The 144,179-nt window shown below is 35.1% G+C and overlaps 1 protein-coding gene across 1 annotated transcript; it reads left to right on the top strand.

Annotated features, from left to right (window-relative positions):
- Positions 1–6,415: 6,415 nt before the first annotated feature.
- LOC101896306 (uncharacterized) lies at positions 6,416–119,474 on the top strand. The gene is made up of 7 exons (XM_059130577.1): positions 6,416–7,182; positions 43,209–45,575; positions 113,047–113,165; positions 113,226–113,363; positions 115,128–115,596; positions 115,659–116,548; positions 117,920–119,474. Exons 2-7 carry the CDS (start codon positions 43,697–43,699, stop codon positions 118,655–118,657), a joined length of 4,233 nt encoding a protein of 1,410 aa, XP_058986560.1. The 5' UTR covers positions 6,416–7,182; positions 43,209–43,696; the 3' UTR covers positions 118,658–119,474.
- Positions 119,475–144,179: the final 24,705 nt, after the last annotated feature.

The following is a 144,179-nucleotide window of genomic DNA, read 5'->3' on the forward strand; positions in this document are numbered from 1 at the left end:
TGAACCTATTTTCACCAAAATTTGATGTACTTGCTTCTATACTGAATTTGGTCGGATGTGTCAAAATTAAGGACTTTTGGACAGATATTGGCCATTTGGTACACAATTAACCCGAAATCGGTTGAAGATATATATGTGAGCTATATCCAAATCTGAACCGATCTGGATAAAGAGGTATTGCTGAGCTCTATAAGATATACTGTACCAAATATCATTGTTGTCGAATGCATATTACGAATGTGAGGGACTTAAACACCAAATCGGATGAAATATATATTTGGGAACTATAGCTAGATCTGAACTAAATTTGATGTACTTGCTTCCAGACTGAATTCGATTGGATGTGCCAAAATGCAGGTTTATGTTACAAACAAATGCACAAAGGCGTAATACCCTCACCACTATGTTGTGTAGTCTAGAAATTTGCGAACGAATAAGATAAATATTGTTACAAAAACAGGCTGTGAAATCGCCCTAAATTAAACATGTAAAAAAGCAGTAAACTTCGACGGGCCGAACTATTATTATATTATATTTTCTATATACTTTTCCTAAGATATCCATTTGAAATGGCAAATTTAAAAATGTGTAAGGAAACTCATAAATGTGCTGGCTATTAGTAGGAACGAAACCATTGAAATATCTGAATAAATTCACCAAAACGTCGAATATCGAGGGAGTACCAATTTATTGAGGTCCTGATTAATGTAAAAAGGAACATTAATTCCATAAATAGGCAAATGTTTCTTATACCCTCAGCCATATGGCTAGAGAAGATATGTATCATTTGATATGGCCAAAACGTGCCTTATCGAAATAACGGTTTTAGACCCTAGTACTCCTTGGATAAAATCCATTTCAGGACATTTGAGGTTGATCTACCAATGTCCGTTCGTCTATCTGGCTGGATGGTCGCACGAAAACTCTCAAAGGGAGTATCCGATTTGATCCAAACTTGGTAAATCGTAATATTTTTGTCAAACTTAGATCGAGTTCGGAGATGGGCAATATCAGTGCACTCCTTCTGGTACCTTCCCCACAAAATGTCAACATTTTAATAGAAAATAATTTAGATCAAGAAAGGATCATTCGACTTTTATCAAACTTTGCAAATGCCAATATTTTTGCCAGTGCTGGTTCAATTGTGAAAATGGACCATATCGGTCCGCTCCATCAAGGACCACCCCATGAAAAATGGTCAAATTTTTGAATAGTTATAACTTTTATAAAAACTGACGTTAGAGTCCGATTGCATTCGAATTACACAAAATTCTGAATATCCATGAACCTCATAAAACGCGAAGTAAACATACAACTCCATCATCTCAATATTTCTATCAACACAAGATCTGTTATAAAGATGGTAGAGATCGGACCATTTCTTCTGATACCTCCACAAATAGGTTTCAAGATTTTCAAAAGAAAGCACTCAAAGGAAGCGAAATATGCATCCAACTCTCTTCAAATTTCACACATACAAACATTTTTGCTAATATAATATCTGTTGTGAAGATGAAATATATATGCGAATGCCGCATTCTCAAGGGCTCACAATTTTCAATACTTGCAAAAAAATTCAGCGATTTTTTACAACTTTCTCTCAACCAGAAATCTGAGATGAATATGGAATTTATGATTTCGCACACCAATATTTTTATCTGTATAAATGAAGCATGAAAACGGAATCGTTCGGTCGACTATACCTGGTATCTCACCACATGTTAACATTTTCTTAAAATATTTACATAAGCAGTAAGTTCGGCCGGGCCGAACTTTGAATACCCTTCACCATTTGGAACGAAATTGGAAATAAAATCCTGAAAAAAACTTTGGTAAAATTTTAAAAATACCGAATATTGCCCTTATATTTGTGCCTATCCGAAGTCGACCCACACAGGCATTATTTGTCATGAGTCATTACCAAATTCAAATTCGGAACTTGAAATAAACGCGAATAATGTAGCTAAAATCATCAAAGTATAGAATATAGGGAGGTACCGTTTCATCGGAGCTGTGCGAAGACCTGAACCTGCGTAGACAATTTTTTGCCATATACTGTAGCATCCATTACGTTACGACATTTCAAACAACTTCGGTGAGTATTGTACCTAAACTCGTCAAAATACCGAATATAGGGAGGTACTGGTATATGGGGCATATACGAAGACGTGGAACTGCATAGACAATTTTCTGTCACAGACTGGAGTTTCCATTACGAACTCTAAATGCGTAATTTGAAAAAATTTTGGTGAATAACGACGCTAAAATCACCAAAATACCGAATATAGGGAGGTACCGTTATATGGTGGCTATACGAAGACGTGGACCTGCACAAACAATTTTCTGTCTTAGGCTGTAGTATCCATTTTGAACTTCAAATACCAAATTTGAAACAATTTCGGTGAATAGTGTCGCTAAAATGATCAAAATGCCGAATATCGGGAGGTACCGTTATATAGGGGCTATATGAAAACGTGGACCTACATGGCCCATTTACGAACTTAACCTGCCTACTGTAAAAATAAACCTGTGTGCAATATTTTAGCCTTGTATCTCTATTCGTTCGAAAGATAGCGTGATTACAACAGACGGACAGACAGACGGACATCGCTAAATCGACTTAGAATTTTACGCTGATCAAGAATATATATACTTTGTTGGGTCTGACATGAGTATTTCGAGGAGTTACAAACGGAATGACAAAGTTAATATACCCTCCATAGCATGGTGGAGGGTATTAAAATGACTGTTGATTGTGGCAGTCGTTTATTATTACAATTTTGCCGGCAAATTCCGCTCGAATGTCGTTAAAGGAGACCATAGAAGTTATACTGTCGATTTCCACCCACAAAAAAAAAAACTTTAAATAGAGCGAGAATTGAGCAGCAAATTGAAGCTGTTGGCATTTACGGCGGTGAATTACTCACGATGATATTTCACAATGACAACATTCACACAAGCCATACCAATCGAGCTGTCTAATAACCAACCAACCGCAATTTGTTTCTCTTTACACAACAGTGACGCACCATCAGCGCGGCACAACATGTAACTGAAGAGTGCTTTCAAAGCTACATTGAGTACAACCAACCAATGTGACGTAACATATTCATACCCACATAAAGCCAAACTCGAGTAAATGGTGTGCTGTGCAATAATTGAACGAAATGTAAAATGCTCTCTAAAATGTATGGCACAGTGTTTTTGCTTAGCAGCATTCATTTTAGTTCGATCAACTTAAAATTTGATAGCAGTTGAACAGTTGACATTTTCTACTAAAATGTAGTATGATTGCAATACCTTGTAATGAGTTGTCCAGCTCATATGGCCGATCCATCTATTTTTTGAATATACAGGGTGAGATGCAAAAACTGCAACCAACTTCAGACTGCTGTCATTTCTAAGCCACTCGTCCGACAGCTGTTAAAATTATTCCCGTTACAGCTCATTACAAAAGCATTTTAGTGAGAATTTTTCAGAAAAAAGAATTTAAGCGTGATAGTGTGATTTCTTTATATTTGGCTGGAAAACCTTAAGTGGAATTTGGTTTTCTCCGATGAGAAAATATTCGTTATCCAGCAGTTTGTGAACAAACAAAATGATGGTGTTTACTTACCAAAGAGGTCAGCTGAAAATGTGCACCTTCGGTTGGCCACCAGAACTCAAGCGCCGGACATGGTGATGGTGTGGGCCCCCATAACAGCCGATGGTCGCTCTCCGCTCGTATTAATCGACCGACCGTTAGAATAAATGCCGAGTATTATCTCCAAAATATTCTGGAGGGTGTATCTGGCTGGATGGTCGCACGATAACTCTCAAAGGGAGTATCCGATTTGATCCAAACTTGGTAAATCGTAATATTTTTGTCAAACTTAGATCGAGTTCGGAGATGGGCGATATCAGTCCACTCCTTCTGGTACCTCCCCCACAAAATTTCAACATTTTAATAGAAAATAATTTAGATCAAGAAAGGATCATTCGACTTTTATCAAACTTTGCAAATGCCAATATTTTTGCCAGTGCTGGTTCAATTGTGAAAAAGGGTCAAATTTTTGAATAGTTATAACTTTTATAAAAACTGACGTAAGAGTCCGATTGCATTCGAATTACACACATAACAATATTTTTATTAACCCAAGGTCTGGAGTAAAGATGGAATATATCGATCCACTCCTTTTGGTACCTCTCCCACAACGGGTCAAAATTTTGAATATCCATGAACCTCATAAAACGCGAAATTAACATACAACTCCATCATCTCAATATTTCTATCCACACAAGATCTGTTATAAAGATGGTAGAGATCGGACAATTTCTTCTGATACCTCCCCAAATAGGTTTCAAAATTTTCAAAAGAAAGCATTCAAAGAAAGCGAAATATGCATCCAACTTTCTTCAAATTTCACACACACACCAACATTTTTGCTAACATAGGATCTGTTGTGAAGATGACATATATATGCGAATGCCGCATTCTCAAGGGCTCACAATTTTCAATACTTGCAAAAAAGTCAGCGATTTTTTACAACTTTCTCTCAACCAGAAATCTGAGATGAATATGGAATTTATGATTACCCACACCAATATTTTTATCTGTATAAAATGAAGCATGAAAACGGAATCGATCGGTCGACTATACCTGGTACCTTACACACATGTTAACATTTTCTTAAAATTATTACATATCTCATAAAAAACAAGTTAAAAAGCAGTAAGTTCGGCCGGGCCGAACTTTGAATACCCTCCACGATTTGGAACGAAATTGGAAATAAAATCCTGAAAAAAAAACTTTGGTAAAATTTTAAAAATACCGAATATTGCCGTTATATTGGTGACTATCCGACGTGGACCCACACAGGCATTATTTGTCATGAGTCATTACCAAATTCAAATTCGGAACTTGAAATAAACTCGAATAATGTAGCTAAAATCATCAAAGTATAGTATATAGGGAGGTACCGTTACATCGGAGCTGTGCGAAGACCTGAACCTGCGTAGACAATTTTTTTGTCATATTCTGTAGCATCCATTACGAACTTCAAATACGACATTTCAAACAACTTCGGTGAGTATTGTACCTAAACTCGTCAAAATACCGAATATAGGGAGGTACTGGTATATGGGGCATATACGAAGACGTGGACCTGCATAGACAATTTTTTGTCACAGACTCGAGTTTCCATTACGAACTCTAAATGCGTAATTTGAAAAAATTTTGGTGAATAACGACGCTAAAATCACCAAAATACCGAATATAGGGAGGTACCGTTATATGGGGGCTATACGAAGACGTGGACCTGCACAAACAATTTTGTGTCTTAGGCTGTAGTATCCATTTTGAACTTCAAATACCAAATTTGAAACAATTTCGGTGAATAGTGTCGCTAAAATGATCAAAATGCCGAATATCGGGAGGTACCGTTATATACTGGCTATATGAAAACGTGGACCTACATGGCCCATTTACGAACATAACCTGCCTACTGTAAAAATAAACCTGTGTGCAATATTTTAGCCTTATATCTCAATTCGTTCGAAAGATAGCGTGATTACAACAGACAGACAGACGGACATCGCTAAATCGACTTAGAATTTTACGCTGATCAAGAATATATATACTTTGTTGGGTCTGACATGAGTATTTCGAGGAGTTACAAACGGAATGACAAAGTCAATGTACCCTCCATAGTTTGGTGGAAGGTCATCATACGAAATGGACAATAATAGCCCATTCTTTCGGAACCTACTCCATAGAGGATCAACAAGTTTTTTTTTGCATTTAATGTCCAAACATTAACAACTTATTTCGGGCGACATATCCTTGCTAAAGAAATGGGTTAGTAGGTTGATTTGGAAGTAGTTACGATTGTCAAAAAAAATGGTTAGGAAGCTCGTTATTTGGTATTGGAAGTTTTTGTTGAGATCCGTATTAGCTTGAGTTTATGTCACGGAAAATGAGGCGTCCTAGCTGTTGCGCATTTGAAAACTAACCTAACCTAAACTACTGTGCCCCAATACTATGTAAGCGCGTTTCGAAATCGTATACATACACGTATGTGTTTGTACATTTGCTGGGTTAGGTCTGTGACATAATCGTCGTCGTGTCGTACGCCAGCAACAACAGTAACATTGCGAGTATGAGTAAAGCCATAGTAACTCATTGACGCCAACCAGCCAACTAACCCATCACAAGCAACAAATACTAGCAAAAGCGTATCCCCACATGTTTGGACGAAAGAGAACCTAAGAGATTTCTTGACAGTGGTTGGTTGTTAACAGTAAAACCCCACAGGCAAGAGCAGAGCAGAATGGAGAGCAAAGACAAAAATGAACTGCTCCATTGGGAGCAAAAAAGAAACAGCGTTCGTGTTTCAATGATTATGGATTATGCGGCAGCAGCGGCAAACAATTCATTCGCTTTTTAGCAGTGGCGGTGATATGCAGCAAATTTTCGCTTCTATTAACGCGCGTTTAACCCGTTCGAAAACGCAACAAAGTCACAAATAATAAACACAAAATAATAAAAAATAAAAGAAAACATATTTTGTCGTTTCAATTTGGCGGTGTATGTACAAATGTTTGTGAGTGTGTTCAAGGGAACAATCAACTGCAAACGCACCAATTTAAAACGCGTCCAAATACCTCTCTCTCTCTCTCTTCTTCTTCGCCGGATATAAGTGTGACTGAGGCCATTCGCGCGTTGTTATGTGTTTGTTTGTATGTGTCCATGTGCTTAAACAAAATAAATGCGAAATTTATGTAAACAGATTTCAAAAAGGAAGTCATGTTTTTTAAAAAAAAGTTAAATAAATTAATTACTTAAAACAAAATATTTTATGAAAATCAAAATTGCATTGAAATTTTACAGATCCTGCATTAAAACATAGAATTATTCTTTGAATATCAAAGGAAACAGCTGCAAAAGTAGTTACGTAAATAAATCGTTTCTTACAAAACAAGTTACGCCCCAGCTAAAATCAATGAGAAAAAAGCAAATAAAACAACAGAAAAATACATCTGAGAATCGTGAAGCCAATGTTCTTGGAGAAAAAAGAAAACAACAATTATTTAGTGTTTAATTAAATATTATTGCAAGAAAAAATTAACATATGCTTAAGGAATAATAAAAGCCCGATCTGGAATTCCATTTCACCGGAGTACCCATTATGAAATAAAGAAAAGGTAATTTAGTGTTCAATATTTCAGCAGTTTTATATCGGCAATTCCATAAAATCAAAAAATACTATAATCTCAACAACATTATGCAAGTGATTTTGGTGTTATAAAAAAAATTCTGATAGGATTGCGTGAATTGAAATTGAAAACAGCAACAAAAACAACAACAACAACAGAACCCAAGCCAAACAACTCAGCACAACAGAGTGTTACAAATACAGCCAACCACCAACCCTCATTTAATTGCGTTTGGCGAGAGAGCGAGAGTACGTTTTGCGAGAGCCAAATCTTGTTTATAACAGAATAATGTTGTTACAGTGCTGTGCAAAATTTCTTCAGTTACAGTGCAAAATGAGAACCACCGCTACAGGTTGTTCTAACACATGGAGAGTATATTAACTTCGTCATTCCGCTTGTAACTCCACGAAATACTCACATCAGACCCAACAAAGTGTATATATTCTTGGTCACCGTAGAATTCTAAGTCAATTTAGCAATGTTCGTCTGTCTGTCTGTCTGTCACGCTATCTTTCGAAGGAATTGAGATTGAAGGCTAAAATGTGTATTTTGTCAGTAGCCTGGTTAAGTTCGAAAATGGGTCATACCGTTTTCGTATAGCCCCATATAACGGTACCTCTAGTTACAGGGTGAGATAAAAAAGTGCAACAAAATCAATCGCTAAAATTTTTATATTTTTTCTTTTTAATTTTATTGAATGAAAGCAAAATAATGTCGGAAATAGCATCAAGTTTTGGAATAAGTTTAGATTTGTTCGAATTGGTCACTTAAACGCCGCTCGAATGTTGCTCTGCGGTATTTTGGCCAATTCCCGGCGAAGCGCTTGCTTGAATTGCAAATATTGCGTAAGCAGGCTCTCGTATATACCAAATATAAAAGATTTTTTAAATAGAATCAAGACTGTCAAATTAGATAAACATCGGTTCAGATATACCTATTTCTCCCATGTAAATATATGTTTCATTCAGCCCAAATAGTATGGAATTTTGCATCTACTGGAAAAAAGTATGTCAAATTTGATAGAAATCGGTTCAGATATAGCTATAGCTTCTATATATATCGATCATCCGATTTGATATTTTTGTCCTCCGCAGCCGTAATATTCAATCTGTAACAATGATATTTGAGGAAATATATCAAGTACAGCGCAGAAATACCTTTCTCAAATTATACCGACATCGGTTCAGGTTTGGATATAGCTCCCGTATCATCGTCCGATTTGCCTTTTATTGTGCAACAAGCGTGTAATATTAGCCCAAATGGGACGAAATTTGGTACTTACCACAAAATTGAGCATAGAAACAAGTATGTCAAATTTGGTAAAATGGGTTCAGATATAGCTAAAGCTCCCATATATATTGTTCATCCGATTTGTTATATTTTTTATTTGTTGTGTGGCCCACCAAATAAGCAAAGGAGTATAGGGTATCATCGCCCGACTTTTAGTCTTTCTATACCGGTTTATACCTTATTTATTATGGCTTAATATACCGTTATGACCCCACATTCTGTTTGAACCAAATCCCTTTTCTGAACATTTATCCATATGGCTAAAGCACATAATCCATTTCATCATCGTTATGTCTCATCAGACTTACATCTACGTTACAGATGAGCCATATCGATAAATAAAATAAAATTCTTATATTTCTATTTACAATAAATCTAGAGAAAAGTCAACAGTTTGGAGAATAAGAGCCCCAAAAATGTCGATTTTGGGACTGATTTCCATCCAGAGTAAATAGGTTATATTTGCCCACAAGTTCAAAAATTAAAATTTCAAAGTTTATTGATCGTAATTTTAGTATAACGTTTAAGGCAATTTGTGAAAAGGGTTACATCGGTCCACACCGTCCCGTAGCCTCCACAACATTTCAACGTGTTTTTTTAAGCCCGATAGAACTTGCAATTGTAAAAAATAACACAAAAAATTAAATATTAATCAATTTTTTTTATTTGAAAGATCCATACGTGACATTAACATTTGAAAATGATTTCGGGCATATGGGCACCGCGATTGTTCTTGACGAAGTGCATTCTGGAAGTCCAATTTTTGGCCACATTTTCGAGCACTGCTGCCCGTATGTCACGAATAACACGAACAATGCTGGCCTTCAAGGCGTCAATTGTTGCTGGTTTATCAGCATAACCCAGTGAGTTCACGTAGCCCCACCGGAAATAATCGAGAGGTGTCAAATCGCACGACCTTGGAGGCCAATTGACAGGTCCAATTCTTGAAATCAACTTATCGCCAAATTTTGATTTCCACATCTCCTCCGGATCAATGTCATCTAATTTTTAAACAAGAAATTATTGATCATGGTGCGATAACGATCTCCATTAACCGTAACGCGAGCTCCGGCCTCATTTTTGAAGAAATAAGGTCCGATTGTGGATTGGTCTCACTCCATATGCGGCAATTTTGCTTATTTACAAACCCGTTAAGCCAAAAATGCGCCTCATCGCTGAACACAATTTTGTGATAAAACAACGGGTCAATTGCCAACTGCTCTAGAGCCTGATTGTACTGTAAATTTGGATAATTTCGTAGCGTTGTTCAAGCGTGAGTCTATTCATGATGATTTGTCAGAGTATACTGCAACAAATAAAAAAAGTTTCATCAATATTTAATTTTTTGTGTTACTTTTTCTACCCTCCACCATACTATGGAGGGTATATGAATTTTGTCATTCCGTTTGTAACTCCTCGAAATACTCTATTGATCGAAATACTATTCTTGTTCAGCGTAAAATTCTAAGACGATTTAGCCATGTCCGTCTGTCTGTCTGTGTGTCTGTCTGTCTGTCCGTCTGTCTGTCTGTTGTAATCACGCTATCTTTCGAACAAATTGAGATAGAAGGCTAAAATTTTGCACATATGTATATTTTGCCAGTAGGCAGGTTAAGTTCGTAAATGGGTCATGTAGGTCCAAGTTTTCATATAGCCCCCATATAACGGTACCTCTCGATATTCGGTATTTTGATGATTTTAGCGACATTATTCACCGGAATTGTTTCAAATTTGGCATTTGAAGTTCGTAATAGATACTGCAGCAGAAAACAGAAAATGGGCCATGTAGGTCCACGTCTTCGTATAGCCCCCATATACCGTACCCCCCATATTCGGTATTTTGATGATTTTAGCGACATTATTTAACGGAACCGTTCCAAATTTGGTATCTGAAGTTCGTAATAGATACTGCAGCAGAAAACAGAAAATGGACCATGTAGGTCCACGTCTTCGTATAGGCCCCATATACCGTAACCCCCGATATTCGGTATTTTGACGATTTTAGCGACATTATTTACCGGGATTGTTTCAAATTTCGCATTTGAAGTTCGTAATGGATACTTCAGCCCATGCCAGAAAATTGTCTGTGCAGGTTCACGTCTTCGTATAGCCCCCATATAACGGTACCCCCTATATTCGGTATTTTCATGATTTTAGCTACATTATAAACAAATTTTTCTTCAAGTTTCGCATTTAAATGTTGTAATAACTTATGACAAAAGTTGCCTATGCAGGTATACGTCGTCGTATAGACATTTGGTATTTTTAAGATTTTAACAGAATTTTTAAAGGATTTATTTAATTTTATTTATTTATTTATTTTATTTTTTTTTTTTGGAAATTGCCAAATTTGTACCAAATGGTGGAGGGTATTAAAAGTTCGGCCCGGCCGAACTTACAGCTTTTTTACTTGTCACAATTTAAAGTTCTATCTGACTTGAAAAAACACCCTTTAAATATCGTAACCGGTGACCAGACTGTTTTTCAAACTTCGCACACTCAAACATTTCAGTTCATATTATATCTAAAGTTCATATATTATATATAAATATGTAGTTATTATTGGTGAATTTGTGTTGTCCAACAATAAAATATATATAAATTTGTTTTATATTTTGAATCCACTATTCCACCGACTAGACCCTTATGATTTGTAGTTAAAACCCCTCTTCGTATTTGTGTTATGTTTTCACTCGTTTCCCAACACCGAATGTCGTACTCACAACCTTCGGTTTGGTAGTTGGCCGACGCTACTCATTATTTGGTAATAAGATAAGTAAGTTCTTTTTCTTTATACCTTCTAACGGAATATGCCATTATTTTGAACCTACTGGTAATACAGTGGTATTACATTACTTTTGAATTGGTTATTCGGTTAATAAAACTTCCCAGTTTTTGTTGGGTAACGCCACATCATATGTTTATAACGTTTTTAGTTGTTATATAAATAGTTACAAACAAAATTTTACTCGCCAGTGTAAGAAACACATACATATTTCATTTGTTTAAATAACATGTTTACTCGTGTCCGATACTTGTACTCAATGACAACACTTGGGCAGATGTCAAATTCACAACTATTTGGACAAAACGGAGAGCATGTTTTTAATGCAAAAATGAAAACAAAGAAAATGAGAAGAGATTAAATCTAATATTATTCTCTGACATGGTATGTTTGTATTTGAAATCTCTTGCGAAAACTCTCTGTGGTTTTTCTTCCCTCTCTTTCTCTTTTGCCGTAAGAGTCTGTCTCTTTGTTGTTTACGGCCACACCACATGAATTAAGTAGTGATTATGAAACACATCAAATGTGTTATATGAATGTACGACTCATAACTTTTTTTTTGCATTTGGCATTATGTGAGTATCCAGAGTGTTGCGGCGTGCTGTAGATATGTAGGTACATATCTATGTGGGTAGGTATGTCAATGTGTTGGCGGCGCCGAGTATCCATGATTGTGTGTCACCGGTCGTAACAATGGGGGGAGTAGCTAAGTTTTGTTTTTACAAATAAACAGCATTAAGACGAAGGCTAACCAGAGAATTGTGTAGGCATCAACGTTTTACGTTTTCATTCAGAAATTGCAAATGGCATTGCTGAGCTGCTTGATAGTTTGCTTGTTTAGCTGTTTGTCTGTCTGTCTGTATGTCTTCTTCCTTGTATTTTGATTGCGACCAAGTCATTGTAGCGTTTTACAGCTAATAACAATATTTTTACTGTTGCCGTTCAAAGAATGCTGATGTGTCGCCTTACACGAATGCAAGCGAATGAGCGAACGCTTGAAAGAACAGAAAAAACTCTCGCAAATGCAGAAAACAAACGCTTACGTGTTGCTGTATTTATAAACATCATTACTAACCGACAATAACAACGCATACGTCAACGGCTGCAATAACAGAAGCAGCAGCAGCAACAACGGCTTTACAATATTTTGTTCTGATGGTTGTATAATTGTTTTTTTGTTAGACTGTTTATACGAAAATTATACAAAACAATATCGGACACCGCTTATAGGTGTATTTTTTTTTTTAAATATAAATAACTGAACCCAAACGAAAACGTCGTAGTAGAATCGTATTGTTTTGACAAAACAGGCTATACTACAAAATGTGAAAAATAAAAAAAAAAAAAATTGTGACTAATTGCTGGCATTCGATTATCGATTTGTAGGGAAATCCCAAGCTATTTATAAAAAGAAAACATTGCGTCGAACGTACAATGACGGTGCAAATTTCCTTCTCGCTGTTTCTTTTCACTTTCGCTAAGAATTTCTTTTAAATAAATAATATTGATAAATTGTTAATTTGTAAAAAGACAAACTTAAAGGAAATGTATATTTTATTAATAATTATTTGATGAAAGATGATTATGTAACAAAACTAATGTAAACATTGAATGTGTCGTATGAGCAACATTGATATTAAAAATAATAATTACTCATACACCACATTGGCAATGGCATCAAAACAGTGGAAAGCATCCGAAGACCGCAGAATTCGATAGTAAACCCCCAGCTAGCATTTGGAAGATTGTTTTTGAAAAAATCACTTTGGTGAGTCTTCTTCGAGTCCTTTTGGTGACCAAAAAATGATTAACTGACTTGTATGATTGAAAAGCGACTCGAAAATGATTCTCTCTAATGAGTGAAAATAGATTCATTTAATATACAACAACAAAATGTAGGGGAATCGCAAATCAATCATTGAGATGTGCAAAATGTGACTATTTTTCCGTTATTTATTATCATATTGCGATCATCTAGAGATTGAAAATGATTAGTCTTAAAAAGATCTTGCAGCTGTTTGAAAAGTGATCAAAGTTATGTATTTTTTGATCATATTTTGCACAGATGAGTGCATAAATGCTGCTTGTTTTGTTATGCAAGGGTCATTTTGTTTCTGGACTGACTATAGAAAAGTTGAATTATTGTTCATTTATAAAAAGTACGTGGCAAAAGTGTGTAATATTGAAGAGTGAAAAAAAATGAAAAAGTGCACGTTTATCTCGTTGTTTATTTATTAATTTTTATAAAGAAAATGTCAGCAAGTTAAATTACAAAAATAGAAAAGGCTAAAATACGATGGCAAAAAAGAAGTAAAACTGAATATGAAACAAATGAAGAAAATGTCCAGAAACGTGAGTTGGTGCAAAAATGAGACAGAACTTGATTTGTAAGTATAGAAAATTGGGTATTTGATTGATTAATTCACTTCTTTATAAACTATTAATGCGTATATAATTTTTTGATAACCGAAAGGTTTTTCAGATAAATTAGCCTGCCAATACAGCTGGAAGGGGACAGGGTAAATCTGAGTGCAGAAAAGTGTTATTTAGTTACAGTAATCCAAAGTAAGTTTGTCTTTGTAACACGTATATAAAGAATTAGTAAAATGGATAAACTTGTACATATTTTATTTCAGATATTTGTCATCTTAAATTCTCAAGCAACGACAAGGATATGAACACAATCCTACAAAAACATTTTGTTCATGCAAGAGACCGCGTTACAAAAAGAAAACGGCCCGATTGCAGTTCCTGATTTTTTATTTTTTTATTTTTTATTTTATTTTTTTTAATTGTTTTTTTAACTGTTTTTCATTTTTTTTTCATTTTCTTATTTAAATTTTTCCAATAGTTTTTTACAATTGCATTTATTGATATTACAGTACAAATTATAATCATAAAATCTGAATTATTTTTACTTTAAATAAATTTTTATATGAACATATATAAAGAAATTCTTTTTTTACGGTACATCCGAATATTTAGAAATCACGTACGTGATTCGTAAACACTCATATAAGAGTCATAAATGACTCGAATTTAAGACAAAGGGGACTCAAAAAAATGACTCAAAAAATGACTCAAAAAAGACTCGAAAAAGATTCACAAATTAAGCGTTTTAGAGCAATAAATGATTAGAAAACGACTCGAAAAAGACTCGTAGATCAGATCAGAAAATGGTCAAAAAAGACTCTTAACTAATCTAGAAGAAGACTCATATGTGATTTATTTAGAAGAGTCGCGGGAGGTCACGTTTTTCTCCCGAAAACTGAGTCTTTTATGACCAGAAAATGAGCGCATATTCCAGCTTTTTAATCGCGCAAGCGGATCAAAAAAGACTCGAATGTGATTAAAAATTTCAAAAAATGCTTAATAGGCCTATTAAAACGAAGATAACTAAAAAGTAGGTCAACATATTTTCAAACTAATAAATGAATACATATTTACCTATATCAACAAATACTTTCCAGTATGGCTTATTCTTATGGATTTTTTTTTCAAATTTCCCCTAATGTGTTCCTTTTTATTAGTTCCTATGTCAGATTGATAATTATACCCTCATATATACCATAAGGCTAGAGAGGGTTTATATCATTTGATGCGGCAAAAGCGTGCGTCCGTTTCAGGACATTGAGGTCGATCTAGCGATGTCCGTCCGTCCATGTCTGATGCGCACTCTAACTCTTGAAGGGAGTATCCGATTTGGTCCAAACTTGGTACATCGTAATATTATTATCAAACTTCGATCGAGTTCGGAGATGGGCAATATCGGTCGATTCCTTCTGGTACCTCCCCCACAAAATTTTCAAAGAAAATAATTTCCTGCACAGAAAGAGAAAGGATAAGCTAATTTAGATCCAACTTTGCAAATCCTAGTATTTGCAGGTACGAAAATGGGCAATATCGCCCACTTCATCAAATACCTTCCAGACAAAGGGCCAATATTTTGAATAATTATAATTCTTATAAAATGTAAGGTAAGAGTGCGATTGTCTTCAAATTTCAAAAAAAAAAAAAAACTGCAACAGAGTGAAACTATATATTTTTTTTTTTTTAATTTTATTGAGTGAAAGCAAAAAATGTCGGAAATAGCATCAAATTTTAGAATAAGTTTAGTTTTATTCGAATTGGTCACTTTTAGCACGAATAATGGGCTTCAAACGGCCAATGAAACCGTCACACGCCGACCGAATGTTGCTCCGCATTGGTATTTTTTAGTGCCAACCTTACTTTCCAAAATACTCCAGGCACAATAGTCCAACGGATTGATATCCGGAGATTTTGCTGGCCATTTTGTGATGCAAATGAAGCGAGGAACCTTATTTTGTAACCATTCTTGGGTGGCCGTGCTGAGTGCGATGGTGCTGAGTCCTGTTGGAATGTCCAAGACCCGCGGCAAAAATGTTTGCATGCCCAAGGCTTTAATACACCCTCCAGAATATTTTCGCAATAATATTTATATTTATTCTAATGCCACGGTCGATTAATACGAGCGGGAAGCGACCATCTTCTGTTATGGCGGCCCACATCATCACCATGGCCGGCGCTTGAGTTCTAGTGGTCAACCGAAGGTGCACATTTTCAGCTAACCTCTTTGGCAAGTAAACACGATAATTTTGTTTGTTTACAAACTGCCGGACAACGAACCTAACTCGGCAGTTCAGCATTTTCGGCCAACTCTTAAGCTCTTTTGAGTCCATTTTCTTAATGTTGCGGTGTAAGTTCTTGCACTTTTTGGAATTTCAATGGCTTTACCCCGAGCTCATTTTTCAATATTTGCCGAATGGAATATTGCGATATGTTCAGCTCACGAGCCATTTTTCGGCCACTGCGACGCGATTTTCGATCAAGTCGCTTCTTTACTTTTCGAACCATCTCTGCTGTTTTCCTCCGTCCACTTCCTTGACGTCGGGTATCACGGTAACAAGTGATGGTACGAGACACAACAGATTTATTCACATTTAAATGCTGGAGTGCCCTAACGATAGGCACTTATTGTTTTCCAGCCAAGTATTAGGAAATCACATTATCCCGCTTGAATTCTACCACGAATAACCTTTTTGTGGAAAATTCTCACCAAAATGATTTTGTACGCTTGCAAACAATGAAAGAGCTGTCACTGGAACAATGTTAACAGCTATCGGATTGGCTTAGAAATTACAGCAGTCTGAAGTTGGTTACAGTTTTTTAATCTCACCATGTATGTAATCGCTTTTCCTTCTCATGAGGGTTGATGTTTTAATTCCTCTATTTCTTTCCTATTGAATTCTAGCAGGAGAAGAGTGCAATAAGGACTTTCTTCACTCGTTTCGTAACGTTTGTGTTCCATCTGAGTTGTCACTCAAACATGTCGAAGATAAGAAAAATGTTTTTTTTTATAAACAAAAATTATCGAAAAATCTTTGTATATAATTTCAAGGCCCCCCATTAAATGTTGCGAAACGTAGCTCATAATATTGGAGTTCCTTCGTGTATGGTTAAATACTAATGCCCTAAAAATGTGGACCTAGAACTCAAAACTCTCTTAAAATTTCCCACTCTAATATTTGTCGAAAATAAATAATATTTTTTAATAAACCATAATTTATGATATTTGTCTTGTGGTACATTTTGGATGTACACATTTTTTTTCCTTTTGACAATTTACCTAAAATTATATTTTATAATAAAAATATAAACATATAATTTCCACTTTCAGTATATGCATTTCGAATATAATTTACTTAAAAAGTATAATACCTCGATGTATTGCCGATGGAAATATTGCCTAGAATGTAAAGAAAAAAATGAGGAAGAAGGGCAATTTGTCCCCTCTATGTAGGCCTTCTTGCAGTATTAAGAATCAACACCCTGATACACGTGTCTTCTTATTTTAGCTCTACTTTCATTATCTACTGTGTTGTTCTTGTAATTATTTTTCATGGTTTCCAGGGTTATCTATCACTAAGCCCGATTCAAAAGACAATGCTAATATGATTTTTAAACAGGTGTATAACTTTATTTTCCATAATAATATTGTAATTGTAATTCATGCATACACCTGTAATAAGTACAAATTGTTCATGCCCACATTTTCATTTGAAATTTAATTCAAATATAAATTCGAAATAAAATTCAAAGAAATTTGTATTTATAAAATATTTATGCAAATAAATTTTCCTGTGACTGATGTAATCTGTAACAAATACATACACGTTACTTTCTACAAGGCTGATTTGTCTGTCATCATGTCTTTTGTTTATTTTGTCACAAAATTTTTGATATCAGCCGACACAGACGATTATATAACATCAATATTTGATCAACTACTGTCAAGTGAAAGGAAAAAAAATGAGAACAAATAGGGTGTTGATATAAGTGTGATACAATTGTGTTAGGGGTCTTTGTGCATTTGTTTGGAAGGAAGCGAGATACCCGCCTCTCCATGTATTTTTGTGAACAAAATGCAGGCCGCAATGAGATGAAATTTCCGAAACAATATTTGTTAAGTACAAGGACGAACCCTATTGAAATTGGTGAGAATCGGTTCAAATTTAGATGTAGTTCCCATATATATCTTCATCCGATTTCGGATTAATTGTGCACCAAATGACCACTATCAGGCCAAATTATCAGAATTTTGGTACATCCGACAGAATTCAGTCAAGAAGCAAATACATCAAATTTGGAGAAAATCGGTTCAGATATAGATATAGCTCCTATATATATGTTTAATCCGATTTGGGGTTTTAAGTCCCTCACATGAGTAATATACACTCCACAAGAATGATCTGCTGTATCAGATACATCCCAGCAATACTTCTGGCAAATTTTATAGAGATTGGATCAGATTTAGATATAGCTCCCATATATATCTTTATCCGATTTTTATTGTGCACCAAATGGCTAATATCAGCCCGAATGAACACAATATTGGCAGTTCCGACTGAATTCAATTTAAATTGTTGAAAATTGGTCCAGATATAGCTATATCTCCCATATATATGTTTCATCCGATTTGGGGTTTTAAGTTCCTCGCATACGTAATATGCTCTCAACAACAATGATCTGCTGTAACAGATACAGCCCAGAAATACTTCTGGCAAATTTTACCGAAATCGGATCGGATTTGGATATAACTCCCATATATAATTTTATCCGACATTAGGTTCAAATATAGCTATTGCTCCCATATACATATATTTCTTCCAATTTGGTCTAAAAGTCCCTCACATGCGTAATATGCACTGCACAACAATAATCATTGGTACCAGATATCAGAAACAACTCAGAAATAAGTGCCTTAAATTTTGTCAAGATCGGTTCAAATTTAGATATAGCTTCCATATATATCTTCAACCGATTTCGGATTAATTGTGAACCAAATGGGCGATATCAGTTCCAATGACCTGAATTTTTGGTACATACGACCGAATTAAGTCAAGAAGCAAGTACATCAAATTTGGTGAAAGTCGGTTCATTTATAGCTATAGCTCCCATATATATGTTTCATCCGTTTTGATGTTAAAGTCCCTCACATGAAAAATATGCACTGCACAACAAAGATACGGCTCGAAAATACCTCTGTCAAATTTTATCGAGATAGGTTCAGATTTTTATATACCTTCGATATACATCTTCATCCGATTTTATTGTTCGCCATATATTTCCATTTGGTGAAACTCTGTTCGGTATATCTCGAATAATATAATCATAAACTATACAGCAATGTTATTTGGTACTAGAGGTACAAAAGCCTCCGGCAAATTTGTTGAAAGTCGATTCAGAGTTGAATATAGTTCCCAAATTATGACCACTCTAAAGCCATGATACGCATTCAAATAAGGTTCATAGTTGGTATGATCTACTTCAAATAAATTCCCAACATACGTTTTTTTTGTTATGGGAGCTCTACCAAATACGCATAGCGGCGTAGGGTATCATATAGTCGACGCCACCCGACTTTTGACCTTTTCTTACTAGTTTTGAATATAGATTATTGTTAAAAATCGAATCTTAAAATAAATATAATCCTATGATATAATGAATATAACATGATAAGATTTGCCTTGTAAAGGCAAAGATGTTTATTTGTTTGTTTCTCTTTTGATCTTAAATTTACAGTAAAAACCCCTGAGAGACACTGGTGAGAGTGTGATCATTTCTCTCTGGCTTTCCTTTTAACTGCAAATGTTACATCATTAAGCTTCTCTCGCAAGAGTTGTAAACGAATGTAGTATAATAAATATATAAACTAAAGAAAACTCTTCAGATGCAATGTGGGAACCAAAAAATTTAAAAAATTTATATTTCGTTTTTTAAAATTGACTTAAAATAATTGTGATTCAGGCCATAAAAATACATGAAACTAATTTCATTACTGTAACATTTAGTGTTTTTCGAACGTTATGCATATTTATGTATATCGCCTAAATCACACCCCTTTATTATCAAAATAAATGTTATAGTTCTTTGCACATGATTGCCTTCATTTAGTTTTATTTTTTTTTCATGCTCACATTTTAATGTATTTTTAATATGAATGCTAATTTTTTGTCTCAAGAGATATTTGTTCAAATTCATGAAATTTTTATTTTGTTACTAAATATCAAAAACAACAACAACAACAACAAATCTCAAACGAATGGCCCAAAACACAGACAGACAGACATTGGCAGAAACCGCATTGTCAAAATACAATATTGCAAATTTACATGCTGTTCGCGTCTGTCTCATCACAATGTCGACTAGACGATGTTGCCTACATATCATGTCCGATATGAAAGCATTACAAAATGTGCCAAGAACTTGATAGAATTTAAATAAATTGAATACTTTACTGTGCGTCGAGTAAATATATATTCGAAACATATTCATGTGGGTAAGGTTGACTAACTGGGGGTAAAATGAAGTTGTATCGTGATTTTGAAAACGTATTGCAAAGTATTTTGAAAAAATATATTTAAACTTTTAAACAAAAACCGCTGTTCGGGATAAAATTAACTGCTAATACTTTCTTCAGTAACAGAATGATACCAGAGAGGGTCCTCTTTCAACCACTATGCACTTTATTACCCATCTCAACTTGCCTGTTAAACATTTTTATACCCTCAGCCATATAGCCAGAGAGGGTACATATCATTTGACACTGCCAAAACGTGTCTAATCCAAATTACGATTATAGATCATAGGTCTCTTTGGAACAAATCCGTTTCAGGATATTTGGAGTCGATCTAGCGATGCCCGTCCGCCCGTCCATCTGTCTGGCTGGTGTGCACAATAACTCTCGAAGGGAGTATCCCGTTTGGTTATAAAGATGGTAGAGATCAGACCATTTCTTCTGGTACCTCCCCCACATATGGTTGAAGATTTTGAAAAACAAAACTCCCAAAGAAAGCGAAATAAGCATCCAACTCTCTTCAAATTTCACACATACAAACATTTTTGCTATCACAAGATCTGTTGAGAAGATGACATATATTTGCGAACCCCTTCTGGTACCTTACCCACAAAGAGTCACACTTTCCTATATATGCATCTCTCATAACTTGCGAAACAAGTCAGCTATTCTTTACATCTTGCTATATCTAAACACTTCTCTCAACCAGAAACCTGAGATGAATATAGAATTTATGATTTCGCAATAGTCATATCATATTTATTTAGGTCCGATACGAAATGGATAATATTGGCCCATTCCTTCGAAACCTACTCCATAGAGGTTAAACGATTTGAATAATCACAAGTCATAATATATTTGATTAATCGAACATTGGATGAGGGTATATATCTGTCGGCAAAACCGACTGATACTTTTTAATCAGTTTTATGAGAATTTTGGTTTTTCAAAATTTCGAGGTTCCAGAAGCTGTGATCCGATATATTTCATATTCACAACAGATCTTCTGTTAGTAAAAATATTGCATGTCTGTAATTTGAAGATAATCGAATGTTTATTTCGCAATTTAAGAGAGTTATAATTATTCAAAAAATTGAACCAGTTTTCGGGGGAAGTACCGACAGTAGTGGCCCAATCTATTCCATTCTCACACCTTATATTAAGTTAACAGAAATATTCATACATGCCAAATTTGAAAGTAGTCGGATGCTCACTTCGCATTTTATGAGCTTAATTTTTATTAAAAATTTAGACCCTATGTAGGGAAGGTACCCGAAGGTGTGTTCCGTCTAATCCGTTCTTCATACCAGTTGCTATGTTGGTGGGAATATTGAGATGTGCGTAATTTGAAGAAAAGCCTGCTCTTATTTCAAATTTGATAATAATTATAATTATTCAAAATTCTGACCGTTCGTTGAGGAGGTACTTGGTGGAGAGGTGAGGCCGATATTGCCTATTTTCGCACATGAACTAGAACTGATCAAAGTATTAAGATTTGCAAAAATTTGCACATAATTGGATGGTCCTTTCCAGTTTTATAAGGTAAATTATTTTTGTGAATCTTTTGTGAGAGAGGTGTCCGAAGGAGTTGACCGATATATCCCATCTGCGAATTCTATATACGTTTGATTATGAAACTGCGATTTACCAAGTTTGAAACAAATCGGATTCTCCCTTCGAGAGCTATCGTGCGCGCCAGCCAGCCAGACAGACCGGTATATCGATGAGGCAGATTTTGGCCGTATCAAAAATGTTATACCCTCTGTAGCCAGGGTATAAAAAGGAGCTATGTTAGGCTGGGTCGAACTATTAATACACTCCATTTTCGGCAGGTGGGAAAATGCGATTACTCGTAAATCATAAAAATTCCGAATATCGTTAGGTACAGTTATATTGTGGGCTATACGAAAACGTTGACCTGTATACATAGTTTCGTATCAGAAAAGTTTTCAACACCATATACAAATTGTGGAAATTATTCCGTTGAACAATGTCGTTAACATCATCGATATAGGGAGGCGCAGTAATATGGCTGCTATAGGCAGATAGACCTGTATAAGTCATTTTCTGTCATAGGAGACCATTACGAACGCCAAAGTACAAATTTGAAAAAATTTCGATAAAAAGTCTTATCTTTAAATCTAGACTACTTTAAAGCCATTGCAATAGCGCGTTGGAGAGCCTTCGAGATGTACTTTCAAAATATAGCAACTCTCAAAATATTAATTGGCCAATTTTTTTATACCCTCCACCATAGTATGGAGGGTATATTAAGTTTGTCATTCCGTTTGTAACACTTCGAAATATACATTTTAGACCACACAAAGTATATATATTCCTGATCAACAGGATTTATCAATGTCCGTCCTTCTGTGGAAATCACTCTAGCTTCCGAACGAAATGAAGTAGGTTAATAAAATTTTACTCAAATGTGTACTATGTCTGCAGGACTTTTGGTATTGAAAATGGGCCAGGTAAGTCCACGTCCTCGTATAGCCCCCATACAACGGTACCTCCCGATGTGCGGTATTTTGATGATTTTATCGACATTATTTACCGGAATTGTTTCAAAATTAATACTTAAAGTTCGTAATAGATACTACGGCTTAAGACAGAAAATGGGCCATTATTTCAAATTTCGCATTTGAAGTTCGTAATGGATACTACAGCCTATGACAGAAAATTGTCTATGCGGGTCCACGTCTTCGTACAGCCCCCATGGTACCACCCTATATTCGGTGTTTTGATGATTTTAGTTACATTATAAACAGTTTTTTTTAAGTTTCGCATTTGAATATTGTAATAGCTTGTAACAAAAGTTGCCTATGCAGATCCACGTTGTCGTTTAGACCCTAATATACGGCTACATTCGGTATTTTTAAGATTTTAACAGAAGTTTTAACGGATTTCATTGTTTTGAAAATTGCCAAATTTGTACCAAATGGTGGAGGGTATTCAAATTTCGGGCTTGCCGAACTTTCAGCTTTTTCACTTGTTTTTGTTTTTTTTTTTTTTGTTTTGTATTTCTCCTAAAATCAGGTGTTTTCCGGAGGGGAAAATAAAATAGCTCACTGTGGAACTCCAGAAAAGATCGTTCTGAGAGCTTACCAAAACGCTATTACTACGCCAAATTGATCGTGGAAAACTAGAAAAAATTGGTTTTTCCAATTTTTCAAAAGTTATCATCGAGTCCCATTGTGCCAAAACTAAAAAGAGTACAATTACATGCGTTGGAAAGTCTTCGAGGTGTACTTTCAAGAGCAACTGCCTGGTAAATACTTTCTATGATATGTCCATGAAAAAATTATGGGTCAGGATGCCATGTTGTAAGTAGTTACTTGTTTGAAAATGTATTTAATGAAGTCATTATTTGGTAATGACTAAATGCCAAGCTTTTGTTACCACGGAATCTCCCCTCCCCTCCCCTTGGTTAACGGTATATTCAAAAATGTCCTATTGACCCCACTTAATATAAATCATTTCCCAACGCACAATCGCATGCACATGTGTGTGTATGAAATGATTATGACATTCATTGCTTTAAGTTGAGAATCGAAAGAATTTAAAATGTTTCATTTTTTTTGGTTTTTATATTATTTTGTCGTTTTGCTGATGCCGGTATCTATCTAGCTGTTTAATTTGCTGTTTAGATGCTGTCGCATTGATTGCGGGGTTGCTGTTGCCGATGTTGATGTTGATATTATTGCTGCTAAACGTTTCTAGAGCTAGGTGCTACGTAATTGGAAGTGTTATGAAATCAAGAAGGCAAACAACAAAACAAACCACAAAAAAAAAAAAAAGAAACAACAAATTATAAAATAGACAAAAACAAAAGAGGTGCTACCAGCCAACCAACCAACAATGGCAATATGTGTATCAAGAACAACAGTCGTCAAGTATTAGAAATACGACCCCCTTTATTGAAGAGAAATAGCAGAGTTGAATGTGAATGTGCATAGACGAATAAATTATTACGTAATGTCAAAAATCCATTGAAGCAACAATGTTATAGCTCTTTGGAGAACAGGTGAGGCATTGGGTTATGGAGAAAAGAGCACAGCAAAGCAATCATTTGAACTGTGCATATTTGTGGAACAGCATCCAATGCCATTGCAGGTAGTCCCAAAGCTACCGCAATGGTGGCGTAGAAAGAAATAATGGCTGCGGTAATGCGACAAAACAAGCAACAGGCTGTTAGATTGTATGCAAAAGCCTTCGCATGCAAGGCTATGTAGCTGAATATGTATTTGTGGAGATGTAGGTTAGATTTGTCCGGAAATGTGTTATGATAAATATAAATATCGTCAATAATATATCGATTTTTCTGTGATTCATTGTAGTCTGAATGGAATCGGATATTAACTTCGCATTTTATGAGCTTCATGGATATTCAAAATGTTGATTCTTTGAGGTACCAAACGAAGTAGATCGATACATCCCATCTCTACACCAGATCTTGGGTTTTGAAAATATTGTGATGTGTGAAATATGAAGACAATTTCGAATTTTATAATCGTTTTAGTTATTCAAAACATTGACCCTTTTTGGGGGAGGTATCAGAAGGAATTGTCCGGTCTCAACCATCTTTATAACAGATCTTGTGTTGAGGGAAATATTGAGATGTGTCTATTCTGAATGGCTTTATGGATGTTCAAAAATTTGACCCTTAGTAGGGTCAAATTCACACTAGATCTTGTGTTGGTAGTTGGTTATTTGAAATTATGACCAATCTGTGGGGTAGGTACCAGAAGTAATAGGCCGATGCATCCCATCTCAACACCAGAGTACAAATATTGGGGTGTGTGAAATTTAAAAAGAATCGGATGCTTATTTATTTTATTAGCGTTTGGTTCATTCAAAATAGTGACTTTTGTGAGTGAGATACCAGAAGGAGTGAACCAATATTTTTCATCTTCGAATTCGATCTACAAAGTTTGGATGAAATCTGATTCTTCCTTCGGGAGTTATCGTGCGCCCTAACCAGGAAGACAGACCTACAACCGCTAAATCGTCTACAAATGTCCTGAAACGGATTTCATCTGCATACAGGGTGAGATGAAAAAACTGCAACCACCTTCAGACTGTAATTTCTAAGCCACTCGTTCGACAGCTGTTAAAATTACCCCAGTGACAGCTAATTATATTGTTTGCAAGCCTACAAAAGCATTTTGGTGAGAATTTTCCAGAAAAAAAGGTTATTCGTGATGGAATTCAAGGATGATTGTGTGATTGAAGACCACAAGTGGCTATCGTTAGAGCACTCAAGCATTTAAATGCGGATAAATCTTTTGTGTCTTGTACCATCGCTCTTGATAGTAGAAACGTAGCCCGACATCAAGGAAGTGGATGGAAGAAAACAGCAACATCAGCAGAAATGGTTCGAAATGTAAAGAAGCGACTTGATCGAAACACGCGTCGCAATATGCCATTCGACAAATATTGAAAAATAAGCTCGGGGTAAAGCCACTGAAATTCCAAAAAGGTACTAGAACTAACACCGCAACACAAAGAAAATAAGCTCAAAAGAGCTAAAGAGTTACTTCGCTTGGCCGAAAGTGGTGAACTGCCAAATTTGGTTTTCTCCGATGAGAAAACATTCGTTGTCCATGTGATGATCGTGTTGTGCGCCTTCGGTTGGCCACTAGAACTCAAGCGCCGGCCATGGTAATGGGGTGGGCCGCCATAACAGCCGATGGTCGATCTCCGCTAGTATTAATCGATCGTGGCATCAGAATAAATGCCGAATAGTATCGCGAAAATATTCTGGAGGGTGTATTAAAGTCTTGGGTACGCAAACATTTTGGCCGCAGACCTTGGACATTCCAACAGGACTCAACACGCACCACCCAAAAACGGTTAGAAAATCACGTTTCTCGCTTCATTTCAATGGCCACCAAAACCTCCGAATACCAATACGTTGGACTATTGTGTCTGGAGTATTTTGGAAAGCAAAGTTGGCACTAAAAATACCAAAGTGTCGATCATCTCAAGCAATGGGACAAAATACTGCAGAGCAACATTCGGGCAGCGTGTGACGGTTTCATGGGCCGTTTGAAGGCCATAAGTAGGTTCAAAGGTGACCAATTCGAACAAATCCAAAACTTATTCCAAAATGTGATGCTATTTCCGATTTTCTTTTTGCTTTTATTAAATAAAATTAAAAAAAAAATATGAAAATTATGTAGAATCTAAAACGTTATTTCGATCAGGCACGTTTTGCCTTTATCAAATGATATATACCCTATGTAGGACTAGAGCTTAGGGTATAGAAAGAGAGACCTATGTTGAACTTCAAATACCAACTTTGAGAAATGTGTCCTTAAATTTCTGTAAAGAAATATACAATTATTTTTCAAATTACTTGTTATGCAAACCATAGCTTGTTCAGAATGCTTTGTAGATACATTAGAAATTTACAATTCAAAATCAATTTTTTTTAAATTTAATTTTATATTGAAAATGGCAAATGCCATTCTAATAGATATGCATTCGTGGACGACAATTTTTCATCTCATCAGTTTTGCGGTATTCATTGACATTTCCTTTAAATGGTTAAAATGTGTGTCAGCGGTCATAAACATATCCCACCTACAGATCAACACATAGAATATAAGTATATGTATTTGTGTTTTATATGTACATACATAACGCACACTGTCCAGAACACGAGCTAGCGAATTTTATGCAGAGTCAACAATTTGCAATCTATTGCCGGCATTAAATGAACTGATTTAAGTGATGGACATAAACTAATCATTTGGCTCATGGCGGCGACAGGGCATTCGCGTGTTAGCATATCGTACACATATATATATACATAACTAAGTATCCGGAGATGGACAGGCATTTGGGTTAGGGGGCTATATATTCGAATAAAATACGCATAATCAGAATTAAGTAATTCAATTGACAACCCAATAAACCGTTTTGCTTCGGTTTTTCGCTCTGGGTGGAGAATATTGTCTGAATTGAAATGTTATCCTTCTATGCTCGTATATAATAGTAAAACAGTTAGGAAAAGGCTCTCTCTAAGCATGTTTAGCAGGACTTGCCGCAATGTCAAATGACAGATGGTTTGATTGGAAATTGGGTTAAAAACCTTAGTAATATCACAAATTGGGGAGTACTTTATACAGGAGTTATACCAAAAAATTAACCTATTGAATATTTTCTTCAATGAACGAAAGATCAAATTACAGCTGATTTGGTTGTAAATCGGGACCAAAACCCCGTTATATGTGGGCTTTATATTTCTATATAATTTTTGTTTTGTCATGTACCCCGGGTTTCGGATTTCAACAATTTTAAGCACGGATAATTTTGCGTAGGTCAGGGGGGCACTTGATGGAGTGGCCCGGCATTGTCCATTTTCGGACATAACCAATGAATGGCAAAAATAATGGCATTTGCAAAGTTTGCTCAAAATAGAGTGATCCTTTCTGTTTCTATGAGGAAAATGAATTTCATCTTTCATGAATATTGTGGTGGATGTACCAGAAGGAGTGAAATTATATTGCCCCACTCCGAACTCGATATGAGTTTGACAATATTATTACTTGTACCAAGATTGGACCAGATCGGATACTCTCTTTGAGAGATATCATGCGCACCAGCCACCCAGACAAGCCGATGGACGGACGGATGGACGAACACCCCTGGATTGACTCCAATTGTCCTGATACGGATTCGGTCCAAAGAGACCTAGTGTCTAAAACCGTTGTTTCAATGAGGCACGTGATGGCCATATCAAATGTAGCCATATGGCTGAGAGTATAAAAATACTCAAATACCATTATATAGGGGCCATACCTAAACGGTAACCTATAAAGGAAATATAGCCACATGACTGAGTGTAAAAAATACCAAAGTGCCATTATGGGGGTCATAGAAAAAACGGGAACCAGTATAGACAATTTTCTACTGCAAGCATTGTTATCTATTGTCTGTCTTAAATACCAACATTGAAACAAAAACAAAAAATAAGAAAATTTAGAAATCGTGGACCAATTTGGACAATGTTTTTTATACCGGTTTTAGAATCCATTATGTACTGGAAACATAGACCTGTATACACAATGTTTTGCCACAGGAGGTAACCCCCATTGCAAACTCTAAAAACTAAACTCAAAAAAAAAAAAAACAAATGGCTAAAACGATCAAAATTCCGAATATCGGGAGGTAACATGATATGGACGATATACGAAAACGTGGATTTATATACACAATGTTCCGCCACCGGAGCTAAAACTAATAACATACTACCAACACTAGATTTTAGACAATTCCGTTACAAAATATGGCTTAAATCGTGTAAATACGGAATATCCCACTGTTCCGATGCTTTAGTAAAACGTGTCCAATTCAAACAATATTCCGTCAAAAGGGGTAAAACCCGTTACAAACTGTTAATGCCATATTCGGAACAATTCCATGGAAAACTATGCTTAAAATCATCAACATTCCGAATATCAGGAGATAACCTTATAGGGGGCTGTAGGAAAACATGGACCTACACATACAATGTTCTACAAACGGAGCGAGAAAGCATTAGGAACTAAAAATACCAAGTATGATTTAGATTTGTAGAAAAATGTGCGAACAACTATACAAATACCGACTATCGGGAGGTACCCACATATGGGGGATATACAAAAATGTCGGACGACGATACAAACAATTGTGCTAAATTTCAAAGCTCTACGTCAAGACAGACAGACGGATATCGTTAAATCAACTTAGAATTTTATGCTACACATAAATATACATACTTTATGGGATCTAGGACGGATGGACGGTATACAATACAATACAAACATGGAATTTCATAGATATATGCCGGTATACACAAAATTAAATTTAAATTATTTATCTTTCTCAAAAATCAGATTACATTCATAGCGGATGACTCAATAGCACATTGTTTGTTGGGTTATTACCCATTTCCATAGAAAAACATCGACTAGATAAATAATTCAGAATTTTGCACACTTTCAAAGAAAACTTTGTTTACATAACAAACATTGGCAAACACAACAGCGAGTATAGGCAGGCTATCAAAGAAAAAAAAAAAAAAAAAGAGCGAGAGAAAGAGAGAGGGAGAGAGTTCACAAATAAGAACAAGAAATTAAAAAAAAAAAAAACAATATGGGTATGTTGAGAAAATAATTACAAATTAAGAAAAAAAAACACTCAACTATAGAAAATATCGCGCGATACAATTTTTATGTGTATGTATATATCAATGTATACATGCCAATGTGTAAGTATGTCAATATGCTAAGGCGTATCTTCAGATGCCGGCATAACAACTTTTTATATCGTTTGAAAAGAACAAACACAAAAAACAACAACGTGGAAGAAGAAGAAAAAACGTGCGCTTTTGTATCAAAACAAAACTTTCGTTTGTTTGTGTTTACACACAAACACATCACGTTGTTGTACATTTTAACATTGTAGAAAACAGAGCGAACCGTTGTGGTGAAAACTTCTTCTCTTTGTGGGTTATTTAATTTTGTTAAGAACACAATTGACAGAGAACGACATTGGGGGCCCTTAATCAGAGAACTCACTGGCCATATAAGAGCTAGAATATTACCAATTGAAGAGAATTTTGTTCGATGCATTCGAGATGGTGCAGAATGACGAAAATGCATTAGATTGTATAACGCATAGCCTCACACCCTGCGCTCGCTACATGCTCGGTCTCACGTACTCAGTTGCGAGTACAAATAAACTCACACGTAATCAAAGATTATCATTCTTAATGACAGATATTTGACGGAGGTATTGTTTTCTGCTGTATGTGACCTCTGGTAAGAAATATCATTGTTATAGAACGCATTCCGGATGAAACATATATGTACGGGAGATACAGATACGTCTATATAAATTTGAAATATTTTGTTCTAGTCACAACTTGTTCACATGATCCAAGACACAGTTTGTGCATCGTACACTTCAAATTAGAGGACATTATTTATGTGAGATTTATCGGAATTGAAACCTATGAACAGTGGTCCCACATGTATGGAAATGTGTGACAAGAATGTTCCTACACAACTAATCGATCTTAGTTTATTTTAGAGTAACATCATAATGAGTAAAAAATAATGTAGTATTAAAAATTGGAAGATTGGTCCACGTTTAGCCATAGGGACTATAGCCATATAACTGTATCTTACGATTTAATGAAAGTTGAAGATTTTAGGTACATTTTTATACCCTCAGCCATATGGCTAGAGAGGGTACATATTATTTGATACGGCCAAAACGTGCCTTACGATATTGCTGTTATAGATCATTTTAGACCAAATCCGTTTCAGGACATTTGCACTCGATCTGACTGTCTGACTGGTGCGCCCGATAACGCTCGAAGGGAGTACACGATTTTTGATTATTATCAAAATTAGATCCAGTTCGGAGATGGGAAATATCGATCCACTCCTTCTGGTACCACGAAATTTTCAAAAAAAAAAAAAAATATAAATAAAAAAAAACAAGTAAGTAAAGGCTACAGCCGAGCGGGACCGACCGTTGAATACCCTACAACACTATAATAAATGATACAGGTTTTATTGGCGAGATACTCGAAAGAATTCCACAAGATATTGTGACAAATAATAAAAGAAAACCATTGGGCTTCGTTCTCTAATTTTCGAATAAAAGCAACTTAAACTAATTTGCTCATTTCCAATTTATTGGTAGATGTTGCACGTAAATGGTCTTCCTAGGTCTGGAACCAATATTTCCCAAAGACCTATAATCTCGCAGAAGTGGCAAAAGATTAACATTCATTATTGGTTTTTGACTGAAACGCCTCTATATGAGATACAGACATTTGACTATATTCTTCAACGAAATCAGCGTTAACGAAATAGTCAGAAGTGCGTCTTTCCTGTATTTGTGAATTCTCCAAAAAGTCACCGGAATGGGCATTTTCGTATTTTGTCCACAAAAGTTGGCAAACTATTTCACACATTGAATATTTTTGGATGGCCATCCGAAACTGCTTGGCTTTTGCAATGTCCGGTAACCCCCATTCAAATGTGCGTGAGGATCGGGCAATAATTACGGCCTGTCGACAATTTTACAGTTTTTTGGTCCATTTCAACCCCTAAATATATGGCGATCATCTCCAAAAAGAGTAGGCTTCTATTCTGACCCTCATCTTATCCCCATGCAAAATTTCGTAAGGATCGGGCCATAAATGATATCCTGATATCCTAACTACTTAGTTTTGTTAGCTGTAGAAATATTACCAAATGTTTAATTCAAAATGGAAATATGCCAAAAATATGAGAAAATGTTACAAAATCAATATCTTCATCTTTAGAGAGACATTTTTATGCGATTTTTTTAGACGTTCTATTCCTAACCAAGAGGCCATTCTGAATTAATGAGAACTGTCGAAATCAGTTCAGCCGTTCTCGCTAAATATTATCTGATGACCACCCAAATTGGTAGGCTTCTTCTCCGCCCTAAACTCTAGCTACATGCGAAATTCCGCGTCGATTGGTCTATAATTGCGACCTGTATAGCTACTGCAAAATCCGACATTTTTTCAGTATTTGGTCCATTTCAACACCTAAACATTTGGCGATCATCTCCAAAAGAAATAGGCTTCTATTCTGACCCTAACCCCACCTTCGTGCAAAATTTCGTTAGGATCGGACCATAATTGCGACCTGTAGAGTGATTACAAATTAACATGGACAGACGGACGGACGGACATACATAGCTAGATCGACTCAGCTCGGCGAGCTAGGAAGATCCATATATACTTTCCTATATGGGAAACCAATATTTCGAGGTGTTACATAAATTCTGGCCCAATCAAACTTATAATACCCCCAACACATAGTGTTGTAGGGTATAATAAATAAATGAATAAATAAATATTTTACTGCACAGAAGAGAAAGGAAAAGAGAGAAAATTTTGAATAATTATAACACCCAAGGTCTGGTGTGCAGATGGTTCACTCCTTCTCGTGCCTTCCCCACAAAGGGCCAACACTTTGAATATCCATTAAGCTTATAAAACGCGAAGTTTACATCCAATTCCATTCAAACTTGGCACATCTCAATATTTAAATCAACACAAGATCTTTTATGAAGATGGAACAACATAGGGTTCAAGGTTAATAAAATACTCAAAGAAAGTGAAAGTTCACACATACAAACATTTTTGCTAACACAAGATCTGTTGTGAAAATGATATATATATCTGCGAAACTTTTATCTGCCATAACTTGCGAAAGAAGTTAGCGATTCTTTACAACTTGCTATATCGAAATATTTTCGCTTAACCAGAAACCTGAGATGAATATAGAATTTATGTTTTCGCATAAAATTCGATACAAATGTTCGATTTTCTTGTAAATTTGGCCATACCAATATGTTTACCCTACACCACACTGTGGTCAGGTTATTATATCTTTGTGAATTTGTAACAAAGAGAATAAAGCGAGTTAGGTCCATAATTCATCTTGATGATCTGCATAGAATCACATTCTGAGTCGATTTATGCTAGTCCACCCCTCAATGTCTATCAATGTATTTTTGTAAACAAAGCACAGATCGCACTTATTGCCCGATCAAGACAAAATTTTGCACAAAACATTTGTTTAGTCCAAGGACGAACCCTATTGAAATTGGAGACAATCGGTCAAAATTTAGATCTAGCTTCCATATATATCTTCGCATGATTTGCCTTTTATATTTGCCTTGTAATATTAGTTCAAATAGGATATAACTTGACACATATAACCAAATTGAGCCGAATTGTTAAATTTCTCTTCCACAGCCATAATATGCAATCAGTAACAACGATGCTCAAATACATCTCAGAAATACTTTTGGTAAATTTTATCAAAATCGGTTCAGATTTGGATATAGCTTCCATATATATCTGTAGTCGATTTAAAGTTTATTGTGCAGCAAATAGTTAATATAGACCCGAATTGAATGTATTTTGTCACACACACACACACGAGCAAATTCAGGCAGAAAGGAAGTATAACAAATTTGCTGAAAATTGGTTAAGATATATCTACAGCTCCCATATATATGTTTTATCCGATTTTGTATTTAAGTTCTTCACATCAGTAAAATGCTTTCCACAACAACGATTTTTGACCCGATCTATCAGATACAGCATGGAAATACCTCTGCTAAAATTTATAGAGATCGGTTCAGATTTGGATATGGCTTCCATATATATCTTCACCCGATTTCACGGTTATTGTGCCTAAAATAGGATGAATTTTTGATGAATAATACGCATTCAAAAACAATCGTATTTGGTATGTTTTAATTCTCATATATTCCCCATATGGGGTATATCGCTCTTCCTATATATGCACTGTGGTGTAGGATATCATAAAGTCGGCCCAGCCCGACTTTTGCCTTCTTTTCTTGATTTTTTGAGTCAATTAAATACTCATTGGAAAATCATTTTACCAAACTACTGTCGATTTGCTTAGAAACAGTTGTGCACATACTTTTGAACTACATTTTTTTGGGGGGTTCATTCGATGTTTGTATAAAGATCCGTTTTGCCTTTGTGTTCAAAGTACCTACACATTGTTTGGCTGTCTGTCTCTTATCTTAAATTCGACTTAAAGTTTGACGTCAATTATTGAATACATACATAAATATACATAATAATACATGCCCATGAATTTTAAAGCTTCCACCCAAAATTAATGAACACACACACACATATGCATACATACATGCGTCCTGCAGCATTAGATTGGCCGCAAAGCGGCACAGTGTTTTAAAATTGTGTAAAACTTGAAAGAATTCCATAACAAAATACCCATAAAAATATGGGAAATAGCATAAACTTTTAGAATAAGTTTTGGATTTGTTCGAATTGGTCACCTTTGGCACGAATTATGGCCTTCAAACGGCCAATGAAACCGTTGTTCTACGGTATTTTGGCCCATTCCCGGCGAAGCGCTTGCTTGAGGTGATCGACACTTTGGTATTTTTTAGTGCCAACCTTGCTTTCCAAAATACTTTAGACAAAATAGTCCAATGGATTGGTATCCGGAGATTTTGGTGGCCATTGTGCGCTGGAAATGAAGCGAGGAACCTCATTTTGTAACCATTCTTGGGTGGTGCGTGCTGAGTGCAATGGTGCTGAGTCCTGTTGGAATGTCCAGGGTCTGCGGCCAAAATGTTCGCGTGCCCAAGGCTTTAATACACCCTCCAGAATATTTTCGAGATAATATTCGGCATTTGTTCTAATGTCAGCGCGAATAATACGGGCGGAGAGCGACCATCGGCTGTTATGGCGACCCACACCATCACCATGGCCGGCGCTTGAGTTCTGGTGGACAACCGAAGGTGCACATTTTCAGCTGACCTCTTTGGCATTTTGTTTGTTTACAAACTGCTGGACAACGAATGTTTTCTCATCGGAGAAACCGAATTCGAAAGTTCACCACTTTCGGCCAAGCAAAGCTACTCTTTAGCTCTTTTAAGTCTATTTTCTTTCGGTTGCGGTGAAAGTTCTTTAACTTTTTTTTAATTTCAATTACTTTACCCCGAACTTATATTTGCCGAATGGAATATTGTGATAGGTTCAGCTCACGAGCTATTTTTCAGCCACTGCGATGCGGCTTTTGATCAAGTCCCTTCTTTATGTTTCGAACAATTTCTGCTGATGTTGCTGTTTTCTTCCGTCCACTTCCTTGACGTCGGGCTATACTTTACCCCCCGGGAAAAAAATTGTCTATATAGGTCCATGGTATCGTATAGCCCCCACATAACGATACCTCTCGATCTTCGGTGTTTTGATGATTTCAGCGACATTTTTTCAATGGAATTGTCTTAAAATACACAGAAGGAGTTCTCCATGAGTATTTTACCCTCTAAAAGAGAATTGTCTACAAAGGTCACGATATTGTATATCCCCCATTTAACCGTACCACCCAGTATTGGGTATTTTTATGATTTTAGCCACATTTGTTCAATAGAATTATCAAAAATTCTACACAAAGAGTTCTCTGTGAGTATTTTACCCCCTGAAAAAAGAATTGTCTACATAGACCTACGATATCGTATAGCACCCATATAACGGTTCCTCCCGATATTCGGTATTTTGATCATTATAGTCAAATTTGTCCATGGAATTATTGGAAAATCCGCACAACGAGTTCCCTCTGAGTACTTTACCCACTGGAAGAGAATTGTCTATATAGATCCACGTTTTGGATCTTATAACGGTAACTCTTATATAACGGTAACCCCAGATATTCGGTATTTTCATGATTTTAACGAAATTTTCCACCCGAATTGTTTCAAATTTCGTATTGGAATGAGCACTACAGCCTTTGACGGAATATTGTCTATGCAGGTCGTTTTTATGTAGCCCCCATACAACGGTACCTCCTTTTATTCTGTATTTTGATGGTATTAGCGACATTATTCACCGGAATAGTTGCAATTTTTGTATTTTAAGTTCGGATTTTTTTTCCGAATAGTGGAAAAAGTTCAGCCCGGCGGAACTTAGCTCCTTTTTTACTTGTTTATCTCTAATTGAATAGAAAATTTAATTACGAGCTGGAACAAAGAAATTGATCAGTAAAATCTAATTCCGAAACACTGTGCGTCGTTGTTATTATCAGAGATGTTCTTTGTTGATTCAATTCCATTTATTTGATTCGCAATGTAATTGCCTTTGATTCAGTGGTTCATTTGATGGCGGCCGGCACAATGTTGACTGTTCTGGTTTCAGAATTAGAAGCCGGCAATATTCAAGTCGACCGAAGCGTCTTTCCACAGGCGACGCTCGGTTCGGTTTGTATGCTTTGCTATGTTTAGCGTCTGTTTTGTTTCTCACTCGCTGGCTGGGCGTTTGTGTGTGTGTGTGCGTTCCTGTGTGTGAGTAGGGGGTACGTGATTCAGTCAGTGTTAATTTTCATATTCATCAAGTTATGCAATCCGGCTACTTTAAACTAAAAATGTGATGATGTGATTATGTGGTAAATAAAACAAAAAATACAAATTAGAAATAAAAAAACGAAACGAATTGAAATTTCCAATCAAAAACAAATCAAGGGAATAGAAACAGATGTACACACATACTACTAGATGGGTGAAATGGGAATTTTAATTCCTTAGCGGGAATATTCGTTTGGAGAAATGCATTCAGGCATGCATGCAGTCGATTGGCAGTGACTGCATAATCGTATTCACGTAACTTTCAATATTTTTGCGTTTGTGTTATCGTTGTTGTTGTTGTTGTTGTGCTTCATCATTCTACTGATTTTCTTATATTCTACTGAACGAGATAGATACGAACGTACATACGTTCCTGGAATTGTCGTTACGAAACAATATGGTTATATACGTTTTCGCCGTCGTCGTCGTCGTCGTCGAATGAATGGCTGCGTTTTACGTAACCCACAACTCTCTGTCGTTGTCATTTGCTTCGATATGAGAATAAATTTGTCGATGATTTCAACTTGAATGTCAAATTGTTGATGATCGTGGATGATGGCAACGTTTGACCATGGACATATGTATGTGGTTCATAATACCCTTTACTGCATGCTTGCAATATGCATTTTATGCACAGTGGTGCGACTTTTGTGGTACAAAGAGGGCCACACCAACTAGGCCATTAGAGTCAATTGTTTATGTTCTCTTAATGAAAATGTTGATAATGCATGGAGTAGGTATGGCAGATAATAATCCTGAAGACGATTGCATAAATGGATGTCATGTACTACAGCATCAAAATATGGCAGGGGTCACATGAGGATTATATGATGTAATGTCCCCATACCACATACCTGAAACAATAGAAAAACCAGTAAAGAAAGTCTTAAAGTCAGGCGGGGCCGACTTTATGATACCCTACACCACTTTGCTAATTAAGTAGAGCTCCACATAACAATTAAAAGTTTTTAATGGGTATGATTATAATTTCAATTTCAAAGGACTAAATATGCCGAAGCATTTGTATCTTTTAAATTCGAAATTGTATTGCCCATTTGGTGCACAATTAATTTGAAATCGGATAAAGATATATATGGGAGCTATATCCAAATCGGAACCGATCTCGATGAAATTTCGCAAATGTATTTCTGAGCTGTATTTTGTATATTTCCATGAATATCGTTGTTACGGAGTGCATATTACGGCTGTGGGTAACAAATATGACAAATCGGATGAACAGTATATATGGGAGCTATAGCTACATCTGAACCGATCTTCACCAAATTTGACATACTAGCTTCTAGACCCAATTCGGTCGCAAGTGCCAAATTCCATCCCATTTGGAAAAATATTAGACGTTTGGTGCACAATAAAAGGTAAATCGGACGAAGTTATATATGGGAGCTATATCCAAATCTGAACCGATCTCGATAAAATTTAGCAAATGTATTTCTGAGCTGCATTTGATATATTTCCCCAAATATTGTTGTTGCAGAGTGTATATTACGGCGGCGGTGGACAAAAATAACAAATCGGATGAATAATATATATGGGAGCTATAGCTATATCTGAACCGATTTCGATCAAATTTGGCATACATATTTTGAGACCTAATTTGAGTGTATATGCAAAATTCCATACAATTCGGTGCACAATAAAAGGCAAATCGGACGAAGATATATATGGGAGCTATATCTAAATTTTTACCGATTATTTCCAATTTCAATAGGGTTCGTCCTTGGGCCAAACGAATGGTCTGTGCAAAATTTCATCTGGATCGGGCAATAAATGCGACCTATACTTTGTTTACAAAAATACATGGACAGACGGACGGACGGACATGCATAAATCGACTTAGAATGTGATTCTATGCAGATCATCAAAAGGAACTATGGGTCTATCTCGTTTCCTTCTGCCTGTTACAAACAAATGCACAAAGACATAATACACTGACCACCTTGTGGTGTAGGGTGTAATAAGTTGCATATAGAAACTCCTGGATTGATGGAACCATAGCACAAATAGCTTCTGGAGCCCTTTGTTATATAAATGGATCGGAAATATAGTGGATAATGGGACTAGATTTATTTTCTGAAAGTCCAGAAACAAAATCTTTCAATTTTCGTAGCCAAAATTGGGATCTGGCAGATTGCAGAGTCGTCAAAGTTCATATTCAGTCATTTCAGGGATTCTATAAAACAACACTAGCTTCCGAAAACCTCATAACTGATTGTAAAGTTGTCATTAAATAAATCAAAAACTAATAAAAAAAAATCAAAAACTGTGTTGATTTGAAGCATAATAAACATTAATTACTTACTAAGTGAGTATTATGTGGCCGCCGGGCTATTTAATGGTTACTGAAGTAAGGGTTCGCTGGTCACAACAATAAATGGGGCCTAAACAATTGCAAAACTTGTAGATTTTTGCATGGCGAAAATAAGGCGATATTGTCATGTGAGGACTACGCCAAAGCCTGAATATTCTGAAGAGTCAACGTCCAAGTTATGGCACTAGGGAGTCATGCATGAAGTTATTTTTATACCCTACAACCACAAGGTGGTCAGGGTATTATGTTTTTGTGCATTTGTTTGTAACATGGAGAAGGAAGCGAGATAGACCCATAGTTACTTTTGAGGATCTCCATAGAATTACTTTCTGAGTTGATTTATGCATGTCAGTCCGTCTGTCCATGTATTCTTGTGAACAAAATGCAGGTCGCATTTATTATCCGATTAAGATGAAATTTTGCACATATCATTGGTTTGGCCCAAGGACAAACCCTATTGAAATTGGAGATAATCGGTAAAAATTTAGCTATAGCTCCCATATATATTTTCGTCCGATTTGCCTTTTATTGTGCACCAAACGTATAATATCAGCCCGAATAGTATGGAATTGTGAACATATAACCAAATTAGGCCTGAAAATAAGTATGCCAAATTTTATCGAAATCGGTTCAGATATAGCTATATCTCCCATATATATTGTTCATCCGATTTGTTATTTTTGTCCTCCGCAGCCGTAATATGCCCTCTGTAACAACAATATTTGGGGAAATATATGAAATACAGCTCAGAAATACATTTGGTACATTTCATCGAGATCGGTTCAGATTTGGATATAGCTCCCGTATATAACTTCGTCCGATTTGCTTTTATTGTGCACCAAACGTGTAATATCAGCCCGAATAGTATGGAATTGTGCACATATAACCAAATTAGGCCTGAAAATAAGTATGCCAAATTTTATCGAAATCGGTTCAGATATAGCTATATCTCCTCAGCCGTAATATACACTCTGTAACAACAATATTTGGGGAAATATATGAAATACAGCTCAGAAATACATTTGGTAAATTTCATCGAGATCGGTTCAGATTTGGATATAGCTCCCATATATATCCTTATCCGATTTCGAATTATTTGTGCAACAAATGGGCAATACAAGTCCGAATTTAAAAGATACAAATGCTTCGGCTTATTTAGTCCTTTGAACTTCAAATTATAATTATAATAACAGCGTGTATGATTGAATTATCCCATAAAAACTTTTAATTGTTATACGGAGTTCTACTAAATTGGCAATTGGCAAAGTCGGTCCCGCCCGACTTTAAGACTTTCTTTACTAGTTTGTTTCCTAGAAGTGGAGGTTGTCATAGGTTCGACCAGATCAAAGTTAACATATTTTTTATGTGTTTTAAAAGTTTTGACAACAATTGACCACTGATTTCTATTTTTCTGTGAGAACATAACAACTCATACAAGAAATTTCTACCTTAGGAAAGTCGGCCCAAAATACAAAAAAAAAAAAAAAAATAATAAATAATAATAATAATAATAATAATAATAATAATAATAATAATAATAATAATAATAATAATAATAATAATAATAATAATAATAATAATAATAATAATAATAATAATAATAATAATAATAATAATAATAATAATAATAATAATAATAATAATTGCCATGTTAGGATCTTAGCATAGGCTTTCATGAATCATATGTACATTTTTTGTAGCCAAATATATTTATTATACCAAAATAATACTAATTTAAAAATACCCTACGTCTTTTTGAACGGAATCCGTTTTAGGACATTTGGAATCGATGTAGTCATGTCCATATGCCTATCCAACTGTTCTGCATGATAACTTTCAAAAGGGAGTATTTGATATGGATCGAGCTTGGTATATTGCAATATTTTTACAAAATTTAGACAAGGTTTAATTGATGGGCAAGAAAGGTCCAGTCAAACAAGAAACACATAAAAAAGTAAATAAGTTCGGACGGCCGATTTCAAATGGGAAATTTGAAATAGTTCCACTCAAAAGATTCGCTAAAACCATTAAAATACAGGGAGGTACCGTTATATGAGGGCTATGGGATATCATGGACCAGAAGCAACTCCTAGTGTGTATTCTCAGACAATTCCATTGAAAAATGTGGCTAAAATCATCAAAATACCTAATATCGGGAGGTACCGTTGTATTGAAGATATTGGAGACCTATAAAGAAAATTATCGTCCAAGAGGCAAAGTACTCAGAAGCTATTCCTTGTGTGGATTTTCAGACAATTCCATTGACAAAATTTGGTTATCACCATAAAAAAACGAATATTGGGAGGTAACGTTAAATTGGGGCTATATGATATCATGGACCTATCTAAACAATTCTCTTCCAGGGGGTAAAGTACTTAGAAGGAACTCCTTGTATAGATTTTGGGAAAATTCCATTCAAAAATTTGACAAAAATCATGAAAATACCGAATATCGGTAGGTAGCGTTATATGGGAGATATACGATATCGTTGATATAGATCTACGATAAATATCTTCCAAAGGGGTAAGGTGCTCAAAGAACTCCTTGTGTAGAAATTCAGACAATTCCATTGAAAAAATGTGGCTAAAATCATAAAAATACCGAATATCGTGGGTGCCGTTTTATATGGGCGGCTATACGATATCTCGGACCGATATAACCCATCTTCGAGCTTGACCTGCCTGCAGACAAGAGACAGATCTGTACAAAATTTTAGCTTAATATCTTAATACGTTTTGACTCTAGCGTGATTACAACAAACGGACAGACGAACAGGGCTAAGTCGACTTAGAATTTTACGCTGATCCAGAATCTATATACTGTGTGAGGTCTAACATGTTTATTTCGATGAGGTACAAACGGAATGTCGAACTATGTATGTTGGAGGGTATAAAAAACGATCACTTTCAGTAGGAAAAAAACATATATAGGGTTGCCCATATTCGACGGACCTTTGGGCTCTTTGGGCCCATTCCAATCGACGAGGCTTGTCCGCAGGCAACATTCTTTGCGTCAATTGAATTTTGTACGGGAATGCAAATCAATGCGAATAATCCGTTGTAAAGTGGACCGAGCCATACCCAAATGCTGAGAAGGGCGTTTTTGGGATGTTCTTGGGAACCTCTCAACACTGGCTCGTACGGCAGCGATATTCACGGCCGATCGCCTTGGTCGACTTTTATATGGCTTCTTCGGATTAGAAAGAGCCTTACCAGTCGAAAATTTTTCGTATAAACGCTTAATGGTGTTCTTAGAAGGCGCACTTCTCACATTTTTTAATGGTTTAAAAGCACATTGAGTTTTCACAATTGTAAATTTCAACTATTTCAGAGCGCTTGTGTGGCGTGTATTGGTTCATGGTAAAAGTCTGCTTGGACTGACGCTTCAAACGCGGTATGTCATTAAGCGATGTGACATCTCTGTCAAAAGTTATGGCGTTGCCAGATGGGTCCGTCGAATATGGGCAACCCTGTACTAGAATCGATTCTGATTAAGTTCCATCCCATGAATTAGTTCCATCTGAATATCAAATCATATTTGGTATGATTTGGTTCACACAAATTCTCAATATAAACATATATTTGTTCCGGTTGGAACTGCATAGCGGTGTAGGGTACCATATACTCCTCCCTGTCCGACTTTCTAACTTTTCCTACTGATTTTATTCTCCATCACATCATACAGGATGCAAAACGTCCCAAATTTTGACATGCCCACAATAAAAAAAACTGCAAAACCAAAACGGAACTATTCACTTGAAATTATATAAATAATGATTTTGATTTCTTCCATCTGGCTGACATTTAATTGCCTTCCTACCCGCGCTGAGCACTGAATGAGATTTCAGATAATAGGTGTTAAATAACAGCCACAACACAAGTCAAACGTCAAAACGCACTTTTATTATCATTTACTTGTCAATGTGCGCGACACTGCCTACCACCAACCAACAACTAACTGGCTGAGGAAAACTGTCGGTGCGATGGTGTCAACACAAACAAGAGCGGTGTTTGGGAGATGATAAACTAAACAAATCAAGAAAAGAAAAAGACAAGTCGAAAATGTGTCAGAGATAAAAACAAACAATAACATCAACACCATCCAAGGAAACCCCCCAACCATAGTGTCTCTCTCGCTCTCTCGGCCAAGTCGGAAAATACAATGAATGAAAGAGAGCTGGATGAGAACAAACTAAAATTAAATATTTATTTAGTTGTTAACAAATCATAATACTTGAAATGAAAAATTAACAGTAAAGAGTCATTGTCGTATTTTTGTTTGTTTGTTCTCTATTGAACACTGCTAGACTCACAACAAAGAGCATTAGTGTGACGTTGACTCTCTTCTAACGTAAAATACATGCTACATGCATCATTAAGAGAGAGCTCTTCCCCTCTGATTAGTATTTGTTGGCCTAGTTGTTGGGGTCACATTTGTGGGCGGCACATTGAGGTTTGTTATGCTGAAACGATTTTAAGAGATACGCTACGTTATGGGTGCCACATGAACAGAACATTTGGTCTCTTTTGCAGTGTTATCAACGATGAGCGACTACCATTCTCTCCTCTCTCTCTCTCTGGCCAACGTTTTTGTTGTTATTATATTTAAATTTTATAACACCGAAATGCTCTTTTTTAGGTGTTACGGCTTCGTATTTGAGGGAATGTTACGTAAAGCCTATATCATTAGAGTAGGGAATGTATTTGTGAGCTTGGCAAGGCCTATGTGATTGTTATTGTTTTTTCATTTAACATTTTCCAAACTTTTTTCTTTGCTTTCAGATAATCATTACCAAAAAACAAAAACACACACAATAAACAAATAACAGAGCACCAACACCAACCACAGCACAACGGCAGCGAGCAGCAACAGCAGCTAAACGGAACGGAGACGACTTTGTCTCAACGCAGTCGTGTTACGTATGCGAAAGGGAACGGTTACATCAAACGTTGAAAGAAAATATATTTTTTAATAAAATATCGGAAGAAAAAATAACATGAAAAATTAAAAAAAAAAAATACAAAATAAATAAAAATATTAAAAAATTTCAAAAAGTGAAAAATGATTTAAAAATTAAAGAAATATGCAAAAAATAATTCTACATTTTATTGAAAAGTGAAGTGTCTATTGTGAAATAAGCAATCAAAGTTACGTTTGAATTTTCATAAAGTGCAAAAAATAAAAAAAAAAATATTCGTAATTAAATTTTCTTGCAAAATAAGAAAAATTAAAGAAAAAATTATTCGGAAATAATTGCCGATATTCTATAATGTCTAAAAGTGCCACTGAGCAATTTCAAATTAAAAAGAAAAGAAAACATCCATTAAACGGTCCAGCCGTTGTTATTTCAAACACTGCATCGCCAGTTAATCAAAATCAAGATATTCAAACAGATAAACTACTACCCAGTTTTAAGCGTTACGTCAAAGACATCACATCGGACGCCATCATCAAAGAGAATTTCTCAGAATTCCAAATTGATGACAAGTTTCTGAATCATTCGTCGTTGTATTTCAAACCAATTACAGCTGGTGACGAAACTGCAGACATCTATTTAGATTCGGATTGTATAGCTGCTGTGGCGGCGACAGGCAAATCGCACGCTGTTGCCACACCCCCTCAGAACAATCTCAACAGCACAGGCGTTGGAGCAGAAGCACCAGCAGCAGCTATATCGTTGTCCACAAACTGTTTACGTGACAACGTGCAGGCACAATCATTGCTACGGGGAAAATCGTTTACATCCAATAAGGCCAACAACAAGACAATGCCACTGCAACACGGTTTCTATGCCAGAGGAGCCTCGGCCAGCAAAAGAGCCTTGAAATCAGCAAAAGTGCAGTCGAATTCTCCAACGTTGACGAGTAGACAGCCGACAACAAGGGATGCGAAACGACCCCGACATTCTTTGGGTGCCAACGCGGCAATTGATGATAATGTGAAAACTCTTTCACAGTCCCTGATGACAGGACAAACGGCTGACAAACTACACTTTTCCTATCTGGTGGGTGAGTCCTTAGCCCGTCATGGCCGGCTGCAGGAGGCCTTCGACATTTATGCCCTCATAGCCAGTGAACAACCCAAAGGATTTATACCCCTGGAAAAACTGAATGTTTTGGCTACAGCTCTGCTGGAATACATACGAATGCTAAGCAGCAGTTCCAAAAAGTCCAGTGACAGCCCTGACAAAACTGTGTCGTTGACTACAAAGCCCCGTGACGATATACCACAACTGACCAATCTTTCCTCTACCACATCCACGAACCACTCTGGCCCCTCAAGTCTGGCTACACCGTGGCAACTTGCAGCAGGTGCATTTAATGCCAATCAAGGACACTCCAATTTAATAACGGATAATCCAACATTAGCTACAACTGAGAATTTAGATTTGCACAATCCTTCGCGAGAGCTAGCACGCAACAAAAGTCCCGTACTTCTGGACGATTGTGATCCGCTGTTGTGTCCGCTGTGTCGCGATATCTTACGTTGTCCGGTTACCGCGAACTGTGGTCACACATTTTGTCGTCAATGTTGTGATACCATTACCATGTGTAACATTTGCCATATTCGATTTCCGCGTCTGCACAAGGAAGAACCAATAACGGAAACATTGAACTTGACCACTCTGTCGACAGCAACAAGTACTACTACTAGCAGCAGCAGCAGCAGTAGTAGTCGAACAATGAGCGGTTTAACAGCGAGTGTACAAAATTTCTCAAACTCCCAGTCGCAATCACTTTTCTCATTTAGTCCAACAAGCGTTGTAACCAATAGCATTGACAATGCATTGGGTCCCATGGCCAATGATGAAATGTCACGTCTACGCCTTGTCACATCGCCGCCATTGACGCCAACATTGGCCGGATCTCCGACAACGGTAACGACCACTACCATTGCATGCACTACCGATACGGCTACAACGACAATGGCTGCTACATCTTCGTCTACGCTGAGTACTGGCTCTCGTGGCAGTTCCAGCTCCAATGATAATATGAAATTTATGCCCGACGTGTTGGTGAGACGTTTGGTTGAGAAATGGTGGGGACCCGATTTGCAAGCGAGAAAAATTCTAGAGACAGCAACAAGTTATATGCATTTACATTTTCTCGACGATGCATTGAAATTCTGTAACGTCAGTTTAGAGAAAGGTAAGTTGTAATTTAAATATATATAAATAAAATGAATTAGAAAATATGTAAATAGATATAGATTAGGATAACCTAATCACTAGACAATACGGAAATGTCATTTCATATGAATGATTGTAAATAAGTTTTGCTCTTTACTGAATGTCAAGTATTAAACGAGTGTTATTAGGGAGCTGGAAAGCGTTTTTCCATAAAAAATATGTTTCATTTACAAAGAAGATGCAGGAAGTTTCTTGCGGAATAGAGGTGGTGAGGGAAGAGTATTTTCTGAAAAATACAATGAATGTGCATCACTAGAACATCACTAGTGAAAATTACATTTCTTTACCTTTAATGTGAATATGAAGAAATTTGATAAGTTGGGATATAAAGTCATTTTCAATTTCCGTATAGCACTCATATAGCATTGACTTTGGATTTAAAAAAAGCCTCAGTAGTTTGATCGATTGCGATTTCATATGGCGGTTATATGCTTTGCAGAGATCGAAAAGAACACCAAAATTTCCAAATTGTTTAGATTAAAAGTAGGGGTGACTCACAGGTTTCAAATGTTGTCAAGTGGAAGTATTTCGACTCTATCCTAAAAACATGACATTTTGTGGGCACATTTTGATTCAGCTTTCATACAAATGCAAATGACCATATACAATTAACTCCAATGTTTGGAGATCTAATATAGAACATCATTTATCATAGACCTTTGAAAATTTAAAGAGAGCATTGAATTACTTCAAGAATCATTGATTTTTCTGTCGGTCCACATTTTGCTATAGTCCCTATATATGACTTCAAGTGTTTGCACGGACACAATAGTCCAACGGATTGGTATCCGGAGATTTGAAATGAAGCGAGGAACCTCATTTTGTAACTATTCTTGGTTGGCGCGTGCTGAGTCGCGCGATGGTGCTGAGTCCTGTTGGAATGTCCAAGGTCTGCGCCCAAAATGTTTGCGTGCCCAAGGTTTTAATTCACCCTCCAGAATATTTTCGCGATAATATTCGGCATTTGTTCTGATTCCACGGTCGAGTAATACGAGCGGAGAGCGACCATCGGCTGTTATGGCGGCCCACACCATCACCATGGCCGGCGCTTGAGTTCTGGTGGCCAACCGAAGGTGCACATTTTCAGCTGACCACTTTGGCAAGTAAACACGATCATTTTGTTTGTTTACAAACTGCTCATCGGAGTAAACCAAATTCGATAGTTCACCACTTTCGGCCAAGCAAAGCTACACTTTAGCTCTTTTGAGTCTATTTTCTTTCTGTTGCGGTGTAAGTTCTTGCACTTTTTGGAATATCAATGACATTACCCCGAGCTCATTTTTCAATACTTGCCGAATGGAATATTGCGATATGTTCAGCTCTCGAGCCACTTTTCGGCCACTGCATTATTATTATTGTTTGTGTTTAAGTTAGAATTGCATATTTCCAAAGGATCCTAAGTCCGCTTAGTACGGACCGTAGAAATATGTGTTCTTGAGCTAAAAGGTTACCTACAGTTCCCCTTGGAGCCAACGTTTGTTTGACGCTAAAAGCCTTCTTTGTCTGAAGATTTTCCCTACAATTCTCCTTGGGTGCTACGTTCTCACAGCTCGAATCGTAGGCAGCTTTTCCAACTCATTTCTCTACAAGTCTTTCTGGGTACTCTCTAAGCTCGTATGGTCTGATTTTGCGCCCCTTACCTTGTACATGCATATGTATGTACTTGACAGAAATTCCGATGTTTTTTTTTTTTTTTTTTTTTTTTGTCAGTAATTAAGACATTAGGGGCCGATCGTAAAATTTATAAAATTTTCTGATAGGAAGATTACTTTTGCGCCACCTTGTAAATATTAAAAATATTCTGCTTAAAATAGTGTTTTGTTATTTTAATCCTATTTTGAACCATAAGGTTAGAGGTTCCCAACATGACAAGTTGTTTGATCCCAATATCTGCAAGCAATTCTATATAAATCTTTGAGGATAAGGAAAAATAAGTTTTGTCAGCTAACACATGGCCATATTTGTGTGTTAAGCTATTTTTATTGATTATAAATTTAATCCGGTTGACAGCATCCTTTCGACTAGATAGAGAAATAGATCTCTGTGTCTGTGGTGTATTCCATGCCATGTATGAGGAAATGTACTACATGGATGTATTTATTTTTAATATCCTTGGCTTGTATTTACATTGCTTTGATGTCACATAGTTCTGTGTGCTACATACCAAAAATAAATATCCTGCAGATATCCAAGATGTCCATATTGAATTAGAAGGCCATAGTATGTGCTCACAAGTAATAACCAACAGGTTTTATGTGAAACTATATCCAAAGGATTTAAACACAGTTATTCAACTTTAATGTCTATTTCTTAATTCTTGGCATACCAATTATTTCTTTGCACTCAAATGATATATGGGTTACAAAATCTCCAAACATTTCGAAATACAAACACAAAGGTTGTTTTAGTCAATTATTATGTACCTAGAAGCCCTTAACTTAGAGAGAGTGTTAATCATGACATATCATTAATATGTCATAATTAAAAAAGATATCACAATTTTTATCTATTTTCTAGAATGTGAATTACACCTCTAGAGACACATTTTTTAAACTCAAAGAAAAGAATATACATAGCACTGTGTATTGTGAATGTGGCCATTTCCCATTTGGGCTTTTGATGGCTGACTGGCTGGGTGACATGGCGAGCATTCGTTTTCATTATCTTATGACGTGACGTTGTAAAGAAACACCATCAGATTTTTTGACATTTGAACATCAAAATAAACCCAAAGTAATGATTTAAAGCACACCATGTACAAGTGCTTTGAATGGGTGTAACGCCTTCTACATCGTCCCGACACATGTACATAGGCACATACGTACATATGTTCGTAATCATGACCATGTATTTGAGCAAAGTTCTGACATTTGTGATGTCTAACAATCAAAAACTGTCAACGATTGCTGTCAGCACAATAGTGTACATACAAGTTTCGAGGATTGCGCCAAGCTAATCGTGGGAGATGCTATTGAAATTTTATTTTTTGCTTAAATTCTGAATGAAAATAAATGGTAATGACCACAAGTCTGAAATCTCATTAGTAGCAAATTATTATTTCCCACAATCTTTGGAACTTAAAAAATTACATTTGTTATTCAAAGATTGTTGTAGTTTAACAACTACAAGTTTCTCTAGTTTCCTAACCATGACTTCCATTGCCTTTGCGGACTCGCACACACACTCACACACAGGCAAGGCTGAAAACTTTAAAATTCTCTCAAAAAATGCACAAAGTTGCAGCGTATTGCTACGAGTTGGTAACCATGACAGAGCATCTATCCTTGAACTCTTTGGCCTAGCAGAGTGGAAATTTAGTTGCTAAAAGATTTCATAATTTATTAATGAAGTAGAGGACAACAAATCTTGGCCTCTTTTAAAGTTTTCAGCTCAAATATAAGAGAAATATAAATTTTGAATTTTATTCTTGTCGAAATGGTGCATTTCGTTTGCGGTATTACAAAAGAAGTTAAAAAGTATAAAGTTAGTTTTGTCTTAGCCAATTTCTGGTTTCACATACATGTTGACTCGCAGCGATTATTTTGTCTCTTTAGAGTGCCAAAATGTCGGAAATAGCATCAAATTTTAGAATAAGTTTAGATTTGTTCGAATTGAACACCTTTGACACGAAATATGGCCTTCAAACGGCCAATGAAACTATCACACGCTATCTAAACGTTGCTCTGCGGTATTTTGACCCATTTCCGGCGAAGCGCTTGCTTGAGGTAATCGACACTTTGGTATTTTTTAGTGCCAACCTTACTTTCCAAAATACTCTAGGCACAATCGTCCAACGGATTGTTATCCGGGAATTTTGGTGTCCATTGTGCACTGGAAATTAATAGATGAAATTCATTATACGTAATATTCGGCATTTATTTTCTTGCCACGGTCGATTAATACGAGCGTAGAGCGACCATCGGCTGTTATTGCGGCTCACACTATCGCCGATGGTGCACATTTTGAGCTGACCTCTTTGGCAAGAAAACACGATCATTTGGGTTGTTTACAAACTGCTGGACAACGAATATTTTCAGATCAGAGAAAACCAAATTCGGCTGTTGACCCCTTTCGGCCAAGCTCTTTTAATTCTATTTTCTTTCAGTTGCGGTGTAAGTTCCTGCACTTTTTGGAATTTCAATGACTTTACCTCGAGCTCATTTTTCAATATTTGCCGAATGGAATATTGTGATAGGTTCAGCTCACGAGCCATTTTTTGGCCACTCCGACGCGGGTTTCGATCAAATCGCTTCTTTACTTTTCGAACCATTTTTGCTGATGTGGAATATTACGATATGATCAGCTCACGAGCCATTTTTTGGCCACTGCGACGAGGGTTTCGATAAAGTCGTTTCTTTACTTTTCGAACCCTTTCTGCTGATGTTGCTGCATTCTTCCATCCACTTCCTTCACGTCGGGCTACGTTACCAGTATCACGGCAACGGGCGATGGTACGAGACACAAAAGACTTATTCACATTAAAATGCTGGAGTGCTCTAACGATAGCCACTTGTGGTATTCCAACCGAATATAAATAAATCACAATATCACGCTTGAATTCCATCACGAATAACTTTTTTGGGGAAAATTCTCACCAAAATGCTTTTGTACGCTGTCGCTGTCTGTTTAATAGCTGTCGGATGATAGGCTTTGGAATGACAGCAGTCTGAGTTGGTTGCAGTTTTTTTCATCTCACCCTGTATGCCCTCTGTAGCCATATAACTGTTTTGTGAGTTGGACAATTTGCAAGATAGACTCTCCTTCTTTTTTATCTCCTGTAAGAGATACTTATTGATTGCCTTGAAAATTGTGTTTTAATTTGTTCCAGATGTAGTTTGTAGTTAGGCCATAAAAAGTGGCGCCCGGCTTCAAAAGTTCAGATAAATTTTTCTTGGAAATGTATTAAAATTCTTTCCTGGACCACAAATATTTCCCCACAATTTTCTATTAGAATTCATGGCAAATATACGCTCATACATACCGCCACACATGTATCAATGTGTGCCACTTCAACACACATTATTATGGTAATAACGTGCGATAACGAAAGCATTGCGCCTGCATAGAAGCCCAATGTTCCACTACACTTTTGAACATCTGGTTTTTGAAAATCGCTATTGTTATGACGCCCTCGATTGTGTAACAACAATATTCGGGCAGATCATAAATTGAATTCGTTAGGTAGAGACATACACATGTACACACACACATGTATATATTTATAATTGCTTATAAACGCAACGCGAGCATAGAGTAAAAAATATGAAAATGTTTCTACTCCCAGTCATTATTTTCCACTCGAGTTAAATGTCTGGTAATGTTGATGCTAAAGATTAAATGGCTTTTACATAATCAATCAGTTTGCCAACAGACTGAAAATTAAATGAGAAAAGAAAAAGAACAACAACGTCGCAGTGTCTACACATGAGAGGGAGGGAGGAAAAGAAGCATTTCATTTTAGGGCCCTAGGTCCACCATATGTTGCCGGTGCCATGGCATTCAAGCGTTTGGTTTCTGAGTTTCCCCCAGCTGTGGTTTTCTACACGTTAATATGTGTGTGTGTAAGTGTCTGTGTGTCTCTCAGTCTGTCTGCTGTTTGGTCGTGCGTCCTGTTCTTGATGTAGAGCATAAATATTTTTCTGCTCATGTCATTATTGTCCTACCAGATGGAAAAAAAAAAGTTTTTTTCTTTTATGTTTATAAGACATGATTTGAAAACGACGATGAACTCATTAGATTTCCAGATGCCCCAAGGAGTAATAATCTCAAAATTATGTGTCTAGGCCCTTTGTGACAAAATGTTTATGCAAAAGAAAAAAAAAGACGAGAATTCAGAAGATCAAATATCGCAACAAATATTTTATTATTTCCCAATGGAATGAGAACATATGCTGCGGAATTCGGCGAGGAGGGGTCAATAAAAATTGTCAAAAAGAAGTTCAGAACAAGTAAAAAAGCTGTAAGTTTGGCCGGGCCGAACTTTTAATACCCTCCACCATTTGGTACAAATTTGACAATTTCAAAAAAAAAAAAAAAAAATAAAATAATAAAATAAAATAAAATAAAATCCGTTAAAAATTCTGTTAAAATCTTAAAAATACCGAATGCCTATACGACGACGTGGACCTGCATAGGCAACTTTTGTCATAAGTTATTACAATATTTAAATGCGAAACTTGAAGAAAAATATGTCTATAATGTAGCTAAAATCATCAAAACGCCGAATATAGGGGGTAACGTTATATGGGGGCTATACGAATACGTGGACCTGCACAGACAATTTTCTGACATGGGTTGAAGTATCCATTACGAACTTCACATGCGAAATTTGAAACAATCCCGGTAAATAATGTCGGTAAAATCATCAAAATACCGAATATCGGGGGGTACGGTATATGGGGGCTATACGAAGACATGGACCTACATGGCCCATTTTCTGTTTTATGCTGCAGCATCTATTTCGAACTTCAAATGCCAACTTTGAAACGATTCCGGTATATAATGTCGCTAAAATCATCAAAATACCGAATATCGGGGGGTATGGTATATGGGGGCTATACGAAGACGTGGACCTACATGGCCCATTTTCTGTACCAAATTTGGAAAGATTCCGTTAGATAATGTTGCTTAAATCATCAAAAATACCGAACATCGGGGGGTACCGTTATATAGGGGCTATACGAAGACGTCTACCTACACAGATTATTTTCTGTCTTAGGCTGTAGTATCCATTACGAACTTCAAATGCCAAATTTGAAACAATTCCGGTGAATAATGTCGCTAAAATCATCAAAATACCGAATATCGGGAGGTACCGTTATATGGGGGCTATATGATAACTTGGGCCTACATGGCCCATTTACGAACTACCTGCTACTGGCAAAATATACATGTGTGCAAAATTTTAGCCTTCTATCTCAATTTGTTCAAAAGATAGCGTGATTACAACAGACGGACAGAGAGACAGACAGACAGACGGACATGGCTAAATCGTCTTAGAATTTTACGCTGATCAAGAATAGTATTTCGATCAATAGAGTATTTCGAGGAGTTACAAACGGAATGACAAAATTAATATACCTTCCATAGTATGGTGGAGGGTATAAAAAGCTCTGTCTATTCCAGATTTTGCATTCATACCCCCAGTAAGGTATTTTGGCGATACTTTATATCTTTACTAATTTTTAAAAGTTAAACACTCCATGTGAAAGTCGGGTATAACTTACATATAAACACACAATTGCCTTGTCATTTTAAGTTGATCGATTAGAATTAAATGCCATAATTTTCAAGAATCCAAATTTAGGTGATTCATTTTATGCGTATGACTCAATACAATTTTACAAACACACACCCATTTATAACCGGCTATTGCGTGTTATTTTGAATGTTTTGATAAAAAAGTTAAGTTTAGAAAAAGCGTACATGTCAAAAAGTCTCAAAAGGTCAAATGTAGAGTGTGGTAAAATTCAACTCGATCGATGTTCTGCATTTGTATACCGTCAGCTATATGGCTATATCATTTGATAGGGCCAAAATGTGCCTTATCGAAGTTACGGTTTTAGACCTAAAGTCCTTTGTACCAATTCCATTTCAGGACATTTGGAGTCGATCTAGCAATGTCCGTCCGTCCATCTATCTGGCTGGATAACTCTCAAAAGAAATATCCGATTCGGTCCAAATTTAGTACATTTAATCATCAAACTTATATCGAGTTCGGAGATGGGCAATATTGGTTCACTCCTTCTCGAAATGTTCAAAAAAATATTTTTCTGCCCAGGAAGAGAAAGGATAATCCAATTTTGCTACAATTTTGCTAATCCTAATATTTGCATCAGAGATAGGCGAGGTGAGAAAATGGACAATATCTATCTACTCCATCAAATACCTTCCCTACAAAGGGTAGAAAAAATTCGAATAATTATAACTCTTATAAAATGTTATATAAGAGTCGGATTGTCTTCAAATTACACACATCACAATATTTTTATTAACCCAAGTTCTAGTGTGAAGATGAAATATATCGGTTCACTCCTTGTGGTAACTTCGTGTGGTAAAACGATTATAAAATCCGAAATTAGAATCCGGTTCTTTTCATATTTCACACATCACAATAATTTTATTAATCCAAGTTCTGGTGTAAAGATGGGATATATGGGTCCACTTCTTGTGGTACCTTCCACACAAAGGGTCAAAGTTTTGAATAGTCGTGAAGCTCATAAAACGCGAAATTAACATCCAATTCCATTCAGACTTGGCACACCTCAATATTTCTATCAACACAAGATCTCTTTTTAAGATGATAGAGATCGTACCTCCCCCACGAAGGTTCAATGTTTTGAATAACCAAAACGATAATAAAATCTGAAATAAGAATCCGGTTCTCTTCATATTTCATACATCACAATATTTTTGTTAATTCAAGTTCTGGTGTAAAAATGTTATATATGGGTCCACTCCTTATAGTACCTCCCCCACAAAGGGTCAAAATGTTGAATATCTAACAAGCTCATAAAACGTGAAATTAACATCCGACTGAATAACCAGACGTGACATAACTCAATATTTCCATCAACACAAGATCTGTTGTAAAGATGGTAGTGATCGATCCATTTCATTTGGTACCTCCCCCACATAGGGACCAAGATTTGGAAAAATAAAACGCTCAAAGAAAGCGAAATACGCATCCAACTCTCTTTAAATTTCTCAAACATTTTTGCTAACAAAAGATCTGTTGAGAGGCTGATATATATCTGCGAACCGCTTCTGGTACTTCACCCACCCAAAGGGTCACAATTTTCAGTACTTTTGTCTGTCATAACTTGCGGAACAAGTCAGTCAGATTCTTTACAACTTGCTATATCTAAATATTTCTCTCAACCAGAAACCTGAGATGAATATGGAATTTTGTGGTTTTGCATAAAAATGGATATGAATGTTCGATTTTCCTGTAATTTTGCCCGTACCAACATTTTTTTTATCTGTATTCGATGAAGTATGAAAATGGTATCTCAGGCAAATTTTAACATTTTTCTAAAAATTAACACATATCTCATATAAAGCCTAGTAATAGCAAGTTCTTCGTTTTAATCTCATTGGCGTCGCCCCATTAGGGTTTTTTGGTTTTTCATACACCTTCATTGTCCCATAGGGATATATTAAATAAGGATAAAATAACATAATTCGTTGGGTCCATAGGTATACAAAAATTGTTATGATATCTAACAAATTAAATTATTCTCAAATTTTTGATTTTACTCATGCTAAAGCAATGGACCGACCAGAAAAACCTGAAATATGCCAAAAACTACAGTCTGTCGGTGCGTTAAAAAAACGCTCACTATATGAAGTTTCCAGAGGAACTTATTTTACACTTCTCTGCCAGTAATCATTAACACTTTTCATTTTTCCACTCTCAACATTAAATATTATTACCAATTCAGCTGTGAATAGAACATTTAATTTAAAACCTCTCAATTAAATACAAGCCGACACTTAATTTTCCAAGAAATTAATTCCCTTTTTGGTTTTGTTATTCGAGACAAGTATCTTATGATTATGATTTCCCATTGTTGTTAACTTTAGCATTGTATCTTTTTGAAGCAACTCAGAGAACAGCTATTCCAACTGATGGCGTTTGGTGGCAACCACAATATAAACACATAAAACTTCCATACAGCGCACATCCGTTGCCCTTGAGTAAGTTTGTGTCGTTGGTGTTCTTGTTTGTTTTTATTGTTCTTTCGACGTTGGCTGGGTGGGAGTTGCACAAAAGCCATCTACGACAAAAAAGCAAAAGTTGTACGTCGTTGCCCAAGACAACAATTCTAAATTATATTTGATGACAGCAGAACTGAGCGATGCCATTATTTGTTTGTTGTATTTATATAAGGCGATTGTTTACCAAAGGAAATGATAAACGGAAGTGTTTAGCTAAATTGAGTGCCAGGATTTTATGACAAACTCGAAACACACAGCACGTACACAACAAGTTGGAACTAATAATAAATATAAAAAAATAAGGATACATCATGGCCAAAGGGGAAAAAGTTCTAGCCGCAGTTTATTGAGGTTAGAGAAAATGTAATATGATTTACATGCAAAGAGGGAATAATAATAATAATAAAAGAAGAGGGAATAGGAAAATGTTAATAGGAAAAAATGATATTTTGAGTAATATTTTCCTCTGGTTAGTCGTAGTCAAACATGGCAAAGAGTAAATGAGATTTCGTGACAATTGTGTATTGGAAATCCCTAGAGGGAAAAGATTTTAATTATCTCTGTGAAGAGTTGCAATAAATTATTGAAATGCGGAACATATATTATTGCGAACAACATATGTGCATGAATAAAAAAATAAGTTGGCCTTACTTTTGAAATATGATTTTGCTGTATTGAGAATTGGGAACTTACTACCTAATCATCACAACTTCAAGGGGGGGGGGGGGGATTTATTTTGCAGGAATATTGGAAATGTTTCGATATTCCGAACCTTATGCCACCCATAAATTACAGGTAGCAACACGAACAAATAATCACTTAAAAGTCTATTTTCAAACACGAAAAGCAAAAATCCGAGTATAGAGAATACCATTTAATATGGAAATGTATTTCAGAAAAATGGCAAAATAATTTTTTAAGTTTAAATTTTCGATAGTGAAATCAGATACACAAATAAAAACACAAGATAACACTATATGATACCCTATGAAACTATACAAATTTTGTAGATCTACCCGTAAATTTGGGTGCAGTAGATCATACCAACTAAGAACTTATTTTTGAATGTGTCTTATGGCTCTACAGGGTGAGATGAAAAAACTGCAACCATCTTCAGACTGCAGCCATTTTCAAGCCATTCGTCCGACAGCTGTTGACAGCTCATTATATTGTTTACAAGCGTACAAAAGTATTTTGGTGAGAATTTTCCAGCAAAAAGTTATTCGTGATGGAATTCAAGCGTGATATTGTGATTTCTGTATATTTTGCTGAAAACCACAAGTGGCTATCGTTAGAGCACTCCAGCATTTTAATGTGAATAAATCTTTTGTGTCTCGTACCATCGCTCGTTGCCGTGACACTGGTAGCATAGCCCGACGTCAAGGAAGTGGATGGAAGAATGCAGCAACATCAGCAGAAATGGCTCGAAAAGTAAATAAGTGACTTGATCAAAAGCCGCATCGCAGTGGCTGAAAAATGGCTCGTGAGCTGAACATATCGCAATTTTCCATTCGTCAAATATTGAAAAATGGGCTCAGGGTAAAGCCATTGAAATTCGAAAAACTGCAAGAACTTACACCGCAACAGAAAGAAAATAGACTCAAAAGAGCTAAAGAGTTCCTTCGCTTGGCCGAAAGTGGTGAACTGCCGAATTTGGTTTTATCCGATGAGAAAACATTCGTTGTCCAGTAGTTTGTAAACAAACAAAATTATTGTGTTTACTTGCCAAAAAGGTCAGCTAAAAATGTGCACCTTCGGTTAGCCACCAGAACTCAAGCACCGGCGATGGTGTGGGCCGCCATAACAGCCGATGGTCGCTCTCCGCTCATATTATGCGACCGTGGCATCAGAATAAATGCCGAATATTATCGCGAAAATATTTTGGAGGGTATATAAAAGCCTTAGGCACTCAATCATTTTGGCCGCAGACCTTGGACATTCCAACAGGACTCAGCACGCACCACCCAAGAATGGTTACAAAATGAGGTTCCTCGCTTCATTTCCAGCGCAAAATGGCCAACAAAATCTCCGGATACCAATCTGTTCGACTGTTGTGTCTGGAGTTTTTTGGAAAGCAAGTTTGGCACTAAAAAATACCAAAGTGTCGATCACATCAAGCAAGCGATTCGCTGGGAATGGGCTAAAATACCGCAGATCAACATTCGGGCAGCGAGTGACAGTTTCATTGGCCGTTTGAAGGTCATAATTCGTGTCGAAGGTAACCAATTCGAACGAAACCAAACTTATTCTAAAATTTGATGCTATTTCCGAAATTTTTTGCTTTCATTCAATAAAATTTAAAAAAATGTAAAAATGATGGCGTTTGACTTTGATGCAGTTTTTTTATCTCACCCTATATTGTTCATCAAATTTGAGGTGCTATTTTCTAAGCTGAATTTGTTCGTAAGAGCCAAAATTCACTCCATTTGGGCTGATATTATCTATTTGGTGCACAATAAACTCCAAATCGCATAAAGTTCTATTTCGGAGCTATATCTAAATCTGAGGCAGGGGTATATGTGGGATGTAAATCTGGTTCGGAATATCATTGTTGTGGAGTGTATGTTACGAATATTAGAGACTTAATCCTCAAATCGGATAGCACATATAAATGGGAGCTATAGGATAGATTTTCACCCAATCCAGTTTGGACGAATATTACACATATGGCGCCCAATAAAATTGAAATCAGACAAAGATATATGTATATATATTTGGGAGCTATAGCTAAAATTGGACCGATTTTCACCAATATAAATTTCCTTGGACCAAACAATTTGTGGCAAATATCATATCGGACAATTAATGCGACCGGTATGCTGTTTGGAAAGAGTGGGTTATTTGCTGGAAGTTTCCAAATTTTTGCCTTTTCGAGAAATTTGAAAAATGTTGTTCCTTTAAGAACACACATACAGACAATTCTTCTTTGTTGCCTGACTTTCTCCATAGTATTTTATAAGATACAAGACTTTTTGGTGCTTTGTTTCTTTTTTAGGCGTACAATTTTTTTTTATTACAAATCAGTTGATTGCTTGCAGATTTTTTTCAGAGATTTGCCGTAATTATTTAAGTCAAGGATACTTGTAGTTTATGTAGGTCATTATCATAATTTAACACTTACATAATCCTCGGCAAGTAGGTATTTATGTCCAATTTCAAATAAATTCACACGAAAATAAAATAATCAAAATTAAATTTGTTTTGATTTATCATTTATGGGGCCATCGACTGACCAAAGAGGTGGGGCATTGGGTAACCAACGCAGTTATATAAAAATATCTTATCAACAGTTTGTTTTTTCAAACATTTATAAAATGATAAAAATAAAATAGCTAAACCATAGAAAAAATTAAAAACGCTAAACAAGATTAGTTATGGCAACCACATTTGATAACAAACAAATTTAATTGTATATGTTCTTAGAAAATATTTATTGTGTTTTATTCTTACATAAAATATAAAACACATATAAATTGAAATATAAATTGTTCTAAACAAAGAGATAACACGTACATTTTGTTTTTGCATAACCTTTCAACTTGGGTATATTTTTATATTGGAAATGGGCACAAAGTTTATGGGAGGTTTTAGTGAGGTTTGATTTATGCCTATAAAGTATGTGGTGTCAAAACTTCATATGAAAAAACCCATTCTCTTTTGTAGATATACAATTTGTAGATACAATTTCTCCATATTTAATATTTTGATTGTCCTAAGTTGGGATTGAACAGATGAGACTTAATGTGATAAATAAATAACAATAAATATAATAATATCCGTAATAAAATGTGTGCTTTTAAAATATATTGTATCATACACATAAAATGAGTCACGAAATTTGGGGTTTTTCTAATTTTTTTACGTCTAATTAATCAACAAACAAGTGAAAAAGCTATAAGTTCAGCCGGGCCGAACTTTAAATACCCTCCACTATTTGGAACGAATTTGAAAATTTTCAAAAAAATAAAATTCGTTAAAAATTCTGTTAAAATCTTAAAAATATAGAAGTCGCCGTTATATTGTGGTCTATACAAAAATGTGGACCAGCATATACAACTTTTGTCATAGGCCATTACAATATTCAAATACGAAACTTGAGAATAAATCCGGTGAGTAATATAGCTAAAATCATCCAAATACCGCATATAGGGTAGTACCGATACATGGGGGCTATACAAAGACCTGGATCTGCATAGATAAAACTCAGTCACAGGTTGTAGTACCAATTAGGAACTTCAAATACGAAATTTGAAACAATTCCCGTGAATATTGTACCTAAAATCATCAAAATACCAAATATCGGGTGTTCCGTGATATGGGGGAAACATTCGTTGTCCTCGGTAGGCCACCAGAACTCAAGCGCCGGCCATGGTGTTGGTGTGGGCCGCGATAACAGCCGATAGTCAGTCTCCGCTCGTATTAATCGACAGTGGCATCAGAATAAATGCCAAATATTATCGTGAAAATATTCTGGAGGGTTATATGGGTGCTATACGATATCATTGACTTATAAAAAACAATTAACTTCCAGGGATTAAAATACTTATAAAGAATTTATTGTGCGGATTTTCAGACAATTTCATTGAAAAATATAGCTAAAATCTTAAAAATACCGAATATAGGGAGGAACCGTTATTAGGGGCAGGGTATACGATATCGTGGATCTATATAGACAATACTCTTCCAAGGGTTAAAGTTCTAAGAATGAACTCCTTGTGTGGATTTTCACATATATAACGATACCCACCGATACTCGTTATTTTGATAATCCTAGTCATATTTACCCACGAAATTGTTTCAAATTTAGTATTTAAGAAGAAGTGTGAAGTGTAAAATTGTCTATGGAGGTTCCCGTTTCGTTTGTATTTTAAAGCGGAGCACGTTTGAATTCAGATACTTCAATATACAAATGTTTTCTTTATCCAAAAGGTGGAGGATATTAAAAATTCGGCACGGGCGAACTTAATCCAAAATGCAGTTTGCTCCTTTAACTTGAGATAATGAGATATTCCGACGTGGCTCCCAATTTTTTTGCGGGTAATAAATACCTAGCAAAAATATCCTATTATAACAAGGGCGTACCCCTAGTCGATAAATATAGTTTTATATTACTACTTTCAGTCAGACCACCGAAAAACTCACTCGAAATTGCACAAAAAGGGTAACTTACTCGAAATCGAGCGGGGCGCTCCCTGGAGCAGAAAAAAATCGGACAAACTCAATTTTTCCATGTCGGAGTGAGCATGTTTTCCTCGTTTTTTGAGTGGGAGCAAAAATCGTTCGAAATCGAGCAGATTCTATTCTCAACGAGTACTCTTTTAATTTTTTGTCATACCGTCGTTGTTGTATTTCTATATATGTGTATTTTTTCTGTACACGATTACACTCTCTCCACCCTCCTCTATTACCTTCTTTCCACCCTTCTTACAGTACACACAAACACCGTCACCTGTATCATGTTGCACACACAAATCAGCAAAGAAAATATTTTCCCACTCGATTTCACTCGAAATAGAGAAATTACTCACTCCATTTCGAGTGATTCTACTCCCACTCGACTTTTTCAAACAGAAGTGAATCGGTAGTACTGCCACACAGAACAAAAGTGTGAAGAGTAGACGCCATAAAAAAAACTCCCCTTTTTCGAGTAATCCTGCTCACGAGTGAAAACGAGCAAATCTGGCAAAATTAGATAAATAAGAGCTTGTTTCATTGAATAATTACTTATTACGAAAACGACTTCTTCATGACTTTAAAAGACCGAAGAAGGTTGATAACTCGTCTTGGATTTTTATTCTAATTAAGAAAATGGACACAGAATGACGTTATAAATATATTCCCAATCTTAGTATAAAAATGTTGTGTCTGTTGTGTCCAAATTATCCAAATTATCCACTTGAAATATTTTATAAGAACAATAAATAAAACAATTTCAGAAAGATAAATTAAAGGAAATAACATTTCATGGATGCTGTCAATTTTAATTATGGACTGAAAGAGATAAGCTACCTCTAATTTATTGAGGCGAGTGAGTTCCACCTAGCTTCAATAATGCACAGTGGTTTGGAAGGACAAGACAACTAAATACATTATTTTTGCTGCAATATTTTTTAAATACTAATTTTTAGCTTAAAATTATCACACAAAAAATTATGAAAATAATTTATGTTACTTTGATAAAAAATATAATTTTAATTAAATTTATAATATTAGTTAAATTTTTTTGGTATCAACAAATTTTTTATTCGCTTTCATATCCCCAAAAATTACTGTGTTTGGTGTTTATCCTTTTCAAAAAAGGCTAGTTTGTTCTCCGACATTTTGATGGCCAATATTTAGCATATTTTATGGTAATTTCAAGTCCTTCGTACAATATTTTATTATGGCCACAAACAAAACAGGCAAAAACATTTACTATCCCATTTCTTCATCTTTGTTGACGCTCTCAATAAATATAAGAAGCTAAACAAAACTGAAAAGGGTCAGCACCTTTTCGAAATGTAAATGAAAGTAGATGCTAGACGGAAGTGTTGGACATTTTTCCCCATTGAATATTCAAAGGTATAATAGGTGCAAGCTAGCGGGGAAGGGAGAAAAACATTGGCCAAAACTATAAAATGAATACAATTCTCTTACCAAGAAAAAAAACATCTGATCCGAATATACATTTGTGACGAAAATCCATAAAAAAAAATCTGAAACGAAGGACGAAAATCCTTTATTGTATGCGGAGGTATAACAAAATCTCAAAGGATTTTCATCCATATCAAGATCTTTAAATCATCTGCCCCATCCGAAGTTTGCTTTCTTTAAAGGATGCGCACCTACACGAATTCGGCAACTGAAGTACTCGAAGACCTTTTGTCCATTATGTTAATCATAGGAAGAATTTAAAAATTTTGGGATAGCATAGGTATAGATGCGAGAAGGAGAAGAAAAAATGTATAAATATAAGTTTAGTTGGGAGGGTGGTGGTAATACTTTTGGCGAAATTGTAAATAAGGATGGGATGTATGTCTGAGAAGAATGTTAAAGTTTATATTTCTCACCTGCCAAATGGCCTATGTCTCTTGTTGGATATGTGCAGGGAAATATGCAAAGTAGATGTTCAATCGTCATCTTCACATAGTAGTCAGTAGTAGTAGTAGATATTCTAACGGTTAGATATCTAACCGGTTATTTCACCACGTTCTCCGTTGTAGCGGGTTGTATTGAGACATCCACTGATGGACTAGACATGGTCACTTTCAAGAATTTATCAGGCTTTAATTTTATCTTCTTCCACGCACTTCTTTTGTGGTTTGCCTTCCCTTACTCTGGAGGTTTATACTTTCGGCCCTGGCACCTAAGAGACCTTTTTTCAATGGCTTCATTGTTACCAACACCTTTCCAGACGAGCAGAGGTTTCCCGCAGTTGTCGGTTTTTTTTTTTTTGAGGCCTACTCTCCCGTAGACTTAAACTCAGGCTTGCCTTTCCCTGCTTTTGAGGATGGTACCTCTGGCACCCCAGAGTCCCTTTTTCAAGGCTTCTTTGTTACCAGTTCCTTCGACACCACCTTTCCAGATGAGCAAGGGTTTGCCGCAGTCGTCTCCTTTTTTGAAACCTCAACTGGTTTCATCACTGTTCTGCATGTCGTGATACTCCTTATCGGAAGTTCCTTTAATGCTGCTTTTATATATTAACCTCTCGAACGAACTTCTGTTCGTCCGGATAAACTGCTGCTCCTTATCAGCACGGATGGACGCTCTGATGAATCACCATGGCTACAGTAGTAGGAATAACAAAAGGAATAATGTCTTGACTTAATCTTAACGGTCCCATATCCGCAATGATCTTGCGAATCGCTTGGTAACAAAGAAGCCTTGAAAAATGGACTCTGGGGTGCCAGAGGTACCATCCTCATCAATTCAAGATGCCGCTCTGTCCTTATTCTTCCTTGATTGCCTCCTGCCTTCAGAGTATGGGACCATTCAGGTCGACTTTCTTGGAAGTCCACCCCTGACCAGAGGGCGTGGCGCAGACTACCGTGGTATACATGTCCTCGATCTCGTCCGACACAGGATGGGGGGGGGGGCTTTCTCAGAAGGAATAATGTCTTGACTTAATCGTAACGGTCCCATATCCGCAATGATCTGGCGAATTGTTTGCTGATGTATGTTAATGCTGTCGTTTTAAAGGTAAAGATTCAGATTATTGCCTCCTCTCGGGCTTCCCGTCCGCTTCGTTCTGCTAGTGGTAACAGCTCATCCAGAATCGCTGTCCGAGTCCGATCTTGAGGTCATTTTTGTTGTAGCTTTGCTGACTGAGGTTGCCAGACACCCACATTATCATCGCTCGAAATAGGATTTCTAGTTTCTGTTGGGGAATTATTTTAAAATGTCGTCTTCCATATGTCATTCTCGTGTAAAAGACTTAGGTCGACTATGGCATAGTCTCCGTAATATGGTAAGGAATCGGCAAATAAATCTAATATTCCTTGAGGGCCAAGGTATCAACGAAGTTCCGTTAGAATACTGCAAACCTGCAACATTGATGGTCATATGGTCGCTAACAACTCAAGATTAGGGTGTCCTCTTTATGTGGAGAGGAGGAGAGGTTTGGTTATTTTAAGAGCGGCGAAACATAGCCATGTCAGTCTAAGAATGATTGACACTCGGGTATTTAAGCCGAGACCCTCCCCCAGACCCTCAGACTATCCGCCACTGCTTATTTTATTTGTAGCTAGCCTGTAGACTAGCCGATTGCAATCAGCCATTCCCAACCGAAGTTTGTCTTAATAACTTCAATTCAATTAACGTATAATTTCTTTGAATTATGAGCGATTTACCACAACTTATTTGCCAACTAAAAGTGGTTATTAATTTGGCATAAAAACCAATATTTATTTGTAATAAAGGCTAATGAATACCTTTGCCGATTTTTTTCTTGCAATTTCGTAAACAATCCTCATAATAATGTGCTTAAATTCATCAAAAACACAGTTTTCTTCTAAAAAATATATACGTCGAAATAATTCCAACTAATTGTCCGGCATTTACATTTTAGTTTCTTTTAGTTTTCTATTCAAAAAATACATATTGTCCTTTTAGGACATTAGTATGAATGCCTTATTTAAAAGTAGAAGAAACACAGTTTCCATGAATGTTGAAATGAGAACACATAACGAACTTCAAACGAAACAGCCGTTCAACGATTCATGTTAACGAGCCATTTTCTTCATGGAGCAAAATGGCCAAGTATGTAGGCCAACATCATCAAACGAATGAAGTCACATGAATAATTAAATTTCTCGGAATATTTTCATGTTTTGCGACATAAAATAGCACATGTCCTTGTTTTAGGGAGGAATTTAAAAATATATGTATGGGTGGTGGTGTTTTTTTTTTCATTTACACATATTTGTATGCACACAATATTTTTCTGGTTTTTTATGAGAAAAAAATAATAAAAAACAATAAATAATACCATGAAATAAAGGCATGCCATAAAGTCACACGCACCCATCTGTCCCACAGATGCTGTGGGAACCAAATGTCATGTTTTTGACATTTTACAGTGTGTAAAGCGTAATTTATGTATTGGCCAGAATCTTCTGATTTGTGAGTTAAAAACACAAAAAAAAAATAACAAAATAAACAAACAATAACATGAATCGATTCACACAAAGCCACCGATTGTTGTCAACACCCTTAACAGGCCTGCCAACGGATACGTAAACATACTTGTTAATTTTTCATTTACACTCACTGTTGTCAGTTGCATGTCAAAATGTTTTCTTGTTTTTATTGCAAAGAACAACAGAAATCCAGTTGAAACAAAAAAACGTTCACATGAAATGCAAAAGATACTTGAGAGGAAAACGGAATTTCCAAAACTGTTTATTTTCCCAGAGACATCGATTGTGGTATGATTTCTTTTAATGATAATTTTCGGAATTGTAGAATTATTAGTAAATTTCAAAATTTTCATTTTTGTAGAATTATTAGTAAATTTAAAAATTTTCATACCCTCCACCATACATCGTATGGAGGGTATATTTAGTTCGTCATCGAAATAATAATTTTAGACTTAACAAACTACATATATTCTTGATCAGTGTAAAATTCTAAGACGATTTAACCCTGGCCGACTGCCCGCCTGTTGTAATCACCCTAGTGTCAAAACGAATTAAGATAGGAAGCTAAAATATTCCACAGATCAGTCTTATGTCCGCAGGCAAGTCAAGTTCGAAAATGGGCTATATCGGTCCCCCAATATTCGGTATCTTGACAATTGTAGACAAATTTTGCAATGGAATTGTCTGAAAATCCACACAAGGAGTTTGCTATGAGTACTTTACTCCCCGGGATATGGAATTGTCTATATAGGCCCACGTTTTGGTAGAGCACCCATATAACGGTACCCCCAGATAATCGACATTTCCATGATTTTAGCGACATTATTCATCGGAATTGTTTCAAATTTTCTATTTGATGGTCGGGATCGTTACTACAGTACCACGTCCTCGTATAGCCCCAATATAAAGGTTTTCATTTTGGAGTGGTGGAGGGGTATAAAAAGTTCGGCCGGGCGAACTTTGTTGCTTTTTTACTTATTTAAATATAAAATATTGACAATTTTTAACATTTGCCTAAATTTGAAGTCGATCTTGCGATGTACAAAGTGAGAATCCGATTTGGTCCAAACTCGGTACATCGTAATATTATTATCGAACTTAAATAAAGCTCGGTGTCCGTTACTTGGCCCCTTTAGCGCAAATCCGTTTCCGGACATTTTCAGTCGATCTATCGGTGCGCTGCTGCGAATGATAACTTTCGAAAGGAGAATCCGATTTGCTCCAAACTAGGTATATCGTAATATCATTAACGAACTTAGATAGAGCTCAGAGGTTGCCAATATCGGTCTATTGGAAACTTTCACATAATAGGTCAACATTTTCAAAAAAAAAAAAAAAAAAAAAAAAAAAACACAAGTAAGCAAAGGCTATGGTCGTGCGCGCCGGACCATGTGATACCCTACAACACTACAATTGGTTCGAAATCCCCTTATGTCCAAGTCAATTTTAGAATATTTAGTTTTTGAAATATATTAAAAATAATGCCCCTGTCCTTAACTCTCTTCTGATGCAAAATTCCGTGTCGATTAGTCAATTGTGGTCTATAGAGCGACGACAAAATTTGAAAATTTTTATTTTTTAGTCCATTTGAACCCCTAAATGTACATCTTAAGAACAATAGGCTTTAATTCTGACCCTAACCCTACCGCCATACAGAATTTCGTGATGATCGAACGATAATTGCGACATGCATATAATACCCTCAAAACGTAGTGTTGCGGAGTGTAAAAATTTAAAAAATTTACAATTCAAAATTGGAAATCAAATTGAAAAAATCGCATGCGATAAAAATATGACAAAAATTGAAAAAATGGAACAAAAGATATAAACTTTTTTCTTGCCATATTTTTCCGCGAATTTCCTAGATTTTATCCGTTTCTGGCAAGAGACCATTCCGAATTGATAGGAATTGTGAAAATCGGCCCAGCGGTTCTTGACTTATAAGCAGAATAAATAAAAACTATTTACTATTTTACATATATATATTGTACCTATCTTGCTATATATACGATTTCTTGGCTATCAGCATCCAAATTGGTAGGCTTCTGCCCAGTCCTAAACTCTAACTCCATGTAAATTTCCGCGTCGATAAGTTCATAAGTGTGGCCCATAGAGCTACTGCATAATAATGAAATTTTTCTGTTTTTGGTCCATTTCAACCCCTTAATATTGTGCAATCATCTCCAAAGACAATAGGGTTCTATTCTGACCATAACCCCACCTCCATTATCAATTTCGTGAGGATCGGGCCATAATTGCGACCTGTGGCTTGATTACAAATTAATATGGACAGACGGACGGACGGACGGACATACATAGCTAGATCGACTCAGCTCGGCGAGATAGGAAGATCCATATATACTTTCCTATGTGGGAAACCAATATTTCGAGGTGTTACATAATATTTGGCCCAATCAAACTTATAATACCCCCAACACATAGTGTTGTAGGGCATAAAAATATTTTACTGCGCAGAAAAAGAAAGGATAGTCTGATTTTGCTCCAACTTTGAAAATCCATCAAGTACCTCGCCCACAAAGGGTCAAATTTTTTAATAATTCTAACTCCTATAAAATGTGATATAATAGACCGATTGTCTTCAAATTACACACAACACAATACTTTTATTAACCCAAGGTCTAGGGTGAAGATGGAATATATCGGTCTACTGTTTCAGGTACCTCCTCCACAAAGGGTCAAAATTTTGAATGCCATGAAGCTCATAAAACGCGAAAACTTCTGATGTTAGATACACCTATTAAATTAAACGGACAACCCGACCAACCACCAACGTCTTCTCCATACAATGGGTTCGAAGGGCTTTCATGTGATTAAAACATTTGTCACACTATCTATAAACGCTAGACATCAAACCCTGTGTAGTAGGTACTTATTTCTTCTAATTTCTAGTTATTAGCCATTTGGTATTAAATGCAATTAAAATTGTTTTTCCAAGTAGCCAGTACGAAAATGACTATAACACTAACGACAACAAAAAATATTATTTAATAATTCTGGCTAATTGACTGCTTATTACGAAATTGTAATTGTCAACACTTAAAAATTCTGCGACAATAAAACGAACTGCTTGACGATGTGTGGTTTTCTGGATTTATGCCTTTTCTGAACAACAATTTCGTAATAGACAATAAGGCCATACCATCTATATATAGTATCTGTATCTGTTGGCATGGGTATTCAGGTAATTATTGTACAGGTGACACAATTCGTTAGAGATTTGACAAAAATAGATATATTAAAACACAATGCAAATATCGTTGTTTTTCAATACAGTTTTATGGGAAATATGGGTATACAGGGTGAGAGGAAAAAAACTGCAACCAACTTCAGACTGCTGTAATTTCTAAGGCACTTGTCCGACAGCTGTTAAAATTATTCCAGTGACAGCTCATTATATTGTTTACAAGCGTACAAAAGCATTTTGATGAGAATTTTCCAGGAAAAAAGTTATTCGTGATGGAATTCAAGCGTGATAGTGTGATTTCTTTATATTCTACTGGAAAACCATAAGTGGATATCGTTAGAGCACTCCAGCATTAAATTGTGAATAAATCTTTTGTGTCTCGTACCATCGCACATTACCGTGATACTGGTAACGTAGCCCGACGTCAAAGAAGTGGACGGAAGAAAACAACAACATCAGAAGAAATGGTTGGAAAAATAAAGAAACGACTTGACCGATACCCGAGTCGCAGTGGCCGAAAAATGGTTCGTTAGCTGAACATATCGCAATATTCCATTCGGCAAATATTAAGCAATGATCTCGGGGTAAAGCCATTGAAATTCCAAAATGTGCAAGAGCTTACACCGCAACAGAAAGAAATTAGACTCAAAAGAGCTAAAGAGTTGCTTCGCTTGGCCGAAAGTGGTGAACCGCCGAATTTGGGTTTCTCCGATAAGAAAACATTCGTTGTCCAGCAGTTTGTAAACAAACAAAATGATCGTGCTTACTTGCCAAAGAGGTCAGCTTCGGTTAGCCACTAGAACTCAAGCGCCGGCCATGGTGATGGTGTGGGCCGGCATAACAGCCGATGATCGCTATCCGCTCGTATTAATCGACCGTGACATCAGAATAAATGCCGAATATTATCGAGAAAGGATTCTATAGGGGGTGTATTCAAGCCTTGGGCACTCAAACATTTTGGACGCAGACCTAGGACATTCCAACAGGACTCAGCACTATCGCACTCACCACACGCCATCCAGGAATAGTTACAAAATGAGGTTCCTCGCTTCATTTCAAGCGCACAATGGCCAGCAAAATCTCCGGATACCAATCCGATGGACTATTGTGTCTGGAGTGTTTTTTTTTTGGAAAGCAAGTTTGGCACTAAAAAATACCAAAGTGTCGATCACCTCAAGCAAGCGCTTCGCCGTGAATGGGCCAAAATACCGTAGAGCTACATTCGGGCAGCGTGTGACGATTTCATTGACCGTTTGAAGGCCATAATTCGTGCCAAAGGTGACCAATTCGAACAAATCTAAACTTATTCTAAAACTGGATGCTATTTCCAAAATTTTTTGCTTTCATTGAATGAAATTAAAAAAAACAGTCTTAAAGTCGGGCGGGACCGACTTTATGATTGCTAATTTAGTAGAGCTCCGCATAACAATTAAAAGTTTTTATGGAAGAATTCGCGCTATGATTATAATTATAATTTAAAGTTAAAAGGACTAAATATGCCGAAGCATTTGTATCTTTTAAATTCGGACTTGTATTGCCAATTAGGTGCACAATTATTTTGAAATCGGATAAAAATATATATGGGAGCTATATCCAAATCGGAACCGATCTCGATAAAATTTGGCAAAGATATTTCTGAGCTGTATTTGATATTTTTTCCGTGAATATCGTTGTTACGGAGTGCATATTACGGCTGTGGGTAACAAATATGACAAATCGGATGAACAGTATATATGGGAGCTATAGCTATATCTGAACCGATCTTCACCAAATTTGACATACTACCTTCTAGACTCAATTCGGTCGTAATTGCCAAATTTCATCCAATTCGGACTGATATTAGACGTTTGGTACACTATCAAAGGTAAATCGGACGAAGTTATATATGGGAGCAATATCCAAATCTGAACCGATCTCGATAAAATTTAGCAAATGTATTTTTGAGCTGTATTTGATACATTTCCCCAAATATTGTTGTTACAGATTGCATATTACGGCTGCGGAGGACAAAAATAACAAATCGGATGAACAATATATATGGGAGCTATAGCTATATCTGAACCGATTTCGATCAAATTTGGCATACTTATTTCCAGGCCTAATTTGGTTGTATGTGCGAAATTCCATACAATTCAGGCTGATATTACACGTTTGGTGAAAAATAAAAGGCAAATCGGACGAAGATATATATGGGAGCTATATCTAAATTTTGACCGATTATCTCCAATTTCAATAGGGTTCATCCTTGGACCAAACCAATGATTTGTGCAAAATTTCATCTGGATCGGGCAATAAATGCGACCTGTACTTTGTTTACAAAAATACATGGACAGACGGGCAGACGGACGGACGGACGGACGGACAGACGGACGGACAGACGGACGGACGGACATGCATAAATCGACCCAGAATGTGATTCTATGGAGATCTTCAAAAGGAACTATGGGTCTATCTCGTTCCTTTTGCCTGTTACAAACAAATGCACAAAGACATAATACCCTGACCACCTTGTGGTGTAGGGTATAAAAATGTAAAGATTATGGCTTTTAACTTTGTTGAAGTTTTTTTATTTCACCCTGTATTTTTCAATTTAAAAAATTATAATTATTTTTTTTTTTTTGTTTGAATAATTGGTACTATTTGAAATTTTCAACTATTTCTGTCAATACAAAAAAGGGAAAACTAGAAAATATGAGTAACGCAATATCTGCACAGATTATTCGTTAAGATACCACTGATTTTAAGAATAAAAACTTTTTTCTTTGTCATACCAAATTTATATTTAAAAGACCTTTAAATTTTTATGAGAGTAATTCCGCCGTACAATTAGTCACTGCAAACAAAATAAACAATTAACGGCTAGTTTACTGTGAAAACGTTTAATATTTACTTTTTCATTTGCTAAAAAATAAAAGCAATACAAAGAAAAAAAAACTACTCGCTCCCAATGACTGTATATAACACTTGAATAATATTATTACTTGGATACAAGATATCAACTTGATTGTAGTGTGTCTCTGGCTTGGCTTTTGATTTTGTTAGTAGTTGGCTACCCAACAACAGTTATTTTGCAATATGTATTACTCTTTTTTTTCTTTTGCTTTACAACAACATGTTGTAACTGCGATTGTTGCATATTTTACATGACCCAATTTATGGCCGCTGGTGTTATAAAAATAAATTCGTATTATTTATAGACTGCTTCGCGAACGAAATGGGTGGGTTAATTGAATATTTTAGAGCTGTAAAGGCAATAGGCTAACAATATTTCTTAAATGTATCTCAATTTAGAATGACTTTTTATCTACGTATATTAAACTGTAAGACAAAATTCAATTTTTTCCATAATTGCGTGGAAAATCGAGAATTTTAAAAGTTTACATCACAAAGTAACCTAAATAGGGAGGATAATTTAACCCCCTCTTCCATCCACTTTTGGAAATTTCGGATTAAGATCCCTTGAAATCGGTTCATTTTTGGGTTTTTTCTGTTTCGACGAAATTCAATTTTTTTAGTTTACATCGCAAGTTCCCCCCTCTTTCACACTTTTGGGAGAATTCAGACTGGGATTCCTCGGAATCTGTGCATTTGGTATATATCAGATAAAAGTGCGAGGATTATTGTAGTTAAATATATTAACTCTCAAGCGAGCCATTAAAGGGTTTTTTTTGGCCCTTTATCAAAATTGTGTCTTACAACAACAAGTCAAAATATTCTACAAAATTGTATATATATATATATATATATATATATATATATATATTTAGGAAGGATGACGTCAAAGACAAAAATATTCTTCATAAAATTTTATTACTATAAGTCACCAAACAAAAGAAATATATAATTCCATTGTATATTAAACAAATGAATATTTGAATCAATTTTCCCAAAAACAAGTTCAACTCTAATTATTTTGATAAATTTTTCCTTGGACTTTTTTCGAGTTTACACCTGAAAGTAACATTAAACTTCATTTTAGGCCAAAATTGTCAAGAGAGGAAATATTCTACACAAAATTTTATTATAAATCTCAGAATAAACTATATATCTAGGTACAATAGTTATTATGGAAATTACATTCAAAATTTAGGTACTTAAACTGAAAATTATGTGTTTGCTTTTCATACCCTCCACCATGCATAGTATGGAGGGTATATTAAGTTCGTCATTCCGTTTGTAACTCATTGAAATAATAATTTTAAACCTAACAAAGTATTTATATTCTTGATCAGCGTAAAATTCTAAGACGATTCTAGCCCTGTCCATCCGTCCGTGTGTTGCAATCACGCTAGAGTCAAAACGAATTAAGACAGGAAGCTAGAATTTTGCGCAGATCAGTCTTTTGTCAGCAGGCAAGTCAAGTTCGAAGATGGGCTATATCGGTCCACGATATCGTATAGCCCCCATATTACGGTACCCCCCATATTCGGATTTTTATGATTTTAGTCACATTTTTAAATGGAATTATCTGAACTTCTACAAAAGGAGTTCTTTATCAGTACTTTACTGCCTGGGAATAGAATACCTCCATACAACTGTACCCCCTGAATATTCAGCATTTTGATGATTTTATTGACATTATACACCGGATTTTTTGAAATTCGTAATAGGTACTTCAACCTATGACGAAAAATTGTATATGCTGGTCCACGTCTTCGTACAGCCCCAATTTAACAATACCTCCCGATATTCGATATGTAGCTAATTTTAAAACGGAATTATTTTAAATTTCGTATTTGAAGTTCTTAATAGGTACTACCGCCTATGACAGATAATTGCTCATGTAGGTCCATATCTTCTTATAGTCCCCATATAACGGTACCTCCCGATATTTTGATGATTTTAGCGACATTATTAATCGGAATTTTTTAAAATATCGTATTTAGGATTTGTATTGATTTTCATTTGAGCAGTATTTTTCGATGGATTTTTTCCAATCCTAGTCAAAATCTCCTTTTGTCGGTTCACTTTCTGGAAAAGTATACTTAAGGACCAACTTATGCAATACAAATCTGATATCGATTAATGTACAAATGCAACTGAAATAAATTATTCCGTTTACCCGAATAATATTATTACCCACGTCATTCAATTTCAAATTAATTTATATTTGTAATTAAGTTATTGTGAAAACAATGAGATTTTAATTTGTTTTGTTTTCTTTTTTCAGGTAATTCTTTTTTTTTTAAATATTTATGCTGGTATTAAAAATCGTTAATTCCAATGGAGTTAAATAAATGTGTAAGTAGAATATAGAAATTCTGAAATGAAATTTTATTTTTCTTGGGCAAATTAATATTTCAAATATATTTTGATAATTATATATTCTAATTGAAAGTGGATGAAAAATGAAAAAAAAATAAATAAAAAATACCGTAAGAAACATGGCCATAGTTTTTAAACTAACTGAAATTGTGAGGTACCATTATGTGGGAGCTATATAAGTCAAAAACACCTTTTCAATTCCTTTTGCAATTCCGGAATTCCATTTGTAATTCGAATTTCTAGGTATTTCGAATTACTAACTATGTATTTCGTATGATTTCATTAGTTATTCGAATTGTAATTCGAATTTTCCATTTGAAAAATTAAATTTGAAATACGAAATATTAACTAAAATATGAAATTTATATTAAGGTGGGTATGATATTCATTTAAAATTTATTTTGTTATATCCAAAAAAAGGAATGAAAAACAATGTAAAAATATAAATTTTAAATATTTATATTTTTTGGCGTTAAGCGTTTTAAAAAAAAATATAATAAAAATATAGGTTATTAATATTTGATTTACAATAAAACAAAATACTACCGCACTTATTGTGCAAGTATTTTTTTCATCGAATTTTAAATGGGATAATTTGAATTACAAGTAGAAATCAACTGAAATTTTCGAATTACGGTTCGATCGATTCGAATTACAAAAAGAATTCTCAAATTACAATTAAAATGTTTCGAATTACACCTGAAAAAAGTGTAGTTATATGCATGGAAAAATAAGGAGGTAAATCATCCCTAAGGCTATTATTCAAAAATATATAGATGCAAAATCTTTTTAATGTTTCATTTTTCTCATTTTTAAAATGATTTGAAAGGCGTTACATATAAATGAAATGCCTCGATTTTCTTTCAAAAAATTTGTCCGAACTGCTCGTCCCGCTCTTCCAATTCATTGATTTTGAAATTTTTCTGTTTTTATATTTCAAAACAATAAATACATACCCAAAATAGGCAGAATTCTGGAACACTCAGCTGGTAGCTCTACCTTACCTTTTTATTGCACCACGGTTATACGTTGATTTTTAGTCACCAAAAATAACTACTGTTTTGGTGCAATGACCGTGTAAAAATAATGGGTTAGTAGGTTGATTTATAAGTAGGCTGTCAAAAATGTATTAAAAAAACTCATTACAGGGTAATGAATGTTTTTGCGCTGAATTTAATACTTATGCAACTTTAACAATTAGTTTTATATATTTTAAAAGTTTTCATTTTTTTAAGTATGGGAACAAACCTTCTATATGAAGGTTTAAATCTACTACATATCTACTACATATAAATCTATATCCCCAACTTCTGTGACCTAGATAATTAAAAACATCTGGAGTAAACATAAAACACCCACGCATATGCCGCAGTGTTGGCCCAAATAGTGTTTTAATTATTTCTTTGAACACCATAACCCCTTTGGTGCCGCTGCTGTAACGCAAATATCAAATGACAGGACTTAGTTGCAAAAATAACGTAACAACCAACGGAATATAAACACAGATAACAACAACAACAACGAAATAAAACTGTATTACAAAATAATTTCGTATAGCTTACGTACATATTTATGCAAGTCGGGATGGATGATGTACAAATGTTTGAACTAAACAAAAATTATGTAAGCCCACGCCAGCATTCGGCAGCTGTTAGCGCTGACAGTGGCGCTGTTGTCCGCCATACTCATGGCATTAAGATGACGCGTTCCATTTAGCCCAGCAACAATAACAAAGACCATAACAAAATGAACGGTGTTTAAGCAACAGATTTGCTGCTACGTCGCAGTCGCAGTCTCTGGTTGTGGTTGTTGTTTTTGTTCCAGCGATTAAAAATGCTGGCACCTTTTGTGGCTTATAAACAACAACAGCAGCAACAATTTAAACGTCATCGTTGATATTTTGCCTTTTTTCAATTTGTAGTGTAGTGTTGAGTTGACTTTGACATACTTTCGTAATACACAAACCAGCACACACACACACGCGCGCACATTCCCACTCACTCATTTTTCACACGTATCCAGTTATTTTGTATAAAAAACAGTATTCGTTAAGCTAAGGCTGAAATCTATTTTAAAATTCAAACTCTGAAAGAGATTCCTAAAGAGAGAATAAAACTGGGCAGAGAAGCTTTAAAATTGGCCCACACATTAAGAGAGTTAAGCGCACAACAAGAGAGTACCTTCAAACCGTTGTTTTTTTTTTTCACTCCATCAAACCAAACAAATCACGCAAGCGCCAACCAACTCTCCTCGTTGGGGGGAAACGAGTGTGTGTGTGTGGGCAACAATACTATGAAAGCCGGTTTTTATTGCTTCATCGCTTACAGGTTACATAAGTACAGCGTGAGCTCTAGTCTCTTTCCCTCTTTGTGTGTTGCCAGCTGTCGTTGTACCGCTGCTGTTTGCTTCGGTTGTAGTACTATTTAAATGCCATGTTACCGTTACGTTGCACTGCGATTATATTTAGTACTCTCAGAGTACTATTTTCATAATATATCTGTATTTTTCTCTTAATTCGTTGCCATTGTTTAGGCAATAGAACCAAATATCTCATGTCACATTGATGGCTCTATAACAAATCGTAATACGAAAACAGTTATTAGATAATATCAGAGATTTCAAAAGTACTGCCGTTGAGATTTTTTCTGTTTGCGAAGGCAATACGTAATCGAAAGTTGCTAACAGCAATTATCTAACGGAAAGATGTAAGTTGGTTCTGTTACATTCTATTGAAGTATGAAGCGTTCTGCTTGGAATGAAGAAATAAAGGGTGATAGGAAGGGGCAAGGTCCGGACAGTAGGTTGAATAAATGCAGCCATTTAGCCATTTAAACTATGTTAGCAATACGATCGGAGTATATAAAAATAAAAAAAGCAGCGGGCCGAACTTTTAATAGCCTCCAGCATTTAGAAGAAACTTTTAAAATGTAAAAAATCTTTGAAAAAGGCCGCCATACTTTTAAAAATTTCGGCCAGCAGGTGTTACAGTTATATAAGGCTATCTATTCGAAAAAGTGGACCCTTACAGCCAATTATCCACCAAAGAAGGTAGTGTCTATTACGAATTTCAAACACGAAGTTTATAATAATTCTCTTGAATGTGCAGCTAAAATCAACAAAATACTGGATCTTGTGAGGTGCCGTTATATGGGAAGACGTGGATCTGTATAGTCAATTTGCTGTCATAGGAACTGTAAACTCCAAATTTGAATTCTGGAAAAAGTGTGGCAAAATAATGAATATACAGGCGAGCTTTATACGAATTATGGCCCTCAAAAGGCCAATAAAACTGTCACACGCTGCCCGAATGTTGCTCCTATTCACGGCGAAGCGCTTGCTTGGAGTGATCGATACTTTGGTATTTTTAGAGCCAACCTTGCTTTCCAAAATACTCCAGACACAATAGGCCAACGGATTGGTATCCGGAGATTTTGGTGGCCATTGTGCGCTAGAAATGAAACGAGGAACCTCATTTTGTAACCATCTTGGGTCCTGTTGAAATGTCCAAGGTCTGCGGCCGAAATGTTTGCTTGCCCAAGGCTTTAATACACCCTCCAAAATATTTTCGCGATAATATTCGGCATTTATTCTGATGCTACGGTCGATTAATACCAGCGGGAAGCGACCATCGGCTGTTATGGCGGCCCACATCATCACCATGACCGGCGCTTGAGTTCTTGTGGCCAACCGAAGGTGCACATTTTCAGCTGACCTCTTTGGCAAGTAAGCACGATCGTTTTGTTTGTTTACAAACTGCTGGACAACGAATGTTGTCTCATCGGAGCAAACCAAATTCGGCAGTTCACCACTTTCGACCAAGCGAAGCAATTCTTTAGCTCTTTTGAGTCTATTTTCTTTCTGAGGCGGTGTTTGGAATTTCAATGGCTTTACACCGAACTCATTTTTTCAATATTTGCCGAATTGAATATTGCGATATGTTCAGCTCACGAGCCATTTTTCGGCCACTGCGACTCGGGTATCGATCAAGTCGCTTCGTTACTTTTCGAACCATTTCTGCCGATGTTGCTGTTTTCTTCCGTCCACTTCCTTGACGTCGGCCTACGTTACCAGTATCACGGTAATGAGCAATGGTGCGAGACACAAAAGACTTATTCACATTAAAATACTGGAGTGCTCTAACGATAGCCACTTGTGGTTTTTTCAGCCAAATATAAGTAACTCATACTACCACGCTTGAATTCCATCACCAATAACTTTTTTTCTGGAAAATTCTCACCAAAATGCTTTTGTTGGCTTGTAAACAATATAATGGGCTGTTACTGGAATAATTTTAATAGCTGTCGGGCGATTGGCATAAAAATGACATTAGTCTGAAGTTGATTTGCAGTTTTTTCATCTCAACCTGTGTTCAGTCTTCCTAACAGTCCTTGCACTGATGAAAATATTAGCATTTGCAAAGTTGAAGCAAAATCGAATTATCCTTTCCCTTTCTGTGGCTTAAAACATTTTTTTTTTCGAAAATCTCGACCTTGTGGCGGAGTTACCAAGAATACTGGACCGATATTGCCCATCTCCGAACGAGTATTACAATGTACCAAGTTTGGACCAAATCGGACGGGCGGACATCGCTAGATCGACTCCCAATGTCCTGAAACGGATTTGGCCCAAAGCGACATATTCTCTTAAACCGTTATTTCGAAGAGGCACGTTTTGTCCCTCTAACATTTTATGTACGCTATATGGCTGAGTGTATAAAAATTCCGGTGATAAATGTATAGGCCTTTTGGAATTTTACACTACAAATTAACATAAACAAGGGGCGGTAAGTTTGCTCTCTTCCATTTTTTTTGGAATTTTGAGATAAAGACTCGTTGGAACCCATGTATTAGACCTATATCTTAACCAATATATTTGGTAACAATACGAAGACTATTCTGGAAGAATATTTTATTCCTCAAACGAATCATCAAAGGGGTCTGTTTCCCCCCTTTTTTAAAATATGGTTAAGAACGGTCTTTGAACGGAATCGTAGCAAGTCAATATAGGTATTTTTGGAAAAATATTTCAAAATATGATTAAAACTCCCTTTATGCGGGATAGTAGCAAGTCAATACGAGGTATATTCTATTGGAAAATTTTTAATGTTAAATAAGCCTGTATGTTTATTTTGCGATGACCCAAACCCCATAGAAAAGAGAACAGTCGTACATCAACATTCGAAACGAATACAGACAAATTTTCATTTCTTTTCTTTCATCCACACTTTGTGCGTCTGGCTATTTTGTTTTGTTGTCCCCCATTTGTTGTTTTTCTCTTTATTTCATTTTGGACTCTGTCCTGTTGCCAATATGACCTTGACCGCAAATCGGTCTGCACAACACATGAGGTGGCAAACAACCGACCATAATAATTGTTCTTGTTGTTGTTGTGGTTATGGCCATGAAGCCGACAGATAAATGAAACACTCTGTTGGCCCCTCTAAAGGTTTGTAAACAAATTGCCAACCCCACAGCAACAATGGAGACATCTTCTTCTCACGGAATTCTTTGTTCTTGTTGATGACACAAAAAATGGCCGTTGTATTGGTTTCTTCAATACTTATGCCAATAGAATCCATAACAACTGGCTTTAATTGCAGCCAACGAATGACAATTTAAGCCACAGAAATTCCAATTATCGAAGAAATAGTGGGAAAAGTGTCAGCCAGGTCTTAATTGTAAACCACGAGGGGGTTAATTGGAATTGTTCGTAGGGGGTTTTCAAATGGACGTGAACTGCGTTTAAAAGTGATGTGACGTACCTGAAAATCGTAAATATTTTATGCGACGCGGTAAACTGTGAAAATGTCACAGAGTAATTACAAAACAAAGGTTTTTTTAAATTTTTGCAAAATCAAAAAAAGTCAAAATACACTTGCATTCCTATATCTTTACCAATATTAGATGTAATGTAATTTAAAACAAATTCACATAGGATTGCATTTTAGTTTGAATTTCTACCCATTCTATTATTACCTCTTCCTTAATAATGTAAATAATCGTAAGTCTAAAAAAATATGAAATAATTCTTGTATTTTCTTCACATTTAATAATACTCTCAATACTATATCCGATATAAAGATGGGATATACGATTCACCAATATTTTTGATACCTTGCTCTCAAATGCGTCAAAATCTTGTAAAAGTATAAATCGAATATAAAGCTAATGGAAGCCACAATCAAGTCCAAGACTGGGGGCTGGATTCATGTTTTAGAAAATATGAAAAGAAAAATATACTTATTTTTATACAATTGTTAATTTCTTTCCTTCAAAAAAAGTGTTTATTTCACTTGAAAAAAGATAATTTTTTTCTTTTTACATTTCTTTCCTTTATAAAAGAGTTTATTTCACATTAGCCAAGAAAAAGAATTGAATCCCAGTACACCATCTACAAAGGTTAGAAGCCAAAATCGACAATTTCGATAAACTCATTTTGGTCGCTCTCACAAACAAGGATCAGAACTCTATTAACTACATTAAGTTAGGTTGGCACGAACTATACCCTCCAAAATGTGGATACTTGATTTATGGACAAATCGGCCGTCCCGATAATCCCTAAAATTAGAGATTTTTTATATGGGGCTATATTTACATTGAATACCCTTACGAGAAGATAAGCTACCCACTCAAAACCCGAAATTCCACATAACATTGGATTTGCTTAGAAATTGGGGCCAAATATCTAGAAGTATCATTACATGGGCACTATCCAAAAAAGTGACCTACATTGAATATTTTTTACCCACTAAAAACACAAAATATCGAATTTCAATAGGACTTAACCCAAACATCGGAATGTATCGTTATATCGTCCTACCGTAAAGTGGACTAACATCGAAAATTGTTTGTAAAAAATTAAACTATGCACAGAGAACTCGAAATAGGGTTGTGCCAATCAAGTTCGATCGAACGAACTTCTTCCATATTTAAAGGGTGTCCCAACTAGAACGCAAAAAATCGCACGCGAAATGACTGATGTAGCAATTGAATTGTTTCTCCGGCTGCATGACATATTGAGCCCTCTTGTTAAATCCACATGCACCCAACATTCAATTTTTTTTTTTTCAATTCTAGACAAGAAAAATCTGGTATTCTTTTCACCGATACCGAACAGGTCCAGTGATTTCTCCAGCCAGTGACACGTTGAGGATAAAATAGGTGCAATAATTTCTCCAGCCCAAAAATCACAGCACACAGTGACACGTTGAGGATGAATTTGCTTCTCGTGAATCATTCGACGATTATCCTCACCGCGAAATTCTGCAATTGATGAAACCATCAAGATGGAGTTGGACCTCGTCACATCGGCATTTTCATGCTGTCTTTCCAATATCCAATGAACGAAATCATTCGATAATTTTTAGTGACCTCGTACCTTATACTGGCAAACAATAATAACTGTTCAAATGTCAAATAATGACACTTAGAATTGAAAAATTGCGTTCTAGTTGGGACACCATTTAGTTTCGTGGACTGCGGTCGTTTGTATGAAAACTCTGCGTATGAGTGATATGTAATATCCGAAATCACTCATACGTTTAGGATCTGGTATATTGAACTATGAACTAGACTTTCAGAGCTCTATCTGATGTGTTTGGAAATCAGGAACGAAACTCTTAATCTTAATTTGCACCAATATAGTCAATTTTCAATAACAAACATCTTCGGAGAACTTCAAAAGTTTGTGTCACGAATATATATTCTTTATGGGGTCTATGACAAATATTTCGAGGTATTGCAAATAGAATGTCATTGGTGCAGGGTATATAATTGTGAAATGAGTCATCCACCCAATTCCAGATACTAGGAGTGGGTGCCAAATTTGAACTGTGTCGGCTAATCGTTTAATATGATGTTTGAATTTTTCTCACAAAATATATTAACTTTTGTGGGCGATACTCCAGTGGAGAGTGGACTGATATTGTACAATACTGCGATGTACCAATTTGGACCAAATTGATACCTCCTTCCATAGTTATCGTGAAAAGTGTAAGATGGACAGATGGAGATTTTTAAATCGACTGCAAATGTCCTGAACCGGATTTCGTCTAAAAATGTTCTAAAAATGTAATTTTAAAAAGGCTCATTTTGGTCGTATAATGTTGAGGGCCCCGGTCCTCATTCGAAATTGCAATTGCCGGCATTTTATAAATTTTTTTCATGGAATTTTTTTTCTAAAAATGCTCTAAAAATGCAATTTTAAAAAGGCTCATTTTGGCCGTTTACTGTTGAGGGCCCCGGTTCCCATTCGAAATTCCAGCTTCCGGCATTTTACAATTTTTTCATGGAAATATTATTTTTTGCAGTGCTGCAAACTATTGGTCTTGAAATGGTTTTCTGACCACTCGAACCGTGGTTTTGGATCTGTTCAGTTCAGTGCGGTTTGGTTCGGTTCAAAACACGTTTGCAGCCTTGCTTTTTTGGTTTGTCGGGTCCTTTTAATTGGTTTAGAAATGGATTTCTATTGAGCGTATAATCGAACAAATTCTCGAAGTGATAATATGCTCTCTATAGCAATAATAATTTGGTTTTTAGTTGAAATTTCCAATTTTATACAAATTCCTTAAATACATAAACGTATGTTTCTACACGGTGGTGTAAGGTACCATATAGTCTGCAGCATTCGACTTTTGTCCTTCCGTACTGGCTTCGTGCCGGGATTTTTTCAAGAAAATGAGAAAGAGTCTAATGAGCTTTACAGGTTTTTTGAATAGTTTCATTTCAGAAAACCCGCCTACATATGTAAATTTTCATAAACGTTATTATTCTATGGCATATTTCTCTATTCTCTCAAAATATACATACATATAGTTACGTACATATGAATATTAAAATATAATAACCCTAGCAATTTTGTTCTATTTTTATTTTGATAATAACTACAGTGGGATCTAGTGGCCAGTGACCGTTCATAGCTATTTTCCCCATACATATTTTCATATGTATAGTATGTATAAATGTGTGTGTATTATGCACTGTATCAGCACAAATTCCCAAAGGCGACTGCTTTATCCATAGACATGTTAGTATACCCTGTTTTATATTCCACATTTTATTCTCGTTTCTTTTTGTTTTATGACTTTATTTGCAATTCATTTGGATGTTGCCTCAGAGTTGAAAGCAAACACACACACACACACATGGATACTAACTACTGAGGTTTCAGTATGGTCTGGTCACAGTGAGTGCATATTATATTGTTCAAATGGGCACTTCAGTAATGGGGCATGGTCAAACCCCAAGCAGAAACTGAAATGTTGGGGTATTGATAAACACAAACCTAAGGCAAGAAAATTAACATTGTAAAAAAAAAGAAAGAACTTAATATATAAAAGTTAAAAAGCACTAAGTTCGGCCGGGCCGAACTTTGAATACCCTACACCATTTGGAACGAGTTTGGAAATAAAATACTTAAAAAATTCTGCTAAAATTTTAAAAATACCGAATATTGCCGTTATATTGATGTCTATACGACGTGGACCCACACAGGCATTGTTTGTCATAAGTCATTACCAAATTCAAATTCGGAACTTGAAATAAACGGTGAATAATACAGCAGCTAAAATCATAAAAATATCGTATATAGGGAGGTACCGTTATATTGGAGCTGTGCGAAGACCTGGACCAGCATAGACAATTTTCTGTCATAGGCTGTAGTATCCATTACGAACTTCAAATACGACATTACAAACAATTTCGATGAGTATTGTACCTAAACTCGTCAAAATGCCGAATATAGGGAGGTGCTGGTATATGGGGCCTATACGAAGACCTGGACTTGCATAGACAATTTTCTGTCACAGACTGTAGTTTCCATTACGAACTCTAAATGCGTAAAAAATGATGACGCTAAAATCACCAAAATACCGTATATAGGGAGGTACCGTTATATGGGGGCTATACGAAGACATGGACCTGTACACACAATTTTCTGTCTTAGGCTGTAGTATCCATTGCGAATTTCAAATACCACATTTTAAACAATTCCTGTAAATAATATCGCTAAAATCATCAAAATACCGAATATCGGGAGGCATCGTTATATGGGGGCTATACGAAAACGTGGACCTACATGGCCCATTTACGAACTTACGAACCTGCCTACTGAAAAAAATAAACATGTGTGCAAAATTTTAGCCTTCTATCTCAATTCGTTCGAAAGATAGCGGGATTACAACAGACGGACAGACAGACAGACGGACATCACCAAATCGACTCAGAATCTTACGCTGATCAAAAATATATATACTTTGTTGTGTCTGACATGAGTATTTCGAGGAGTTACAAACGGAATGACAAAGTTAATATACCCTCCTCTCCTAGGTGGAGGGTATAAAAACTAAAATAAAACAAACATGGTGGCTAGAACGGCAAATAACCAGACTAGCGGTCTGATTGTCTGTTTCGTTAAGCCACAGAGATAAATGTTTCGGTTAAACTCTTGACTATGGCAAAATGATAAAAAAAAGAACGGAACAGAATTCAATTTAGTACAGCACTCAACTGCACTGCTGGGTTCGTCGCTGTCGTTGTTGCTGCTGTTGTTATAACACAACAGTGAGCGACAACAACAACAGAAAATCCAAAGAAGGTGATCGACCTAGACACGTATTCACACACACACACGCACACTATCACCACATTGTGCGAAAATCTTCACTCGTTCGTAGCTTTGTTTACACTTTCATATATATATATATGTGATAAACACTTGCCTGCATCTGGGTATATACACATGTATGTATGTATTAGGCAGTATTTATTTACTTATCGGGCTATCTCTGTGTGCGTCAAGGTATATAAATGTGTATACTTTCTTTGTTCGTTAGTCCCCTTTATCAGTTGTTTTCACTTAAAATATGTTGTTGCTGTTTTTTTTTTTTAATTTAGCTGTTTACCCGTAACGTTTCACGTAGACATTCTAATTTACCGTAATTTTTATCGGTGAGAATTTGTTTTTTTTTTGCAATTCTTGTTGTTTTTTGCGACGCCATCATATTCGTGGAATGTTATATTTTCGCAACATTGTTCTTTAGTCTGCTTCCCTTACATAAAGCGATGACTAACCCAATATAGTTTTGAAATGTCATTGCGGGATTTTTTTCAGAGGGGTGGGGGCACAATATTAAAAACTGGTAATAAAATAATCTAATCTTCAGTTTTCAATATTTTCAATGAATTTAAAAAAAAAAAATTATTAAATCCTAGCAATAATGAAGGAAACAGTATTTAATCTTGAAGGAGTAAGAATAAATATCTTGGGAATAAACGTATACTTTATATAATCTATAAGTTAGCATCTATGTAAATAATACGCCAGGGTGGAACAGCCTTAATCAATTCGCCTAGACGAAACACATCATTTGTGTGCATCTGTATTTCATCGATGGCTTCACGAATATTGTCCTTTATAGCATCAATTATTTCTTGCATGTCGGCATAGCACTTATTTTTGAGGGCACCCCACAAATAATAGGCCCAAGGTGTCAAATCGCAGCTCCGAGACGGCCAACGGACATCAGTTCAATTCTATCTTTAAAAACGGGCCGCAAAACATCGAGGGTATTTTCGGTTGTGCGATACGTAGCGCTGTCCGGTTAAAACCAAATGATACCAATATCCTCCTCGTCGACATTTGCGAACAAAAATGTTTTCCAAAGAGCCGGCCCTTGCTCATTTTCGTGGAAAAATCGCACAATTATGCCTCTGGATCAAAATGCTTTTCAATATATGTTTGCGGATATTTATACCCTTCACCATACATAGTATGGAGGGTAAGTTCGTCATTCTTGATCAGCGTAAAATTCTAAGACGATTTAGTCCTGTCCGTCCTTCCAACTGTCTGTTGTAATCACGCTAGTGTCAAAACGAATTAAGATAGGCAGATCTGTCTTTTGTCTGCAGGCAGATCAAATTCGAAGATGGGCTATATCGATCCATGATAGCGTATAGGCCCCATATAACGGTACCCCCTATTTTCGGTATTTTCATGATTTTGGCCACATTTTTCAATGGTGGGTACTTTACCGCCTGAAAGAGAATTTTCTAATTTTTCACGATATTGTATATCTCCCATATAACAGTACCTCCCGATATTCGATATTTTGATCATTGTGGCCAAAATTTTCAATGAAATTGTCTAAAAATCCACACAAGAAGCTTCTTCTGAGTAGTGTGTCCTCTGGAAGAGAATTGTCCATATATGTCCTCGATATCGTATATCACCCATATCACGGTACCTTCCGATATTGGGTATTTTGATAGTTTTAGCCACATTTTTCAATGGAATTCTCTGAAATTTTACAGCAGAAGTTATTCGCGACTACCCCTTGGAAGTGAATTGTCTGGAATAGGTCCGCGTTTAGCACCTATTGTCTATGTCTATGCAGATCCACATCTTTGTATATTTTGATAATATTGGGACATTATTCCGTTCATGTTCATGTTCAAATTTTACAAATCGTTACGTTTTTATTACGCTAAGGGCAGGAGCGAACACAGGTGGTATTGGTCCACGCATTTCGGTACCCCCCACAAGTGTGTCTGTATTGTGCTTCTAAAATTAAATAAAATGGAAAGTAGGGATCTTGAGTACCATAGGCTGAGGGAGAAATGTATTTCAAACCCATTTTAAGAAATTAGATCTACAAAAACAAAAATCTTGTTAAAAAATGTGCAAAACAAATCAGAAAAGTCAGTAGAAGAAGTAGCTGACGTATAATTTATATTAATCTAAATATTGCGTATCGTGTGATTAACTTTATTTCAGATGTCGTGTGATTTTGGAAGCCACACGCGCAAATAAAATAGAAAAAAAATGTATTTGCCAAACAGAGAGGGGAATGTCTCAATTATGTATATCCAACCATCAAATAAAGACATCGCCCATCCCATTTTGTTCCAAATTGTATTCGATGTCATTGCCATTTTTTGCCATCACACAGACAAGAATTGGCTTTTTAGTTAATTTCGACATATATGTATGTTATACAAATACACCATTTCTATTTTGTAAAACAAGATATATATTAAGGTCCGGAAAGTGTATTTGTTGGATAGTCTAGAGGAAAATACACAATTAATAATACAATATATATAATTCCATTTAAAATTTTATTTACAAAAACCTATTTGCATGGCTTTTAAAATCCCCATGGAAACGGTTTACAATTCTGTTGCAAAAATTTACATAAGAAAGAAACCAGAAAATAAACCGAAATTCAGTTGGGGAACAACGAACTGGAAATAAATTGCATTCATTTGTTGAGTGCTCTGCCTCAAGTAATTTGTTTTTAAACGTCGGTCTTGTGCAAATTCTGTTTTTTTTTTCTGGTTGCTGTTCAATGATGTGTCTCTCTGTTGTTGGTATTTTTGTTGTTGTCCTTTGTATTTTGTATACGTCAATATTTTTCATTTTTTTATTTTTATCTCAGCGTTAATTAGATAAAAAAATATTTGCACAAAGATAACAGTTTTTCTTCTTTGAATGAATATTCTGAGGAGAAGGAAAACAAAAACGAAACAATAATCAGCGTTGTGTACATTAAATAGGTTATTATTATGTTATGAAAACTATTAACAATTACGGTAAATATTTATGTTTATTTAAAAAACAAATTAAAGTGGTTTATTTATCCGTTATTATTATTTTTTAAGTTGAATAATTAGCATAAGCAGTGCAATGAAGATATGAATCTGAAAGATAAAGATATCACCTCTGTTTCAATGTTCCATTTTAGTACTGTACACACCTATTGTATATCCCTAAGATATATTGAAATTGCCACAACTAAGCGGCACCGACCTATGACTCTGTACAACGGGCCGATCTGGGAAATTATGAATGCGGATGAGAGTAGATCAACATTCCAAACGGGTTTTTGGGTTCCCAGGCCAACATTTTTTTCTTGGTGCCCATTATATAGCCTTAACCACAAACAAAGGGCCTCAAATATGTTGCTCTAGACTTTGCAAATTTTAAGATAGAGTTTTTAAATTTGATACTGGCTTAGGGTTACGTGTAGAATCATTTGTACAAAATATAAGTCTTGCCGGTCCACGTTTTGATATGGGCCCCGATTTCAAGTATTTTTTTATATTTAAGCCATATTTTTATACCCTCAGCCTCATGACTGGAGAGGTTTTGATACGACCGAAAAGTGTTTTATCGAAATAACTTTTTAAGACCCTAGGTCTCTTTGGACGTTTCAAGACATTTGGAGTCGATCTTGTGATATCCGTCTGTCTGTCAACCTGGTGCGCACGATAACTCTCGAAGGTAGTATCCGATTTGGTCCCAATTTGGTACATCGTAATATTATTAACAAATTTAGATCGACTTAAGAGATGGGCAATATCGGTCCACACCTCAGCCACAAAACGTCGAAATGTTCAAAAAAAAAAAAAAAAAAAATATATATATATATTTTGTGCACAGAAACAGATAATCCGATTTTGCTTCACCTTTGAAAATCCTAATATTGCATGAGAGCTAGGTCAGGCGAGAACCCGATAGCCAGCCAGACACAGCTCAAAATTTCCATCAACACAAGATCTGTTATATAGGTGGTAGAGATCGGGCCATTCCTTCTGGTACCTCCCCCACAATGGGTCAAAATTTTGAATAGCCAAAACGTTTATAAAACCTGAAATAAGCATCCGGTTGCCTTCATATTTCACACATCCCATTATTTTTACTACACAAAATCTGCTGTGAAAAATTTCGAATATCCACGAAGCTCATAAAAAAATCTCCTATAAAATAATAGATAGTCCATACGTGGCACTTCGTAATATTTGTATCATATTTTTTAGGTCTGATACGAAATTGACAATATTGGCCCAGTCGAGGGTCCTGACCACATTTTTTAATCGATTCGGTTAATAACGTTTCTCCTCCAGTTTTAACTCTGTCTCCATTTTTTTCAACCTAATGTCCTGTTGGATAAAAAATTTCAATTTAAATTTTTCTTTTGTTTAAAAATGGCTCACAGGAAACACAAGAGGTTTAATATCTTAGAATTTTCGTTCTCTTTATAATAAAATCTATTACTATTAAAATGCCATAAATATCTTGTGGCGCCCTATTTCAATAGCTTCTCATATTGCCTTAAATTCCCATTCATCATCAGGTTATGTTATGCCAAATTTTTTCAATATATTTTACATTCAAAAATATTTAAAATATTATCTACTCAACGCTATTTATAATACTTAGTATGTCTTACATTCATACCGGCATTAACATACTTTAAATTTATTACACATAAATCGTTGTTCCATTATCTAGAAATGCCATAAAACGAAACCGAGCCGATAAATGGCCAACAAAATTGAATGTCGTATTCGGTAATCATGCATAAAACTGGAAATTGTGTGAAAAACGAAGGAAGAAATATATATTTTAGTGCTATCAAAAAATAGATATTGAAAATGTAGGTTGTTCGCACATCATGTTGTTCTTCAAAAAAAAAAGGGACAACAAAATCTTTTACATATTTTTCCAACAATCTTTAAGACCCTATGTGAGCTAATGGCTTTAAAAGAAAAATTATTATGTATGCATAGATGTAATACATATGTAACATTTTGAAATGTGTCACTTACAAACTCATCAATAACAGCTGTTGTGACAGCTAGTATTAGAAAGATTTTACACTGCACTACAAATAAGATCTTGGTTGGCGCCAGACTAAATAATAAGCATGTTCTTAATGTATGATTTTCTGATACGACATCCAAGTTAGGTGGCGGTACTAATTCATTTTTTTCCCAAATCTTTATTGACATTTGAAGATTTGTAAACCATTCGGCAACATTGAATTAATTTTAAGTCAATTTGTTGATAACGATGTTAAAGATATAAAGCGTCTTTAATATACGGGAATCTAGGAGTTTTTATTTGAATTTAATTTAATATTCGTAAATTATGTGAAAAATGCCTCCAAGTCACGACGGGGCCAAGTGACATATTCGCTTGTTGTTTCCTAAAATGCATTTTCTAGTAGAAAATGTTACAGCATCATTATGCCTTAAAAATATCATAAATTTTCAAAAAGAAGAAAAGGGAAAAACATCAGATTCCATTGCAGGGATTTTTTTTAAAAGAATTAGAATTTTTAAATAACGTGGAAATCGGTCGAGAGAATCTAAATTACCGATTCCGATTAAATATTGGTATCGCTACATAACATCGAAACCATTGGGCAGAAAATAACTTAAACACAAAATTAGAACCATATATTCGAAATCGAAAGGAGTAAGCGACCAGACCTTATTTGTATACAAAGGGTACAAACCGTACAAAAAGCTAAATGTTTCAAATTCTGTGAGAGGTTCACCCCTAGTGCATAGCTATATTTGGAAATTCATACTTCAAGAATAGGAGTATAAATAAATGGTACTAATTGGCACAAAACATTTAATGGACGATTGATAAGAGTTTTTGTTTCGAAATTTTAGTTAAGGATCACTATTGAGTAAGATAAATCGGATTTTGAAATTTTATGTAAGGGTTACCCCTCGAGCGGTGGAAGGATTTTTGAATATTCATAAGGGAGCTGAAAGGTACAAAGTCGTACAATTTTTACATTTGTTCAGGGCTAAAACTTTAAAATTTTAAATTATGGTTCGAATTTTGTACTTCAAGGTACGATAAGTACTAAATGAACTGAATTTGTGATGAACGATCGAAATTTTGCGTAAGAATCGATCTTCGTACTTTAAAGTTGCAAACAGTACTAAAATGTAAAAAATTTTGCCATAGTATTATTAATACAAGCTGAAATAAACAGTAATTTTCGATATTTGAAATTCCATGGTACGAAAAGTACTAATATGTACTAAATGGTGTAATTTTTATGTTTAACGATCGATAAGATAAAAGAACAGTACTAGAATTTAGTAGCGATCTGTCAGAGCTAAAACTTTGATAGATTTCCTACAACAGAGTTCAACCGCGAAGTTTCTAAATTTGTACGATAAGTTATATATGTTACAAAGTGGTACAAATTTGAACATTTTAATTTTCGGATCTTTACACTTTAGTACCGAAAGGTACAAAATGGTACAACATTGTTGTTTAGCTATGTTAAATAAGGAATGGGCCTCAATTTTTCGAAAATCGTACTTTACGGGTACTAAAAGGTACAAAATGATACAACATTTAGATTGAACGATCGATAAGAGTTAGGTCTTCGGGAATTTGCATGAGAGTCAGTCTTGAGTGAAAAAAGCTTATTTACCGGATTTCGCACCTTAGGGTTGCAAACGGTACTAAAAGTTAAAAAAAAATTTACAGTATTATTGTTAAGCTATCAATTAGAGGTAATACTTTTAAAACTTAATTTAAACAAATTCGTAATTGAATTTTGTGTGAGGTGCACTCTGTGTAGATGGGCGATAGCTCCTGATATTAGGTATTCCAAAAGGATTTTTTTTTTAAAAAATGGTATTTAGAGTTTGTAATGGGTTCATCCAGTGACATAACATTGTCTGTGGTTTAGGCCCACGATTTTTCGGATATTCTGTATTTTTGCCACATTTCATTGAAACCCCATTTTTCCTTTTTATTGTGTTTTCTTGTAGCATGCACTTGCAAATTTGCAACCGAACTATACAATTTTAAGAAGAAACCAGTAAAAAAGTCTTAAAGTCGGGCGGTGCCGACTTTATGATACCCTACACCACTTTGCTAATTTAGTAGAGCTGCGCATAACAATTCAGAATTCAATCATACACGCTATGATTATAATTATAATTTAAAGTTCAAAGGACTAAATATGCCGAAGCATTTGTGTCTTTTAAATTCCGACTTGTATTGCCCATTTGGTGCACAATTAATTTGAAATCGGATAAAAATATATGTGGGAGCTATATCCAAATTAGAACCGATATCGATAAAATTTGGCAAAGATATTTCTGAGCTGTATTTGATATATTTCCTTGAATATCCTTGTTACGGAGTGCATTTTATAGCTGTGGGTAACAAATATGACAAATCGGATGAACAATACATATGGGAGCTGTAGCTATATCTGAACCGTTTTCGATCAAATTTGGCATACTTATTTTTAGGCCTAATTTGGATCTATATGCAAAATTCCATACTATTCGGGCTGATATTACACGTTTGGTACACAATAAAAGGCAAATCTGACGAAGATATATATGGGAGCTATATCTAAGTTTTGACCGATTATCTCCAATTTCAATAGGGTTCGTCCTTGGGCCAAGCAAATGATCTGTGCAAATTTTCATCGTGTTCGGGCAATAAATGCGACCTGTACTTTGTTTACAAAAATACATGGATAGACGGACGGACGGACGGACATGCATAAATCGACCCAGAATGTGATTCTATGGAGATCTTCAAAAGTAACTATGGGTCTATCTCGTTTCCTTTTGCCTGTTACAAAGAAATGCACAAAGACATAATACCCTGACCACCTAGTGGTGTAGGGTATAAAAACAACAAAATAAAACTACACATTTCCTTTTCATTTTATGTCACTTGTAATTAAAATTATGGCTTCGTAACTGCCTTGACTTTATTTCGCTGAAATCAAAGAATTTTCTTTATAACAGCCTCTTTTTTCGTCCAACTTTGAGTAATTATAAAAGAACATATTTTTATGAGAGTTATTAAAAACTGAAATATACATGCAATATAAATAGAATATAAAAGAAAAACTTCCTCGCCCACCATGATCGATAAATGCAAAAAAGAGCAACCAAAAAAAGAAATAAAATTCAATAAAAAAAACCAAGTCAGGCGTATGGCAAAAAAAAAACAACACGCACATACACACACTCTCACACACAATGTTTCACACTTGAATGGCATGAAATCGCTAGGCGAGAAAAACACAGTATTGCCACCAACAAGGAGTACTTGATTGTGAAGCAAACACAATACAAAAATAAGGTCAAGGCCTGTAAATAGAAATAAAGGTTCAACACGAGCAGCCGTGATGGCTGGCTGGCTGGCTGGCTGACTGGCTTGTTGGCTGTTAGTGGGGTTTGGCTGACTTGCTCACTTTTCGGCGTATGGCAAAATAAATACAAGCACAGCGAGCCTTTAGCCCGCCATACACCGCCATGGTTTTGGCTCACAAAGGATAAAAATGTTTTCTTTTTTGTTTTTTTTTTTTTTCGAGCAGAACCGATGCCACCACCAGTGTGGCAGCAACAAAACCATAATAAAAATGCAGATAAAATTTATAGGATCTTTGTTTGCACAAAAATGTTGTTGTTGTTGCGCCTGGATTTTCTTGTTCATTACATGTTTTATTTGTTTAGCCATTTGTTATGATGGTTGGTGTTTGGTCCGAATATGTATGCACGTTTTGCTTTCCATGCATCATTGGAGCTGGCTTTGCGGATTTTCTGTTGGTTATTTCTTGGTAATATTGGCCCTCAGTTTGGGCTGCACAATTTAATTTGTGCGTGAACTGAGAATGCAATAAACAACATGTGCTATTAACAAAACTATTTAGAGATTATTATCATTTAATAAAATACTGGCATGTTGTACTTCAAGGCTTGAAAATTAATAATTCCAGCGGTGTAATGTTAGTTGTTCGCGTGAATATCGTGGCGTGGAAAGTTATGCATTGTATGCAGGTATTTGGAATTCAAGCTCAATGCCATTAATATGGCAGAACAAAAAATTTGAAAGGAAAAAAAAAAAAACAATAAAACACGAATAAAATATTATTTGTTTAAAAAAAAATTTAAATGCAGATATGTTTAGTATCCGACCGTTTTTAAATTATTATATTTTAGACATTATATAAATAAAGGCATGGGTACACTTAAATATCCAGCAAATATTTTCAATACCAAATAATCAGTTTTCTAACGAATATTTGGCAGTCGTACAACTTACAAATCAACATGGGAACAAAAATAGTTATTATTTCGCGGCTAAAAATGGAAAAATATATGGAAAAGGTATTTTTTTGTTATACCCTACATCACATAGTGATAAGGGTATTATGTCTTTGTGCATTTGTTTGTAACATGGAGAAGCAAGCGAGATAGACCCATAGTTACTTTTGAGGAAAAAATATTCATAGAATCACTTTCTGGGTCAATTTATGCATGTCAGTCCATCTGTCCATTTATTTTTGTAAAAAAATGCAGGTCGCATTTATTGTCCGATTGAGATAAAATTTTCCAAACAATATTAGTTTGGCCAACGGATGAACCCTATTGAAATTGGTGAGTATCGGTTCAAATTTAGATATAGCTTCCATATTAAACTTCAAACGATTTCGGGTTAATTGTGCACCAAATGGCCAATATCAGTCTAAATTACACGAATTTTGACTCATCTGACCGAATTCATCCTAGAAACAAGTATTTCAAACTGTTAAAAATCCGTTCAGATATATCTAAAGCTCCCATAAATATGTCCCATCCGATTTGTTGTTTTAAGTCACTCACATGCGTAATATGCACTCCACAAATATAATATTTGGTTTCATATAACTTACAGAGCTGAAAAATACTTCCTTCCAAATCTTATCTAGAACTGATCAAATTTGATCAGGTTTATTACGCACCAAATGGCTAAAATCAGCCCAAATGGAGTGTTTTTAGGCAATTCTGACTGAAGATTGATCAAGATATAGCTATAGCTCCATATATATGCTTCATCCGTAATGGGGTTTAAGTCCCTCACAAGCGTAATTTGCAGTACCTCTGGAATAAATGTTTCAAATTTTGTTCAGATTTGGATATAGCTCCCATACAGGCTGAGATAAAAAAATTCAACAAAGTCAAATGCCACAATTTTTACATTTTTTAAATTTGATTGAGTGAAAGTATAAATGTCGGAAATATCATAAAATTTTAGATTTGTACGAATTGGTTCGAATTGGTCACCTTTGTCAAGATTTATGGCCTTCAAACGGCCAAAGAAACCTTCACACGCTGTCCGAATGTTGCTCTGCGGTATTTTGGCCCATTCTCGGCGAAGCGCTTCCTTGAGGTGATCGGCACTTTGAACACAATAGTCCAACGGATTGGTATCCGGAGCCATTGGCCATTGTGAGCTGGAAATGAAGCGAGGAACCTCATTTTGTAATCATTCTTGGGTGGCGCGTACTGAGTGCCATGCTGTTGAGTCCTGTTGGAATGTCCAAGGTCTGCGGCCAAAATGTTTGTGTGCCCAAGGCTTTAATACACCCTTCAGAATATTTTCGCGATAATTCGGCATTATATTTTGATGCCACGGCCCACACCATCACCATGGCCGGCGCTTGAGTTCTGGTGGCCAACCGAAGGGGAACATTTTTAGTTGACCTCTTTGCACGATCATTTTGTTTGTTTACATACTGCTGGACAACGAATGTTTTCTCATCGGAGAAAACCAAATTCGGCAATTCACCACTTTCGACCAAGCGAAACAACTCTTTAGCTCTTTTGAGTCTATTTTCTTTCTGTAGCGGTGTAAGTTCTTGCACTTTTTGAAATTTCAATGGCTTTACCCCTAGATCATTCTTCAATGTTTGCCAAATGGAATATTGCGATATGCTTAGCTCACTAGCCATTTCGATCAAGTCTCTTCTTTACTTTTCGAACCATATCTGCTGATGTTGCTGTTTTCTTCCGTCAACTTCCTTAAGGTCGGGCTACGCTACCAGTATCACGTAACGAGCGATGGTACGAGACACAAAAGATTTATTCACATTTAAATGCTGGAGTGCTCTAGCGATAGCCCATTGTGGGTTTTCAGCCAAATATAAAGAAATCACACTATCCCGCATGAATTCCATCACGAATAATATTTTTTCTGGAAAATTCTCACCAAAATGCTTTTGTATGCTTTTAAGCAATATATTGAGCACTTACTGGAATAATTTTAACAGCTGTCGGACGAGTAGCTTAAAAATGACAGCAGTCTGAAGTTAGTTGCAGTTTTTTCATCTCACCATGTATTTATAATACAAACCCCCCCCCCCAAAAAAAAAAAAAATTGCATATATGAATTTTTTCTCATGTGCTTTTGTATATACCTTTCTAAATTGTTTTCTTGTTATTGGATGGTATAAAAATTCGGATCAGTCCAGAACTTGAAAACTATACTCAGCCCTTTAATGCAGCGAAAAACACTATCAATAATACGAAAGGTTTGAATAAATCATACAAAGCAGATATGCCTTTTAATCGTTAAAATTATATCAAAACACATTTGGGCCATTCGTTTCGTTTTCCTTTGTTCTCCATTTCGCTTTGTTTACCAAAACTTCGGCGTTTTATTTTGTATGTATGGCATCGGTACTTTTTCCATTGTAGTTTTGTTTTGTTGTTTTGTTTGCATTTTTCTTTTTTAATTTAATATTTGCACACACAAAAAAAGGTACATTAACCATATTCAAGGTCATGGCGTGCATTCACCACCATTCATGTATATATGTATGTACCGATATTCACAAATTTAGATTTGTTTACTCCCTATGTGAATTGTTTTTAATTTTTTTTTTTTTTTTGCTTGGATTGTATAAGTGCTTTTGGGAGCAAAAGGCTCATTACCACAAATAAACAAAACCCCCAATCTCAACCGCTCTCCGCCACTTAGCTATATGCCGAACAAAGCCAATATAACCAGTTTGTTGATAAATAAGTCACAAAACCAAAATGTATGGGGAGTAAACAAAATTTAAAGGCTGATACAATTGCAAATGATTGATAGAAATAAATTTAGAATACAACCACAGCACTAATAGAAAGTCAATTAAGATATACAAAAAAAAAAAAAAAAAAAAAAAAAAAAAAAACAAATATAGATGCATATAATGTATAAATGATATCATCATACATACTTACATATATTATATTTATTGCAAATGGATTTTAGCAAAGACAAAGAAAATAAATCCCACCATATGTTGTCAATTTGTTGTTTGTCAAATGCCTGCAATCCGAAAATTAGCAATTGTATGAAGTCACTTCCAGGCAATAATTTGACATCGATGAAAAATGTAGGAATAAAAGAAAAAAGTTCCATTTAAATCAAAAATTTTGAAATTAAATGGCATTTTTAATAGGTTTTTCATCTCGTCTTAAATGCAAACCAGTAAAGAAAGTCTTAAAGTCGGGCGGGGCCGACTTTATGATACCCTACACCACTTGGCAAATTTAGTAGAGCTCCGTATAACAATTATGAGTTTTTGTAGGAGAATTCAATCATACATGCTATGAACAAATGTAACAAATCGGATGAACAGTATATATGGGAGCTATAGCTATATCTAAACCGATCTTCACTAAATTCGACATACAAGCTTCTAGACTCAATTCGGTCGTATGTGCCAAATTCCATCCCACTTGGACAATTATTAGACGTTTGGTGCACAATAAAAAGTAAATCAGACGAAGTTATATATGGGAGCTATATTCAGATTTGGACCTATCTCGATAAAATTTAACAAATGTTTTTCTGAGCTGTATTTGATATATGTCCCTGAATATCGTTGTTGCGGAGTGCATATTATGGCTGCGGAGGACAAAAATAACAAATCGGTGAACAATACATATGGGAGCTATAGCTATATCTGAACCGATCTTCACCAAATTTGACATACTAGCTTCTTAACTCAATTCGGTCGTAAGTGCCAAATTCCATCCCATTTGGGCAAATATTAGACGTTTGGTGTATAATATAAAGCAAATCGGACGAAGTTATATATGGGAGCTATATCCAAATCTGAACCGATCTCGATAAAATTTAGCAAAGGTATTTCTGAGCTGCATTTGATATATTTCCCCAAATATTGTTGTTACAGAGTGCATATTACGGCTGCGGAGGACAAAAATCGTATAAATCGACTCAGAATGTGATTCTATGCAGATCATCAAAAGGAACTATGGGTCTATCTCGTTTCCTTTTGCCTGTTACAAACAAATGCACAAATACATAATAACCTGACCACCTTGTGGTGTAGGGTATAAAAATCAAGGTTTAGAATCAGGCCTTGAAACTAATAATTAATTAGTTACCAATATTTTAGCTCACATTTTATTTTAGAACATATTGTAACTGATTAATGGCCAAATGACTTCTTAATGCAAAAAAAATCTACTAATAATAGCTTAAATATAGCCACCATTAAATACTATAAAATCTAAAACAATTAGATGCCAAAATGCAGCCACTGTAACCACTAGACAGGGAAATAAAACTCAGAGTCTACACCAAAGAAAAAATACGCAAATGGCAAATGATTTAATTGATTCGTAACGAAAAATTTTAATGATTCGCAAAATTCAGTGCGATTTGTTAAATGCTGCTTTTCATTGTGTGCTCTTTTCGTGAGTATTCTTAAAATGCTAATAACATTAAATCACAGGCAAGCTGAGTTAATGCAAATCATGGTATCAACAAATATTTCAGGAAACGAGACATAGGGGGGAGAATGTTTTTGTTAATGGCTCGAGGCCCACGATTCATACTCTATCCCCATATAATCAGGACAGACATGGACTTCCTCATACGTCAACGTATTAATGTTTTTCGGAGCACAGAAATGCTTTGGGTGAGTATCACTCTCTACGCGAATTCGATCGAGAATACTTCTGTGAGAAATAATACTCCTGTTGGTAAAAAACTAATTCAAGTATTCCCTGCCACTCGAACGAGAGCAAGTGGAATTCACTCGAAAACGAGTAGATTGATTTATTTTCTAATACTCTTTATGTTTTTGTCATGCCGTTTTTATGCCCTCAGCTATATAGCTAGAGAGGGTGTACATCATTTGATACGGCCAAATGTGCCTCATCGAAATAACGATTTTAGACCCAAGGTCTCTTTGGACCAAATCCGTTTGAAGACATTTGGAGTCAATCTTGCGATGTCCGTGCTCATGATAACAGAGACTGTCCATTCCGTTTTAGTCCAAACTTTGTTCATCGTAATTTTGTTGTCAAACTTAAATCGAGTTCGGATATGGGCAATATCGGCCCACTCTTTCTGGTACCTACCCCACAAAAAGCTAAATATTTTCAATTCGATCCGATCCGATATCCGATTTTGCCCCAACTTTGGAAATACTAATATTTGCATAGTGCTAGGCCAGGTGCGAAGTAAGTTCCTTCCCCACAAAGGGTCAAAATTTTGAATGCTTATTACTCTTATAAAATGTGATGTAAGACTCCGATAGTCTTCAAATTACATACATTACAACATTTTTGTTAATCCAAGATCTGATGTGAAGATAGATTATGTTCTCGTACATCCTCCACAAAGGTTCAAAATTTTGGATAACAAAAACGATTACAAAATAAGCGAAATAAGCATCCGGTTATCTTCATATTTTACGCATACCATTATTTCTGCAAACAAAAGATCTGCTGTGAAGGTGGGATTTATCAGGTCACTCCTTTGGGACCTCCGTCACAAAGAGTCAGGAACCTCGTAAAACGCGAAATAAGCATGTGATTCTCTTCAAATGTCAAACATCTCAATACTTTTACTAGCCAAAGATCTGCTGCCCAATTTTTTGGTACCTCCCCCACAAAGTGTCAAAATTTGACATATCCATTAAGCTCAAAAAAGGCGAAATTACCATCCGATACCATTAAGACTTGGTGCATCTCAATATTTGCGTCACCACAAGATCTGTTATAAAGATGGTAAAGATCGGACCATTTTTTCTGGTACCTCCCCCACATAGGGTTCAAGATTTTGAAAAACAAAAAACTAGATGAAAGCGAAATAAGAATCAAACTCTCTTCAAATTTCCCACTCTCACTTGCAAGCATTTGTGAATTGCGAAAAAAAATCAAGAATATTTCATCTATATTTGCTGAAAGTACAAAATAGGTATTTTTTTATCAAAATCTCTGCTATTTGTTATGACAAATATAAAATTTCGATTTGGACAAGAAATGCGTGGAAAAAATTGCGAAGGATGAAAAATTATGCTAGGCTACAACTTTCATTTTTTCGATATATTGGATCTCTGTTTTACCAGTAAGCTAAAAAACAAAACTTGAATTCTTGTGAAAAAGTGGCTAAAAACGTGATAATACCATATATCGGAAGGAATAGTTATATTGGCCCTATACGAAGTTATATACCTGTTTAGGCAGTCCAAATAACAAATTTAGAAACATTCCGGTGAAAAGTGTGACACAAATTGTGAAATATTGAACAGCTGGAGGTATAGTTACATGGGGTCTATACCAAAACTTGGACCCATATGGACAGTTATCTCCAAGGATGATTCCCCCGTACTGGGAACACAAATTGTCAATTTACAGCAAATTCGATTTAAAATGTATAACTCGAAATAATCTCATATTGAACTTTGAAAATTGTCAATATTTTTGTGATTTCAAAGAGTGAATACTTAATCCCAGTGTTGTTGTTTTCTTCCTGACACCCAACCTCACAATTCCCTAAAAATTTATATTTTATTATATCAACTATTCCAAGCACGACGCATATAATCGAATGTGTGAGGTTTTTTTCATATCACATTGCATTTTTCTCTAGTAACTGTCTACAAGTTAGTGAGTTACCCTGCGTGACAGAGTACAGCACGTACTGAGTACGCATATCGTTGTACCACCAAAGCATTGAACGAGTAAAATGCAAAATATCGAGAGTTCTGTCACACACACACACACACACACGCAATGCATAGAAATTGTATATTCTGTAGATTGCTGTGTCTAACAATGCAAAATGTAAATTTATGCAAATAGAATGGTAAATTGTTGATAGGAACAACAAAAATAACAACAATACTAATAAAATGTAGACAAACGAATAGTTGAAAGAATACACATCAAAAATAGCTATTTGTAGTTCTTCTAACAATAGCCGAACAATATGTTAAACATAAATGTAAAATGCCACATATTATTTGAATAATATTTGTCCGTCTGTCCGTTTGTCTTCGTCGACAAACCATCACTCAAGAGTAGAGCTAATTCTCTAAGGTACAATTCTGTCTGTTAAAGACCTTAAGATTCTAGACCACATTTCACAGTAGTTGCACAAATAAACAAAAAAATTAGAAATTTTTGATTGAACTTCTGTCTAAACCAAATACTAAATTTAATACCATCACCTTCAAGGCATTGTTGTTTGACTATGAAATATACTATATATTTATATATTTATACCCTACAACACTATGTGTTGGGGGTATTATAAGTTTGATTGGGCCAGAATTTATGTAACACCTCGAAATATTGGTTTCCCATATAGGAAAGTATATATGGATCTTCCTAGCTCGCCGAGCTGAGTCGATCTAGCTATGTATGTCCGTCCGTCCGTCTGTCCATGTTAATTTGTAATCACGCTACAGGTCGCAATTATGGCCCGATCCTTACGAAATTTTGCACGAAGGTGGGGTTAGGGTCAGAATAGAAGCCTATTTCTTTTGGAGATGATCGCCAAATGTTTAGGGGTTGAAATGGACCAAATACTGAAAAAATGTCGGATTTTGCAGTAGCTATACAGGTCGCAATTATAGACCAATCCACGCGGAATTTCGCATGTAGCTAGAGTTTAGGACGGGGAAGAAGCCTACCAATTTGGGTGGTCATCGGATAATATTTAGCGGGTAAAATAGACCATATCTTTTGTGTTGAAAAAAATTCAAAATTTTTCATTAAACCGCGAATATTTTAAATCCCGGCGAAATCACAAAGCCATGACAAGGTTACTTCTGACCTTCACATTGATGTTAACATCCATCAAATCGGATATATAGCAAAATATGTGCGATATATATGTCTATCAAAGAAGATGTGCTTGAAAGATCTCTTATATGTCGAGAACGGCTGAACTGATTTCGACAGTTCTCATTAATTCAAAATGGCCTCTTGGCAGGAAAGAAAAAACTTCTAAAAAATCGCATAAAAATATATTGTAACATTTTCTCATATTTTTTCAATTATGTCATATTTTTGGCATATTTTCATTTTGAATTAAACATTTGGTAATATTTCTACAGCTAACAAAACTAAGTAGTTTGGATATCAGGATATCATATACAGATCGCATTTATGGCCCGATCCTTATGAAATTTTGCATGGGGATAAGATGAGGGTCAGAATAGAAGCCTACTCTTTTTGGAGATGATCGCCATATATTTAGGGGTTGAAATGGACCAAAAAAACTGCAAAATTGTCAGCAGGTCGTAATTATCGCCCGATCCTCACGCACATTTGAATGGGGGTTACCGAACATTGCAAAAGCCAAGCAGTTTTGGATGACCATCCAAAAATATTCAATGTGTGAAATAGTTTGCCAACTTTGGTAGACAAAATACGAAAATGTCTATTCCAGTGACTTTTTGGAGAATTCACAAATACAGGAAACACGCACTTCTGACTATTTCATTAAAGCAGATTTCGTTGAAGAATATATTCAAATGCCTGTATCTCATATAGATGCGTTTTAGTCAAAAACCTATAAAAAATGTTAATCTTTTGCCACTTCTGAGAGATTATAGGTATTTGGGAAATATTGGTTCCAGATCTAGGAAGACCATTTACGTGCAACATCTACCAGTAAATTGGAAATGAGCAAATTAGTTTAAGTTGCTTTTATTCGAAAATTAGAGAACGAAACCTGATGGTTTTCTTTTATTATTTGTCACAATATCTTGTGAAATTCTTTCGAGTATCTCGCCTATATGAACTGTATCGTTTATTATAGTGTTGTAGGGTATTTAAAGGTCGGCCCCGCTCGACTGTAGCCTTTGCTTACTTGTTTTAATTTATTTTTAATATCATGACCTCTTTTGTATTCGCCATGTCAATGACTAGCATCAGTGTCTGCTTTTATTTTTCCTAATTTTTAATCAGACCATAAAACATGAAACAATCATCACATCACATTTAAGATTTCTGCAATGTAGGGGAGAAAATTCAAAGAGATTGTTTTGACTATGCAGATTTTTATTTTTTTTTTTTTAATAACAATTTTTGTGCATCAGATTTATGTGGCATTATATAGCTTAGCAGTTATGGCTTGTCATGTCCACTCGACAATAAATCATAGACTGATTTCTTGGCATTTTTTATGAGTCATAAACTATGAATGCAATTTCACAGATAATTGTTGGTGTTGGCGAAACTAGATTTCATTTTTTTTTTCAAACAGGCAATTAAACTTTGGGGATAATGTTCATGAAGTTATTTGCATGACTGGTATCGTAAATGTGTTGGAAGTATGGGATTGATGTACAAGTATGGTTATTAAATCTTAAACGGTTCTTAACACTCTGGAACATGAAATGAACAAGACTATAATTTTTAAAAGGAAACCTAACAAGTTACAAATTATCAGTCGGTTTTGCCGAAAGATATATACTTTCAGCCAATGTTCGATTATTGAAACACATTTTGACTTCTGTTATGATTATTCAAATTGTTGACCCTCTATGGAGTAGGCTCCGAAGGAATGGGCCAATATTGTCAATTTCGTATCGGACTTAAAGACATATGATATAAATATTGTGACCTGCCAGGTTTGGATTATATTGGTTACTTCCTTCACTTTATCCGAGATATGTGATAATTTTTAGAAAATATTAAAATGTGCGAGAGGTGCCAGATATAGTCGACCGAAGTATTCCATTTTCATACTTCATCTAAAATAATATTGCAAAATTACAAGAAAATCGAACATTTATATCCAATTTTATGCGAAATCATAAATTCCATGTTCATCTCAGGTTTCTGGTTGAGAAAAATATTTAGATGTAGTAAGTTGCAAAGAATCGCTGACTTGTTTCGCAACTTATGACAGATAAAAGTATTGAAAATTGTGACCCTTTGTTGGAGAGGTACCAAAAGGGGTTCGCAGATATATATCATCATCACAACCAAAAATGTCTGTTTCTGTGAATTTCGAAAAGTTTGGATGTGAGCGTTTTGTTTTTCAAAATTGTGAACCCCTGTGTGCGGGTAGTTCCATAAAAAAATTGTCTTCCTCTACCATCTTTATAACATATCCTATTATTGATGGAAATATTGCGATGTGCTAAGTCTTGATGGAATTAAATGTTAATATAGCGTTTTATGAGATTTATGGATATTCAAAATTATGACTCTTTGTGGGGGAGGTACCAGAGGGAGTGAGTCAATATAGTCTATCTTCACATCAGACCTTGTGTTAGTAGAAATAATGGGATGTCTGAAATATCAAGAGAACCGGATGTTTATCTCGGATTTTATAATCGTTTTGGTTATTCAAAACTTTGACCCTTTGTGGGGGAGGTACAAGAAGGAATGGTCCGATTTCTACCATTTTTATAAAAGATCTTTTAGTTGATGGTAATATTGAGATGTCACAAGTCTGAAGGGAATCGGGTGTTATTTTAGCGTTTTATGAGCTTCATGGATATTCAAAATGTTAACTCTTTGTGGGGGAGGTATCAGAAGGAGTGGACCGATATATTCCATCTTCACACCAGACCTTGTGTTATTAGAAATAATGGGATGTGTGAAATATGAAGAAACCCGGATATTTATTTCGGATTTTATAATCGTTTTGGTTATTCAAAACTTTGATCTTTGTGGGGAGGTGCCAGAAGGAATGGTCCGATTTCTACCATCTTTACATAAGAACTTTTGTTGATGGAAATATTGAAATGTCCCAAGTCTGAATGAAATCGGATGTTTCGCGTTTTATGAGCTTCAGGATATTCCAAACATTGGCCGTTTATTGGGGAGGTACCAGAATGAGTGGACCGATATCCCATTTTACATCAGATCTTGTCTTGTATATTTATTCAAAATTTTGACCCTTTGAGTGGACCGGTGATGTCAATTTTTGCACCCGACCTAGCACTGATGCAAATATTAAGATTTGCAAAGTTGGATTAAAATCGAATAATCCTTTCTCGATATTGCCCATCTCCGAACTCGATCTAAGTTTTTTTTAATAATATTACGATTTCAACCAAATAGGATATTCATTTTGAGCCAGACGGACAGATGGACACCTTTAGATCGACTCCAAATGTCTTGAAATGGATTTGCTCTAAAGATATATAGGGTCTAAAACTGATAATTTCGATGAGGCACGTGTATCAGCAGCCATATGGCTACTCACATATGTTGAAACTTATTATTCTTCAAAATGTTTACATCCTGTTAAAGGGGTGGACCGATGGACCAAAAAAATGGCTATTTACCACTTTTTTTTTTAAAAAAAAGTCTAGTCTAATAAAAAAGTAAAAAAGTTTTTTTTTTTTCTTGAAACTATACTTGATAACATTTTTTATGGAAAAAGTACAAAAATGACCCCATTGATGACTCGCTTGAAGGTTGAATTTTCCATAAAATATAATCCTCAAATGTCCTAAAACTAATTTCGCAAAAAAAATGAAGTCTAAGCCTGATATTTTGGTAAGGCAAATTTTCTCCGTCTCAAATAACATATATCCACTGTAGCCATGAGGTAATGGGCATGACATTTTAAACATGTTAGTTAATTTTCCAAAATATTTTAAGACATGCGGTACTGTTTTGGACCCATAATGACTATTTTGTGAAAGACAATTCCTCCCTTTAAAAACAAGTTCTTTAATAAAGCCAAAGGTCTGGGTGGGACGGACCTTTCCTCAAAAAAATATATTTTTGTCTTAGCGTTAAACATTAAAGATTCCATGTGTCCTTTGGACAAATAGTTTCCGTAAGTTATTTTTATCGTTGTATTTAACAATAAATAGTTTTTTCCCACATTACATACTTCCTATATAAAATGTCCCATATCTTACATCACAATTTGTTGATGACTATTAAGATAAACCTCAGCAAAAAACAGAAATTAATTGTAATAGAATATATATATATACAAAGAAATAATACGGACATGTGTTAAATTTATTATATTTATGAATGTGTAAATAGTAAACACAAAACTATATATACTATTATGTAATAATGTGCAATGAAATTTGTTCAACATTCAAGAACATGTTGCTATATTAATTGTGCTATTAACTATAAATATGTGCAAGTAAGTGAATTGAAATGTGAAAAGAGAAATATGCATATGGGGCATTCCATAGTAATGTAAATTTTTTGATCAAAAAAAAAAAAAAAATACTTTTTTTTTTGTAATTTCCAGTTTAAATGCACAGAATGAGAAGAGCCTTACTGAGCTTTATTTTACTTTGATAAATGTGGGAATTCATTTTTCTATTCCAAACTTAATATTTTTGCTCACTTATTACGTATTCATATCGTGTATGTTCTAATGTACATCTTTGTGTAGACACCCATATTTATACATGACCACCACCCATATGCATTATGAGTGATATTTATTTATTCATATTCTATGATTATTCAAGCAGTGTGTGGGTCTTTTCTCACATCTCAACAATGTATAATATGTGTACGAAAAAAAAAAAACAGGAAGTTTTTTCTATTGTTAAACATGCTTGTTAAATTACACATTTAAAAAGAAATAAAATTTAATAATCAAGATCATTTCTTGTCTGCTACACATTTTGGGACACAATAATGGCCGCATGAAATGTTGTAAGTAAGCCAAAATGTATTGCGCTTAGTTGCAAAGAACCCGCCGGTTTGCCGGCAGAAAGATATCCTGAACAGAATCACAGGGTATGATTGGCATTAGTTTAAAAGTACAAAAGGCAGTGAATATATTTTAAAACAAAATAAGTTCATGATTATTGAGCATGGACCCTTTAAAAATCAGCGATGTATGGGCGTGTTCTTAAAAATTCTCAACTTTTTTCCAAGGTACCTCTGGAAAACAATAAACAAATATTTTTATACCGTTGCTCAAAATATCCATGATTTTTATACCCTCAACCATTTATGGTGGATATATTAGCTTCGTCATTCCGTTTATAACTTCTCGAAATACTCCTGATAGGACCTACAAAGTATATATATTCTGGTTCAGCATTCTAAGACAATTTAGTGATGTCCGTCTGTTGTAAAATTGTGAAATTTCACACATATGTGTGTTTTGCCAGCAGACAGGTTAAGTTCGTAAATTGGGCCATGTCGTTCCACGTTTTCACATAGCTTCCATGTAACGTTACTTCCCGATATTCGATATTTTGATGATTTACGCGACATCATTCACCCGAATTGTTTCAAATTTCGTATTCGAATGAGTACTACAGACTATGCCTAAAAATTTCGAATGTAGGTCCACGTCTTTCTATGGTCCCCATATAAGGGTACTTTCCGATATTCGGTATTTTTATGATTTTAGCGACACTATTCACCCGATTTGTTTCAAATTTCGTATTCAAAGTTCGTAACAGGTAGTACACTCTGGCCATTTTGTATATAGTTCCACGTCTTCCACGATATTATTCACCGGAATTGTTTCAAATATCGCATTTGAAGAAATTAACGTGTACTACAGCCTATGACAAAAAAAAAATACTTGCGCAGGTCCACGTCTTCGTATCACAATTTTTGATCAGGAGTCTTTATAAAAAGTTTTTGACAAAGACTTCACAAAAAATTTTTGATCAGTAGTCTTTATAAAAAGTTTTGACAAAGACTTTAGAAAAATATAATCGAGTTTTAAAAACTTTAGTACAAAATCCACTGTTTTGCGATGAAGTTCTTTTTGACAAATATTTGAATTTTGACGATATTGAAAAATAAATTAAAAACAGCAAATAGTCCAAAATCCACAGTAACGATACTTAAATAGTGCTAAAAAGATGTTAGTCCGAAATCCAAAAACTTTTTTCAAGTCCTTGAAAGAAATTATTACCTAAACCACAATTTTTGGGCATAAAGTCCCTAAAAAGTAGACGAGAGGAAGTCACTGAAAGTCGGAAAAATTATTTTTACACCTGGGCAAAAATTACTTGTTAGTTTTTTTTATTTGTCAAAAAAGTCCCAAATTCTAAGCATGAAGTCTCTGAAAGAAAACAATAGGAGAAAGATGTTTTGCCAGAAAGTCATTGAAGGTCGAAAAAAATCTTCATAGGAAGTTCTGGACATAAATTACTCGATAGTTTTTTTTCCAAAAATGTCCTCGATTTTTGGTCTTGAGCTCACGATTTTTACCACTATTTTTGTTCAGAAGCTCTTGAGACAAATTTTAACAAAATATGAGGTTTTCGACTAGATATTATCAAAAAATCCAAAAAAATGCACAATCTTTTATCAGCATCTTTATTACAATAATATCCTTATGGATCAACGATTTATGATTTTTAAATCTTCTTTGCCAGAAAGACCTTAAAAATATTAACCAAAACTATTTGTTCACAATACGGCCTTAAAAGATATTCCCAAAAATTCTTAATTTTTTCCAGAAACCCCTGAAAAAAAAATGTCTTGATTATTAGTTAAAAAGTCATAAAAATGTTTTTTTTTTTAATCCAAGAGTTTTAGTCGAAGGACTTTCAAAAGGCTTTCTGCAAAATCCAAAATTTTTGTCCAAAAACAAGCTGGAAAAAATATTATTTAAATTTTTTTCGAAAAAATATAGTGGGAAAGTCCTGCTTGATTTTTTCTGATAATACGACGTTCTCGAAAACAAGTTGAAGGAAATATGAGTGTAAGTCCTAAAATTGACCAAACCGAAATTATAGTCAGACCGTTTGTAGGGAAGATCGCAGAAAGGTAGGCCTATGTTTTCCATTAAAAAAAATGTTTTTTTTTTTTTTTTTTTTGTTTTAAACTTTTAATGTTCCATGTTGAGATCAAAAGATCATCATATATAGAAATTTGAATTTTTAAAAATTTTGACGACTGGTGTTGACGACTGTTCACTTATGATCTAATATCAAGAAATGTGTGTATTTAGATGCACCAGTATTAAGAATCGCTTCCTCGCGATATCATTCAAAAATAGTTATACTGTTTAGTATTTTATAGCATTTTGAGGATTTCGTTATTATTTGTTGTAATTTGGCGTTTCAAGATCTCAGAGTATAAGAACTAAATCAATCGATAATTTCCAATATAAGTCCACTATTATATATATTTTTCACTGGCCAATTTTCAACAAAATTAGTTCATATTTTGACATAAACCGTTATAACTGTACCGGCCGGTTTTATGCAGTCTGAATTAAATATTAAAAAAAAATGAATTTGGGGTGTCGGAATCCCACAAAATTTTTAATTTTGTCTTTTTTAGTTTTTGGTCATTGAAAATACTTAATCCAAAAATTAAATACAAAATATCGAAGAATCAAAAATTGAAGAATCATATTTTGAGCGAGATTCTTTTAATTTTTCAATTTATTTTTTTTTTTTTATTTAAATTTTATTTTTTTTTTTTACAAAATACACATTCTATTCCAACATACATATTGATTATCCTTTAAATGAATAGCACTTTTAGAAAATGTCGAAATTATGTATGGGTAATTTATAGAAATATGGTAAAAAATAAAACCAGTTGCGTAATGGAATTTCAAACATCTGAATTATGACACAGCTGACAACAACCATTACGATGTTCCTCCTGATGACGACACAACAAATCTCAATTAAATGTTAAATATGATTTGTTTATAATTTAACAGAAAGAGTTTGAGCTGTGTAACGTTAAAAGTGTTTAGAAAAGAGTATACAAAAATTCAAAGAGTAAAATTACAGACATGCCTTAAAATGTTCTCTTTTAGTGTATTAGATGAAATTCTCTTTATATTTTCGTTGCTCACTCTTAATATGACTCTTTGTTTATAAAGATGCTCTTCCAATGTTAACAGTGTGTGCAGCTGGTGTTTACAAACAAACTACACAAATTAGTTTAGTCTTATTTAACAGTCTATAATAGAGGTTGTTAATTGAAATGAGAAAATGTTACCTAACCCACTGAAGGGGGATTTTCCCATGAAATCGAATAGTTTCAGGGAAAATTGCAATAATCATTTTCATTATTTTCTGTAACGCTACATTATTCAAGGAAAACCAAAGGTGGTAATATGCATATGCAATTAAATGGGCCCTAGGAGCTAAAGAACGTCACGCAAGGCAGAGGGATATTTTGTTTGTATAATGTGAGAACACTCGGATAAACGGATTGGGGAAACTTATTTTAATTGATCATAATGTTTTGTTGATTAACGCGAATTGTGGGTGGAATTAAAGATGAAAACAAATATTAATATTGGGAGGTCTGAGAAATTCAAAGAAGGCTCCTTTCGGGGTAAGCGACCATCATAAAATCAGCGATCCATCATAAAATCAGACAATTGAAGACAGGATTTAAAAATTTTTCCTAGAGAGTAAAAAAAGGGTTTAAGTCCGGCCAAACTTTCTATACACTTTGCCATGTAAAAATTAAATTATTTTGGAATTCCCAAAAATTTGGAATTGGGCCATACGGAAAAACTATAAAAATAAGCGTGAGCTATTTCAAAATCTCTATAATCAAGAACATTTGCAAGGGTATTTTTCAATTATTTTGATTTCAAAATGCTGCCACTGGAAACTGTAGCCAGGAACCTAAAAAAAATGTGCATCCAATTTGTCTTATATTAGAATTTTTAGACACAATAAATGTGAAATTGGATGAAGATATATATGGGAGGTACAACAAATCTGAACCGATATCTGCATAATTCGACTCAGAATGTGAGTCTATGCAGATTATCAAAAGGAACTATGGGTCTAGCCAACTTTCATCTTTATGGTACAAACAAATACATAAAGATATAATACCCTGTGTCTGGTCTAGAGAATAAATGATTGTTGAAAACCTTAAAACACCCAATGTTAGAGGACACCTCAATATGGGGGTTATTGAGACATATATTGAAACATTTCTGTACGTTGATTTTTGTTTTCTGAGGGCCTAAAGCTCCAACTTTATCAGAATCATGTAAATTGCAACAAAACTTGGGATAACGTTATATAGGACCTATACCAAATTGTGAATCTATTATGCCTTACTAAATAATTAGTAAAGGCGGCAAAGAATTTACGTGTCTAACTATAAAACCTAAGGTCGCTGGTTCGTCTGCAAACATGGAAAAAAGCAACAAGCCATTAAACGACAGTTAATGTTTGTAACAGTGGCAGAGTAAATGATGTGCCCGACTACCAACCAGGGGGTTATAAGATTAATCCCGCCATAGACAAAATTAGAACATGACAAAAATCAAGTGAGGGTGAAATTGAACACCTTTTTCTGATGTAATTCGAAACATTTTAATTGTAATCCTTGAAGTCCATTTAAAATTCGTTTCATTTCAAATTTCCATTTCAGTTTTTCAATTTTTAGTTCGAAAAAAAAAATACGAAATCTTATTTAATTAGTTTTTTTTTTTTTTTTTTTTTTTTTTTTTTGATTTGCAAACTTATTATTTGGAATTTCGAATTTCCATTCCATTAAAAAAATTTGGAATTATGTTACAAATTAAACACAAATTCAATTTAATACCTTTTCAGACTCAATTCGAAGCAGTTTAATTGGCTAGAATCCATTACAAACCGTGAATACGAAATTTTAAACAATTCCGGTCACTAACTTCTCTAAAATCATCAAAATACCGAATATTGGAGGTATATGGGGGCTATACGAAGACATGGACCTGCATATGCAATTTTTGGTCATAGGCTGCAGTACCCATTTCAAACTAGAAAGACGCAATTTGAAACAATTCCGGTAAAAATTTCGTTAAAATCATCAAAATACCAAATATCGGTAACGCTGTTTGGGAGCTATACGATATCCTGGACCTATATAGAAAATTCCATCGAAATGTTGACTACAATCTTCCAAATACCGAATATTGGGGGTACGATATCGTGGGCCGATATAGCTCATCTTCGAACTTGATCTGCCTGCAGACACAGGACTAATCTGTGCAATTTTAGCTTTCCATTTCAATTCGTTTTGACTCTAGCGTGATTAATAACAGACGGACGGACGGACAAGTCTAAATCGTCTAAGAATTTTTTTATATAAATTTTTTTAGGTCTAAAATTATTATTTCGGTGAGTTACAAACGGAATGACGAGCTTAAAATACCTTTCAGATGATCTGACCTATCTTCGACTATCGTTTAACATTTTTCCACTAGGCTAAAGAAGGTGGGGTTGATTCACGAGCATTAGGGTCTTCTTTTCTTCTATAGAATATTCTTAGCACCGGATTTGGGTTAGCCTTGTGTACAACACTCTTAATCAGATTTTTTTTTTATCAATTAGCTTACTCGTAATGCAGAGGGTATATAGTTGACATTATTTTTGGGATACATATTGTAAGGAAATCGTTTTCCGAAAAAAATTCAACATTTTAATTATTGCTATTGTAATAATTTCTATCCCAAATATTTGACTTTAGATTCTTGTTCTATGAAAATATGGAATGAAGATATTTTTTCTTTCGAATTGAGCTTTTAATAACCTAGGAAATTCTTATTTTCAATGACATAGGTCATTAAAAGCTCAACTCGAAAAAGAAAGTGATCAAATATCCATCAACAAATGACCTTTGACTTAATAAGCCAAAAATTTCAAAACAAGAAAAAAATAAATATTTCCTTTAGAAAATTTTCTTCTTGGCATTTAATTCCTTTATAAAAGTTTTCATTTCACATTTTCATAGAAAAAAGAATTGAGGGCTTGCTTTTACCCTGACAGAGAGCTGAAATGACAAGCACGGTTAAATTGAATTTTATCACTCTCCATTGAATATTTTGAGGAATTGCGAGCAGATTGACAAAACTAATGCAACGTTCATCTTTCGATGATTTGATTATCACTTTTGGATAACTTTTATGACAGATTTTTTTTTTTTGGAACTACAAATCCATGTGAAGCTCTGTTTCCGTCTCCTCATAGAGGGGATGGTATACAGTCATTTCCAGTTGACATTTACTCTTATATTGCTCTATGATTATTTCCACTTAACAACAAAAGCATTCACACTTGTTGAATACAAACTTTGGCAATCATTCAAAAATCATTCTGAAAATCATCTCTTCCAATTGCAAAGAGGAAGAAGAAAAACTCAAATATTTGTTCTCTCTAAATTCCTTGCCATACAAAAAAAAGCGCAACATAATTAGCTCCACAAGAAAAATTAGTCATAACCATTAACACAGGTGATGTGGACAAACACACACCCCCCCCCCCCCACACTCTCATTTCCCGGCAATTTTCTCGATAGAAGCCAAACAGTCATATGGATTATGTCATACATTGTCATGGGCAAAAATGCCAAAACTAAGAAAAAATAAATGGAAATTTAAGTAGTCGAATTTTTCACAAAATGTGAATGTGATGGCTTCAAGTGGCAAAAGATCGATGGCGGCGTACACTCTAATAGTCTAAAGGTGTCAGTCATTGGGGTGATTATGTTGCGTTGCTGCTGCCTGCAATTGTGAAGATTTTGACAGCGGCCTGGTCCGTGTGGCGTGTGTGTGTGCGCGTGATCGTTTCTTTTGCGGCGGGTGTAGTTTGACAAATAATTTGCCTGTCATTTATTTTGACTTAAAAAACAAACACAACCAGCCATAATTCTTTTCTTTAGTGTTTGTTTTCCATTAGTTTTTATTTGAAAATTTTTATTTTTAAGATAATATTGTATTTGTTGGAATTATTTCTGGCCATTTAGGCAATTAGACAAAGATTTATGCCAACTCACGTTTGTTTTGTTCTTCTTTTGTTTTCATTTCAGCGCCTTCGAATTTTAAGAGCCTTTTGTTGCGTGCCGAGGTGTTGCGAAAAATGAATCATTACCAGAGCTCATTGGCCGATGTGGATAATGCTTTGAAATCACGTTATACATCTGCCAAGGTGAGAATACAACTGATCCTTTAAAAATAAATATTTATTTCTCGTTTTTTTCTCCATTAGGCTCACTATTTACGTTCCTTGGCTTTGAGCGATTTGGGTCGCTACGAAGAAGCTCTTTATGAAATATGTTTAGCCATTAATTTGGATAAATCTTCAAATCTCAGCAGTACTGAATTATTTCAGCATGATCTCACGAAGGTAAGTCGACATTAAGATAAAAGTTTTGAATTGAAGATAAATAGAATTGTTTATGTACGTAGTATTTATATAAAAAGTACATCCGAAAGGAGTAAGAAAAGAGTCCATATTCGAACGATTTCGAATATAAACAGGAAATAAAATCTATTGAATATTGGCGGTATCGTTACCGCACCTCTTGCTGGGTTTTTATCCATTGCGAGTTTCAAATACCAAAATTGATCATCGGGAGCTACGAATATCGGGAAATTGGGAAAACGTGAACCTATATCCACAATTTTTTGCCACAGATTTTAACGCTCATTCCAATCTCTAAATACCAAGTTTGAAACAATTCCGTGGCTTATATTATCACAATATCGGGAGGTTTTGTGGGGCCTATAGGAAAACGTGGACCGATATTACTCATTTTGATCAGTATTATATACTCTATGGGGCCTTCGAGGAATATTTCAGGATTTTACAAACGGAATGACAAATTTAATATACGCTACTTCTAGGGTGCAGGGCATACAAATAAATGTTATCTGAAACGGATTTGTCTAGGGATCTGAAAAGACAAAAAATTAATTAAAAAAATGTTTCCTGACTCACAGAAGACATCGCTATATTAAAGAATACACAAATCTGGTACCCAATTTAAACCAAATGTCAGATTTTGCTCGATTTTACTCGCGAGAGAAATATCCTCGCAAACAGCAGTGTTCGAAGAGTAAGAATTTTACAAGAAATTCACTCAAAATCTGGCACCAAAATTCAGATTTTGCTCGACATTACTCGCGAGCGGCAGTACTCGAAGAGTACGAATTTTTAATTTATTAGGGTGAGTTTGAGTCAAAATGTTCGAAATAGAGTAAGAGTTTGCTCGAAGAGTACAAAAATTACTTTGTTTACTGATTTATATGTTGGATTTGGATGTGAGGTGTGAGATCGTGTAGAAAAGGCAATAAGAGAAAGACAGCACAATAAAGAGCCAGTGGACTTTGTGTACAAAAAAGAAAAAAAAAAAACAACATCAACAATAAACAAAAGAATACTCGCCAAAAGTAAATTTCGAGCGAAATTTACTCCCACTTGAAAATGAGCACTAGTTCTCTTTCGAGCAGCATTCAAAAATAGAGCATACTCTCCTGACTTGCATAAAATAGCTGCATACTTCATAGCCTCATAGTAAAAAATGTAAACATCTGGTTCCAAATTTAAACAACTTTACTTGTGAGAGAAACATCCTCGCTAGGCTGTAATCGAACAGAACGAATTTTACAAGAAGTTCAGCCAACTCTTTTCTTTTATGAGAGAAACAGCGAGAGAGAGAGAGTACTCTAGTTTTACAAATAAGAGTTTGAGTCAAAATGTTCCACAGAAAATGAGAGTTTATTCCAAGAGAGCAATCGAGTAAAAAAGTAATTTGTTTAGGAGTTGGGTTTCAATGCTGTTGTGGGGTGGGATCCTGAGCAAAAGCCAAGAAGAGAAAGATTTTGGGTACAAAAAAGAAATAAACAAAAGAGTACTCGGCAAGGGTAAAATCTGCCCGATTTCGAGTACATTTTACTCCCACTCGAATATGAGCACAGCTCACTTGCTCTCATTCGAACAGCTTACAAAAAAGAGCATACTCAACTTTTTTATTTTCAGGATTACTTCCGCTCAAATTCGAGCTAGCTTCAGTCTCTACTCGAACTAGCTTTCATTCTTAGTGAACATTTCAAAAATCTGATTTAAACGCCTATCTAATTCCCAATGTTTTATTCCATTTCATTGCAGATACTCCAAAAACTTCTCTCTCAAACGCCGAAATGCGTTAAATTGGATATGGTAAGCTCTTCGCTACGTTCCAAGTGCCCCGGCTATGATTTTCCAGCCCGGGAGCATCGAATCAAACGAAGAAATATCAACGCACAAGATGAGGAAACGCTGCAGGCAGCAATCTGCGAAGAGGATGATTTCCTATCGGCCAACTATGGCAAAGAATGTGATATACTAATGACGGAAGATGATGTCCTGTCGTGTCGGGATTTTCTCAACTGTGCCGATAAACGTTATACCTATGCTAGCATAGCGCGTAAATATGAAATGGAGCTAAAGCGACAGACGTCACGAAAACATTTTCGCCGGAAATGGACACCAAAGGAAACAGAACTTTTGCCGATTGTGGATGTGGAGAGTGCACGTTGCAGTGGACAATTCCGCAATGTTTTGGAGCGTTTGCAACAGGAGTTTGTGAGACTGAAAAGTAAGTAAACCCCCATAGTCATATAGAATATATAAAAATGTCATTATTTTTTTTACAAATAGAATCCTCGCCAGAATATGCCATGAAACAATTGATATCTGTTGCACCCTCTCTCATTGATGCCAGTGACTTTGATTGCGTCTTGTGTTGCCGCACTTTCTGGAAACCGGTGGTGACACCCTGTGGCCACACCTATTGTTTGGTGTGTCTGGATCGCTGCATGGATTATACCTCATCTTGCCCGCTGTGCATGTCACCGTTGGTAGAGCCAAGTGTAAATATGGTACAGGGTGCCTCATCGCCTGTGCCCTTGATATTGACCAAAAGACCGGTAACCAAATTTCTTGAGGCCGCCATGAAACGTTTCATTCCAGATAGCTACCAAAAACGTTTTCGCCAAGAAATGATAATGGAACCGTCGGTTCCAATATTCATTTGTACCACAGCATTCCCATCGGTCCCCTGTCCATTGTTCGTCTATGAGCCACGCTATCGTCTGATGGTACGACGAGCCGTCGAATCGGGTGACAAACAATTCGGCATTGTCCAACAGCATAGTGGTAAGGCCCGTTATCACGATTATGGTTGCATGCTGGATATACGAGATTGTGTGCTACTGGGCGATGGCTGTTCGATTCTCAGCACAATGGGTTGTAAACGATTTAAGATTTTGGCGCGCAACGAAAAAGATGGCTATGAAACAGCTAAAGTCGAGTACATACATGATGAGGCCATACCCGATGAACATTTGTCCTATGTAAAAAGTATGCATAATATTGTGCTGAACAAAGCCATAGCATGGTATGAGAGCCTGGGACAAGATCTTAAGCATGAAATATTACAGAGCTATGGTGAAATGCCAGTGGTTGAGGAGGATTGGTCGAGTCGAGAAGATGGACCGGCTTGGGCGTGGTGGGTAATTGCATTGTTGCCCTTGAGACCACAACTGAAGGTGAGTGGTCGATGTGAAAGATTTTTTTTTTATTGATTTTTCGTCATTTTGAGGTGAGAGAGGCTGTCCAATTTGAATGTTGTTAGGATTACATTCCCCCCGTTTCTTAATTTAAAATTTCCACAAAATCGGAGATGACCTCTTATTTTGTAGTTTGTATACCCTCCACCATACTATGAACGGTATATTAAGTTCGTCATTCCGTTTGTAACACCTCGAAATATACATTTTAGACCCCCCAAAAAAAAAATTCTATGTTGACTTAGCGATGTCCGTTGTCCGACGAAATGAATTAGGTTGATAAAATTTTACTCAAACGTATATCTGCAGGACTTTTGGCATTGGAAATGGGCCATGTAGGTCCTCGTATTGGTATAGCCCCCATATAACGGTACCTCTTGATATTCGGTACTTCGATGATTTTAGCGACATTATTCACCGGAATTGTTTCAAATTTGGTATTTGAAGTTCGTAATGGATACTACAGCCTATGACAGGAGATTGTCTATGCAGGTCCACGTCTTCGTATAGACCCCATATAACGGTACCTCCTAATATCCGTTATTTTTATGATTTTAGCGATATTTTTTAACGGAATGGTTTCAAATTTGGAATTTGAAGTTCGTAATAAATACCACAGCCTAAGACAGAAAATTGTCTGTGCAGGTCCACGTCTTCGTATGGGTCCCATATAAGGGTACCTCACGATATTCGGTTTTTTATGATTGTAGTTACATTATTCACCGGAGTTGTTTCAAATTTGGTACTTGAAGTTCGTAATGGGTACTACAGCCTATGACAGAAAATTATGTGTGCAGGTCCACGTTTTGGTATAGGCCCAAATAATGGTACCTCCCTATATTCGGTGTTTTGATGATGATAAGCGACATTATTCGCCAATTTTTTTTTTTTAATTTCGCATTTCAATATTGTAAAGGCTTATACATCGTATACATATGGCTACGTTCGGTATTTTTAAGATTTAAACGGATTTTATTGTTTTGAAAATTGCCAAACTCTTTCCAATTGGTGGAGGGTATTCAAAGTTGGGCCCGGCCGAATTTACAGCTTTTTTACCGTTTTTATTAAACCTGTATACATTAACTTAACTCTTCTAGTTACATTCGTAATATTATGGTTAAAAATCTATGAAGACATCTCCGAATATCCTCCAACTACATCAAAAGATTTTGTCCCTACTTGTCCTTCAAAAACAGAGCTGTAATTTCACAATTCTATTTTTGAATAGTATATGATACTTCAAACATATTAATTACAATCTCCAAATCATACCCCAAAAAATGGCTGAAAATCTATTTAAATTTTATACTCTGTATAGCTTTCAAATTATTAACTTTTCTTTCATTTCAGGTTGATATTTTAGCCACGACATCGCTGGAGAAACGTCTACGTGCCATAGAGAAGACAATACATTCAATGCCCGGCAATTATCATTATCAGAGAGTATCGCCAAATGGCAATGTGGCTGTTGTGGTTCACAGTCAACAACACAGTCATAGCAATTTAAATAGTCCACGTCATGAGAATGACGACGAGGAGGATGATGATCTTGATATGAGTAACGAGCATGTGATCTTGGATGATGAAAATGACAATGGAGATGAGGAAATGGAAGAGGAGGAGGATTTGGATGTGGATGTTGAAGGAACAACAATAGAACATCATATACAAAATCTGGATGATAATGATGAAAATATCAATAATGATGATATCGATGGTGAACTGATACAAAATCATCATCATCACCATGATCAGCAAGAGCATATGAGCCCAAATTCCATGCAACAATATTCTCAGCGGCATCATCGACAAAGGCACCATAATCATCATCCTCATCATCACCACCGGCATCATCATCAGCTACATCAAAATCCATTGCAGCCCCAGGAACACTTTGAAAATGTCGACAATGTCGATGAATGCTGTCAACGCACAACAACAAGTTTGGTACAACATGTCTTAAGCAATGATCAGTCACAGGACAACCATCATCTTCATCACACCAATGCAAATGCTGAACACCTTAATAATCATCACCACTCGTATGAGAATCATCGTCGTCATGCAGCTCACTCTTTATTATTATAAATTGAATAGAAAAAAATGATATGTAAATGTATGGAAATCACGGTGGAGAAACCTGATTTCCTCCACACCTTGCAATGTTCCATTGACTTTATTATAAAACCAGGGAACATTTCTGATATAACTAGAATTTAAGAATATTTTCGAACCCAACCTCATTACATTTAATACAGGACATAAGAATATATGTATGTGTATGTAAAAGTGTACTGATACTGTACACAATCTATGTATCTATCTATCTCTCTTTCTCTTTGTAGAGTAGGGTATTCAGAATACCAAACTATTTGTTAAATGTCTGATATATCTAAAACAAATATCTAAGTATATAGGTGTGTATGTATGAAAGTGTATGTCTTTATCTATATTATTTAGATTTCGATGTATGTTTGTATATTTGGATATTGTGATACCTACAAGAGCAACATAAGCAAATCCTTTCTTATAAGTAAATATATTTAAGGTAAATATACATACAGTAACATATATTAAAAAAAATCCAAACTTATTGGCAATCCAAAACCATTTTTTATATTTTCCAATTTTTCCATGTGTAAAAAGTAAATAACAAAAAGAAAGAACATGCAAATTAATAATATTGTAAACAATAACAAGGTTATTTTTTTAAATAGATGCCTGACAATGGAGCATATTAATTAAAAAGGATTTACTGTTTAGATTGAGATGAGTTAAGACTGAAATTGTTGGCAAAAATATCTAAAATTTAATTTAAGTGAAATTTGCTCCACACATTTTTTTATTAAAGAAAACTCCATTTTATGTTTTTGATATAAGTTTTTTATTTAACAAACAAATATAATGACTATTAAAATTAAAACAAACAAATTCAATTGATTCAATTTTTTATTATGAATTTTCATTTTAATTTGTTTTTTGCGGACAAAAATTTTATGCAATTAGGCTTTAGATAACTTATAATATGGAGGAATTTCAAATGAAATACAATTAAGTAAAGGCGGGGATGCATAAGCAGCTTGACATCGTAGCATCGCATATTAATGTCTTGCAATGATGCGAAGCCTAATACCTAAATTGAACGATTTAAATTAATTACTTCATTAAATTCTCCTTTTATTTATGATTTTTGAGTTTTTATGGATAATAAAAGCGGTCTCTGTTATAAAATTCAAAATATAACAAGGCTTCCCTACAAAAATTCTCATCTTCCCTACTATGATAAAAATATAAAATATTAAAAATATGGAAGGTGCATGTATTGAGGGAACAATAAAAAATTTAAAAGCCATTTTCAAGCAAAAAAAAAGCATTAAGTTTGACCTGGCCGAACTTTGAATAACCTCCATTTGGAATAAATTTGGAAATTTTCAAATAATAAAAAAAAAAATCTGTTAAAATCTTAAAAATTCCGAATATAGCCATTATATTGCAGTCTTTACAAAGACGTGGGGTCTATACGAAGACGTGGCAACTTTTGTCATAAGCCATTACAATATTCAAATACAAAACTTGAAAAAAACTTCGGTTAATAATGTAGCTAAAATCATCAAAATACTGAATATAGAAAGATATCGTTATATCGGGGCTATACGAAGACCTTAACCGGCATAGACAAATTTCTGTCGCAGGTTGTAGTACCTTTTAAAAATTTCAAATATGAAATTTCAAACAATTTCGGAAAATATTGTACCCAAAATTGTGAAAATACCGTATATAGGGAGGTACTTATATGTGGAGCCTATACGAAGACCCATTACGAATTCTAAATGCGAAATTTGAAACATCTCCGGTGTATAATGTCCCTAAAATCGTCAAAATATCGAATATCGCGGGGAACCGTTGTATGTGGGCTATACGATATCGTGGACCTATATAGAAAATTCCCATCCAGGAGGGGTAGAAAGAACTTCTAGTATGAATTTTTAGCCAATTCCATTGAAAAATGTAGCTAAAATTGACCCGTCACACGCTGCCCGAATGTTGCTCTGCGGTATTTTGGCCCATTCCCAGCGAAGCACTTCCTTAAGGTGATCGAGACATTGGTATTTTGTAGTGCCAACCTTGCTTTCCAAAATATTCCAGACACAATAGTCCAACGGATTGGTATCCGGAGATTTCGGTGGCCATTGTGCGCTGGAGATGAAGCGAGGAACCTCATTTTGTAACCATTCTTTGATGGCGCGTGCTGAGTCCTGTTGGAATGTCCAAGGTCTGCGGCCAAAATGTTTGCATGCCCAAGGCTTTAATACACCCTCCAGAATATCTTCGCGATAATATTCGGCATTTATTCTGATGCCACAGTCGATTAGTACGAGCGGAGAGCGACTATCGGCTGTTATGGCGGCCCACACCATCACTATGGCCGGCGCTTGAGTTCTGGTGGTCAACCGAAAGTGCACATTTTCAGCTGACCTCTTTGACACGTAAACACGATCATTTTGTTTGTTTACAAACTGCTGGACAACGAATGTTTGCTTATCGGAGAAAACCAAATTCCGCAGTTCACCACTTTCGGCCAAGCGAAGCAACTCTTTAGCTCTTTTCAGTCTATTTTCTTTCTGTTGCGGTGTACGTTCTTGCACTTTTTGGAATTTCAACGGCGCTTTTTTTCAAAATTTGCCCAATGGAATATTGCGATATCTTCAGCTCACGAGTCATTTTTCGACCACTGCGACGCGGGTATCGATCAAGTTGCTTCTTTACTTTTCAAACTATTTCTGCTGATGTTGCAGTTTTCTTCCGTCCACTTCCTTGACGTCGGGCTACGCTACCGACACTATCACGCTTGAATTCCATCACCAATAACTGTTTTTCTGGAAAATTCTCACCAAAATGCTTTTGTACGCTTGTAAACAATATAATGAGCTGTCACTGGAATAATTTGAACAACTGTCGGACGAGTAGCTTAGAAATGACAGCAGTCTGAAGTTTGTTGCAGTTTTTTCATCTCACCCTGTATATACTTTATGGGGTCTACGAGGTTACAAACGGAATGACAAGGTTTAAATACCCTCCGTTTCAAGGTGGAGGGTATAAAAATCGGTCATAATCCCCAGAAAGTAGCGGACATTAACTCCATTATGGGGTATGTATTTCTAACCCGATTACTCGGCTATACGACACGAAGTTTCGGATACAAAATCTGGGTTTCATCTGGTTCTGCAAAACTGATATATATAAAATGGGAAGAACAAGTGGTCATATGATGGGGTTGTTTGAATTGGTTACGGGTCAATACAAGAAAATTGGCATTTCTGTACCGGAATTTTTTGAAAAAACCCTAAAAATTCGAAAATTAACCCATTTTGGAGTACGAAGATCTACATATTACATGACAGCCTACACTTTTGCCTTTTCAATGTTACAAATGTTCTGATATCCTTGTAGTTCCGAAGATTTTAGTTTTCTCCACTAAAATATATCTAACCTTTATAGATATATTAAAAAGAAGGCCTTCGACCGTGGCTTGAAGTTTTCTCCTCTGCGATTTGTCATTGTTTTTCTAAGCTTTATAAATTCTGAAAGTAGCCGGCCTTCGATCAACATCAAGATGTATCAGTATTACAGTATAATGTAGTATGTAGAAAAGTGCCTACCTGTGAAAAAATGCAGGTCAATCCGAGCATAGCTCCCAAACTCAACTTAAACCTTGTTTTCCTCGGTGCACTCCTTGTGATATCTCCCACACCAAAGTTCGGAATTTTCAGAAGAAAATATGTTATTGCACAGAAAGAGAAACGAAAATCTAATTTTGCTTCAACTTTGTAAATCCTAATATTTCCATTAGTGCAGTTTAGATGCAAAAAAATGGACTATATCTGCCAATTCCATCAAATACCTCCCCCACAAAGGGTCAAAATTTGGAATAATTATATTAACACAAGAACTGTTAAAAAGATGGTGGAGATCGGAGCATTCCTTCTTGTACCTCCCCCCAAAGGATCAAAGTTTTGAATAACCAAAAACGATCATAAAATCCGAAATAAGCATCCGATTCTCTTAATATTTCACACATCCCATTATTTCTACTAACACAAGATCTGCTATAAGGATGGAATATATGGGTTTACTCCTTCCTATATCTCTACCACAAAGGGTCAAATTTTTCAGTATCCATGAAGCTCACAAAACATAAAATTTTCCGATTCCAGTCAGACTTGGTACATCTTAATATAAACGCAAGATCTATTAGAGATCGAAACATTTTTTCTGGTACCTCCCCCACACATAGGGTTTAAGATTTTGAAAACCAAAACCCTCTAGGAAAGCATCTAACTCTCTTCAAATTACACAAGTACCAACATTTTTGCTAACACAAGATCTGTTGTGAAGATGATATATATCGGCGAAACTCTTCTGGTATCTCATCTACAAAGGGTCACAATTTTCAATACTTTTATCTGCCATGACTTGCGAAACATGACAGCGATTCTTTACGACTAGCTATATCTAAATATTTCTCTTAACCCGAAACCTGAGATGAGTATGGAATTTATGATTCCGCATAAAATTGGATATAAATGTTCGATTTTCTAGTAATTTTGCCCATACCAATATTTTTATCTGTATTAGGTGAAGTATAAAAATGGAATCATTCGGTCGACTATATCTGGTACCTTACGCACATTTTAACATATTCTAAAAATTATTAGATATCTCATATAAATTGAAGAAAGTAGGACAATATTGGACCATTCCTACGGAACATACTCCTCAGAGGGTCAACCATTTGCATAATCATAACAGAAGTCAAGATATATTTAAATATTTGAACTATGGCTAAAGGTATACATCTGTTGGCAAAACTGACTGATACTTTTTTAATAATAATTCCACATAAATTATTAGCTGGAAATTAATGTTGCTCAAATATTGAATAAACTGTTATCCATGAGCATTTACTTTTAAACGTACATTAAACCAAAAGACGTTAATTATATGATGGAGTTTTCTTTAAATAAATCCTATAGAATCATTATTTGTTTTAGCTTGAATTACATAAGAAGACTTATTTATTTATTTTTTTTCTTATTTAATTAGAGCATGTCAACTTTCAAATTCTCACATTAAATCTCATCTAAGCAACACTTTTTCTCCATCCCACAAGAACAAACAGGCCATGAAATGGCAAAGCCATTAATCTCTCTAATGCAATACAATTCTGAAGGAAATTAAATGTAATATTTTCTAATTAAAAAAATATATAATTGATAATTGAACTAGAAATTGAATCCATAGTATAATATTTAGAAAACAAACAAAAATATACGATTTATAAAATCAATTAGATAAAGTGGTGTAATAGACAATTGTAACAAACATTCTGTGTATAAATGGAAGCATATATAATCTGCATACCTACATTGAAAGAAAAAAATCTTTTATTTTAATTTTTTAACATTTTCTAACATTTTATTGAAATTACTACTCCTATTAATCCAAATGATATATTTATGGTTATTATCTAGGGGCCAATATACCGTAGCTGAACCAAGTAGTCTAACTCATTGTACTTTTAACCAAAAACAACAAATCGAAACATCAACCATCTTGAAAAAGGGAAGAATAAAAATAATAATGTTCTTAAAAAAAAAACTACTATACCTATATATTATATTAATAATAATATTCTATTAAAATATTAAAAAAAAATTGAAAACAATTACAGCAATTTTTATTGGAAGAAAACCAGAAATTAGAATTTTGGAAAACAAATGAAACCGTCTAAGAACTAATGTAGATATTTATGGAAATTAGAGATGTTTATTTATGTATTTTTAATAGCTTCCAGAATTATATGAAATGGAAAAAATGGGAGAAAATTACTTACAATCTTTTTTTTAATCAAAAAACAAAAAAAAATATTTTCAGATTTTTTTTAATATTATCGATGTTGTCATCTTAATTAATTACATCTACACACTTTATTTTTGCCTCCATTTCTAATGTAGTATAGGATGAATATCCAAGAATTTGTTTTATACATTTACATCTTTTGGACATAAAAAGATGCCGTGTCATAGCTTAAGATTCTTGAAGAATATTTTCCATTATATAACCAATACTGAATACTTTTATTCGGTGGATTTTATCTTCATTTATCTGTGTCGCAAAATAGCGTTCTGAAAGCCCCTTGGCATATAGTTCTCCTTTTATATCCTCCACCATATATAGTATAGAGGGTATATTAAGTTTGTCATTCAGTTTGTAACACCTCGAAATATAAATGTTAGACCCCACAGAGTATATATATTCTCGATCGGCATATAATGTCGATTTAGCGATGTCAGTACGTCTGTGGATATCACTCTAGCCCCCGAACAAATTGAAGTAGGTTGTTAAAAATTCGCTCGGATATGTGTTTGGTCTGCAGGACTTTTGATATTGAAAACGGGCTATATAGGACCACGATATCGTAGAGCTCCCACATGACTGTACCTCCCTATATTCGGTATTTTGATGATGACATTGACATTATTAACCGGAATTGTTTCAAATTTCGTAATAAAAGCTCATAAGGGGAACTACAGCCTGTGACAAGACAGACACTTAGCTATGCAGGTCCAGGTTTTCGCATAGCTCTCCTAGATCGGTACCTCTCTATATTCGGTATTTTCACTTCGTAATGGGTACTACAACATGTGACATAAAATTGTCTATGCAGGTCCACATCTTCGTATATTCTCATTCGGTATTTAGCTGATTTCAGCTACATTATTGACCGGAATTCGTTTATTCATTTTTTTACCCTCCACCATAGTATGGAGGTGTTGTCCGTCCGTCTGTCTGCCCATCCGTCTGTCCATCTGTGGAAATCACTCTAGCTTCCGAACGAATTGAAGTAGATTGATAAAATTTTACTCAAATGTATATTATGTCTGCAGGACTTTTGGTATTGAAAATGGGCCATGTAGGTTCACGTTTTGATATAGCCCCAAAATAACGGTACTCCCGATATTCGGTATTTTCATAATTTTTCCATAGGAATTGTTTCAAATTTAGGATTTGAAGTTCGTAATGGATACTACAGCCAAAGACAGAAAATTGTCTGTGCAGGTGCACGTCTCCCTGTAGCCCCCATATAACCTCCCGATATTCGGTATTTTGATGATTTTAGCTACATTATTCACCGAAGTTTTTTTTAAAGTTTTGTATTTGAATATTGTAATGGCTTTTAACAAAAGTTACCTATGCAGGTCCATCTCGTCGTATAGACCCTAATGTAACAGCTACATTCGGTATTTTTAAGATTTTAACAGAATTTTAAAGGGATTTTATTGTTTTAGAGAATTGCCAAATTCGTTCCAAACGATGGAGGGTTTTCAAAGTTCGGCCCTTCCGAACTTTTAGCTTTTTTACTTGTTTAAATTGTGTTATAATTATTAAAATGTTGACCCTTTATTGGGATAAACGGAGTATACCAATATATATTTATCCTATCTGACGTATCTCTGATATAAATATTACAACGTAACATATTTGGAATATATCGACTACATCCTTCACTTTACATGAGATATGTGATAATTTTTTGGAATATATAATTGACCACTTCGTCTAATATTAATAAAAAATATTGCGATGTGCAAAATGTTAAGAAAATCGAACACTAATTTCGATTTTTATTGGAAAAATTGTAATCGAAATTTTAAACTTTTGTGGGGAGGTACCAGAAGTGGTGGTAAAATGTTAAGAATATCGGTGGCTTATTTCGCCTTTATAAGCGTTTTGTTCTTCAAAATGTTGACCCCCTATGTGGGGAAGGTTCCAAAGGAGTGGTCCGATATCTGCTATCGTCAGCACAGTTCATGTGTTGGTAGAAGTATTGGAATGTGTGAAGTTTAGAATGAATCGGATGCTTATCTCGCATGTTATGAACGTTTTTCGTACATAAAAATGTTATTTCCACGTGGGGAAGGTACCAGAAGGAGTGGACCGACATATTCCATCTTCACACTTGATTTTGTGTTGTTAAAAATATTGGGATATGCTGAGTTTGAAAGTAATCAGATGATTACTTGGCCTTTTATATGCTTCTGACCCTTTTGTGGGTGAGGTACTTTATGGAGTGAGCCAATATTGTATGTTTTTACACCCTCAGCCATATGAATAGAGAGGGTATATATCATTTAATACGGCCAAAATGTGTCTCATCGAAATAAAGGTTTTAGACCCTAGGTCTCTTTGGGCCAAATCCGTTTCAGGACATTTGGAGCCGATCTAGGGGTGTTCGTCTGTCTTTCTGTGTGGCTGGGGCGCTCGATAACTCCGATTTGGCCCAAACTTGTTACATCGTTATATTATTATCAAACATAGAATATCGGCTTACTCCTTTTGGCACCTCCCCCAAAAAAAGTTGGAAATTTTCAAAAAAAAAAAATATGTCACTGCATAGAAAGAGAAAGGCGATTTTGCTCCAATTTTGCAAATCCAAATATTTGCATTAGTACTAGGTCGGGTCCGAAAATGTTCCAGTCCATCAAGTACCACCCCCATAAAGGGTCAACATTTTGAATAATGATAACTTTTATAAAATGTGATGTAGAAGTCCGATTGCCTTCAAATTACACGCATCACAATATTTTTATTAACCAAATTTGTGAAGTTGGAATATATCGGTCCATTCCTTCGGGTACCTCCCCCACAAAGGGTCAAAGTTTTGAGTATCCATGAAGCTTACAAAACACGAAATTAACATCCGATTCCATTCAGACCTGATACATCTAAATATTACCATCACCACAAGATCAGGCATAAAGATGGTAGACATCGGATCATTTCTTCTGGTACCCCTCCCACATAGGGTTCAAGATTTTGGAAAACAAAACGCTCAAAGAAAGCGAAATAAGCATCCAACTCTCGTCAAATTTCATGTTGTGAATATGATATATCTCTACAAACCCTTTCTGGTACAACGCCCACATGGGGTCACAATTTTCAATACTTTTATCCGTCATAACTTGCGACACAAGTCAGCTATTGTTTACAACTTGCTATATCTGAATATTTATAACAACCGGAAACTTGAGATTAATTTGCGTACGATTTGCCTTTTTTTGTGCGCCAAAAAATAGTATGGCATTTTGCACATACAACCAAATTAGGCCTGAAAATAAGTATGCCAAATTTGATCGAATTCGGCTCAGATACAGCTATAGCTCCCATTTGGCACATACGACCGGATTGAGTCTAGAGGGTAGTATGCCAAATTTGGTGAAGATCGGTTCAGATATAGCTATAGCCCCCATATATACTGTTCATCAGATTTGTCATATTTGTTACCCACAGCCGTAATATGCACTCCGTAACAACGATATTCAGGGAAATTTATCAAATACAGCTCAGAAATGACTTTGCGAAATTTTATCGAGATCGGTTCAGATTTGGATATAGCTCTCATATATATGTTTATCTGATTTCAAATTAATTTTGCACCAAATGAGCAATACAAGTCAGAATTTAAAAGATATAAATGCTTCGGCATATTTAGTCCTTTGAACTTTAAATTAAAATTATAATCATAGCGTGTATGATTGAATTCTCCTATAAAAACTTTTAATTGTTATGTGGAGCTCTACTAAATTAGCAAAGTGGTGTAGGGTATCAACAAGTCGGCCCTCCCGACTTTAGGTCATTCTTTACTGTTTGAATAATCGAACACTGGCTGAGGGTATACATCTGTCGGCAAAACCGACGAATACTTTTTTATTAGTGTTATCACATTTAGTTCAAATGAGAAGTGGATAATATTAGTTCGCTCCTTCGTTTTAAGACTTTTATAAGACAGGAATGCTGTAGTTCTGTCCATTTCAATTTTAAGAAATATTCGATTTGCAAAGAATTATGGGATGTTTCCACTTGCATATTCCACGCTTTTATTCGAGCTGAAAAGTGTCGCATTTGCTTTTCAAATGGATGCCTGAAGTAATAAAAATGTATTTCGAAAACATAAAATACAGAGACATATACCATTTTCCCGTTTCATTTGTCAACACTATAAAATTAATCTAAATTTTATATGAATTAAACAAAAAAGAAAACCTTGTCACTTACGATTTTTAAGCACATTTGATACATCAACATAATAATAAAACTAAACATCATTTTATGAACAAAATATACACATTTTCTTAAGAAAAAACTATGTAATAGATACGAAACAGAAGCCAAAATCAAAATTACAAAAATATTATTTATATCAACAAGAAATGCACATATAAAAAATTAAGGTTTCCGGTTTTGATTTATAAACTCAAATAAATTTCAATATCAAATTCACAATAGTAATCAAAAAAAAAAATCGAAACATTTTTAACACTCGAATGTAAATATTTTTAATTATTTAAATTTTTTAACTAAATAATAAATTATATAGACAAAATCTTAAGGGTCATGGAGCGATGAATGCGACAAACGGGAAACATGAATACAAAAACACAAATAATAAAAAACAAATAAAACAAAAAATAAAAAAAAAAGTACATAACACACTGAAACAAAATGACAATCTGCATTAATTCTAATTAAAATGAAGTCAATCCCCATTAAATGAACATTTAAATGGATGTCAAGGATGATAGATAATAATAAACCCAATACCCAAAATTTATGTTTAGAATTTATTAAATAAGTATATTGTAATAATTTCCTCCTAATGTTCTACTCTCTCGCTCTCTCTCTCTCGTATTTGTATTTTTTGAATTAATTATTTTGTCTATGCTAACCTACAGAATTTCAAAGGGTTAACGTTACAAATAAAAATTGAGAAAACTAATGAAATAAGAAAATGGATACAATTTTCATTTAAATTATCTAATACCCAAATCTGTTATTTATTTCTTCTTTAACGAAATCACCTGGTTTTAAGGATTCAATTTTAGGTATTTTTTTAATTTACAAAACTTCAATTGTTATATTTTCCACTAAAATATATATTAAAACATTTACTTTCTTCTATAAAGATATAATCAAAATAAAAATAAAACAATTCTTCGAATAACTAGACTCGTTTTATATATGCCGATATAATCCATTTCTTGTTAATCTTTTTATAATCTATGTACATAGAAATAAACGGAATATTTTTTTTATTTATAAACTACATATTTTTAATAAAAAAAAAGTAATCTAAAATATCAAAACATTCCTTCCTTTAAAAATAAAATTCAATTATTACATACTTTTTATTAATTGCATTGAACTAATTGTTTTGTTTTATGTTTTGTAACTATCTTTCTTTTTTACCACATATATGAAAAAGCTGTGAATAATTTTAAGTGTAATTATATATATATTTCTAGAATATAAATATAATAATTAACAGAGTTTTTTTTAGATTTATTTAGTTTTATACCAAATTAAATTGTATTTATAACTTTCTAAATTGTTTAGATATATAATTTGTATAATGTATACCAACGCGATTGCTTTGTTAGTTGTCCTCGATTTATCTCTCACGTTATAAAAATTTATTTTTCAAAGAAGAAAAAAGTAATAACATTTTTTACATTATTTAACAAAGTTACCAATAAATCAAATTAATATTTTATAAATTTCCTTCGAAAAAAAATTAACTTGTTTTATTTAATACAAATGGGAAAAATACAGATTATTATTCCCTACACCACATAGTGGTAAGGGTATTATGTCTTTGTGCATTTGTTTGTAACATGGAGAAGGAAGTGAGATAAACCCATAGTTACTTTTGAGGATATTCATAGAATCACTTTCTGAGTCGATTTATGCATGTCAGTCCGTCCATGTATTTTTGTGAACAAAATGCAGGTCGCATTTATTATCCGATTGAGATGAAATTTTGCAAACAATATTTGCTTGGGTCAAGGAGGAACCCTATTGAAATTGGTCATCATCGGATCAGATTTACATATAGCTTCCAATATCTTCAACCGATTTCGGGTTAATTATGCAGCAAAAAGCTATTATAAGTCCAAATGACCTGTACATCCCACCGAATTCAGTCTAGAAGCAAGTAAATCAAATTTGGAAAAAATCGGTTCAGATATAGCTATTGCTCCCATATACAGGGTGAGATAAAAAAACCTGCAAAAAAGTCAAACGCCATAATTTTTACATTTTTTTTTAAATTTTATTGAATGAAAGTAAAAAATGTATGAAATAGTATCAAACTATAGAATTAGAATACGGCGAAGCGCTTGCTTGAGGTGATCGACACTTTGGTATTTTTAAGGGTCAACCCTGCTTTCAAAAATACTCCAGATTGGTATTCGGAGATTTTGTTGGCCATTGTGCGCTGAAAATAAGCGAGGAACCTCATTTGTAACCATTCTTGGGTGGTGCGTGCTGAGTGCGATGGTGCTGAGTGCTGTTGGAATGTCCAAGGCTTTAATACACCCTCCAGAATATTTTCGCGAAAATATTCGGCATTTATTCTGATGCCACGGTCGATTAATACGAGCGGAGAGCGACCATGGGCCGCCATAAAGGCCCACACCATCACCATGGCCGTCACTTGAGTTCTGGTGGCCTACCGAAGTTGCACATTTACAGCTGACGTCTTTGGCAAGTAAACACGATCATTTTGTTTGTTTACAAACTGCTGGACAACGAATGTTTTCTCATCGGAGAAAACCAAATTCGGCAGTTCATCACTTTCGGCCAAGCGAAGCAACTCTTTAGCTCTTTTGAGTCTATTTTCTTTCTGTTGCGGTGTAAGTTCTTACACTTTTTGGAATTTCAATGGCTTTACCCCGAGCTCTTCTTTCAATATTTGCGGAATGGAGTATTGTGATAGGTTCAGCTCACGAACCATTTTTCGGTCACTGTGACGCGGTTTCCGTTTCTGTTGTTGCTGTTTTCTTCCGTCCACTTCCTTGACGCCGGGCTATGCTACCAGTATCACGGTAACGAGCATTGGTACGAGACACAAAAGATTTATTCACATTTAAATGCTGGAGTTCCCTAACGATAGCCACTTGTGGTTTTCCAGCCAAATATAAAAAATCGCACTATCACGCTTGAATTCTATCACGAATAACTTTTTTCTAGAAAATTCTCACCAAAATGCTTTTGTACGCTAGTAAAAAATATAATGAGCTGTCACTGGAACAATTTTAACACCTGTCGGACGAGTGGCTTTGAAATGACAGCAGTATGAAGTTGGTTGCAGTTTTTTCATCTCACCCTGTATATGTTTTATCCGATTCGGGGTTTAAAGTCCCTCACAAGCGTTATGTGCATTCCACAACAATCATCTTTAGTACCAGATATCAGATTTTGTCAAGATCGGTTCAGATTTGGATATAGCTCCCATACATATGTTCAACCGATTTCGGGTTAATTGTGCAGCAAAAGGATTATATCAGCCTATATAGATTGAATTTTGACAATTACGACAGAATTTATCCTATAAACCAGTACTTCAAATTTGGTGTAAATTGGTTCAGATATAGCTATAGCTTCCATATATATTTTATCCGAATTGGTGTTTAAAGTCCATCACAAGCGTAATATGCATTCCACAGCAATGATCTTTGGTACCAGATATCTTAAAATGCTCTGAAATACCTTTGCCAAATTTTATCGAGAGTGGCTAAGATTTATGTATTTATATGTAGCTCCCATATATATCTTTAATCCGATTTCAGATTTGTTGTGCAAATAATGACTAATATCAGTCCAAATGGAGTGAATTTCGGGACGTACGTTTCCATTTTGTGCATCTCGGCTCCGATATATATTTTTTTAATATAATCCTTCCCCAAGTGATATCATGCACTCCATAGCGAGCTATAACTGCTCTAAAACCAAATGTTGATAGGTGGTATGATCTATTTGAAATAATTTTTTTGTTACGGGAGCTCTAAATAGTGGTGTAGGGTATCATATAGTCGGCACCGCCCGACTTTTGACTTTTCCTTACTGGTTTTGAGAAATGTATATATGCAAACATTTTTAAGAGAATGGAAAGGGCTGCGGAAAACCTAATGCAGAAAATAATTTCAACAGTCCGTTATGCAATTATCTTGGGTAGACTTCATATACGTATATATGTACCTACAGATAAATTCGGTTCTCACATTTTCTAATTCGATTTTTATGTTTATATAACCTCCACCATTCCATAGAGGGTATATTAAGTTTATCAAAAATTTTGAATCAATTATATTCGCCCGTCCGTCTGTTTGTGAAATTTATTCTAGCTTACTAAGAGAATTTACTCAAATATGCTCTAGTTCCGTAGAACTTTCGGTATAGACCCCATACAATGGTCACTTCCGATTTAAGACCTTTTGAAAATTTTCCATATTTTTCAACTGAATTTTCTTGTAATTTGATACTGGGCAGAAAATATATGTCTATATACGTCAAAGAGATTGTATAGCCCTCACATAACGACACTTCCCGACATTTAATATTTTGGTGATTGAAGTTAGTAGAAATATTTTTTTTCGGCAGAATTATCCATGCAGTTCCACGATCTTCTATAGATCCCATGTAGCGGTACCTGACGATATTTGGCAGTTTGATTGCACTGTGAAACAAAAAATGAACTGTGTGTTTCAAGAAGTTGTAATTTTAGCATTATTAAATATTATTAATTCTCAATAGCAAAATCTATCTAAAGTACACTAAAAATATTTTCATCGGAAAATCGTTGAATCTGTGCTGCGAAGTCCTTTTCTGTTTTGCAAATTTCTTACAAATGCGTATTAAATCTTTTTGATAAAATGTGGAACTCATTTGAAAATCAAATCAGTTAACGAATGACGAGTTTATGTGTGGACACCGGGTAGAAATGTTATTGAGTCTTGCCAGAGTTGCCATGTTGTTTGTTATTGTTACAAACTCTGGTTTTTTGTCTTTTTACCTAGAAGACCAGGAAAAGAGAGCTACATATGAAACCCAGCTGAGGTTTTGCTGAACGTTGTCTAGAAAAAGAAAGATGTCAAGTAAAATGTTGCCAAATGTTTCTTAGGCAATCAAAAATAACTTAATTACTTTCTTTTGAATGCCTTCAACTATGTCAATCCTAATTCTATTCAATTAATATAATCATTTCTACAAAATTTTACATAGACACTTGTATCACCCTTTCTTTTTCTAATAAAATATTATTGGGGACCCCATAAAACATGAATTTTTGATCAGGGTTACATTCTCTGTCGACTAAATTATTTCCGTATGACTCGCCCCCGCTAATTCAGATGACAAAAGCTGCTGCCTTTTTAGTAATTTTTTAGTACTGATGGAACTACAGGTGTTGGTTCCTAATAGTTGTCTTAATTTAGAAAAGGCATCATTTATCTGATTTTGTAAATTATTTCTATCAGATTACGAATACAAAAAAAAAAAAAAAACAAAAAACAATAAGGAAAAGTCAAAACCTACATCACTATGCATGTTTAGTCGAGCTCCCGTAGGAAACGAATTTATTTGAAGTAGATTTAGAGCAGTTATAGTCTGGTTTCAGAGGGAACCAATGTATGGGAGGCATAACAAATTCTGAATAGATTTTGACTAAATTTGGCAAAGACATTTTAATCTTTTATATCAAATGACATTGCTTTAGAGTGCATGATATCACTCCGAGAACGATTATATTAAAAAAGTATATATCAGAGCCGATTTCCACAAGTTCACTCCATTTGGGCAGATATTAGCCATAGTTTGCACAATAAACCTGAAATCGGATTAAGGATATATATATGGAAGCTTTATACTCGATAAAATTTGGCAAAGGTATTTCCGAGCTTTATAAGATATCTGGTGCTAAATATCATTGTTGTCGATGGATATTACGAATTTGAGGGACTTATTTAATATACTTGCTTCTAGATAGAATTCGGTTGGGTGTGCCAAAATGCATGTCATTTGGACTGATATTTGCCATATGGTGCACAATTTACCCGAAATCAGTTGAAAATATATTTGAAGCGATTCTCGCCAATTAATAGGGTTCCTCCTTGGGCCAAACAAATATTGTTTGGAAAATTTCATCTCAATTGGATTATAAATGCAACCTGCATTTTCTTCACAAAAATACATGATCAGACGGACAGTCGAATGGACAGACAAACGGACTGACATGTATAAATCGGCTGAGAAAGTGATTCTATGAAGATCCTCAAAAGTATCTATGGGTCTATCTCGCTTCCTTCTCCAAACCAGTAAGGAAAGGTCAAAAGTCGGGCGGGGCCGACTATATGATACCCTACACCACTATGTGAATTTAGTAGAGCTCAGGTAACAAAAAATTGATATTGGGATTTTATGTGAAGTAGATCATACCAAATATGAACCTTATTTGAATGCATGTTATGACTTTAGAATATTCACAATTACGGAAGTATATACAACTCTGAATCGATTTTCAACAAAATTTAATGGAGGCTTTTGTACCTCTATAACCAAATTAGATTGCTGTATAGTGCACGATATGACTTCGATAAGAATTATAATAATACTATTGATTGGAGCACTAAATATGCCGGAACGAGATATATATGGGAGCTAAATCCAAATCAGAACCAATCTTTACAAAATTTGAATCACTTATTTCTGAGCTGTATACCCAAATCGGATGGAACATAGATATGGAAGCTATATCTAAACGAGTTTTTTTACCAAATTTGTAGTAGTTGTTGCTAGAATGAATTCAGACGGAATTCTCAAAATTTACCCGGTTAGGCTGTTATTAGCCATTTGGTGCGAATAAATATCAATAAATACCATATATCATTCTTGTGGAGTGCATTTTGCGCAAATTGGATGATATATACATATGGGAGCTATAGCTTTATCTGAATCGATTTTCGCCAAATTTTAAGTACTTGCTTCATATATATATATATATATAAATATGTTTTATTTTTTTTCTAACACATTTCAATTTTCATCAATATGGCAACACCAAGACAAAAGTTGAATGTTATCTCAACGATTTAAAATTCAGTGTGAAAAGTTGAATGTATTCTTTGGCGGCTTGTTGTTTTCAGTATGCTGCAATGATGACCAATTTCATTTAAATTCACGAAATTCTCATTTGCAAATGTAAATCGATTGCAATCGGCAACAAATAAAATTGTGTCGTTCGCCACAATTGCAAAACTCAAATGGTTGGTAAAAAATAAGTTATAACAATATAAATAATCTCCAAACTATTTCAAAGATTAAAAACGCCGGATTACAGTTCTAAATCGAGGCAGGATGTAATCTCTACCCGTTGTATGAAATTTTAACAAAAAATATAAAATCTTTATAAAATCTAAATAAAATCTTTATAAAAGATCTTGTTTTGAAAGGAATATTGAGATGTGCCAAGTCTGAGTGGAACTGGATGTTAATTTCGCGTTTTATGAGCTTCATGGATGTTCAACATTTTGAACATTTGTGGGGGAGGTACCAGAAGGAGTGGGTCGTTATATCCCACATTCACATCACATCTAGTTTTAGTAGAAATATTGGGATGTGTAATATATGCAGAGAACCGGATGCTTATTTCGGATTTTATAATCGTTTTGGTTATTCAAAACTATGACCTTTTGTGGGGAAGGTACCAGAAGAAATGGTACGATCTCTATCATCTTTGTAACAGATCTTGTGTTGATGAAAATATTAAGATGTACCAAGTCTGAATGGAATCGAATGTTAATTTCGCGTTTTATGAGCTTCATGGACATTCAAAATTATGACCCTTAGTGGTGGAGGTACCAGAAGAAATAATCCAATCTCTACTATCTTTATAACAGATCTTGTGTTGATGAAAATATTGAGATGTGCCAAATCTGAATGGAATCGGATGTTAATCTCACGTTTTATGAGCTTTAAGGGTATTTGTTGACCCTTTGTGGAGGAGGTACCAGGAGTGGGCCAATAGATATATGGCTGAGTTTATAAAAAGACCCTAACTTCTCTTGGGAACCGGGTCATGATTGCGAACAAATTAACATGGAAAAAACCAGTAAGGAAAGTCCTAAAGTCGGGCGGGGCCGACTTTATGATACCCTACACCACTTTGCTAATTTAGTAGAGCTGCGCATAACAATTAAAAGTTTTATGGGAGAATTGAATCATACACGCTCTGATTATAATTATAATTTAAAGTTCAAAGGACTAAATATGCCGAAGCATTTGTATCTTCTAAATTCGGACTTGTATTGCCCATTTGGTGCACAATTAATTTGAAATCAGATAAAGATATATATGGGAGCTATATCCAAATCTGAACCGATTTCGATAAAATTTGGCAAAGATATTTCTGAGCTGTATTTGATATATTTCCCTGAATATCGTTGTTACGGAGTGCATATTACGGCTGCGGAAGACAAAAATAACAAATCGGATGAACAATATATATGGGAGCTATAGCTATATCTGAAGCGGTTTAGATCAAATTTGGCATACTTATTTTCAGGCCTAATTTGGTTCTATGCGCATAATTCCATACTATTCGGGCTGATATTAAACGTTTGGTGCACAATAAAAGGCTAATCGGACGAAGATATATATGGGAGCTATATCTAATTTTTTAGCGATTATATGCAATTTCAAAAGGGTTCGTCCTTGGGCCAAACAAATGTTGTTTGGAAAATTTCATCTCAATCGGATAATAAATGCGACCTGCATTTTGTTCACAAGAATACATGGACAGTCGGACGGACGGACTGACATGCATAAATCAACTCAGAAAGCGATTCTATGGAGATCTACAGAAAGTATGGGTCTATCTCGCTTCCTTCTCCATGTTACAAACAAATGCACAAAGACATAATACCCTTACCACTATGTGGTGTAGAGTATAAAGACATACAAACATACGGAGGGACACATGATCGACTCAGCTCGTCGAGTTAGGAAAATCGACATGCTACAAGATGGGTCTTGGACCAATATTGCAAGGTATTACAAATTGTTGTCACTTGATACCCTTAAGACATACCGTTTAAAGTCATGTTGAAGGGTATTGAACATTCGGTTTGACACAACTTATTGCCATATTTGCTTGTTTTTTTGTTCATTCGTATAATTTTAACTGGCCAACAAACTAAGTAGACCCACAGCAAAACCTATTCTAAAACGTTAAAAGATAAGATAAAAAAACACACATTGCAAATAATCCACAACAAAGAGAACAGATAGACACCACAACTGACATTGGATTGGTTAAATGCGTCCCACATTTCCAAAACTGTTGACTTTTGAGAAAGAAATGAAAATCGATTGCATGAGAACACCATCTCAAAAATGCATCAGCCACAATGAGCGGATTTGCGATAGAGAGTAAAGAAAGTTTAGAATTCATTTAGAGCAGAGATCGAACCATAATACCTTCGACGCTCAAATGTATACTCACTGCCACAGACGTTTCACAATTACCAACAACTAAAGATTTGAGTTGTTGTATTTTTGGCTCATGTAAAATGTAAACAATTATAGCATATGACTTGTGACGTTTATCATAACAAAAATTGCATCTAATAGACAGTGGGTTTAGTAGGAAAAAAAAACTAATCGTAAAAAGTTATACAATAGGTATTAAAGGTTAGGACTAGCTTTATACAAATGATGTTACTTTATAGCTTTACTTAAGCAAATCGAGGTTATTCTTTGAACTTAAGGGGTTAACGTTATTTCACACACGATTTTGTTGATTTTTAAAATTCTCTACGGTTGTTTAATTCGGCCCGGCCGAATCTAATGCCCTTTTTACTTGTTTAAATTTTAGAGTAATTTTTCAACGGATCATTTTTTACATTTTGCAAGTTTCTTCCATATAGGGTAGGAGGGTATTAAAACTTTGATCCGGGCGAACTTAGATACACATTTATACCCTACAACACAATGTGTTGGGGGTATTAAAAGTTTGATTGGGCCAAAAATTATGTAACACCTCGAAATATTGATTTCCAACATAAGAAAGAAAAGTGTGGATCTTCCTATCTCGCCGAGCTGAGCCGATCTAGCTATGTATGTTCGTCCGTCCATGTTAATTTGTAATCACGTCGCAATTATTTAGAATAGGGAGAAATAGACCATAACATTTTTATTAAATGAAAGTCAAATTTTCCATTAAACCGCGAATATTTTTAATCCCAGCGAAATCAAAAAATAGACGAAAAGGTCAATTTTGATCGTTACGTAGATGCCGATAGTAAATATATCGGATATATATAGGGAAGCATACACAATTTCTATATACAAAGGAAGGGGATGTTAGCTAGAATTTTTATATCTCAAGAATGGCTGGACCGATTTTGACGAATTTTGTCAATTCAGAATGCCGTCTTGGTAAAAAAGTATAAAATCTAAAAAAAAATCGCATAAAAAGATGCCAATAATATAGATTTTGTAGTATTTTGTGACATTATTATTTATTTTTTTTTTTTAATATTTGGTATCGCTTTCGATTTTTATACCCTACACCACAAGGTGGTCAGGGTATTATGTCTTTGTGCATTTGTTTGTAACAGGCATAGAATCACTTGATGATCTGCATAGAATCACTTTCTGAGTTGATTTATGCATGTTAGTCCGTCTGTCCATCTGTCCGTCTGTCCGTCCGTCTGTCCGTCCATGTATTCTTGTGAACAAAATGCAGTTCACATTTATTATCAGATCGAGATGAAATTTTCCAAACAACATTTGTTTGGCCCAAGGACGAACCCTATTGAAATTGGAGATAATCGGTAAAAATTTAGATATAGCTCACATATATATTTTCGTCCGATTTGCCTTTTATTGTGCACCAAACGTGTAATATCCGCCCGAATAGTATGAAATTTTGCACATACAACTAAATTAGGACTGAAAATAAGTATGCCAAATTTTATCGAAATCGGTTCTGATATAGCTATAGCTCCCATATATATTGTTCATCCGATTTGTTATTTTTGTCCTCCGCAGCCGTAATATACACTCTGTAACAACAATATTTGGGGAAATATATCAAATGCAGCTCAGAAATACCTTTGCTAAATTTTATCGAGATCGGTTCAGATTTGGATATAGCTCCCATATATAACTTCGTCCGATTTACCATTTATTGTGCACCAAACGTCTAATATATGTCCAAATGGGATGGAATTTGGCACATACGACCGAATTTAGTCTAGAAGGTAGTATGCCAAATTTGGTGAAGATCGGTTCAGATATAGTTATAGCTCCCATATATATTGTTCATCCGATTTATTGCATTTGTTACCCACAGCCGTAATATGCACTCCGTAACAACGATGTTCAGGGAAATATATCAAATACAGTTCAGTAATACATTTGCTAAATTTTATCGAGATTGGTTCAGATTTGGATATAGCTCCCATATATATCTTTATCTGATTTCAAATTAATTTTGCACCAAATGGGCAATACAAGTCCGAATTTAAAAGATACAAATGCTTCGTCATATTTAGTCCTTTGAATTTTAAATTATAATTATAATTATAGGGTGAATTATGAATTCTCCCATAAAAACATTTAATTGTTATGTGGAGCTCAACTAAATTAGCAAAGTGGTGTAGGGTGTCATAAAATCGGCCCCGGTTTCAATTTGACTTATAATATTGAAGTGTATATTTTGTAATAATTTTCACCTTACAACACGGGTTGGGTCGAAATTTTTCGTAAGGGTAGGGTTAGGCAGAAGGGCTCTTGTTTTTAAAGATATCCGCAATATATTTAGAGGTTAACATGAACCAAAAAAATGTTCCTGATTTTGCAACCGTCACAAATAGAAACCAAATGACACGAAATCACGCATGAAGTTAGAGTTTAGGACAGCGGGTAGAAGGGACCACTACTTTTGTGTGAACAAATATCAACATTTCCATTCTATCGAAACGAAAATACACGCGAACTTCTGGCTTTTTATGCTGATTTCGTTGACGAATATAGCCGAATATCGTAGACAAGCAAATCTAAATTTTAAGATATAGATGGGCCCCTTGCTTTTGGAGACAAACGACTTCTGGTTTGATTGATCAAATGTTTAAACCTTTATGCAGTTGGTTCCGAAGGAATTGGCCAATATTAGCCACTTCTTGTCGGACCTAAATAAATATGATATAAATATTGCGACGTGCTAAGTTTGGACTGTGTTGTGTTAATTTAAATTTTTGGATGTACCAAGTCATGAATAGAATCGGATGTCAATTTCGCTTTTTATGAGCTTCATAGATTTTCAAAATTTTGAGCCTTTGTGGGGGAGGTACCAGAATGATTGGACCGATATATTAAATCTTCACAACGGATCTTTTGTTAGTGGAAATAATGGGATGTATTAAATATAAAGAGAACCTGATTTCGGGTTTAATAAATGTTTTGGTTATTCCAAACTTTGACCCCTTGTGGGGAGATACCAGAAGGAGTGGACCGATATCTTCCATCTTAACACCAGATCTTGGATTTAGGAAAATATTGGAATGTGTGAAACTTTAAGACGGTCGGATTCTAACACCACATTATAATTATTCAAAATGTTAATCCTTTGTGGGGGAGGTACTTCATAGAGTGGGCAAATAATATCCATTTTTATACCAGACCTAGAACTGACGAAAATATTAGGATTTGCAAAGTTGGAGAAAACCCGGATTATTGGTACTTTTTCTGTGCAGAAAATAATTTTTGTTTGTTTTTTTTTTTTCTTTGAAAAATTTGACCTTGTATGGGGGAGGTACCAGAAGGAGTGGACCGATATTGTCCATCTTAACACCAGACCTTGGGTTAATACAAATATTGGGATGTGTGAAATTTGAAGATAATCGGGCTCTTACATAAAATTTTATGAGAGTTGTAATTATTCAAAATTTTGACCATTTGTGGGGGAGGTACTTGATGGAGTGGACCGATGTTGTCCATTTTCACACCTAACATAGCACGGGCGCAAATATTGGGATATGCAAAATTGGAACAAAATCAGATAATCCTTTCTCTTTCTGTGCAAAAAATATTTTTTTGAAAATTTCGACCTTTTGTGGGGGAGGTACCAGAGGGAGTGGACCGATATATTCTATCTTAACACCAGACCTTGGGTTAATATAAATATTGAGATGTGTGAAATTTGAAGACAATCGGACTCTTACATCACATTTTATGAGAGTTGCAATTATTCAAAATTTTGACCATTTGTGGGGGAGGTACTTGATGGAGTGAACCGATATTGTCCATTTTCACACCTAACCTAGCACGGACGCAAATATTGGTATATGCAAAGTTGGAGGTAAATCGGATTATCCTTTCTCTTTCTGTGCAACAAATTATTTTCTTTGAAAATTTTGACATTTTGTGTGGGAGGTACCAGAAGGAGTGGACCGATATTGCCCATCTCCGAACTCGATCTAAGTTTGACTAAAATATTACGATGTACCAAGTTTGGATCAAATCGGATACTCCCTTCGAGAGTTATCGTGCGCACCAGCCAGCCAGACAGACAGACAGACAGACAGACGGACGGACGGACGGACGGACGGACATCGGTAGATCGACTCCAAATGTTCTGAAACGGATTTGGTCCAAAGAGACCTAGGGTCTAAAACCGTTATTTCGACTAGGCACGTTTTAACCGTATCAAATGATATATACCCTCTGTAGCCATATGGCTGAGGGTATAAATATGTTTCTGATCACACAATTGGAACCAATCGACACGGAATTTCGCATGAGAAGAGAGTTAAGGACAACATTTTGGATATTTAGCTGTAAAATGAACCACAACAAATAACAACACGATAGAGTGCGTAAATATTGGGCAAATGCCCCTGGTCAAAAAGTTAAGGGTACTATCTGTGCAGTGCTCTATGACATAATTTCAAAAGCGAAATATTACAAAATGGATTTTGCCATAGGGGGCTTCTAACATATTGAAGTGTTGTAGGGTATCACATGGTCGGCCCCACACGACTATAGCCCTTGCTTACTTGTTACTTTTGTTTTTTATTATATATTTTTTTAATTTGTCCATATAATATTATTTGATTGTATCCATGAAAGTTAAACAGTCAAAATCCTGAAATTTAAGTTATTCTTAGTCCAAAGACGTAGATATGCAAATCATTGGAAAGATCGTGAGATAAGTAGTAAATTCTGCATTTGTAGATTTGTATTTAAGGTTGAGCCTGATTTATGAAAATCTACATTGACTTCGTACATACAATCGTACTAAAATGTTACAGAAGCCGATCTGCCAACTACAAAGCTACATATGTAAACATTTAAAAATCATGAATAGGCTTTAAAAAAGTACTTTATAGTTCATGATTGTCAAGTTCAAATTTCCAGAATTTTGTGAAATAGAAAAAATATTTGAAATATTAGTTATCCATACATGGGCGATCGATTTGGGCCCTTTGCTGTACCAATGATTCTGGAAATAATCCAAAGATCTCTATCAAATTTCAAAGGTCTATTCCAAATGTTGCGAAATGTATGTCAATCTATAGAAGTCCCATTGTATATGGTCACAGCTATACAAAGGACTAACAAAACTTGGCCTATCAAAACGACACTGAAATCAATGAAAATTTGCAATAGAATCGGAAAATTTTCTAATTTTTGAAAAAAAAAAAACATAAATTGATCATATTTTTTCACTGTACATATTGAATATACAAATTTGTTTTGTTCAGAGTCTCACAATTTGATGATATTTCCACGAATTTGTCTAAAAATTGGTATTGGCGAAACATTGTATATATGGGTACACGTTATTGTATAGCCTCCATATAACGGTACCTCCCAATATTCTGTAAATTGATGATTTTTGCCACATTTTTCCACAGATTTGTCGAAAAATTGGTATTGGTAGTTCATAATATTCGGTATTTTGAAAATCCTAGTCAAATTTAAAATGTGTTATTTAAGACGATTTGGTTGATGACAATCCTTGAAGTATAAAATTGTAAAAATTCCGGTAAAAAATGTGGCTTATATCGTGAAAATACCGAATGTCGGAAGGAACACTTAGATGGGGACTAAACAAAGCCATGGACCTGCGTTGGGAAATTTCCTGTCATAAAAGGTAGTATTCATCACGAACTACAAGTACCAAATTTGAAACAATCCCTGTCAAAAGTGTGGCTAAAATCGTTAAAATACGAAATATCAGAAGGTACAGTTATATGGGGACTGTCAAAACTGAGACCTTTGTAGACAGTTTATTTTTAAAATAGCAAATTCGGTTTAAATCTTCCGTACAGTTATATGGGGGCTCCAAAAAAAATTGGACCTATAGGGCTCATTTCAATACAAAAAAATTATGCGAACATCAGTTACAAACGGAATGACAAACTAAGAATACCCTGCATACTTTTCAGAAAATTTTGATAGTAAAGATATTTTTCAGATGGGGCCAGTTGTGAAAAAGTGTGGTGATGGGATCATAACTCATATTAACCATTTGGTGCACAATAAACGTGAAATCGGATGAAGATATATATGGGAGTTACTTCCAAATCTGAACCGATTTCGATAAAATTATGCAAAAGGAATTTCGGAGTTGCATTTGATATACTTCTCCGGATATTGTTGGTACGGAGTGCATATTACGGCTGTGGAGGAAAAATTAAAAAAAATC

The sequence above is a fragment of the Musca domestica genome, unplaced genomic scaffold (genome assembly GCF_030504385.1).
Source record: "Musca domestica strain aabys unplaced genomic scaffold, Musca_domestica.polishedcontigs.V.1.1 77, whole genome shotgun sequence".
Taxonomy (NCBI): domain Eukaryota; kingdom Metazoa; phylum Arthropoda; class Insecta; order Diptera; family Muscidae; genus Musca; species Musca domestica.

Bases quoted from the DNA above. Each gene is read 5' to 3' on its own strand.
- LOC101896306 (XM_059130577.1), top strand. From the start codon at position 43,697: ATGTCTAAAAGTGCCACTGAGCAATTTCAAATTAAAAAGAAAAGAAAA. The intron at 45,576-113,046 runs GTAAGTTGTAAT...TTTTCATTTCAG, and splicing joins TAACGTCAGTTTAGAGAAAG to CGCCTTCGAATTTTAAGAGC. The intron at 116,549-117,919 runs GTGAGTGGTCGA...CTTTCATTTCAG, and splicing joins CCTTGAGACCACAACTGAAG to GTTGATATTTTAGCCACGAC.